At 44.0% G+C, this 144179-nt stretch overlaps 3 protein-coding genes across 8 annotated transcripts in view; 1 reads left to right on the top strand and 2 right to left on the bottom strand.

Annotated features, from left to right (window-relative positions):
• The first annotated feature begins 22659 nt into the window (after positions 1 to 22659).
• Slc9a3 (solute carrier family 9 member A3) lies at positions 22660 to 70086 on the top strand. Of its 3 annotated transcripts, XM_048459160.3 has the most exons (17): positions 22660 to 22983; positions 52667 to 52969; positions 55116 to 55276; positions 56865 to 56943; positions 57441 to 57618; positions 58583 to 58803; positions 59171 to 59373; positions 59878 to 59967; positions 60065 to 60135; positions 61142 to 61271; positions 63340 to 63455; positions 63957 to 64086; positions 64298 to 64474; positions 64660 to 64732; positions 65412 to 65519; positions 65924 to 66173; positions 67422 to 67561. In XM_048459160.3, exons 1-17 carry the CDS (start codon positions 22782 to 22784, stop codon positions 67423 to 67425), a joined length of 2496 nt encoding a protein of 831 aa, XP_048315117.3. In that variant the 5' UTR covers positions 22660 to 22781; the 3' UTR covers positions 67426 to 67561. The 3 variants fall into 3 exon arrangements, with proteins under 3 accessions (XP_048315117.3, XP_085532689.2, XP_048315125.3); XM_085676563.2 differs by lacking the exon at positions 65924 to 66173 and having other exon boundaries at positions 67422 to 70086; XM_048459168.3 differs by lacking the exon at positions 67422 to 67561 and having other exon boundaries at positions 65924 to 66177.
• Positions 70087 to 73110: 3024 nt separating this feature from the next.
• On the bottom strand, positions 73111 to 95811 carry Exoc3 (exocyst complex component 3). Of its 2 annotated transcripts, none has more exons than XM_048459189.3 (13): positions 95675 to 95811; positions 93868 to 94058; positions 90272 to 90491; positions 85925 to 86606; positions 83933 to 84050; positions 83247 to 83372; positions 80268 to 80368; positions 79633 to 79743; positions 79401 to 79551; positions 77856 to 77978; positions 75432 to 75593; positions 74725 to 74852; positions 73111 to 73572 (listed from the first exon to the last, which is right to left on the bottom strand). In XM_048459189.3, exons 2-13 carry the CDS (start codon positions 94009 to 94011, stop codon positions 73401 to 73403), a joined length of 2238 nt encoding a protein of 745 aa, XP_048315146.1. In that variant the 5' UTR covers positions 94012 to 94058; positions 95675 to 95811; the 3' UTR covers positions 73111 to 73400. The 2 variants fall into 2 exon arrangements, with proteins under 2 accessions (XP_048315146.1, XP_048315137.1); XM_048459180.3 differs by having other exon boundaries at positions 95594 to 95708.
• Positions 95812 to 100504: 4693 nt separating this feature from the next.
• The window catches only part of Ahrr (aryl hydrocarbon receptor repressor), an 85650-nt gene continuing 41975 nt past the window's right edge, over positions 100505 to 144179 (bottom strand). For all 3 annotated transcript variants that reach the window (XM_048459198.3, XM_085676560.2, XM_085676562.2), the window contains 7 exons: positions 121742 to 121831; positions 118067 to 118196; positions 116308 to 116441; positions 109026 to 109222; positions 102761 to 102822; positions 102398 to 102539; positions 100505 to 101694 (listed from right to left, as the gene is read on the bottom strand). In XM_048459198.3, the coding sequence (XP_048315155.3) occupies positions 100695 to 101694; positions 102398 to 102539; positions 102761 to 102822; positions 109026 to 109222; positions 116308 to 116441; positions 118067 to 118196; positions 121742 to 121831 (1755 nt within the window). In that variant the 3' untranslated portion in view covers positions 100505 to 100694. The remainder of the gene's footprint in view (positions 101695 to 102397; positions 102540 to 102760; positions 102823 to 109025; positions 109223 to 116307; positions 116442 to 118066; positions 118197 to 121741; positions 121832 to 144179) is intronic.

Consider the following 144179-nt stretch of genomic DNA (forward strand, 5'->3'; position numbering starts at 1 on the left):
AAATTTCTCTAGGAAGTAGGTAGGGGTGTACACCCTAAATAAAAAGGTGCCTTGTGATTTGGTGAAAGGTAATATTCGTTTATTTCCCCTGTTGTAAAAATGCTCTACAATCTGAGTGAAGCAAGAGTTGGCAATCTGGGAGATGCCCCAGGAGGTAGAAACAGTACTTGCTGATTTGCATACAAAACTCAAAATGGGAAGGAAGTTTTTAGGAAACGTAGAACAAGGCTGGATACCCCTGTTGCCTGATTTCCAGTTCTTTCACTGAGTCTGACCAGACTTCAGCTTAGCCATGTGATGAATGAATAGGAGTTCCCGGGAAAAAGTTCTCAGAAAGCAGCATCTACCTCCCAGATGAGATTTACTAACAACCATTGCAGCTTTGCTGAGGTTATGGTTTTTTTTTTTCTACCAGAGTCCACTCTTCTCTTTCGTAATGGATTCTTTTTCTCCTGCACACATAGCTCAGGAGGAAAGATGTAAAGACACAGACCTTGCACGAGGACAGGAATGAGAGGACATTTATTCTGGCAAGGGCCACTGGGAGTTGCATAGCATTGGATTGTGGAGGTCATATTTTTAGTGTAAGAACTAGTATAAAGTTCCTCACTCACCTAGTCTTATTTAACAGCTTTACTGAGGGGCAATTGACATACAATCAAACTTATAAAGCATCAATTCGATGTTCTGACATGTGTCTCCACTGGAGAAAACACCACCATAAACAAGATAAGAGATGTTTTCAACACTCATAGGTCCTTGTGTCCCCTTGGAGTTCCCTCCCTGTTCATGACCCATCTCAGCACAGCAAAACTGGTTCACTCCACCAGTGATAACCAGTTTTTACCTTCTAGAACTCTTATAGATATGTAATTATACACTGTTACTTTTAATTTTTTGTCCTTCTGCCTCCACTAAGAAGGCCTGTTCTGAGATCCAGCTCTGACCTGAAGCACAGCCTTAGTCCTGTTCACAGGTCAATAGTATTCCACCGTATAGGTGTACCACAACCCTTCAGCCTTGCTGTGCTCTCTTGAATTCTTCCCAACTCTGACATTACTTTAGCCACTCTCTCTTTCTTTGACTAGGACCAACACAATGTGGTTTCCTCCTAGAGTTTAATTTTAGTTTAACTTGTGTTTTTTGTTTTCTCTTTTTAATAAGATGCAGATAATTGGGTCTTAGATGTCCCCACCTCCAATCTGACACTCCTTTTTTGTAGTGTTTAAACCGCTTATATTTAATGTGATTATGAAAGTAGAGTTTAAAGAAATATTTTTTGTTTACTATTTGTTCCATTCACTCTGTTATCTTATATTTTGTTTTCATTTTTTCTGTGATTGCATTTTATTTACTTTGGGAATTAGTTTTATTTTTGTTATATTAGAATCTATGATGCATATCTTTTATTAATCACGGTTTACCTTCATGTGACTACAATGAGGATCTTACAACTGTTTTCTGTTTCTTCCCTTCTGGCCTTTGTGCTGTTTCTGTTACACACTTTTCCTACACATGCTATGATGCTATTTATCATACAGTGATAATCTACTTCCCATGTCTACACAATGCCTGATGTTCAGTGTCTTGAAAGCTATTGTTTCATGTTTTATTTCTGAGTCTTTATTTGGTTCAGACCATTGGTAATGTAATCCTGGTTCAATCTACTCTTTACTTAGAAGGGACCTCCGCTAAAATAGTTGTTAAAAATAACCTTCTAAAATAACCTACTTTAAAAGATAATTTTTCTTCTTTGCTCTCATGTTATCTGTATTCAATGTAAAAAGAAAAAGGAAACTTTAGATAAAAAGCAAAAGTTAAAAATATAAATACTAACAAAAAGATGCAAAACAAACAAAAATATATAAATACAATGTATCCTAAATCTCAGTTTCCAGTGTGGAGTAAGGCCAGACTATATGTCTACCCATATGCTTTTTTTTTTTTTGCAGACATCTGCATCTGATATTACTTTTCTATTTAATGACAATCAGAATGAATATGGGTCTGAGTTTTTTCTTCTGACATCACATAGTTTCCCACATCCTTAAAATTCAGTTATGACATTGCTTATTTATAACCTTTTAATTGCTGGATTCTCTTAGGGGCCCAGATTGACTAGAACTTCAGGTACATGGTGAGTACTGGGCTGATGTGAAAGTAGATCAGGAAAGAGCTAAAACTCCAGAAATTGGTGACCATTTATGTGGGGACTAGCATGTCACAGAAGTGGCACCATATATCTGTGGAAATTGGATTACTCTCCCTAAGGTGGTATGGTTTGTCAACTGGCCATTCAGAAAATATTAGGCAGGGACTACACTCCACTCCTTCTGTTGAGATGCACCATATGGCGACAGAAGTGAGTATAGCCAGTGGATTGCCAGGGTGGCCTTTCTGTCCCCTTTACTTTAACAACTCATACCCTCTAGAGGACACACCCTAATCTGAGCACCCACCTTTTGGAACCTGTGGGGAGTCCTACTGCCTGAGCAGGCGAGGCAACAAGTTAACATGTTCTGAACTATGGGGACATGGACCTGGAGTTTTTCCAGAGTGGGCACTCCATCTTTTCACCATAGTCTCCACCATCACCTACTGCTGAACCTCAGCCTTAACACCAAAACCTTTGGACTGTGACTGTCAGGCTGACACCCAACAGTATTGTGTACTAAGCCTGGGACATGAATGGGCTCTAAGGTGTCAGGAAAGTGGGACCTGCCTTAGTTCCTGGGCATGCAAACATGAAAAAGAGCCTCATGTCAGTGATTCTAATGTTTAGTCTGTAAAATACCCCAAACTCTAATCCATAGCGGCTCTCCCCTTTCCTAGTTTCTGTGTCTCTTTAAAGACCCCACAGCAATGTCTCTTCTACCTTCTGAGCTGGTCTTGTTTCTCCCTGTGAACCGAGGGCTTCTAGCTGAACTCTTGAGAGTCTCTTGCCCCTCCACACAAACTGAGGTCTTAATCTGTTTGTAGATAGAGGCAGATACAGGCAGGACCTGTACTCTGAACATCAAGAGGACCTGGACCCGAGGAGCTGGGTTACATTGAGAAGGGAGCTTTCCTGCCTTACTCAGGAGCAGAAAGTTTATATGGCTGTCTGAGCGGCAGGAATAATCAGATGTCAAAGTCCAAGCCTTGTAATTCTATGAACTTTATTAGTAGGAGTGGCTGTCTCCCGACATGCTCACCCCATCCTAAACTCATTGAGGCACGAGCATACAGTGTCCCAACCCAAAGCAAGGCTGGTGAGTGCATGAGGCTCTGAGTCTTTGACTCCATTGGGGAAAAGGGCAGAGGACGGGGTAGAGTGAATAGGAAGACCTTGAGGTCTGGCTCCCTGGAACTAGGGCCATTGGGACCCATTGGGACACTGTTATTATGGGACCCAAGGACCCAATGACACACTCATACCTCAGACTAAAACCCCCAGCAAAATCCTAGGGTTTCTTTAATGTTAGTGTTGGGGTCATATCAGGACAGGTGTGGCCTTGAGTGGACTTTCCTCCTGATAAGCCCCTGGCAGTTGCTCTAGCCTTGGCAGGGGCCAACAAAGTGACTTTCTTCTACCTCCTCCTTCCTGATAGCTTTCCAAAGTTGTCCAAGCTTTCCAGGAACTACAGAAGCTGGACAAGAGCATAGACCTATGGTTCTAGGCCTTCTAGATGACAAGGAGCTTACGAACCAATTTAAGATACACAGACTCTCTAAGTTCATGGATGGGACTGGGGAGGGCAAGGTACCTGAAGCATGAAGTGGTGGGCACAGTTGTAGTCCCTGAAATTGTCTCAAAAGGGAAGGATACTCTTTAAATTACTTTATAGAAAGCTAGTCTTCTACCTCAGTCCTGGCACCAAGTAATCTGTAGCTATCTTGGTTTTGCTAGTAGGTAGTCCAGGGCACACACTAGCCTGAAGTCATCCTCAGAGTGCAGGCCCTCTGACCACTTAGGCAGCTAGCCAGTGATGACCACTGGTTATAAAACCACTGAGATGCTTTAAAACTATAAACTATAAATCTACTTTCAGTGATGATGACAGGGCGTGGATGATCAAGGGAAGGGATAGAAAAGTCTAGGACTGGATAGTAGAAGATTTGCTAGTCAGAAGAGATTATTGGTGCAGATTTTTGAGGCGTGAGAATACATGTTCCAACACAGAGCCCTTGCTACCCCTCCACCAGGAAGCAGAACCTTTTATCATGAGACACCTGAACAGCTTGCCAGGCATTTTGCACTGTCAGAGCTCCATGCTGATCGGGTCCCTCACTAGCCAGGACTGGTCAATGAGCTGATCTGGCTCCTAACCACCAGGAACTAACTCCAACAGGGATACCCAAATGACCACGGTTTTAGAGAGATAGAGCTGGGGTTGGGATTGGGGAAGTAGCTCAGCTGATAAAGTGCTTGCTATACAAGCGGGGGGCGGGGGGGCTGAGTTTTATTCCCAATACCTAGATAAAAGTCGGGTGTGGTGGTGTGGGCTTCTAATCCTAGTGCTAAGGAGGCAGCTAGTCAGTGATAACCAGGGAGATCCCTAAAACTCTCTAACCAAACAGCCTCGTCTACTTTGTGAGACTCAGAGTCCAGTGGAAGTCCTTTATTAAATAAAAATATGGACAACTTGTGAAAATTATGTCTGGCTTCAACATACATATGCACATACATGTAGGTATACTTACATATATACAAACACACATGAAATATAGCAGAAGAGAAAGAAATAGACACATAGGTAGGAAGGAAAGAGTATAGAAAGCTAGGTGTATCTGGAATCCCAGCACGCGGGAGGCTGAAGTTAGAAGATTGTGAGTTTGAGGCCAGCCTAGGATACATAACAAGATCATATCTCAGAAAGACAAACAAAATATAGAAACGAGGGACAATGACTGTTTATTCATTTATGGTTTGTTTGAGGACTTGAGATTTTTGAGGAAATATTGCAATAATCTCTTTGCTCCAGAGGCTAGTGGCAGAGGAAGACACAATGACAGGGTCAGCCTGTTCTAAGCACAGGCTCCTCTACTTTGGCCTCAGGGTAAACTTCTGTGTCTTTTGGGCCCTATCTACTTTGTGTGACAGCTGGGACCTCCCTCATGGCCCAGCTAAACAGATCCCAGGGAGAGATCAATCACTAGAGTCTTGATCACATAAGAAGCAGATGCCTTTGGATGGCTGTTCACTGTTTTGTGGTTAACCGAGGGCTCCCCAGAGCACCACCGAGTCTGTGGCAATGAGGCTGATACCCAGGAGGACATCTAAACATGTGTTCCTGTTTGCCTGTTTGATCTTCTCCCTGAGGTCCAAGGGCCCAAAGCCCAGCTTGTGATTTCAGTCCAGGTGCAGGGCACACCACCCTCTGGCTCCACCTGCACAGTTTAAAGGCATATAAACCTAAACAAGGTGAGGAAGTGGAAGTGAGAGGCCCCCACCTTCTCTCAGCCTCCAGGTACCTCTGGCCTGGTTTGGTAGACCTGTTGGCTTCCTGGCCCTTCACCTTCTCCCAATGCGGAGAGTAGCTAAAGGTGAGGTGGTGAAATAATTTCCAGTTTCCTGACGTTCCTGCTAGTAGTCCTGCTGACTGGGAAAGCCGGTGAGACTGGACGTGACTTTTGAGAATGACCCAGTTCCTGGAACGGAAACATTTCTTCTTAACTGATTAGGACTCAGAAGACCTTGAGAGGTCTACAGAGGTTAGACAAGCTTCTGCCTCACACCCCTGCTCTATCCTGGGTTTCTATCCACCTGAGAAGGCTTAGGAATGAGAGCATGCAGATAAAATACTGGCCAGTAAATGGGTTCTCCCTGCTCTGAGTCCCTCAGAAGGGACAGGTCAGGGTGAACTTTCCATTTCTCGAAGGACTTGGCCCACCTTTAAAAACAACAGCTCAGCCTCCTGCAGGGCTAGAAAGAGAGGAACAGGACTAGCCATAAGGGTCCTAAAGCAGTTGCCCAGAGTTCCCTCAAGAACAGGGCACACTGGCTTCTCAGATAGCTCTCAGCTCCAAGAATGCCTATTGTGATGATAGCCAGTCAGAGCCACTATCCCTGAAGTTTTGTGATTAGGGACCCGAGAAGTACAGCTCTCGTGTCTCCAAATCATGGAAGCCATGGAGGGCCATGTTCCTTGATTCCTTCCTTTGGTGGCCTGGCTCACCTCGCCTCTCTCAGAGAGCCTCTGCTTCCCCTGCCAGGTTTATCTTGTCACCGATGGTTGGTGTCCCTCACAGAGGTTGTGTTGTGTCTCCTGCACTTTTCTCTTTGTGGTCACAGGATCACCCACACTGTGGATGGCTCCCACTCTGCTCCCTATACTCTTATCCTGTTTCTCACAAAAGACAACTCATTGCATGCCATGGGCCCCCACTGTACCTGGAAGGACTCTTAGACTATGGTGGTGCCTTCTCTAGGCACCTTCTCTCTCTAACAGCTACCACAGAACCACATATCTGTGTTCAGGACTTCTATAAGTGACCTCGGGAAAATGAATATTCCTGACTTCTGCATCCTCACCAGGCTGCTGCATACCTGACCATGGCCTACCTACCTCTATTTCAGGGACTTGAGCTTGTTCCTCCATAATCTAATGGCTATGTTGTCATGTGTAAGTACATTTTGTGTCTTTCCTCCTGAACACCACACACACACACACACACACACACACACCAGACACCAGACATTCCCACAGCTCTGAGCCTGTCTTTTTGATGGAAGGCTCACCTGGTACCCCGAGTTCAATCCTTCTGGTTTCTCCTACTTCTGTTGTACCCAGATCCTTGGAGAATACTTGCTACAGTAACAATGCTAGACTGCCCTTTGTATAACTGCTCTGATCTGGAGTCCAAGGAGGGCAACTGAGGGATCTGCCACCAACCTTAGGGATGAGGACTTCAGACTTGTGATTCGAAAACAGATCTTCTCCAAATCACTATGTGAGAGTCTGTCATCTCCAATCTCAGTGGGACTGGGTAGAACCAAGGTGGCCCTGGGGTATTCACGTTGTTCTCATTGCCTTACCTACAGCCAACAGCTACAGTCAGCTCAGCCTTGACCCTGCTTGAGCCCTGAACATCTAGGCCCCACCCACAGGCCTGCTGTAGCCCAGAGGGGATGTTGATGAAGGGTCATGGGTACAGAAGGGTAGGAAGAACCCAGAGCTACAAGGCAGTGAGATCTCTGCTATCCAGCTTCAATAACAGCCTCTCCTTAGATACCTGCTTCCCACAGAGTGTAACTACCCAGGAGATGACGTCTACCACTGGTCCTTAACTTGGTCCCAGACCCTCATCAGGGACAAGCAACAGACAATAGTCATGTGGGGGAGGCAAGGGCAGTGTTGCCTATAGATTTAGATCCTCTGGATTCGCTATGAAGTGATAAGAAGCCTGGAATAAAGTCTCACCCTCTGAGCTCTGTCTGCATCCAACAAAGAATTGTGCTGCTCTGCATTATGAAGACAGGGGTTTTGTTAAGAAAAGGCTATCTAGCTGTAACTTTGCCCTGGTGAGCGTATATGAGGTCTACAGACAGAGGCCCAGGCTCTGATACCCTCAGTCCTGCATGCCTTCTGGGTTGGAAGGATATCAGGAAGCTAAGATAGAAAAACCAGGCCCTAGCCATGTCATACCCATAGATGACTGACTCTACGGGCAAATTTAACAACCTCAAAGGTCAGCACAGGTAGGTTTTACCCCATCTTGTAGATACTGGACTGAGTCTAGTCAGTGGGAGAGCTGTCCAGCAAAGTGGGCACACACCCAGATTTGCTGTGGTATGGCCTAGCAACAGCCAGGAGGACGTGTGCCATTCACATGCACCCTCTTTCTTTGGGAAGGCTGGGGAGACACCCATAGAATCTTCCTAGGGATACTGGAAGAGGTGTCACTGGAAGAGAGAAGAAGCCCTAATGAAGAAGAACCAGGACATCTGATAACAGCTCAGTGAGAGATAGATGGGGACACCCAGCTGCCTTTCAGGGTAATCTCAACCTGTGCCATAGTCTGCCTCTTCAATGTCACCTTGAGTCTTCTGTCCCTGGCTGGCCTGGCTGGAATCTAGGAATTCCCTATGCCGAGAAAAAATTTCTTGTAAATTGGGTTCACAGGTAGTTTCACCATCTGCGTCACATGCTCTTGGAAACCGAAAGCTGTGTTTTTCTGAACTGGAGGCCTGATCACAGAGGCATAATCCTTGAAGGGAGTGTATCTCCTGGAGAATCCCTTCTTGGTGGATCCCAACACTAGACCATTAGGACAGCAGTTGGTGGTCCCCAGCACTAGGCTTCCTCCTTTAGAGTCACTTCTATTCTAGCGTTCCCAAACTTCCTCAAAGCCAGACAGTGTATGTCCCTACACTGGTGACGTTCCTGTAGACTTTGATGACTAGCCTACCTACCCTGAGGATTCCTGGCACTCATAGTAATACCAGGCAACTGGCTTCTCCTCAGTCAAGGTCACCCTGAGGCTTCCCGGTATGAACCTTCCCCACTCAAGCTGTCCAGGCCCTTGCACAGCCACAGGAATCCACAGAGCTCTGTAGGGCTACTAGACAGCTTGTGTCACTGAGTTCTCTCTGGGCATTCTGTGTTGATCTCCCAAGTTCACACTGGCGAGTAGCTCACTGTTGTCCTGATCTACTTGCCACAGACATGACTGCTGTCTTCATTATTGTGGATGAAATTTATCATGTTTGGGTGAATCCAGAGCAGTCTGTAAGCTGGGAACCCAGGAGAGAAACTGGATTATTTGTAGAAGAGGCTGGGAGGGTCCAAAGGTTTAGTGGATACTGCAAAAAGCTGAGAGCTTTCATCATGAAAAGACACTGAAACCTGAGAGATACTGTCTGGAGACCATGAAGACAGAAACTTTCTTGGTTTCCACTTCCATTGGAGGTAGAAAGCAGGGCAGGAGGTAGAGGGCAATGGATTCTTGCTCCAGCAGTGGGATATGGCAGTATGGAAACCACATGTAACCCTGGACAAACTGCTTTGGGAGAACTTGTCAAAGAGAATTGAAAGGTGGAGACTGGACACTTGCATAGAGAGAAGAGAGGACCATTTGTAACTGGTGTCATAGCAAATGATATAAGCAAGGAACCTGGGCTGAGCTGAGGCTTTTCTTTCAACTTCAACCAGATCCTTCGCAGGTTTAGTGTAGATGTAGTGACTGGTTCGAGGTAGGGGCTTCTCCAGTGCTCAGCATTGCTCAGAAGGGAAGGGATCCAAGGACAACTTCATGGGAACTGAGGGAGGGCTCTGGTGGGAAACCTCAGTCAACTTGGGAGGCCAAGGGCTACAGAGGCAGCTTTCCAGGCTGACCAGTCCTATGGTCCAGGAGGGTAGAGCAGTCCTGGTCACCACTGAATAAAGTTGTTATTGTGGCTAGTGGCACACAGCACCTTGTGTCATAAACATTAATTAAAACAAGTTAATATATAATTCCACACCCTTCAGTATCTCATCAATGCCAGGGCTATTGTTGGATAAGTATTTAATGAGGAGAAGGAAAGCTGATAAGAGCCTTCTCTCATTGTGAGTTGCCAAGGTCATGGGGGAAGGGAGCCAATGACCCCTGACAACATACCAAGGAAGGGTGTGGAATTACCTAGGCCTTGTCCCTCTGTCGGCACCCACCACACTGGAGGGCCCACTTTGGAATTCTTTGCACCTGTCCCTATTGGAAACTCTTCTCATGTTATCTCTTACCATTGTCCACCCAGTCACAGGTCATGGCGAAGCCAGCACAGAAGCCCAGGCTGAGTCAGAATCTTTCTGCCTGCAGAAGATCTTTTTCTCATCACAGTTATTCAGTTTCTGAGTTGGTAGCTCCCTTCCTGCAGGCAGGTTATGGCAGGAATATAGTCTACCATAAACTGGGCCCTTCCCAGCCTGTACCGAGAGTATGGCAGATAATAGGGTGCTATGGTGTATGGACTACAGAGAGACCTGGATTCCAGTAGAGGAGCAGAGGCTCTGGGCACAGATGAATTAATCTCAGGAAAAGGAGCTGATGGGAACTCTTTTCAACTCTGCCATTCTGTCAGTGAAGTCACTTTGTGCCAAGTGAGTAGCGCTTGATCCAAGGGGTAGGCAGTTGTAACCTCCTTCCTCAGAAAGGGAGGCAGAGCCCCTGGTAGCATCCTCTGATCTTTCTATGTGAGCTGATATAGGAGGGGAAAGTGGGAATTTATGTTCAGGCAACAACAAAGAAAAGGGGAACAGGCTCATGAGTCTGGTACCATAGAGTCAGCTCCTACCTGAGGTCCTTAAGTTGAAGAGGTTGAAGCAAATTTTCTATTTCCTAGATCATGCATACACCAGTACCACATGCTTTAACATGTCCTGTTTCAGACAACTAGTCCTGAGGTCAGTCTCCTTGCAGAGAAGGATGCAATTGAAGATTAGTTCCACGCCTGCCCTACCCAGTTATATCTCATGTGCTCAAGCTAGTAGTCAAAACTGATGGAGGAGCTGCTGCATGGCAGGGATGATCCCTCACTGGTATTGGATGCTCTGATATCTGACCCAGTTAACTGAAGCCGTATTACGGGCCTCATAAGCCTAGATTTAGGAATACCTGAAAATAAACCTAGAAGAAAATATTCTGGTGTCCTGTAATCACTGACTGATCCAAACCATAGCTGTCACAACCTTGAAACATGGATTGTAGTTTGGGGGAACTTATGACATTAACAGAGAAGCAACATTACTCTTCAGGAAATATTTAGTCACTTGGGTGGTCAGAGCCAGAATGAAGTTAGAAGAGGCTGTGACTTGTGCATAGCTGAATGCCCATGCACACCTGGCAAGTCAATCCTGCATCCAAACAGCAACATCACAAAGGTGTGTGTATAGTAGACCAGCGATCCTCTGTTCTTCATGTGTGGCCATATACTGCTCAGAGATGATCAGGACTCTTGGAACCTACCCCAACACCCACCAGACACTCCATGTAGTGTCTCTAGCATGCTGACTACTGGTTTGAGTAGCATGAACCACTGATGGCAGGGCACTGGGTAGCTCTGCGTTAAGAATCTGTGCCGAAGCTGGGGACAATGACCATGTTCTGTGTCTTTGTGATTATTTTATTTTTGTTAAGAGATACAATGACCAAGCAACTATTAGAAAAGAAAGCAATCAGGGGCTTGCCTACAGTTTCAGAGATTTAGCCAATGGTGGGGAGCATGGCAGCATGCAGGCAGATGCTGGAGCAGTAGCTGAGAGCTACATCCTGACTCATAGGCAGAGAGACACTCTGGGGTTGGCATGAGCTTTTGAAACCTCAAAGACCACCATTAGTGACATACTTCCTCCAACAAATCCACACTTTCTAATCCTTCTAATTCTTTCACATATTGCCACTCCCTGGCGACTAAGCATATGCAAGCCTATGGGAGTCATTCCTATTCAAAACACTACATTCCACTCCTGGTATCCATAGTACTGTAGCCATATCATAATGAAAAAAATGCATTCAGCACAGCTTCAAAAGTCCCCATAATCTATCAGTCCCAACATAGTTTAAAAGTCCAAAGTTCAAAATCTCTTTTGAGATTCATGGCACTCTCTTAACTGTAACCCCCTTGTACAACCAAAATAAAAAAATATCACATACTTCCAACATACAATGGCACAGACTATGCATTCCAAAATGGGGAAATGGGAGCATAGTAAGGAAGTATTGGACCAAAGCAAAACCAAAATCCGGCAGAACAAACTACAAATTCTGCATCTCTGTGTCTCATGTCAGAGTGCTCTTCAGATCTCCAACTCCCTTCAGCTTTGTTGACTGCAGCATGCTTCTCTCCTTTGGGCTGATTTTACACCCAGTCTACAGCTCTTCTTGGCAGGTATCCCATGACTGTAGCACCACCAACATTTTGTGATCTCCAGCACAATCCAGGCTTCACTTTTACAGCTTTGTGCGATGGTCTTTCTGGACCTCCATGCAGAGATACTCGTTACACCCTGACATCAACAGTTTTCCTTAGCCATGGAGGAAGAATCTACAACCCCTTTCTTACATTTTTGACAAAGCCAGAACCAAGTGGCATAAGCTGCCAAATTGGAGATGGAATTTTGCTTCTTAGCTCAATTAGATTTGTATCAGCCTTCTGTTGTTGATGATTTCCTTCACTGCTTAAACTTTTCTTTAATTCCTTCTCACAAGTCGGAAGCTTAGCTTAGTGGGGTCTAAGACCATCATTTTCTTTATCCCAATAGCATCAGGTTTCAATTTAAACTTTTTATTTCCTTGAGCACAAGACTTGGCTCCAAGGTCACCTTTTCTGGTGCTTCTTTTCTCCTCAAACTGTAGATTTTGTATTTCTCTTTCCCCAGCTTGCTTCTTTTCATTATAGATCTGCACTAGAGTGATTACTAATAACCACAGGACAGTATCAATACCAGTCTTTCTTGAAATTTTCTCTGTCAATGCCATTAATCCAAAACTCTTCAATCTATTCTTAGAAAGATTTTCAAGAAGGGAAAAAGCAGCCACATTCTTTACTAAAATATCACAAGAATGATTTCTAGGACACTTACTAATTCTTTCCTTCTGAAATCTCGGGATCTGGGTCATTATAAAACTCCACCTAAAGCATTCAACCATTTTTTAAATATTTTTAAATTTTCTAATTATTTTTATTTTTATTTTTTTAAAAAAATCTTTTTTTATTTTACATACCAATTCCAGTTTCCACTCCCTCCTGTCCTCCTGTTCCCTCCACCTTTCCCCTCATCCCATCCATTCCTCAGAGAGGGTAAGGCATCCCATGGGGAATCAACAAAGTCTAGCACATCACTTTGAGGCACACCCAAGGCCCTCTCCACTATATCTAGACTGAACAAGGTGTCCCTCCGAAGAGAATGATCAACTACTTTTCTAGTACAAAGTTCCAAAGTAGTCCATATTCATCCAAACAAAAGCATGGGCAGACCTATCACAACAATACCCTACCCCTTGGTACCAACTTCTGTGTTAGTCACTGTTCTAATTATATGAAGAGACAGCATCAAGGCAACTATTAGAAGAGAAAGCATTTAACTGGGGGCTTGCTTTAAGTTTCAGAGGTTTGTCTATTACCATCATGGCAGGTAACACGGTAGCATGCATAGTGCTGAAACAGTAGCTGAGAGCTACGTACTGATCCACAGACAAAGAGAGAGAATCTGGGCTTGGTATGGGCTTTTGAAACCTCAAAGTCAACCCCACACCATGACACACGTCCTCCAACAAAGTTACACTGCCTAATCCTTCTAATCCTTTCAAATATTGTCACCCTGGTAACTAAGCATCCAAATATATGAGCCTATGATATCCATTCTTATTTAAATCACCACAGTTTGTGACCAACCAACGACTGAAAGAACACCGCCATCAGAGCTGTTGGAATAAATAAACCAATTCATTGTCTTTGTCACCAACTTCTCCAGTAGCTTGCCACCCCTTGTCTACCAGCTACCTGCAGCTCAGTAGGTGAATATGTTATTCCGACCAAGCTCCGTATTAGCCTTGCACCTGGAAGTTGTTTTGTCTAGGTTCATTACAGCCTTCTGTGCCTGTGGAGCACCCTCACAGGACTGATACTCAGGGCACTATTTACTTATATTTGCCTTCACTGAGCCTAGAGTCTTGACTTTTTCCTAGAGTAGGCAACTAAAAACTTGTTCTCACATATGGCAGATATGGTATAGATTCCACAGGCCCTTGGCATGGGCAGAATCTCTGCCTCTTAGTGAGAATGCCCAAGGCATAAGTAGCAGAGGGTGGGTATCAGGGCTGGATGGGTGTAGAACACTGGCTCTGTGACCCAGTGGCCCTAGGCCAGCTACCAAAGCCTTCAGCTTCCTGGCTTTAAAATGGGATTAGGAATACAATGTGAATGCCAGGCCAGCCTACCTTCACAGTTCCCATGGGTATCAAATGAAACCCAGCTGAGGGTACATAAGGGGGTGCCAGCTAGAGGCTGTTGTTGTTTTTCTGTGTATATGATACCAGCCTCTAAACAGGGAAATTCATAGACAGAACAATGAGTGCATTCATGTGCAGACAAGCACAAAGGGCCATCCACGTGGCCTACTACAGGGGCCCACAGCAGCCAGTGCTGTGGGAGACAGCGGGCACTAGTGGGTGTTCAGTTCAAGGAGGGCACATTCCTTCCCTGTCGTCCCGTATCTCTTGCACAGTCAGAGTATCCTGACTGTGCCCAAAGGACAGATGCTAAGAAGAGACCCTGAGAGATATTCTTACCAGGGAGGTGCTGCTGCACTATAGTGGAAACCAGAATCCATGCAATATGTGTTTGGACACTTTGACACTAGGGTAGTATGGCTATGATAGGAGCGATGTGTCAGCTTGCATCTAAAGCTGCCAAGAGGCCACTTCACTCAGGGAGGGGAACGTACCCCACACCCACGTCCAAGGAAAACACCCTTGTTTTCACAAGCTGAAATAGTGGAAGCATGAGATTGATCTTTGAAAATATTATTCCTGAAATATAAACTCACAGCTGGTGTTCCTGGCAGCAAGACTTCAAATCTGGTCACTGGTACCCCTCTTTCCTCAGTTTAAGCTGCTGGGGGAGGCATTTCTGAATGTTGTCTTGCACGGTAGATCTTGAAAGAGGTCGCTTCCTCCTCCCACTCCAAGCTCTCCTTGCCCAGGTGGGCTGCCCAGGTCAGGAGAGGCTTCCACACCCTCTCCAGGGCCACTAAATGGTGACTCAGAAGGTGCTGGCAGCCTAATCCTCCCTCGGGATTACACTCCATAAACCCACAACTCCTGGTTCTGGGAAGAAGTCAGGGTTTATGTCCAGCACGACCATGTCTCCTTTATAACCCAATTGACCTAAGCACAGCCAGGGCTGGTCCAGAACAGCCTGTACCCACTTGGGGTGAAAGTATGGCTGAGTTCCTCCTGCAAGGTCTCAGGTGGGTCTGGGTGGGGCTGCAGAGTTGCCCTCATGATGGAATAGGTCCCCTTCTGCTGGAGAAAGAACAGGGGGCAAAGCAGGGTCTCAGAAAAGGCTAGTTCTAGCCTGGGCTGTGTACATCCCACAGGGTTCCCAGGCCCAGTGGCACAGAAAAGGCTGGCTGGAAGCCCACTTGCTGTGCCCTGGAATGATTGGTTCAGTTGGCATTCCGAAGCTCCTTTCTCTGCTTGAGTTGGGCTAGGATGTGGAGTCCCACGTCTATAGTCCTTGAATGTGATGACAGATTTAAAGGAAGAGTCTGTGGGCTTGGAAGCAGCCAAGGGGCTCTTGTGTTCTGGGACATGGAGTCCTTCCCTAGAAACTATTCTGTGCCACCAGGGTCTGGCATGAGTGACATTCCCATCTGAAAGGCTAATATGTGCAAATGAATTGTGTTCTGGCCCCTGCCCAGGAATTTCCCATCCCTCCACAACTGCACACATTCCTCTCTGGAAAATTTCCACCCTCTGTTGAGCAACTTGATGCTGCCTTGCCTTCAGGGTCCAGAACTACCTTTAGTTTAGGTGATGCCTTTTCTCTTCCATGTGCACAGAACCCTTGACAGTAGTGGCCAGGGGCGTAAGGCCTGGGGTTTTTCCTGAGGCCCTTTGTCTGCTGTCTTCTCCCAGGCCTTTGGAGTGCAGATCTGGATCAGAAACTCTGTTAGTAAAAGTCCATAATCCCTTTCCCAGTATTCAAAGAGACCCTCCAAGCCAGGAGTGTGGCTAGATTCCTTCCTAGTCTGCTCTGGGCTTGGTGGGCAACCAACGAGCTCATTGACCTGCTGTGTTTCCCACCAATCCAGATCAACATATGTTGAAAGCAGAACAGAGGAGGTAAAAGTGACATGGCAGGGGCTGCATCCCTACTGTGCCTGGGGTGGCCACTTCTCACCTTCCAGAGGATACTTTTATTATCCCAAGTCGTCCTGGTATCAAGGGCAGTGGTCTAACTGGGGGCTCACTTAAACTCCTGGTTCCCTGTGGTTTGCAACACACTGTGATGTGGAAGCCTGCTGACAGACTTTAGCCTCTGTTTTCCTTAGGAATGCCACTGGTGACAAATGCATGACCATTTTTTACATCATACTACTGGGATCTCTGGACTTGTTCCTATGAACAAAAGTACCATTCATCAGGGAAATCCCCCTGCATTCTTAAGAAAGGCTATCAGGAGTGATCCTGCAAACAAAGCTGCATAAATATTTGTTATGAATAGCACTCATCCCAACATCTAGGGGCCCTTGCTGGGCCCAGAGGATGGGATCTCTGCGTGCGCACAGTGTTCCCAAGACAGTGCCACCTGAAATCCTTTAATACACACCGTATCAGACATAGACAAAGTCCAGGAGCCTTTCTCTGTTGGGCCTATTGTCATCCAGCTTTTCAAGGCTTAAGACCATTGATCTCTAGACAAGGCAGGGGCCCTTGACAGATGAAACAGCTGTACTTTGCAGGCCCAAGGGGACTTGGCCATTTTCCAGCACTCTGGGTTGTTCCCATCTCTGGAGCCTTCTCCCTGGCTGATAGGGGAACTGCGTGTCGTTCCCGCCCCGGGAGGTCTGAAGCGCAGGAGCTGGGCTGGCACTGCCTGCTGTGCTCATGACTGTGTTGTCAGACGTCTTCAAGGGGTAGAATATACATGCAGAGAAGGCCTCAAGCTACTTGTTGCTATTCACACATGTGAAGCACAGGCACACGGAACAACTAAAGCTGGTGGATAGAATCAGATCTTGTCCAAGACAGGTGAGATCTGGGCCCAGGTAGGTCCAGAGCACCAGGCTTCTGTGCAGAAGTACCTGGGAACTGCCACACCTTTCTGACTCAAAATGAAAGTCCAAAGAGGAACTAGCGTCTCAGATATTCTTCAGAAGGGTTCGAGCTGCACAAAAGAACTAAGATTGGTCGTACGGGTGCTCCATTAATGGAAAGCATCCAGAGAGGAGAGACTTGGCTTGTAATAGTGACCAAGTGCTGGGCCTCCACAGCTGGTGGGCTGTCTGAGAATAACTGAGACAGTAGGCTAAGTATGCAACACCACACACAGACTGGTATCCAACAGTAAACCCCAGGAAGACTTTGCAGTCAAGGACTCTTCATTATACAGAGTGGCCTAGGAATGCAGAGAGGTGAAGCATTTTTGCGCTACCCCTCCCTGAGACACCAGGGCTGATTGTTTCCAGTCTACTCCCACCACCTACACTTGATTATGGGTGCTTCTAGGGCCCCTGAAGACCATAAGATAGCTCTGGAGTCTCAGTCAAGCTCACAGTTCAAAGAGTTGCCTTGTCTTCGGTGTGGTTAGGGACATGCATCTTCTCTCCCAGGGAAACATAAGAAAAGAATCAAGATCATGATTTCCGTAATGAAGCAGATGCACAAGACCACCCTGAAAGATTAGCCTGAATCTGGTTGGACATACTCCAAAGATCCTGAGGGTCCTTGGGACCCAGAAGGGAGTCAGAGGAGCATGCCTGCATGATCACCCAAGTGTGTGATTTGGGGGCCATCAATTCCCACAAAGGTTTGTGTGAACAAGACCCAGAACACAGCAGTACAGAGAGGAGAACCAATCCCCTGAAAGTGGGCATTTAGCCTTTGACAAACATCACAGTGGGCCAATACCAGCTAAGCCTAAGGTGAGGTCAATAGGCCATATAACCTACAACCCCACTGTAATGTATTGGGTCCCCATTAGTGAAAGTTGTGCTTGCACAATGGTGATTTATTTGCCTGTGAGTTCTTTGGAATTTGGTATATTCCCTTTCTTCTTCTCAAAGCACAGTTTTCAGAACAGGAGATTCAGCTGAGACGCCAGGACGCATAGAGGGCTGGAGGTACCTACTATATCCCACATTCTCAAACTTCCTCTGATGCTTGGAGTCACCCGTTCATCTTTCAGTTGTCAGGTTAGAGAATTTTTTTTTTTCAGTTTGCAAGTTGTCCTGCCTGCCTGCCTAGCTTGGCCACAGCTTGTTGAATTTTTCATCTGCTGAATACAATTTGGTGACTTTGTGTCCCAGTTCAGTCTGCAGAATATTTTAAGCCTTGTTCTTTGCCACAATGGTTAGCCTGGGGACAATTGGGCACCCTGTCACTTGAGGTCAGGTTGGGAATGGGTCCCAGGCCCAGGTGATCCTTTTCTTTAAGGCTCTCAGAGTCTTGTTTGCACTACAGGGCTTGTGCAAGATCTGTGAGGCTCTCTCCTAATAGCAGACAAGACAGGTGGGGACCTACCCCAGAGGCAGTAAAAAAGAGGGATACAGGATGATGGCCCTTGTGCTGGGGCACTAAATGTGGCCCAGACTATGGGAATCAGATCTAGCAAGGAAGAGAGCTGAAAACACCCTAGAGATGATCAAGAACTAGGCAACTTCTTAGGAAACATTCGGCCTCATGGAGTGGGAGTCAGTGGATGACAACAGGAGACAGGTAGAGCGGTGTAGGGCTAGGAGCTGTGGAAGCAGTGATGCTGAGACCCTGGCAGCCCACGGTCTCTAAACCTTACTTAGGAATGCAATGCAGTAGAGCTAAAGCAGCCTCTACCCTCAGTTCCCTGCATCAAGAACCCTATGGGACTGGCAAACAACAATCACCCTATTGCTCTGTGGTGGCTCTGCTGCTGGGTTAGCCTCCGATGTGGCTAGCATGATCGGCTCCAAAGTTTCCAAGGATCCAGAGCCACAGCATAGGCCCCCGTGACAGCAGCCTGACCATTCCAGGCCAACTGTTCAGAGTGACTCTCCTGCAAGTTCCAGACTGAACAAAAGACCCAGTCTTGAGCAGGAAGTGTCAAACACACTAATAGGCAGACCCAAAAGCATGTTGCTCATTTGTTTATAAGAAATGCAAGTTGCAATTGTATACTAGCAACCAAAATCAATCAATCAATCAATCAATCAATAAAAGATAACAATAACTTTGGGTTATTTGGTGATTTGGGTTTTGGTTCCTGGAAGAGCTGCCAGGTGGACCTCTTCTAACTCTAAGTCCTTGGCACCCAGAGCACCTTCAATACAGGCCAGGTCAGCTCTATAATGAACCTTCTTCCTCTAAGCTTCTTCTACTCCTGTAGGCAGTGTATAAAAGGTTCTCAAACCTCTTAAATTTAGACTGAAAAGTAATGTTTTGTCTTTCATGTATTGTCAACAAACAAGAAGATTTGCAATTATGCACAAGTTTTCACAAACCATGTAAATGAACTTCATAATCAGAAGTTAAGTCAAACGAGATGATGGCCACTTTTATTTCCTTAATTTTGAGGTACTTGTGGGTTTGTTAGCCCTTCCTGGACTGCTTTTCAATATCTTTGAGCCCCAGTTTAATCATGGGTCCTGTAGGGCTGTAGAGGAAAAGGCCTAAGAGTTCCAGAAGGTCTAGGCCTCAGGAAGGCTACACATGCCCATCTGAGGGAGGAAGTGATCAGCAGCTATTAAATGGCCCCAGGTGTCACTGTTTATATAGTTTTCCAAATGTGGGTACTTGTGGGATGGCTTAGGCTTTCTAAAACCACAACCTTGCAGAAGAAAAGCAGGCCGCGAGAGCTGCCTAAACCCTGACCTCAGTCTACCGATGATGATCATATGTCTATCATGACAGTTTTTGCCATGGCTGCTGTCCATGACCACTGCCTCACTCTTCTCAGTCACCAGAGTGTGGGAACACTCATTGCTGGAGCCTTCTAACAAGCCTGAGGCAGATGTACATTCATTCCTAAGTGCCCCCAAGCCCTGCCATATAGCCAAGCTCACCTGAGTAGTGGGTTATGAGGGTACCTTGCTTTTATCTGTGACATTGCAGGGTCTCCTTGTTTTCTCTCCCTCCAGTGGATGCCCTTTCCTCTTTCAAGTGGTACATCACACCATTGTCAGGGATGGAACCAGTGTTCATCTTGAGTTCTCTTATGTGCATTGTAATGCCATTCAGTTTTCTGTTTGAATTGTGTGGACTTTTGGCTGCAGGCTAACAGGGTAGGCAGGTATAGAAAAAAATCCTTGGAGGGTAATTGGACGTCATGGACACACTATTGTCATGGGATCTGGGTTTCTCATGTAACAAGGACAGCATCCAGAAAGCATGCTCCACCTTAGGCTTTATCCAGGAACATCTGAACTTCTAGCTTTCCTCTGGCACAGGAGACTGGGAATGTGACTGGGAACAGCAGGTTCAGTTTGCCCATATGAACTGGGTGCAGTTCCAGAAACTCACCATACAAGATTCCCAAATAAGCACCAAGATTACAAACCTGGTGGCCAATTACAAAGTTGTGATGTCCCGTTCTCTTCCGGGCCCTGTGATTGGTCCAGTCCAACTAACCAGCCTCTGCCCCAACACTCATCACCTACCACTCAACCTTTCCATCATGTCATGCAAGCCAACACCCATCAGCATTACACATGGAGACAGAAAGCTAAAGTCACTCAGCCCAGTACTTCCCTTCTGGAAGCCCTGACCTGTGTGCTTAGATGCTAAAAGGTAGACCTGCCTCTCCTGGGTCCAAACACCAATCCCTTGTCTACTCATTCTCCCACTCACTCACTCAGTATTCCATACATGCTCCTGTAGACCAGATGCTATTCCAAGTCCTGGGAATCAGCCATACCACTGCTGCAGCCCTTCACTTATGAAGTAGACATTTCTCAGGGAGGACAGACAGCCCATAGATATAAGGTCCAGCAACTGATGACTGAGCTAAGCTGAGGAGCAGAGCTGGCAGGGAGTCAGGAGTCCAGTATCAAAACACTAAACACTAGAGCAAGACCACAGGGAGCCCAGGTAGTGAGCACGCGGAGGGACGTCTAGAGCCTGAGAGAAGGGTATTGCCTACCTGGGCAGTAGGGGAGGGGCCATCAGCAAAGTACGATGGTCTGAGGATAGATTGAATCCAGGGAGAGCTGGACCTATCCTCTGGATTAGGTATTCCAACAGCAGGTCCTAAAGAACCTCTGGAGACTCTGAAGGATGTCTAGCCAAGGGCTTCCAAGGCTTGAGTGTGATTGGAAAAGGAACTGCCAGGGACTGTGCTGGAAGGGTAGGCTTTGGAGGGCAGAACGGATTTGGAAAGTCAGCTCTCATGGGGAGCTAGGATACATAAGTGAATACCTAGATTGCAACCTTTATCGAGGAGGGATTCTGATACCCGTGAGCAGAAAGGACCTAGGGGAAGACGGGAGTGTGCCCTGTGGTCACAGGCCACAGTAAGGACTGCTGTCATGGAGGGGGCAGACTCCCAGGCCACAACACACAGGATTTAAATGTTGATAAGTTCTGGATGGTGTTACAGAGTGTAAATAGGTTGGCGACAAGGGTTGGAGGCGCAGTATCTGTAGCCTGAGAACTCAACTCAGGTGAAGTTGGACTTCTTGACTGTGACACAGAAAGAATTTTAGAGAAAGTTAGTGTGAAGCAAAATAAGAGTTTATAAAAGATTGTAACAGATTTGGCATAGGGGTTCACAGAAAGAGGATTTTAGAGACAAGGACAGTCTATGTATAAATGGCAGTGTATTGCATACAGGCATGGACTTCTCAGGAGCACTTTGAGAGTGCTTTACAGTAGCCATGTATAAAATTTTGGTGGTGAGCTCTGAAGTTATATCTTGAAGGGTTGCTAAGAATTTTTTTTCCTAAATTAGATTGTAGGGAGGGTTCTAATGTGCTCTAAGTAGGGTTACAGTTGAAAAAGTTAAAACCATGGATCTCAAGGATTGTGCAAAGGGGGTTAAAACACAGCTATTTGTTGTGTTTATTTGAGTCAAGTTCTCATGTATCCCAAACTGGCCTTAAATTTGCTATACAGTCAAGGCATGCTTTGAATTACTTCTTCCGTCTCCCGAATGCTGATGTTACAGCCATGCAGTACCACACTGATTATGACAACTTCTTCTTCTATTTTTTTCTATCTGTAAACAAAGTCTATAATTGTATTGTGAGATTCCCAGAAAACTGCAAGTTTATATCAGGGAACGGGATTAAAGTCATATATGTTTAGTTAGGCATTACACACGATTCACTGCCATTTTAACATTATTTTCTTAAATATCTCCATATAAAAGGAATATTGTCTCTGGGTATACAAAGTTCACAGCAATTTTAAATTGTGATGGAATTCTTAACTTTCACTTGGTCAGAAGCTTGAGGATACTCTGGAATGAGAAATCCCTTTTCTGCCCCGTGTCTCCTTCATTTTCTCTGTCTTTCTATACTGCCTCAAGTTTACTTAGATGGCATGATGTGCTACCTAAGGACTCCAGGTTCTCAATGAAGAAAGAGTGGCATCGCTGTGTGTATATAACAGGGTGTAGCGAACCGCGAAACCAGAGAAATCATCCAGCTGCTGAGGGGGTCAAGGTAGGAGAAGCAGGTCCCATTTATCAGGTAGAGTCCGCAGTGACCTGTCTGGCCTCACGCTGCGCTCCTCCGGGGAGGGAAGCAGTTGTCAGTGGGCTGGGTGCTGTTCGACCTTGGGGGCAAGCGACCTCGAGGATCTCGAAATCCACAGGTCCGGCTGCTAGCTCAGGAGTACGCAGCACCCTGAGAGCCCAGATTTCCAGGCAGGGGCCCAAGCGACTAGGTGGGTGTGAGCAGGGCCGGCGTGAGTGCCTCTAAGGCTGAACTGTTTGCGTTCACGTGTGCGCAGCGGGGGCGGGAAAGCCCCGCCCTGGCGCGGGAGGAGGGTAGCGGGATTAAAGGCCACCCCGGCTGTCGGGGGACCTGACTGTTGCCAGCTCCCGGATCGCACTGAGCGCTGGGACAGAGAACGCAGGGACTCACCACGGTATGCGTGTTGGCTCCCAAAGCTGAGCAGCCGCAATGTGGCATCCGGCTCTGGGACCAGGCTGGAAGCCGCTGCTGGCACTGGCGCTGACACTGACCAGCCTGCGAGGGGCGACGGCCTCTGAGGGGGAACCCAGCGCAGATGAGAGCTTCCAGGTGGTCACCTTCAAATGGCACCACGTCCAGGATCCATACATTATCGCGCTTTGGATCCTCGTGGCCAGTTTGGCCAAAATCGGTAAGCGGCCCCGGGTTTTATGGATCACGGTATCCCATGACTGAGTCTTAGTCATGCCCTTAGAGTATGTACTACCTGTCTTTGTCCTAGAATTTATTCCTTTCTGAGGAAGGGGCACATCCAGGGAGAGTTGGTGCCGGTGTTGGTTGGAGAAGCACACCCGAAGGCATCATACTCTGGTCCTACAGGGCAGGTGTTGCCCACAGTAGCGGGCTGATAGCGACTGTTCTGCCCAAATCCTTCTCTAGTTAGCTGCCCTGCTGGGTACCTTGGGGTTGCACTGAGGGTAAGTGGCACCGGCATGAAGCCTTATTTCAGACAGTAAATAAATAAATAAATAAATAAATAAGCAAGCTTTGTTGTTGAGACAGGGTTTCAATAAATAATTTGATTAAATCCAGGGAAACTCATGACCCCTTATCTGGAGAGGAGGATGGTGCTCCTCTCCCAGCTGACTCAGTGAATCTGGGAAGCCGGGTTGAAGACGTTCCTGGCAAGGAGAGAGGAAGGTCAGACCTCTTAAAAATTTTAGGGGGATCAAAGCTTTAGTATCTTTCTGGAGGTGGTGAGGATGTGGTCTCGGTAGGATTTACTAGACGCATGTGTGAGGAGAGCAAGAACAGATGCAGAGATCCTAGCCTGCCAGTTTCCTTTAGGGCTCTGGAATAGAAGAGGCAGAAAAGGCCCTCCGTCCATCTGGGAGGAAACATGCCTCTTTAGCAGGACAAAGCAGGGGTGAGCTGTAGAGAGAACATTTAGAGGGCTCAGGCTCAGAGCACCTTGCTGGTGAAGGTGGCTCTCTTCCTCTTCTTCCTCTTCTCCATCTTCACCTTCTTCTTTCAGTACTTCTTGCTGCCTCCTCTTCCTGTCTATTTAGCCTGTGGATCTAGCACTTGGTTGTCCTTACAGACACTTTCAGTAAGGTCTGTGCTGTCTGTTGCTGTGACTAGACAGTACTGACTTTCATACAGACTGTCCAGGAAAGGCCAGGGAGGTTCCCAGGAGGCCCTTTCAACAAGCTCACCTGCTTCTCCGTGGGCTGCAACATCTCAGTATGTGTGTACTTTCTGTGTTATCTCCGTGCCCCTGGAGTATAGATTTGGAGCTTAGTATTTCAGCTCAGCAGCAGCCAGGTTTCTCTGCAATGCTTTGTACAAGGCTAGCACAATGACTAAGGGGCAGCCTGGTCCCTAAGGGCTATAGTTCTGCAGGTCTCTAGGGGTCCTGAACTTGTCCCCAAAGGACAGGCCACCATTAAGAGGATCATTAGTGGACAGGCAACTCTGCAGAAGGACATCTCTGTCTTAAGTAGTCTAGTGGGCCCAGGTGTTCTCTGTCATTCAATTTTACCTCACTCCTGACTTCTAGAACTTTCAGAGTTGGCCCTTCCCAGGTCTCCAAGGCCTCCTGGTGGCTGAGTGGCTCTCCCTGGTCTTTCCAAGTACCCCCACCAATCCTTCTTTGTCCAACATCCTTCCCTGCTTACACCTGCAGGTGTTGGCCCTTGCTGGCACACTCCCTGCCCTCTACTGCAAGTCACCAGTATATTCAGTCAAGAATATGGCACCAGGGTTTTACCACAGAGGTTCCTCAGATATAGCTGCACTCCAGGTAGCAGACATCTCCAGACCTTTAAGACTCTCTCCTCTAAGAGCTAAAGCCTCTGTCTGCCCCAAGTTCCATCCCTTTCTATCCCAACAATAGACAGTTGCAGCAAATATTCACCAGTACTAGCTCTTGGAGTGGATTTACTCTAATCAGACTCTACCAGGCACCCATTGTCCACCCTTAAATTCTATTATAGAGGCATGAGGGAGAGAAGCTGAGGGAAAAACTCTGCAGATTCAACTCTACTCTGCCTGGCTTTGAGAACCAACCTCTTGGTGGCAGTGACTCCCATGCCTAACTCTTGCCTTACAACCCTTCCCTCGGTTTGTGAACTCTGGATTTATTCAGATCCCTGCTGACTTTGACCTGTTCTTCAGAAACCTCCCAGACATCTTCCCTGTCCAACCAGCCTCAGAAGCCCCATCACATCCACCTCACACATAGCTCTGTCCCCAACACAGGCACATAGCTGGCACATGTGTGATGCTGGGTAGTATAGCTGACTCCTCCGCAGTTCCCAGGCAAGGACAAGGCTCTCACTGGTTAAGTCGCATGTATTTTAAAAAATGTTTAGGTCTGTCCACACTGCTTCAACCTCAAATTGTACAGAAAAACTGCTTTCCAGAAGAGGATGGGAAGGTCTTATGCTGATAGGATTCATGTTTTCTTCTGATTGTTTCTAACTCCCAGACCAACTTTGTAAGGTTAGGAGGTCATAATTCTCCCAGTTGGTTTTGACCTAGCTCGGGAGTAAGACATGGACCCTAGAACACAGGTAGCGTAATTAGCGTGGTTGGTGACTGAGGGAGGCCAAGGTGCTTGTGTGCAGCACAGGAGTGGCAGAGTGAGAAGGGGCCAGGCAGCGGGTATTTCATTTTTTAGGATAGTTTTATATTTATCTTATTTTTGTTTGTGTTTGCTTGTGTCCGGGGTGGAAGGAGAGAAGTATTGTCTGTGGTAGGAGACCAGAGTCCACCCTAAGTGATTGAGGTGCTCCCTTCTCTGTCCACACACTTCCATTTGGGAATTCCCAACCCATGGCCACAATGTTTTGACTCAAGCCTGGGTAGGTGCTATGGTACAAGGGCCCATGTCAGGGCACTGGCAGCAGTAGCTGTCAGACTCCACCTAGGGTGAACTCAGGCAGCTTCAGGAGCACACAGTAGGAAGTTGTCCTTCAGGAAGAGAGAAAAGAGAGAAGTAGGGCGGCTGTGGAATAAAAGAGAGTAGAAGGCAGGGTCAGAAGTCTGAAGGGATGCCAAGGGAGTAGGTGGAGAGGTTGAAGAGAGACTAGAAGCAGGGGCTAGTGGGAGCTTGTGGAAAGGATGAAGAGAAACAGAAAAAAATCTGGGAAGAGACCAATGCAATGCTAGGGGAAGACAGAACCTCCTTACCTGCAGGCCTTAGAGGACTTTGGTCCTTGCTGAAGTTGTGTAGGGGGTGGGCCTCAGTCATGACTGGCCTCTCAGACCACTGTTTTGGTTACAAGATAGAATATAAGCCCAAAGAGGCTGTGGGGAGAGCTTCAGGGAGGTGAGGAGGTTGCCCAGACTTACTGGGAGGAAAAGGCTACAGCGGGGTTATCAGTATACAGCTTTTGGGTTCTTGTTACTGTGCTGGGAGCAGAGCTGCCTCTGCCTAAAGCCAGAGAGGGAACTAGGGGTTGATGAAGAAGACAGGAAAGAATGGGAGGAGGTGATTGTAGGGAACAGAAATTCTATCTCCCAGGCCTTCCAGGCAGTAATAGTGATGAATCCCAGCTGAGTTCCATCAGTAAGGAAACAAGAGCCTTTCAGACCAGAACAGAATAGTATGAGGGCCATGTCAGCAAGGCAGAGACAGTGGGAGACAGTCTAGGTGTAGACTATAGCGCAGAACTCATGTGGCTGAGGGGTTTCTCTAGAATCTGCTGGGAGTCACTGAAGGTATAAAGTCTTATTTTGGGGAACTGCCCCTGGACAGTTGCTTGAGCCATAATACCACGCAGCATTTGAAACGAAGCATCCGAGGAAAGAGCAAAGGTTAGGAAGTGTGGTAGCATTGCAAGAGTGGACCCTGCAATGGCTAATCCTGTCTATGTGTACAGGTGACTTTGCCACACTGCTCTTCCTGCTGTTTTCTAGAGAGAACCAATAGGCCTTCTAGGACCCTTGTTCTGGGAAGCCTCACTGTGGGGCACAAGCATCCTGCCAGCCCTCAACAAACTGCTCACTGTAACAAGCCAGACTGCTACAACACCTCTGCACCCTGGCAACCTAGTTAATTAGTTGGTTTCATGTCATGTCATGGCTCTAGCCCTATAGTCTGTCATATGTTGAGACTTCCTATTAAGTTTCTTTGGAAACAAGAGTCTGAGTTTGGGGTGCTTTAAAATTAGGGTTTCTATGAATGTGTATGTCTTAAGTCTCCCATGGAGTCCTTGGTGTGTTTGCAATGAGCCTGCCAATGTTAGGATCCACTCAGCTGTCCTTTCTCCACCCAGCTTTTGGAGCTTCCCTTAGAGAAAAGCTTTTAACCTTCTGTGTTGTAGGGCATAGAGGTCCTTGGGATCACTGTGCCATGGCTGCTAAGGCTCAGGGCACCATGTTTAAGGGTGCCACATCTCAGTGCTGAGGCTGAATAACACTCCTCATCCCTTCCAATGTTGAGGTGGGTGTGGCTTCTCTGATCAGTGTGGGCAGCTGGGAGTTCCTGTCTGCTTTCCTGGGTACCTCTCTGCCATGAGGAGCTTGAGCTGCACCCTCCCCTTCTGTCCCTCATGTCCCCTAAATTCTCTCTCTCTCTCCTCTCATCTCCTTTCTCTTTCTGGTCTTCTCTTCTCAGACCTCTAGCCAGGGATATGGACTGGCAAGTATTGGTGAATTTAGAATGTTCCCCAGCTCTCCCTAATCTGGCCCTGTCTTAAGGAGTCAGTGGCTAGTACAGTCAAATGCCATGACTGGCATTGGACTAAGGGTAGGCCTGCCAGTGAGTGTTTCAAGGCTCTGAACTGAGTGCGAGCTGAGTTCCAGCTAAGTCTTTCTTCAACTCCAGCTGGAGCCTCCTTCACCGCTAGCCTTATCCTCCACACTCAGCTACCCACTACCCCACCTCTTCCCAGCTTAGAAATCCCTAGGCTCCCTCAGCTCTTGAGGATACCTTCCCTAACTCCAAGCTCTTTTGACTCATGTAAGTGTTCAGTTTGTTCTTATTGAGTCTCTGGTAGCTAACCTGTCTGCACTTCGCAAGAAATCTGCAGGTTTGGGAGTGAATAATGCAAGGTTGGGCATGAACAACTGGTTGGATACATGGATATGTTCATACAGAGATGAGTAAATGACATGCTGATGAACCTGGCTTCCTACCTTAAACTCCCAGCACCCATTTGGTCCTGAGTCCAAGGAAGAGATTCCTAACTCCTTAGTCACATTCTTCCCCAAACTTCCACCCAGTTTCTTGCGCATGGCATCCCTGGTAACAACACGTTCAGGCGTGGCAGGCAAAGGTTGCTCCCATAGGCTTAGAGTAGTGTAGGTGTCACATCTGAGTGTCAATCTAGCGTCTGGACAGGTGAGGTCTGTCAGGCTTGTGTACATTAGCTTTTGCTTCTAGATGGTCGTTTCTCTTGTCCACGTCTATCACTGAGTGTCATTTCTCTAAGAAAGATCTCCTATCTGAAGGAGAGCCCTCAGACTGCTGGCTACAGGGGACAGAGTTCAGACTGAGGGGTTGGAGAGCTGCTATAAATGTAGAGGGAATTGTCATCTTGGACACAGTAAGAAAAACTTTAGAGTAAAGGAACTGGACAAGTTAAAGCCCTAGAGACCCAAGAAGTGAGGAGAGATGAGGGAGGCAAACTCTGAGACTATCAGGACCAGGATCACTGGGACTGCCTTGTTGATTGGAGGAGGTGTGGTCAGGGACAGATGGAGGAGCTCATGGTTGGGTAAAGGGTGTGGACTTTGCCTGGGGCCCCCTGAAGAACACCCAGCTCCTGGGAAGGAGACATTAGCTACATTCACTTCCCTAGATATATATCCTGAAGGCTTTGTGTAGGACCAGCAAGCCAGCCCTGGGAGCTATCTCTAGATGAGAATAAAACCAGCATCATTTCCAGGTCAGATTTCAAGCTGTCCCTGAGTAGGGAAGTATCCAGTGAGGTGAAGTGGCCTGGTCCTCTCTCCCTTCCTGGGCAAGTTGGGAAACCTGCAGGATTTACCACCTGCTGAGCTGATGTGCCAAAGTCCAGTTAGTTTTGTGTTCTCTGCTGGGAAAGAGTTTCTTGCAAGGCAAAATGGGAACATTAAAAGGCCTGTTTTTAGGGACTTTTTGAAGAAAATGGGAAGTGGAAAATCACTAGTTGCTGAAGGCTTTGTGTTAGATTTGGCGCAGGCTTGTTCAGGGGACCCATAGCAGCTCTCCTGCTGTTCTGGGGCTGCTTTGTGCCCCTCAATCTGAGCCAATAGAAGTTAGCATCAGCTAGGCCTTTCCCCTAGCCCGCTCTGGGCCTCCCGAGCCTTCAACTTTGGGGGCAGCTACCCAGGATACAGTGATACAGGGAAGTGAACACAATTTCTCCTTTGAAAATGAGGACCCTGGAACGTGGGGAGCTCCGAATGCAGAGTGAAGCAGTGTGGCTTATCTCAGTCTAGCAAGGAAGACTGGAAGAAGTGGAGAGGGAGGGTATAAGCTAGCTAGTGAGATGTGGATCCAGCAGTCCGTAAGCCTCTTAGGAAGTGTGCCTGAGTGTGCAAACAGCACAGACTCATTACTGATTATGCTGAGCATGTGGGTGCACACACAACTACTTCTGTGTATGTAAGTGTGGGTGGTTTTGCACATGCATATTCATACTGCTCATGTTCTTCCCCCACACCTAGACTCTGTCGAAGGAATGTGTAAGTGTACTTTGCCCAGGTAGTGCCATCTCTGGGGCCCATTTCTTCATCTCATCTAGGAGACCAGTGTTCCCCATCCAGGTCAGTCCATGGAGGGGACTCCAGCCTCTAAAATTAGAAATCCTGAGAGGACTTTGGGCTGGGAGTAGAGTTCTAGGACTTCCCGGAGACACAAATGAAGATGGATGGCGTGCTGTCCAAGGAGACACTGTGCATTCAGGGCTCCTGGAAACACAGATGTCGATGATGTGCCTCCCACCCCTGGACTTGGACACTCCTGGTTCCTACCTGTATAAGTCACAGCATCTGATAAGCACTCACGGCAGCCTGGTTCCTCTGTCTGTACAGGGAGAAGCTACTCTCTCCCCAATGCCTTAGGTGTTTCACAGGACACGAGCCAGCATCTGCATCTCTCTGTGGAGGAGTGATAAGAAGTGAGCTCAACAGATGAGGTATTTACAAGGTACCTGGTGTCTGAGAGGGTTACAGAACATAATGGTAGCCAATAAACAAAAATGTCAAGATAGTCACACAGTAGCTAGAAACATCATTTCCAAGCTGGACACTGTATGTATGTATGTATGTATGTATGTATGTATGCTAAGGAACGTTTGTGGAGGTCAGAGAACATCGTTAGGAGTCAGTTCTTTCCTTCCACTATGTGGGTCCTGAGGATTGAACTTAGGCCATTAGGCTGGGCAGCAAACACCTTTACCTGCTCACTACCTGAAATTATCTTCAGACCTCTATATGTCCTTGTTTTCTCTCTCTCTCTCTCTCTCTCTCTCTCTCTCTTTCTCTCTCTCTCCCTCCCTCTCTTTCTTCCTCCTTCCCTCTCTCTTTTTCTCTCCCTCTCTCTGCCCCCTCTCTCACACACTCGCTCACATATGAAATGAACAAATAAATGCAGCAAAAAGTATTTCATTCTTTATAAAATGTGTGTGGGGTGTGGAAGTCAGAGAACAACTTTTAGGAGTTGGTTCTCTCCTTCCATTATTTGAGTCTCCAGAAGAGAACTCAGATTCTCAGGCTTGATAGCAGGCTTATTTGCTGAGCCATCTTGCCAGCCCAACTTTCAGTTTTTATTTCTGTTTCTTGAGATTTGAAGGTGAATGCAGGAATTCACAAAGAACAGATGAGCTTTGAGGGCAGCCTATTCCTGAGGACACAGTACCTCCCACACAACGTACTGTTGCTGGGTGCTGGGGTCATTCACCATCTTGAGAGCTCACTGTGAAGACAGACTAGCCCCAGGTGTGGTACCCGAGGAAGGGTCTGCGAACAAATGGGCCTTTTGTCAGCAGGGCAGCCTGTGAGAGCCACAAAGCTGTCTTTGGCTGTTTATAATCCAAACCCACAGTGTGGGATTCTGATCCTAACTATAGGAAAGTTAATATTTTTAGTTTAAATTGTGTGTGTGTGTGTGTGTGTGTGTGTGTGTGTGTGTGTTCATGTTTTTGTGTGTTCAGCATCTGGGGGTATGTGCACATGACACAGTACATATGAGGAGATGGGAGCACAACTTTCAGGAGTCAGTTCCTTCCTTTGTGTGTTCCAGGGATCAAACTCAAGTCATCAGGCTTACGAACCAAGCGCTTTTACCTATGGAAACATTTTGTAGACTCCACTTGTGAGATGTTTAAGAATTTACAGTCTTACTTTGGAGCATTCAGCTCCAAATGTCTTTATCATATCCTTACCCTCAGGGTTCAAGGATTTATGCAGATGAGGAAGCAGAGATGGTGAGTGACTCCGAGGAAACAGCATTTTCCAAACACAACAGGGTTGATGCACATATAAGCTTACTGAGACTGTGACAGGATGCACAGACCTGCACAAGTTCAAGTCATACTAAATCTCAGCATGGAGAATTGAAAGTGAGCACAAAGTCCCAAACTAACCAAGAAGCTTTTGCAATTGATAACTGACAGGAGAGGGAAAATTAGTTTTCTTCAGTGGAGTGATCCTGGTTATATCAACTCCACTCTAGAGCAGGCATCATGGTCAGGAATAATTGGCTAATGCAAATGGACACCATGTTTTTGTTATTGTTGTTTGGTTGATAGTTTTTGAAAGAAAAAAAAAAACATGAAATTGGGTGGTAGGGAGAATCTTAGCGGAGTTGGGGGGAGGGTAAAGAATATGATCAAAATATATTGTATAAAAAGTTTTAAAAAATGAACTCACAGCTTCCTAGGAACAAGGACGAGTACAAGTTGGTACCATCACCACCATCGCAGGGAAAGTAAAGGGATCAACTACTCAGGAAGCCTGGCCTGTGGTCATTGTCTCACCCACTAGAGTTGCTAGGGTGGCCCTTGTGACCAGCTCTTAGAATGAACACACATGAACACTGTGGAGATGCATTTGTGGCTGCTGTGGGAGTGGCATCTGGTAGAATGTAACATACATGCATGGGAAGGTACGAGTCATGGAAAGAAATGGCTTGCAATGGAGGAACACACTCCGTTCTGGAGAGCACACTGCAGTTACAGTGACAATCATGGCATCAGTGTGCTGGGGATGGGTGAAAGACTCTGGTCAGGTCTTGCTGGGCTGACTGTGGGATCAGACAGCATGCTTGCCCCGTGCATATGGCAGCTGATCCTGGGCCTCACTGCTCACCTATCTCTCTGTTCCTGCCATGCTCTGTATCCTCAGAGAGGCTGCTATGGTTCCAGTGGAGCCTGGGCCCTGTTACAGAGTGGAGGCAGTGAAGAACATCTAATTGACCCATTTGATTTCCACATCCATGCATGCAGCTGTGCTAAGTCATCTTCAACCCCAGAAAGGTTTCCCTTTTCTGAAAATATAAAGACAACAAAGTGAGAGGAACTGGGAGATGATGGTACAAATAGAGAAGGTAACCCTGGGTTTGTGTTTATCAGAGACACTAGCAGCTGGTTTCTTGGGACAATGCTTCCCTCTGCCCATATCATGCAACTCATTCCCTATAGATACATGACATACACACCAGGGCACTCAATATACCCATGCCTTCTTTTGACCTAGAAGTCTGAGGAGGACCCTATTGCATGACTCCTGACTTGCCTGCTGTCTTGGAATCTAGTCTTCCAGCCTTTGCATTCCAGCACCTCTTCTCTTCTCCCACTCCTGATCTTAAACCTTTTTTCTCCCTGTGCCTGAGGAATCTCTTTTCATTGCTTTATTTGACATTTGTGCATCTCTGATAAAGTTTCTGAATTGATGTTTGACTCACTTTTAAGTGAGTTCTCTGTTTTCTTATTGATTTTAAAGATTTCTTTTTGTATTTTAGAGAGAAGCCTTTATCAAATGTGTGTTTTACAGATATTTTCCCCAGTCTCTTACCTTTTAATTCCCTTAATAGTGTTTTTTGCAGGGCAAAAGTGCTTAATTTTAGCTGGAAACAGTGGTACATGACAGCAATCCTAGCATTTGGAATCCTGAGGCAAGAAGATGATGATTTTGAGGCCAGTCTGTGTTATGGGTAGTAAGAACCTGTCTCGTTAAAATAAATGCTTTTAATTTTCACATTTTTAGATAACTGTTTTATTTATCTCCCCTTTAAAGTAAACATAAATTTATAGTACAAAATAATAAGTTTTCTTATGACAGTTTCACACATATATTTTATGTACTTGCCTTACCCACCCCCAGTTGCCCTCTCTTGTAACCCCCTTTCCTTCCCCACTGATGGTGGGAAGTCTTCTGCTTATTTTCTTGTTACTGACTTTACTTACAGGTCATAAAAAATTCAAGAATCTGTATGTATTTATTAGTTAGTTTTCACATCGCTGTGACAAAATGCCTCAAAATAAGAATATCTTGAAGAAAGGCATATGGGTTCACAGTTTGAAGGTATGTTCTATCACGGTGTGGAAGGCACAGCAATGACAGTGTAAGGCAGCTGGTCACACTGCATCCACAGCCAGGAAGCAGAGAGAGAGAGAGATGAATGCTGGTGCTCAAACCACTTTCTCCAGCCCTTGGAATGGTGTTGCCCACATTTGGGGCCGGTTTTTCCTCTCTAGAAAGACCCTCACAGACACACCCAGAGGTATGCCTCCTAGGAGAGTCTAAATACCACTAAGTTGACAATCAAGATTAACGATCACACCACATTAGAGAAAACATGCCCTATTTGTCTTTTTGTGTCTTGTTTATTTTGTTTAATATGATGATCTCCATTTCTATCTATTTTCCTCCATATTGTTTAAATTTGTTTTTTATGGTTTTATGAAACTTCATTTGTTTATGTACCACATTTTTATGACGGCCAAATTTACATTCTCACTAGTAGTGTATTAAGGTTACTTTCCCATGACATCCATGAGACACTGCATGACTTCATTCATGGTTTATTTCTGACTTTGGAAGCCTTCCTCAGCATTCTCTGTACAGGGATTCCTTTCCATGGAGTAGTATCCACTCTGTTTATAACAGTATCTTGGGGGCAGGTCCACTCACCTTATGGAGCCATATATTTTCTGCTGTTTAGTCTAGAAGCATGGCTCTTCAACATATGTATTCTCTTCTATTTTTCTGGAAGGATTTCTTAATTTCATCTTTCAGGTCTTCGGCTGATTTTTTAAATTACTGATCTGTCTTGTTAACTTGTAAGAGGCCTCTTTCCCTCCCTCTCCCATTTCTCTTTCTTCTCTTTTGCATTCTTTGTTGATCCCTCTGCCTCCCCACAAAACGCTGCAGGACCTCCTCTCAGAGTCACACCCCTTTCCCCAGTGTGCTAGCACCCAGTGTTTCCCCACTCAAGCCCACTTCTGCTTGACCATGCATCTACTGCAATTCCCTGAGGTTTTCAGAGTCTTGGGCTGGACCATAGACTGGGGGCATGAAACCTCATTGGAATACGGAACAGGAGTATGTCAATGTGGTATTTGTAGAGAGTCCCCTACTTCTCTTAGGCCTATGCAAAAACTTTGGAAATAAATACAACAAATAAGCCCTCTGCCCCTTTTGTTTTCTTTGGGTTCAAAAATAAAGTAAAGCATCTGCTCTCTGGAGATCCAGTTCTCATCTTCACAACATCCAGAAAAGATGAGATTGTCATCTTACACCAGGAAACGAAGTCCAAAGATAAAACTGCCTATTAGATAGTGGACAGGCAAGTCCTGGGAACAGAGAGCCCTCAGGTGTGCAGGGACCGTGCCCTTCTGGCTCCACAGATAGGGGCTGTTTGTACCTTGCAGGGTCACCTTGCCCCGGGAGGTGTTGGTGGGGGCCCTCGGGAGGTCCCTCTGGGCTCTGAACCATCTGTCTCAGGGGGGCAACTAGCTGAAGGGTGGGCTGTTGGCATGAATCCTCCATTAACACATTAACATTTTCACATACCATTGCCCAGTGTGTCCAAACCCTGCCCTCACAGAGGGCCTGTGCCTCTGGGCTACTTTATGGCTTTTTTTTTTTTAAATTTTGGAGTTCCAACTCGTCATCTGCCTATGCTATATGAACAGCAAATCCCAGTAGTCCTGGTGAGTTCTTGTTTTGAGTCCAGGAAATGAATGGTGACAAAGTCCTAGCTTTGGAGACAAGTTGTGAGCTCTCAGGTGGTAGTGACTATGACCATGTGAATGGGCACAGGCCCAGTGAACAACAGCCTTAGGACATTGCCACACAAAAGACATCCGCAGAGAAAATGCTTTGCTGGAATTTTTCACATTTAGGTATGAAGGTCAGCAAGAGTCCTAGCTTCTCCCCCACAGGGATTATGCTTGTAAACTCTTTTTAATTCTTAGAACATCCACCTGTGTCTCCTGTCTGTCAAGAATCTTTTGCTTTAGTGAATCTTACATCAATTTAACCTTGGGGGTCACTCTTCTGTCAAGCTCATACTCCTCTCACAGTGGCTTCCTATGGTGTGATAGACTCTGTCCTTCAAGCTCAAAGCTATGAAAAGGAGGTAGGCATGGAGTGCCTGGCCTCTGGCACTTTTCATGATTTAGGGAACTCCTGGGTGGTGCCAGGTCACCTGTTTTGGCTTAACTGTGAACTCTGCTCCTCCAAACCTCATGTATGTTAGTTGTAGCCATCATAGCTGGGCTCAGTTGCCACGTCTCTATGTTACTGTGCACAGTTACCATTTTGTACTAAGTGAGTCGTGATGTGCCTTGCCTACTGCTTACCCCTAATATCCAGCCTGGAAGTGGGTTCCCTTCCAAACTCGAAGGCTCTAGACTCAGCCTCATGCTATTACCTGTGTAAAAGGACCTAAGACTATATTCTCTATCCAAGATTCCTACCAAGTGCCCTGTGAGTCAGTTCTACCCTTAGGGAGATGATGGTCAGGTAACTCAGAGTTTGTGAGGTCTTGGTAGGCACAGATGAGACAGGTTTGGAGGTCTATTTGAAAAAGAAGACTGGGGCCTCTCTGAGAGCTCTGCTCTGAGCTTAAGAGACATGGGGGGGGGAAGTCATTCTGGCTATATGTCATTGGTTACTAGGAGCTGGCTTTGCTTTTCCACTTGCCTTTCACTCTCTACATTTAAAACGTGCAACCTGGTCAGCACTAAAGACTGGAGTTCAGGTGCCTGAGGCCCCCAAGGGATCTGCTTCAGAAAGCCAGGGCTTGTCCACAGTTCCTGCCCGAGAGCCCAGGCTTCCCTTAGTGCCATCTCAGTCCACCATGATAAATAACAGGGATCTCCAGGAGGACTATGTGCTCAGGGAGTGCCAGATATGATGGGGATGAGGGAAGAGCCACAGAGCAGGTACCTCCTTGAAGGGTGCATGGTGTATTGAAACACCACTAAGAAGTCAAAGCCCCACTTCTCTATCATAGGTACCTCAGTGGGCCAAAGCCCAGTTCATTTTAGATTCCTGTGTCCAGCTCCTTAGGCCATTCCTGTCAGTATCCCAACCATCCCCAAGATCTCCTGAAATGCCCATTGTTTTCAGGAAGTACAAAAATATGTCTGCAGCATCATTGAGATGTGGGTGCACCTTGTGTGGAGGGAGCCTGTGCCAGAGTTCCAGCCACCGCAGGATGTGCTGGCGAGACCTTTTCCTACAAGTAGCGTGAGGGACTTTGTCCGTTCATCTGCAGCTTCCACACAGCGCTGTGTGGTTGTTGATAAACCAAAGGGAAAACAGAATCGCTACATGTTTGGGATCGGTTAGAACACCATTCATGGCTCAGCTTTGAAAGCGTGGTATTTTAAATGTGTAGTGCAGGGGAAAGTGAAGTGTGGAGGGGTCCTGAGGGCATCTAACACATTGCACAGTCAGGCTCCGCCCCGGTCAAAACTACCAGCCCCTGGAGACAGATGATCTCTGAGACAAGAGAGGCCACAGACGTACAACAGACCCATGTTCCTTTCCTATCCTTTGATGGGATGAAAACAAAATGAAACAGTTACATGTATTTATAATGTTCTCAGTTTTGGTTTTTAACTAATTGAATTTAATGGTCCTATAGAGTGTAATTTTTTTTAAAAAAATTACTCTGTTTGAAGTTGACAGAATTTCTCAACTCCGTAAGAATGTCTCCCACCAAGATGGGACCATTGTCTGCTACTATTTTTTTTTTCAAAATTCTCTCATTGCTTCCTTTCCCCCTCATTCTGAAGCCCCAACTACACACACACACACACACACACACACACACACACACATTAGTCCTTTTGAAACTGCACTGTAGATCATGGCATCTTCATAATTAACAAGAAAATATGTGTGTGTTTTCTCTTTTTACCTCCAATTGCTCTGCCTCCAAATTGCTCACTCTTGCACCGTTTCTATGCTGTGAAGTCAGCCTACATTTTTATTTTGGATATTGCATTCTTCAACTCCAGAATTTCCATGAATGTTTTTGATAACATACCGTAGGGGTCAAGAAACCATGTTCAATGAACCAGCCACCTATTTTCTTAGATAAAGTTTTATTAGAACAACTCCTCATAGTCTTGCCCTTTTATTTACATACAATACAGCAGTGTTCTGCAGAGCTAATCTATTGAATGTCCCATAAATCTTATGGCATTACTACTTCTCTTTCAAAGAAAAATTGCTAACCTATGCCCTACTTTAATTCCCAGATTGGCCATTTTTTAGAAAAATAATTATGTTTTCTCTGATTTTTTAAACCATTTTTAAAGCTGTTTATTTTTAAATCTGTTTTTTAAACTATTTTAAAAGCTGTGTTAAAGTCCTTATTTGATAGTTCCAGTGTCTGCATCCCTGTGAGAGCCTCATCAGCTGTTTTACGGCTGGTCCTATTTTCCTACTTCTTTATATGTCTAGTAATTTATAACTGTGACCAATTATACCCTGCATTGCGACTTATACCCTGCAGAGACTGTGTGCTACTATGTCCCTCTGATTTTTGAGGTGTTGGTCTTACCAACTGACCTTTGTGTGGACTGAAATTCCAAGTACTGTCTGTTCTTATTGCGACTGATATTCACAGGAAATTACGGGAATTGACTGGTGGTTAGGATTTCTCAGAAATTATGGAGTTTCTGTCTCGGGCTCGTTCCTTCCTGAGATTTGCTGCTCTCTTTTCATAAGCTGCTTGAATCTTTGTCTTCTGGCTTTGTAGCCAGTGGCCAAAGGTTTCTGGTAGGCTTGTCTGGTTGCTTAGTGGTGGCTAGGATGTGTGCTTAGGAGGATTCAGGATGGTGTGGAAGCCTCCAGGCTGGTTCTTTCTTAGGTTTGAATGTCTCTCCAATTTTGACCTGTTGTTGGTATATTTATTTCAAAGTTTGAAACTGTTACTTGTGGGTGAATTGGGGCAATAGAAGCTGCTCCAACACCCAGTCATTAGATATGATTATTAAAATCCTGCTCTCTGGTTTTAAGTTACAGTCAATTGTGAGATCATAAGTAAACCTGGAAAATCACTGTCTTTTATAAGTGTAGATTGCAGGAGTGACATGACCTCAGAATAGGCTGAGGTGTGGTGGCTCTGGGAAGACCCTGTGGAGAGGAGGGCAAGGCTGATACCTGGCTGCCTTCTGACTACGCCACAGGCCCATGCTGTTCCCACTCTGTACACTTAATAAGCAGTTACCTGTTGCTGTTAAGGCACACATCTGTGGTCAATACCATTAGAAACAACTGCCACATGGTAGATGTCTGCCATGTTGGTAGGCAGCACCCTCGGAAAATGGGGTGAGCACGGGATGAGGCAATAGCCGTGCTCTGGGACTCTTACCAGTGCTTGCACCTGACTCTGAACTCCAGGCTCTGATGAAATGCTTTACCTTACATTCTGTTCAAGTCAACACTCTACTTCAGTCTTGTATAGTGACCCCCAGAAACCACTGAAGGCAAGCAGTCCCTGAGTTTTCAGCTTGGAACAGGATTTCGAGTTAGTTCAGGTCAAAGGGAAGGAGGTCTTTACGGAGCTGCACGCCAGTCTATCGGAGAAACTTCCCACAAAAATATTAGTTTTAGTAGATTAGTAGATGTAAAATAGAACTGTATGATGATGAGGACATAAAATAAGCCCAAATATTAGCTTACATAGTTGTAGCCAACGAGGAGAACCCATGAACACACGACAGGGCCCTGGAACTGTCTCTCAGCACAGGAGTGTGGGGCTGCAGGAGAACCCTCTGTTGCTCTACCTGGCTGAACATAGGAACCACTGATTTCCTGGAAAGCCATCGACAATTTATCAATTTAGAAAGTGTTTTCCTAGGCTTTATAAATTAACAGTGTTGAAAGTGCCTTGCCATGTGTAAGCAACAGGGCTAGACTTGAGAATGTTGTTCTCCGACTTGCTCAGTCCTGAAGAAAGCCTGGCTCACAGAGGGGCTCCCTGCCTACAGCAGGAAAAACCAGGTCCACCCTGACAAGTGTGAACTTCTAGGTACTTGCTAGTGGGATGCAAGCAGGAGGAGGAATTGGCTAGACTCTGGGTGGACTATAAATATCTTTTCCTTCGGCCCTGGAGCTATACCTGACATACTTACTGAAATTCTTGTGGTGCCCAGTGGGCACAACTGAAAACAGAAGTAATATTGAGGTCAGAAAAACAGGATTTTCTGTGTGTAAGCGAGGCTGCTGGTCTGGACTTCCTAGCTTTACAGACTCTGGGCTTTTTCTGGTGGTTCACTTAAGGATCTTGTATCTAGTGTGTGAGTGTGCCTATGCCATTTATGTGTTTGTCTGTGTGTGTCCATGTGAGCCCAAGAAACTACACATTCATGTGTGAGCTCATGTCTGACCCTGACCTGCTCTGTGGCACAGGAGGGGGCTCCTTGTGTCAGGCGCTTCTCCTTTTTTCCTCTGGGCAGGTTTTCACTGCTCGGTCCATTTGCTCTGTTAGGCAGAGTTTAATTCTCTAAGGCTTGTATCTGTTAAAGTAAAACCAAGGGATTTACTGTGCTGCTGCATTTGCAAGGACTCAGCTAAATCTGCCTGTCACCTTGAAAGATCCTTGGCAGTGGGGCTGACTCTGGGCCTGACCAAGGCCTTTCCCCAGCTGCATTGCCAAGCAGTGAGGGGGTCAGGGTCCGCTGGTGTCTCCATGAGAAGTGTCTGCTCTTTCTGGTGTCTGGTCCCAAAGTGTCTGTTTATGAATGCTTAGACCTTTCACTTCAGTCACAGAGTTTGTAATTATAACTAAAGCATTTGTTGTCACCATCAGATGGCTGTGCCATTTTGTGCTTAATTAACTGTGACTCTGAGCCTCAGCAATAAGTTACTTATGGGCTTTGGTGTCTGTCTATTACACCTCCTGGTAGAATATCCTCAGCTGACACAGAGGATCAGGGCCCACCTCTGTCCTCTCCGGCTCCCTTGTTCCTAGAATATTTTAATAGTTCTCTAAAGAGACCCTCTCCCTGTTACCTGTTTTATTGGCTCTTGTTTCCACGAAGCTTGTTTTAGTTTTGACTTTGGCAATTAGAAAACTGACCCCAATCCCAGAAGAACACATTCTGATAGATCCTGGGACAGTAAATGCAGCAGGGTTTTTGTTCTCTCCATGTTAAGGTCTCAGACATCTCTGCTGCTGTTCTGTAAGCTTCCCATCACTATAAAAAATGCCTGAGATGATCCACCTACCAGAATAAATGACTTCTTTAGGTTCATGGCACTGTAGGTTCCAGGCCATGACTGGCCTATTGCTCTTGAACCATGGCATCATGGTTTATGTTATGTGATCAAGCAAGCCTATAACCTATAACCTCATGGCTAGAGGCATAAAGAAACAAGAGAGGGGCTGGAGAAATGGCTTAGGGGTTAACAGTACTTATTGCTCTTGTAGTAAACTCAAATTCCATTCCTAGTACCCATATCAGGTGGCTTGCTAACTCCTGTAACTTCAGTTTTAGGGTATTTAGTGCCCTCTGACCTCTACGTGGCTCACTTTAAAACACATGCAGTTACACACATACTCATAAATAAAAATAAAACAAATCTTTAAAATGAAAGAAAAAAACAAAGGAGAGAAGGCTGTCATAAGCTCCCTCAAGACTAGATTCCCAATGATCTCAGCATCTCCCCAACTCTACCTTCTACAAACTCTACAACAGCGCCATGCCGGGGACCAAGCTTTTATCTCGTAGTCTTTGGGTATGTTTAGGCTGTAAAGCCCAGCACAACTCTTGTAGCTTATAGGGAACACTTTCCCTAACAGCTTCGTGTACTTGAGAACTTCAGTGTGGAAAAACATACTACGAGCCTAGTCCCCAGCCACTTGACTCCTGTCCTGTGCAGATGGATGGGCTGGTGGGAGGCCTAGCATTGAGGAAGAAATTCTCCTTCCATGCTGCATAGTATTTCCATGTCCCCAAGAGTGGGCTTTCAGGCAACTTAGGACAAATCATACACAGATGAAGACCATTGTGAAGAGCCACCAAAACCTCCTCCTTAGGCTCCACCAGGTCCTTCTCCTGCCTGGGCAGCAGCACCTACTTCTTAGATGGAAGGGATGTATTAGAGATAGACACATCTGTGATATAGGCAGAGGGTACAGGAAGAAAGAAAGGCCTGTGTATAGTGGACATTTCACCACAGCAACCTGCAACCTATATTGCCATCCCTAAAACAACAGAAATGCGCCCAGCGCCTTGGAAGAAGCGGTTCCAGACCAACTAAACTCAAGTGTGGGCCATTCCTGTACGTGGATGTCTCCTGCTACACATCAGACCTGTGTGACCAACTAAAGGAGAACTTCACCCTTACAGCAACAGGAAGCAGGGACCACTTCCTGTAGGATTGTTCTGCAGCGGCTGGCTTACTAATTTCTACAATGTCCATTATGTCTGTAATTGCCGAGCTACCAGCAAATTGCTACTTAAAGCCAATTGAACCTCTGGCTTAAGTAGCTAATTACAATGCAGATTACTGTTCAGGAGGTAATCATAGGGACACACAGAGCAGCAGACTAGGCTGGTCTAAGCTGTGCCAAGTGGGCCCTATGGGCCCCAACCACCAGGTATTCCACTGAGTGAGGATGATCCCAGCCTAGAGCAAATGATTAATTGACAATTCAGGGCCACTGAGGCCCAGAGACAGATCTCTGAGATTTTCCCTGTGGTCATGGCAAAACTGGCTACAGGAGAATGAGGAGCAGAGGAGTCATCCAGCTCAGAAGAACACACAGGGCCCTAGAAAAAGTGGCTGAGGTCAGTAGGAAAGTTGTTCAAGTCAGGCAGAGATTGCTCGGGGACAGCTAGTTTCACCATGAACCAGGGAAGTGTCCAGACCTAGGGAAGGGGGACAAAGCTCCCAGAGTCATGAGAGATACAGGGTCAGTGTGTAGATTCCAGAACCTAGAGTCCATTGCTAGACACAAGAACCTGGACATGATTTTCAGAGCTTTGAGAACGGGTGTGAGCTCACCAACATCAGGCCTGAGAAATAAATAAGAATAGCAGGAAGCAGCGAGAGATGTCTCAGCTCACACAACTGCAAGATGAAAGACTGGAGACATTCAGTGAAATTAAGATGATCGGAGGGATGATGCACAGAGGAGGAAACCTGGGATAGTCCAGGTGTGGATGCTCGCTGCTCCATTTCAAACCATTGCAGGAACTCTGCCAGTACCTCCACCTCACCAGGTCCTGGGGGACTATGGAAGTGCATGGAACCAGCCATCTGCTCTGGAGTTCAGGAAGCTCCCTGGAAATAGGAGAAACAAAAACCACACGTGGAAAGTGGTGTGTTCATGTTAACATCTGTCCTCAGGTCTGTCTTTCTTTCTCTCTTTCTTTCTCTCTCTCTTTCTTTCTTTCTTTCTTTCTTTCTTTCTTTCTTTCTTTCTTTTTCTTATGTACACAGTATTCTGCCTGCATGTACGCCTGTATGACAGAAAAGGGCATCAGATCCCATTATAGATAGTTGTGAGCCTCCATGTACTTGTGGGGAATTGAACTCAGGACCTCTGTAAGAGCATCCAGTGCTCTTAACATCTAAGCCATGTCTTCAGCCCCTCAGAATATTCTTAAGGATGAAATGTGTCTTTTACAGCAAACTTGTGGTATTAAAAATAAAATAAGCAGAGAAGACTGGCCTGAGCCCTTCCTGACACTCCAGGATCATTGTCAACTTAAGGTTCCAGGGACAGATTACCCAGAACACATTAAGGCAAGTCCTGATAGAACCAGGACACAGCAGGCCTACATTGGCATGCTTGAAAGGAGGACTGTGGGCAGTCGAGGAGGGGATCAGGATTTTACAGTATGGTTTATGTAAAGGACTAGCACCCCAATGAATAAACTATCAAATATCACAAATAGCAGCTCACAGACAGGATCAGAAGTACCTTAAACATGAAAAGATAGCCAGCACCCACAAATAGTAAAGAAAGCAGGTTTTAGTCCTCAATGAGATATTGAACTGTGAGGTAGGCAGCGGGCAGCAACGGTCTTCCAGGAGACACTTTGGACCTAAGAACATATTGTCCTTCACTCTTCTGGCTTCTTTCATGATGACAAAGAACAAAAGTCATCTTCATCCCATCTACACCACACACAGATGGAGATTCAGAGAAGTGAAGAGGTTGTTATTTTCCTGGGATTTTCAGGGCTTACTTCTGAAGCCAGCCTGTCTTCCATGCACCTATACTCCAGTTGTTGAGATCTTACAGTCACCAGCAACCACACAGAAGGGATTAGCTGCTGGTGTCTAAAGGGCAGACTTGCCTTGTTGTTCTAGAGATAAGAATGGCTCTGGTACCATCCCTAGTCTCAGCTGTCAAAGGAAACTTCACAGAGGTGAGATAATTGTGGTCTATACTATGGAGAGAGGGTGCAGGAAAAGACCAAAGTCCTGAGCAGAAGGCAGCTTCCCAGTTTGGGTGTGGTCAGATCTCAGAGGTTTTTCTGTTCCTTTTTCATGACCCTTCATCAAAAAGACTCAGACTTTAGTGACTCAAAGGGCACAGGGCACCGACTTTCAAACTGAGACTCTTAGTAGGGCATGGGAGAAACGTGACCCCCTACCTGGGGCCAGCCCAGGGTGTGAAGAAAGGTAGGACATGCACATGGACTCTGTGGCTTCTACACAGCTTCCTGTAAGCCTGGTACATGGGTCCTGTGGGATTGGAGGGCAGAGCCAGGGTAAAGCATGGCTTCTGCCTTGAGAAGAAGCTGAACCACAACCACAACACATGGGAAACTATGGTCATGGAGCAGCTGCTGCCAGTCTTCAAGGAAACAGAGGCTCCAGACATTTCTGAACAGAGCCAATGAACCCAGAGCTCAACTCTTGTAGTTCTTATAGTTTATAGAAATAATAGGAAGTGGGAAACTTATCTTGACTCAGAGAGGTGGAAAGCCAAGGCATAGGTTTGTAGAATTCCTCTGGCATCACAGTTTCATCCCAAGGTTCACAAGACCTCCTCAGCACAACTCCTTGGGGGTCTAAGAATGCAGAGCCCTAGGTTGGTTCAGGATCCATTGAGTCTGGGGGTTACAAGTTGAGTATCAAAATTTTCTGGGATTCTTGGGCTGCTCTTGCCTAAGGCCATAGGGTCCAGAGTGAGGATGTAAGCTTTCTGTGTGCAACTGGTGATGTCACACAAATTTGTCCCCAACTCCTGTGGGCAGCACATATCTAGGATCCTCTCATCCACATCATGGCCTCTTCCTGGATTAGAGACAGCTCCCTATGAGAGAATGTAAGCCTGTAAACCCCAGCAATATCAGATCCTCCAGATATATTCCTGCTAGTGTTCTTGGTACCTCAAACAACTGGATAACCCTGGACAGGGCCCAAGGAATCAAGAAATTTCCCTGGCAACACCCTTCAGCAGCTTCCCTCCTTCTAAGCTGGTACCTTCTCTTATATACTTGTCCCAGGAAAATATATAATCATATAATCAAGTTTGTGGCCTTGCCAAGCCCTTAGTATTACGAGATAGGCCCCACAGCTAACACCACCTGATATTAGTGGAAACTCTCAGAGGAGAGAAGAGAAACTTGATTCAAATTGGTAAGATGTGCACCCGGGATGAGGAAAGATGTGTGGTACAGACAAGCAGTTCTTCCAACCCCTAAACACAAACCATCTGTCTATGTCAGCTAAAACCTGACCCTCCGTGGAATTCAGAGTCTGGACTGCTGACTACAGGTGGTAACCAATGATGTGACAGAGTCTCTGTTATGTCGGTGATTACTGGTGATAGGCTAGAAGGTTGATATTGAAGAGCCAACTTGATCTGACATTTGCTTTTCTCCAGGCTTGTATGTAGTTCAGGACTGTCATGGTTAAGGATAGTAGCAACCTCCACCCACAGGGTGGAGGAGCCCACCTGATCCCTGCAATCCCTGCAATTACCTGTGGAGAAACCAGCCAGGGAGCCCTGTCGAGGCTATCCAGTTCAGAAGGGTGGGTCCATCCTGCAGGCCCTACCATCATTGGCCTCACCAGGAAGTACTTTTTCTGAGTTCAGACCCTGGTTGATTACCATACCACCCTGGCCCAACAGGAATTTTGGATGTTTGAGACTGGGGAGTGTTGGGCTATGGGGCATACACATTTTTATTAGATCTTTAATAAATACCAATCCAAGTTCCTACTCCCTCTCCTCCTCCCATCTCCTCCCATTCCCTCCACACACCCTCCCACTCCACCCCTCCCTAATCCTAAGAGAGGGTAAGTGACTTTGCTTTGTGGAAGGTCCAAGGCCCTGCCTACTATATCTAGGCTGAGTAGAGTATACATTCAAAGAGAACAGGTTCCCAAAAAGCCAGTAAATGCAGTAGGGATAAATCTTGGTGCCACTGCCAGTGGCCCCTCAATTTTCCCCAGTCATGAAGCTGTCAACTACATTCAGAGGGACTAGTTTGGTCCTATGTTTGTTCCTTCCCAGTTCAGCTGGAGTTTGTGAGCTCCCATTAGCTCAGGTAGACTGTTTCAGTGGGTGAACACATCATGGTTTTGACCTCTTTGCTCAAATTCTCATTCCTCCCACTCTTCAACTGGACTTTGGGAGCTCAGTCCAGTGCTCCGATATGGGTCTCTGCCTCTGTTTCCATCAGTTGCTGGAAGAAGGTTCTGTGGTGATATTTAAGACACTCATCAGTCTGACTACAGGGCAAATGAAGATTAGGCCTCCTCTCCTCTATTGCTTAGGGTCTTATCTGGGGTCACCCTTGTGAGTTCCTGGGAATTTCTCTAGAGCCAGGTTTCTGCTAACCCTCTAATGGATCCCTCAATCAATCTCTTTCCTTGCTCTCATATCTGTTCTTCCTCCATCTTGATTATCCTTATTTCCTCAAGATCTCCTCAACCCTCCCCTTCTCCCCTTCTCGTTCCCTTCCATGCTCCCTTCTCCCCCCACCCTTATGCTCCCAATTTTGTCAGGTGATCTTGTCTATTTCCAATTTCCAGGTGGATCTATATATGTTTTTCTTGGGATTCACCTTATTACTCAGCTTCTCCAGGATCATGAAATATAGGCTCAATGTCCTTAGTTTATAGCTAGTATTCACTTATGAGTGAGTACATACCATATTCATCTTTTTGGGTCTGGTTACCTCACTCAGGATAGTGTTTTCTAATTCCATCCATTTGCATGCAAGATTCAAGATGTCATTGTTTTTTGTTTTGTTTTTTTTTCCCACTCAGTAGTACTCTTATGTGTAAATGTGCCACATTTTCTTTATCCATTCTTCACTTGAGGGGCATTTAGGTTGTTTCCACATTCTGGATATTACAAATAATGCTGTTATGAACATAGTTGAACAAATGGCTTTGCAGTATGATTGAGCATCTTTTGGGTATATGCCCAAGAGTGGTATTGCTGGATTCTGAGGTAGGTTGATTCCCAATTTTCTGAGAAACCGCCATACTGATTTCCAAAGTGGTTGTACAAGTTTGCATTCCCATCAGCAATGGATGAGTGTTCCCCTTATTCCACATCCTCCCCAGCATAGGCTATCATTGGTGTTTTTGAACTTAGTCATTCTGACAGGTATAAGATGGCATCTCAAAGTTGTTTTGATTTGCATTTCCCTGATGACTAAGGATGTTGAACATTTCCTTAAATGTCTTTTGGCCATTTGAAGTTCTTCTGTTGAGAATTCTCTGTTTAGTTATGTACCCCATTTTTAAATTGGGCTATTTAGAATTTTAATGTCTAATTTCTTGAGTTCTTTATATATTTTGGAGATCAGTTCTTTGTCTGATGTGGGGTTGGTGAAGATCTTTTTCCATTAAGTAGGCTGCCCTTTTGTCTTATTGACTGTGTCCTTTGTTTTACAGAGCTTCTCAGTTTTAGGAGATCCCATTTATTTATTGTTGCTCTCAGTGTCTGTGTTAGTGGGGTTATATTTAGGAAGTAGTCTCCTGTGCCCATGCATTGCAGAGTACTTCCCACTTTCTCTTCTGTCAGGTTCAGTGTGGTCGGATTTATATTGAGGTCTTTAATCCATTTGGACTTGAGTTTTGTGCATGGTGATAGCTAGATATGGATCTATTTTCATTCTTCTACATGTTAACATCCAGTTATGCCAGCACCATTTGTTGAAGATGCTTTCTTTTTCCATTGTATAATTTTAGTTTCTTTGTCAAAAATTAGGTGTTTATAAGTGCGTGGATTAATAACCTGGTATACTATTAGTTTCCATTGGTCAACCTCTCTGTTTTTATGCCAATACTAAGCTGTTTTCAGTACTATAGCTCTGTAATAGAGCTTGATATCAGGGAATGTGATGCCTCCAGAAGTTCCTTTATTGTACAGGATCATTTTGGCTATCCTGGGTTTTTGTTTTCCATATGGTGTTGATTATTACTCTTTCAAGGTCTGTGAAGAATTGTGTTGGAATTTTGATGGGGGTTGCATTGAATCTATAGATTGCTTTTGGTAGGATTGCCATTTATACTATGTTGAGCCTACCTATCCAAGAGTGTGGGAGATATTTCCATTTTCTGGTATCTTCTTCAGTTTCTTTCTTCAAAGACTTAAAGTTCTTATCAAATAGGTCTTTCACTTTTTTGGTTAGTGTTAACCTATGATATTTTATGTTATTTGTGGCTATTGTAAAAGGTGATGTTTCTCTGATTTTTCTCTCAGCTTCTTTATCATTTGTGCATAGGAGGGTTACTGTTTTTTTGTTTGTTTGTTTGCTTTTGTTGATCTTGTATCCTGCCACATTACTGAAGGTATTTATCAACTGTAGGAGTTCTTTGGTAGATTTTTTGGGGTCACTTATGTACACTATTATATCATCTACAAATAACGAAAGTTTGACTTCTTTCTTTCCAATTTAAATCCCCTTGATCTCCTTTTGCTGTCTTATTGCTATTGCTAGAACTTGAAGCACTATGTTGAAGAGATATGAAGAGAGTAGACAACCTTATCTTGTTCCTGATTTTAGTGGAATCGCTTTGAAATGGTGGATGATTTTTTTTGATGTGTTCTTGGATTTGGTTTGCCAGTATTTTATTGAGTATTTTTGCATCCATGTTCATGAGTGAGATTGGTCTGTAATTTTCTCTCTTAGTTTAGTCTTTGTGTGGTTTTGTATCAGGATAACTGTAGCCTCATAAAAAGAGTTTGGCAATGTTCCTCAAAGTGGAACACTTTGAGAAGTATAGGTATTAGCTCTTCTTGAAAGTTCTGGTAGAACTCTGCACTAAAACCATCTGGCCCTGGGCTTTTTTTGTTTGGAAGGTTTTTGATGATAGCTTCTATTTCCTTGCAGTTTATAGGTCTATTTAAATTGCTCACCTTGTCTTGATTTAATTTTGATATACAGTATCTACCTAAAAATTGTTCATTTTATTTTACATTTTCTAATTTTGTGGAGTACAAGATTTTGTAGTATGACCCAATGATTCTCTGAATTTCCTCAGTGTCTGTTGTTATGTCCCCCTTTTCATTTCTAATTTTGTTAATTTGGATGTTCTCTCTCTCTGTCTTTTGATTAGTTTAGATAGGGGTTTGTCAATCTTGTTGACTTTCTCAAAGAACCAGCTCTTTGTTTCATTGATTCTTTGTATTTTTTCTTTATTTCTATTTTGTTGATTTCAGCCTCAGTTTGATTGTTTCCAGTCTTCTACTCCTCCTGGGTGAGTCTGCTTCTTTTTGTTCTAGAGCTTTCAGGTGTGCTGTTAAGTCACTAATGTGAGCTTTCTCATTTTCTTTATGTGGGCACTTAGTGCTATGAACTTTTCTCTTAGCACTGCTTTCATAGTGTCCCATAGGTTTGTATATGTTGTGCCTTCATTTTCATTGAATTCTAGGAAGTCTTTAATTTTTTTCTTTATTTATTCCTTGATCCAGGGGTGGTTCAGTAGTTCACTGTTCAATTTCCATTAGTTTGTAGGCTTTCTGAGAGTAGTCTTGTTGTTAAATTCTAACTTTAATCCCTGGTGATCCGATAAGACACAGGGGGTTACTCCAAATTTTGTATCTGTGAAGGTTTGCTTTGCTACCGAGTATGTGATCAATTTTAGGGAAGGTTCCATGAGGTGCTGATAAGAAGGTATATTGTTTTGTGTTTGGGTGGAATGTTCTATAGATGTCTGTTAAGTCCATTTGATTCATGACTTCTGTTAGTTCTCTTATTTCTCTGTTAAGTTTCTGTCTGGTCGACCTGTCCATTGGTGTGAGTGGAGTGTTGAAGTCTCATACTTTTAGTGTGTGGGTTGAATGTGCAATTTAAGTTTTAATAATGTTTCTTTTATAGATGTGGGTGCTCTTGTAGTAGGGACATAGATGTTCAGGATTGAGACTACATCTTGATGGATTGTCCCTGTTATGAGTATAAAATGTCCTTCTACATCTTTTCTGATTGATTTTAGTTTGAAATCTATTTTGTTAGATATTAGGATAGTTACACCTACTTGTTTCTTAGGTCCATTTGATTGGAAAACCTTTTCCCAACTCTTTACTCTGAGGTAGTGTCTATCTGAGGTTGAGGTGTGTTTCTTGTATACAGCAGAAGGTTGGATCCTGTTTTTATATCCATTCTCTTAGCCTGTGTCTTTCTATAGGTGAATTGAGTTCATTGATATTAAGCAATATTAATGACCAGTGGTTGTTAATTCTGATTATTTTTCATTAGTAGTGTTTGTGTGTTTCCCTTCTTTGGGCTATGCTGATGGGGAGGGTATCAGTTGCCTGTGTTTTGTGGGTGCAGTTAGCTTCCTTGGGTTGGGGTTTTCCTTCTAGTATTTTTTGTAAGGCTGGGTTTGTGGATACATATTGTTTAAATCTGTTTTTGTCATGGAATATCTTGTTTTCTCCATCGATGGTGATTGAAAGCTTTGATGGGTATAGTAGTCTTGGCTTGCATCCATGGTCTCTTAGTGTCTGAAACACATCTATCCAGGACCTTCTGGCTTTCATGTTTCCATTGAGAAGTTGGGTGTAATTCTGATAGGTTTACCTTTATATGTTACTTGACCTTTTTCCTGTGCAGCTCTTAATATTCTTTCTTTATTCTGTATGTTTTGTGTTTTTATTATTATATGGTGAGGGAACTTTTTTTGATACACTCTATTTGGTGTTCTGTAAGCTTCTTATACCTTCATAGGGGTATCCTTCTTTAGGTTGGGAAAGTTTTTTTCTATGATTTTGTTGAATATATTTTCTGTGCTTTTGAGCTGGAGTTCTCATTCTTCTATACCTATTATTCTTAGGTTTGGTCTTTTTATGGTGTCCCAGATTTCCTGGATGTTTTGTGTTAAGAATTTGTTTGATTTAATGTTTTCTTTGACCAATGAGTCTATTTCCTCTATAGTATCTTCAACACCTGAGATTCATTCTTCTATCTCTTGTATTCTGTTAGTTATACTTGTCTCTGAAGTTCCTGTTCATTTACCCAGATTTTTTATATTCAGAATATCCTCAGTTTGTGTTTTCTTTATTACTTTGAATTGTTTGCTTCACCTGTTTGATTGCTTTTTCTTGGGTTTCTTTGAGAGATTTATTAATTTCTTCCAATTTTTTGTTTGTCTTTTCCTCCATTTCTTTAAGGGAGTTTTTCATTTCCTCTTTAAAGGTCTTCATCATTTTCATAAAGTTACATTTAAAGTTGTTTTCTTCTGCTCCTTCTGGGTTAGGATGATCAAGTCTTCCTGTTGTGTGACTACTGGGTTCTGGTGTTACCATGTTGTTTTTTAGGTTGTTGGAGGAATTCTTGCATTGGTGCCTACACATCTCATCCTTCAAATGAGGCCGGCAGTGTTTTTGTGTTTTGGTCCAATCCTTGCGGTGGCTGTCTGAGTGTTTAGGAGTTTTTCTTGGTCTGCTTTGTACTGTCAATGTCTGTCTCAGAATGCCTCCGAGGTCTCCATAAGCCTGCTCTCTTGGTCTTCTCTCTTGGTCCCCTCAGTACTGTAGCAAGCTCTCAGCTCTTAGGCAGGGTGTGGCTAGTAGCTTGGAGGGTGCAGTGGATGGGGTTGGGTTCTGGGGGAGTCTACCTGCAGGAAATTCCCTGATGGCTGGCTAGAAAAGCAGAGGAGCTGGGGGAGGGGTCTAGGGTTTTGTCCCACTGGGGAGGTCCTAGAGAGTGGGGTGTCCCACCGCATGACTGTTCACTCACCTCTTAAGGAACCTCAGTATTCCTCTTTTTTTTAAATTTCAGAGATATCATCAACGTGTAACAGCCTCAGTGAATGAATTCAATTGTATAAAACATTGTTTAAGCCAAAGGAGGAAGCCCTGTCTGTCATCATTCCAATTGTGTTCAATTCAGGTTTAGCATAGAAATTATGATTACCCTTCTTTTGAGTGCAAATCAGACACAAGATCCATGACCAAATGTCTGTGCTTCTTTACAGGGCAGAGCTGAGCATCTGTCAAGCTCTAGCTGGGTTGATGATGGCTGAGGAGTCTGAGAGGCCTGAGGGGTTGGAGAGGGGTGGTCTTTCTTCCTGGGTTTCTGGAGACCCTTGCTATAGGAGCTACTACTCTTAAATGGCTGTGACCCCAAATGAGTCATGGGGCACATGAGGAGCTTGGGTTTCCTAAAGGTGACTGCAGTGAAACAGGTTTAACCTCAGGAACATCCAAATCAAATTGGGGTGGAGGGCACCTACCTGGGAAGCAAGGGATGTCCATCTGCCCAACTTAGGCCACTCCCTCTCAATTGCTATGTAGCTTCTACCTGTGGAGTCTGTCATGGGGTGGGAGTTTCTGTCATCTGGTGAACATACTTTGTCACCCTCGTGTGAACATGGGGATTCCATAAGGTAGAGACACTGGCTGGTGTGGCCTCTATCCAGCTCTTGGCTCTGTCCATGTGTTCCAGCCATGGGTGGGAACAATTCGTCTTCAGAAGGACTTGCTTATCACCATCAATCGTGGGTGGCTGGGGGGACGGAAGAGCTCTACATTATTGTAGGCACCTAGGAAGAGATCCATCTAGTGCAGTGGTTCTCAACCTTCCTAATACTGTGACCCTTTAATACAGTTTCTCATGTTGTGGTGACCACGACCATAAAATTATTGTTGTTGCTACTTCATAACTATAATTTTGCTACTGTTGTGAACTGCAATGTAAATATCCGTGATTTCCAATGGTTTGGACGGTTGTGGCCCACAGACTGAGAACCATTGATAGCGGGTCCTACAGCAAGGGTCTTCAAAACCCCAAGTGGAAACTAGTTGACTTCCCAATTTTCAAACTTGCAAGAAACCAGTGACTACCTTGATCTCATACATGCCTTGCTAGTAAGGGGTCTGCCCCCCCAATTCCTCCCATTCCTCTGGGGGACCTTGTCTCCAGTTCTACTCCTTGTCATTGTGGTCCCTTATAGACTCTGATATCCCTGACTCTCTTTCCTTCCTACAGTCTTTCACCTGTCCCATAAGGTCACCAGTATCGTCCCTGAGAGTGCTCTGCTCATCGTTTTGGGCCTGGTGCTGGGCGGCATCGTCTGGGCAGCTGACCACATTGCGTCCTTCACACTCACACCCACGCTCTTCTTCTTCTACCTGCTGCCCCCCATCGTATTGGACGCTGGATATTTCATGCCCAATCGACTCTTCTTTGGCAACCTGGGCACCATTCTGCTATATGCTGTTATTGGCACTATATGGAATGCAGCCACCACAGGATTGTCCCTCTATGGTGTTTACCTCAGTGGCATCATGGGTAAGTCTATATATTGCCCTCTGGGTGAGTCCAAGTCACTTTGTTGAGCTAAGGGTCCAGATCATAGTTGTAGAAGGGTTAGGGCTAAGGATGATGGGCAGTATCTCTGGGGACTACTTAAGTAAATAGCCTGGTATTTGAAAGAAGTCTATAATATGCTTCTTTGGGAAGTTTGCAAACTGAGGCTGTTTTGTTATGTTCAGCACAGATTTGTGACCACACGGAGCAGCAGGATGGGTAGGTGTGTATAGGCCGCTGTTCTTACTCCTGCCATAGTTGGCAGTGTGGTGTGAACCAGCTGTCTCCAGTCATAGTTGGCAGTGTGGTGTGAACCAGCTGTTCAACCCCCATGGAAGAAGGAGATGAAAAAATGGATAGCTCCTAGCCCCATAAGTGAATTACAGAGTTGAGCACCCCAAAGTCTTGAGTGGTTTGTGCTGTTTCTGCTCAAATCTGCTAGTGATTACTTCACTTAGCCTTGGCTACCTCCCAGGAACATTCCACCCTCTGAGCTGAATCTTTGTCCAGTTGAGAGGCAGCAGGTGATGCCTGCGCAGATGTGAGCAGGTGTTCACAGGAGGACTCAGAGTCAGGACTTTCCCTTTGGCACATTCAGTGAGTGAATGAGGCCCTTGAAATCCTAGAGACCAAGGAGAAGCAGGGACCAGTAAACCCAGGAACTATCAATTGCTTGGGATCTTATCATTTTGGGGAGTTCCCTTGAGTTCCTGCATCACTAGAGACCCCAATGGTAAGGACCTGCCTGGCTTATAAAACTATAGGCATCCTGCTCTGGAGGGGGTGCTACTGGTCACACTGGTGATACCATAGGTGATGGGACACATCTAAGATGGCTGACTGCCTCTGCCCTGGAGCGATGTCTTTCGTGTGTATAGGCAACTGTTCTTACTCCTGTTATAGTTGGCATATGGAGCAGGGACTTCTGGAATCTAATACCCATAGCCCTTCAAGGGTCATGCGGGCTCTCACCCGACAGTCTTGTCACTCATAAGATCCCAGCATGTGATGCTCCTGGAGCTGTTGTTAGGGTGCATAGAGAAGCCTCTAACAGACTGACTTATGGTGTAAGCACAGGCCTTTAAATAGTTGAGTCTTTGCAAATATGCTTACACCAGAAATTGCATGGTCACCAAAATCTAGAGCATTTTACTCTCCCGGGACATCCAGGCCCATCTTTCTAGCAGGCCACAGCCATGAAAAATTGTTATACCACAGTGTCTTTTAATAACTAGCATTGTTGTACATCACTGCCTACAGATAGACAAATGATGTTGGCCTGTGTTCCACCTTTGGGAACTAGCTGGTCAAGGCTGACCAAGAAAGATCATACTGATCCCATGAACTCCCTTTCCTCTGTGACTTTGGCTGATGGTATACCCAGATTTGCCTAGGCAGTGGTCAGTCTCTGTAGTCTGTAGCTCAAGGTTAGGGTTCACTCATCTTTACTGGGAGAGTCAACTTAAGATAGCTGTCTTGTAGCTTATCAGTTCCAGGCACAAGGCAAATATGGGTGCACTGTCCAGGCGGGAGGGCCAGTCCTGATTTAGTGAACTGTACATCTGCTGGGATCCAGCTTGTTTTTGGAATGTACTCTGTTTCTGTCAAGATTCTAGAACAAGAGTCTGGCCCTGCTAGGGTGGCTTGAAACTAGTTTGCTCTGGAAGCTGGGCAGGGCATATATGGTGTGGCAGTCAAGTGTGTGGTCCATTTCTAGATGGAAACTCCAGAAGGCTCTGTTCCTTGTTAGAAGCAGCAGAATTTAGTGGTCACAGACATATGGGATTCAAGCCACTGCAGAGGGCACTCTGTCCTGGTGCCCTCTACTATTTTCTTGGGCACACTCAATACCTGAGGCACTTACTTCCCAAGGTTCATCCCTTGGTCCTGGGATGGCAAGTTCTGCCCCAGCTTTAAAAAGAGAGTGAAGCACTAACATAGGAACTATGCAGCCTTACACATTCTTGGGATGTCTGGCTGCAAGCTCCAGTCTGAGGTTCTCTTTGTTGCTGGGTAGCCTTGGGAAGAGTTGTGTCTACCCTTTATTGCTGATGGCTCTCATCTCCTAGGAACCTGGTAGAGTGATCCAGGTGGCTAGCCCCTGTACCATGGTCCACGTCTGTTGCAGGTGACCTGAAGATTGGACTCCTGGATTTCCTGCTTTTTGGTAGCCTCATTGCTGCTGTGGACCCCGTGGCTGTGCTGGCTGTGTTTGAGGAAGTCCATGTCAATGAAGTTCTTTTCATCATTGTTTTCGGAGAGTCACTGCTAAATGATGCAGTGACTGTGGTGAGTGATGGTGGGGTCCCTGAGGAAGCTACAGGACAGTTCACTTGCTTGGAAGTTCTAGGATACCTTGACAAGTGGGCAGTACCAATATGCCTCAGATAGATAAGCTAGAAAGAGGGATACTATTTACACACGGTCTTTGTTTACAGCCATGTTTGCAACCTAGGATGTCCAACACCCTGCAGGGTGTGTCCTTCATCTGTCCCTGCTCACTGGTGCAGCAGCCTTGGGGTATGAATTGGAGGGACAGACTCTGACCTTCTTCTGATTCCCTAACTCAGCTTCATCCAATTTATTGCTTTCACAATCTTAGGCCCACCCATTCCATGCCTTTGGAGGTAATTCTGCCCTGTTGAAATCCCTATATTTACATCCCCCAGAGAATTAAAACTTTGGACCCACACTTGCTACTACACACTAGTTACTGAGAAATAGACAAACAAACAACAAAGTCTTACAGGAATTGCATTCATTTGCTGGGCTCACCAATAACAAAATACCACAGAAGCTGGGGCTTAAACAGTGAGGATTTATTGTTTTAATGCTCAAGATTGGAGGCTGAGAACCAAGCATGGCAGTTGGCTCTGGAGGTCTCTTTCTCTGGCCTGCAGATGCCATCTTCTCCCGTCCTTACATGGTCATCTTCTGTGTGTGTCTGTATCCTGCACTCTTCTTATACAACAGGATCTACTCTATTGTTCTCATTTAACCTTAGCTGCTTCTTTGAAGACTTCCTATCAAGCAGCTGCATTCTGAGGTTTTGTGGTCAGGACACAACATTAAGTGGAAGAAACACATTCAGCTCCTTCAGTGAGTCAAGAACCCCCTGATAGAATCTGAGGTTTCTTAGACCCATGCAGTGGAGAAAGCATAAGGTCTCCACAAGGATGAAGTTGTGTTCACCCTGGCAACAAGAAGCAGGTTCATGAAACATAAACATTGCTGCTGCTTCAGTGCAGCTCTATGGAAATTTCAAAACCTGTCCCCAGATGGACTACAGGTCTGTGGGAGGGGGTGAGAGGTTAACTGGTAAGGATGGGCCCGAACACTTAGCTGATACCTGAGGAAGTGTGTCTGGTTTCTTCTGCCTTCTGAAATTGCCTGTGGTACCTAAGAAATTTCCCATGTCTTATTCTCTCTTGAAGGGTGCACTGTAACAGGTTTCTGTATGTGCGGGAGGCTCTAATGGCCCATTTGAGACCGAGTCTGAAACTCAGAAAATAGCTTTCAGTCTTCCTGAGCCACAGTGGCCCTGAAGCCTCCTGTGGACTAAGGGTTACCTCCTGCCCTCATGATTCATGCTTTTTCAGTGTTCCTTGAATATGTCTGCAAGCGCACAGAATAAGAGTCAGAGATTGGGCCTATTTCCTTGGATCTGGGACACCCCCTCACCTGCACATCCTACTTGCTGGTTCCTCTGATCTTTTCCTGTTGACCATTGTCACCTTGAGCTGGCTTTAAAAGTGTTTTTAGTTGTTTCAGGTGTCAACTCTGGGGCCCAAATCCAAAAAAGAGGGGGCGCTAAACAGGGAGGGATCAGTGTAGATGCAGGGCTGATCAGATATGTTCCTGTCTTCTGTACCCTTAGGTCTTGTACAATGTTTTTGAGTCTTTTGTGACGCTGGGTGGTGACAAGGTGACTGGCGTGGAATGTGTGAAGGGCATAGGTATGTATCAGGAGGGTTCCTGTCTGGCCTGTTTTAGATATAGTGGTCAAAGAATACAGAGGCTTGTCTCCTCTTTAGAACAGAATCCATGGGGCTTCTGCTATCCTGGTGTCTCCTTACCAGCCTGGGTTCCTTTCCCAGAACACCACATAAACACTATTAGATGAAGGTCCTGGGGTGTGTTCTTCAGAGAAAGGATAAGGACAGTCAACCCCAGGTCTCCCTAAGCAAGGACAGATAGACAGGGTTCAGATCTTGCTACTGACCCAAGGCTGTAGAGATGTCATGGGGTCCTGTCTTCTGTGTGCATGGTCTCTGTCCTCTGCCTCCTGCACTAAAATTGAAGACAAGACACTCTCTCCATAGATAGCAAAGTTGCCTCATTTACTAAACTTTCAGCATTGCTATGAGCAGTTATCAGGAGCCCTCCATGAGGAATGACTAGCCAACCTGGTCAGTTTCAACCACAAAGGACAATTCATTCCTTTTTCTCACAGTGTCCTTCTTCGTGGTGAGCCTAGGGGGGACTCTGGTGGGTGTTATCTTCGCCTTCCTGCTGTCCTTGGTGACTCGCTTCACCAAGCATGTGCGTATCATCGAGCCCGGCTTCGTCTTTGTCATTTCCTACCTGTCCTATCTGACCTCCGAGATGCTGTCCTTGTCAGCCATCCTGGCGTAAGTCTCCCTCAAGGAATAACCTTCTGCGGTTGGCTGGGTTGGGTAGGTGGCTTTCTAGCTGGTATATGCCAGAGATCCCCTGCACTCAAGCATCCTGGCAGAAGGTTCCACTGTGAACCAAGGGTATATTGGGTTCTTTGCCATCATCCTGGTGATGGGGCTGTGGCAGTGAGTCTGCTCCCTGCCTACTGTCTCTTCTTTGGAGCATGAATTCCAAGCCCACTGTGTAGCTTCCACCTCTATGGCTCTTATAGTTGGGTAGAAATTTATTGTCAGGGACAAAGAAGTCAATCTAATTTTTGTTTTTTTGAGACAGAGTTTCTTTGTGTAGCCTTGGCTGTTGTGGAACTAGCTTTATAGACCAGTCTGGCCTTAAACTCACAGAGATCTGCCTGCCTCTGCCTCCCAAGTGGTAGGATTAAAGGCATGTGACACAACTGCTTGGCTCTATTTTTTTTTAAATAAGAAGTTGATAAAGACTCAGAATTGTCCTTGGCTAGACACATGCCTACTTAGAGGACAGGGTAGATTTGTGCTGTGGCTTGTGATTCAAGAATGGTCTGACCAGAAACCCTACTAGAGTCTCTGTTGTCATGCAGCCTCACACTTAGGCAGGAGCTTCGTGACACCAAAGTTGGCCCCAAGCTTCTCCAAAGGATAGTATGACTTGGTTACCAATCAGCTACCAACAGGCCCACAGGCTTGAAGGCTGTTTCTTCGTTGAAACTCCACATCTAGTCTTAGAGCATGGAAGCAGCTGGGCAGACCCAGTTCAGGGCATTGGTTCTCAGGAAGAGTAGTGTGCACACAACACAGCACTGTCCACTTTAGATTACATCTGCAAAGGCCTGTTACGCCAACAAAGGAAGTAGGGATGGCAAGAGCTGGGCCTGGAGACATCTGGTCTGAGGCATCAGCCTGACTGAAGAGGCAGGGAAACCTCACACTGTCCCTTCTCCAGCATCACCTTTTGTGGAATCTGCTGTCAGAAGTACGTGAAGGCCAATATCTCAGAGCAGTCGGCCACCACTGTGCGCTACACCATGAAGATGCTGGCCAGTGGAGCAGAGACCATTATCTTCATGTTCCTGGGCATTTCAGCTGTGGACCCGCTCATTTGGACATGGAACACGGCTTTTGTGCTGCTGACACTGGTCTTCATTTCTGTATACCGAGCCATTGGTGAGTGTTAGGGGCACTCATGGTAGTGTCTAGGCTCCCTTAGTTTAGAGTACAGATTTCAGGGTCCCACAGCAGTTCAGTAATAAATCCAACCATTGATCTCTATAAAAGCCAGTATTTCTCAAGGTGCAGCATGGGGACCAATGAGGCACCAAGGGACAGGATCAATGAACTGGAAATAGAAGCTGGGGTGAGAGCAGCACTGTTGCCTCTTCCTACAGAGGCCCTAGCCAGTAGTGCCCTTGGGGAGAGACCCACTGCCCAGCTTTCACAGTCAGCCAAGGGAAGGGTCAAAACGGCTTTAGGGAGCCCTGAGGTGAGGCCTTGGGGGAAATAGGCCACGGAGCTGAGTGACCTCTCGCTACAGGTGTTGTTCTGCAGACCTGGATCCTGAATCGTTACCGCATGGTGCAGCTAGAGACCATTGACCAGGTGGTCATGTCCTACGGTGGTCTGCGTGGGGCCGTGGCCTATGCCTTGGTGGTACTTCTGGATGAGACAAAAGTCAAGGAGAAAAAGCTGTTTGTTAGCACCACTCTCATTGTGGTCTTCTTCACAGTCATCTTTCAGGTGTGACTCCTATTGCCCAGGGCACTGCCTCAGGGTGCCCAAACCTACCTAAGAGCAACCCTGCAGGTTGATTGTTCCCAGATTTTACACTTTAATTGGTTTTTGTAATTTTAGTAATTAGGAGCATTTTGTAGGTTTTCATGTGGCCCCACAGGGGACATAGCATAATTTGTCCTAAAAGTGTTACTTCCTGGCCAGGACTTAGGAGAACAGACCTAGTTACTTCCTGACTGCTGACTGGTCAGACCATAATTGGCACCTACTACACCTTTGCATCTGGCTGGTCAAAGCGACAGCTGGAGGTTGTGATGTCTACATGGACATCCACAGCACAGGGGCTTCGGGGCATCTTTTTATAGGGCAGTGCCAATGGGTTCATGGATCCCTGGATTGCCTACAGTGGGAGAAGAGATTGAATGTCTGTCTGGCTTGTGTTTAGCGGGCCCTGGGGGCGGGGGTGGTGTGGGGATCCTGCCTGGCTCCATTAGTGAGGTTGTCTTTCAGGGCCTGACCATTAAGCCCCTGGTGCAGTGGCTGAAAGTGAAGAGGAGTGAGCAGCATGAGCCGAAGCTCAACGAGAAGCTACACGGCCGGGTAAGGAGAGGGTGGGAGTGTACGGCCAGGGGAGGCGCAGCTAAGGGTAGGCTGAGGGTGAGGATGGGTGGCCAATGACGTTTCTTTCCTCTGAAAGGCTTTTGACCACATCCTCTCAGCCATTGAGGATATCTCAGGACAAATTGGACACAATTATCTCAGAGATAAGTAAGTAGCTTAAGCTGTAAGATTCCTTCTTCTACCAGTGACCACTCGAACCTGTGGGTCCTGCGTGTGCCGACAGGGCCACTAAAACACTGGAGACCACATCAGTTGTGCTACCATAATTTAAGACCCACAAGACACAATCTCTGGAGGACCTCTCCATTCAAAAGAGCCAGAGACAAACTGAGTTGTAAAGAATAAACAGAGGTCAAACCATGGACACCTTGTCAGGTGTCTTCCACTCCCAGGTTAAGGGCTTAAATGTGAACTAGACTCCTGGGTGCGAGCAGATGAAAAACAAAGTTAATATTAACTGAGAGAACAGAGCAACCACCAATCCAGGGACCTGAATCTTATTCCTGATGATTGTCCCAGTCATAAAGACACCCTTTAACTGACCAATTAATGATAAACTTAAATAATGTAGGAATCAAAAACCAGAAAAACAAATCACTTCCCTATTTCATTAATAGAGGAAAGGTGTGTTCATATATATATCTAAAATTATCTTGTTCATGAAACAGAAATCATGTATATTTTACCACATAAAGTGGTTCTTAGAAGTATATGACCAAAGCATTGAATTCACACTTGTTAATACCTGTTTTGAGATAATTACCTAGAGTCCATGTGAGGTTGCAGAGCTAACTTGAATATTGCACCCTAGACAGTGATGTATCAGGAATTGGAACTATGGCTGCTGGTGTCTTAATCTTAGTCCTGTCCCCACACACCTGGAAGGTCAGGAGGTGACTTGAGAATGGCATATGGTTCCACTGCCAGCCACTGTCAAATGGGAGAAAGCAAAGAGTGAGACCAGAGGTGGCCTGACACCCTTTCACTTTAAAACTCACTTTCAGGTTGTTACAATAAATAAAAACCAGGAGAAAAAAGACTGATCCTATATTGGGCCTAGCTCTGGCAGACATTTACCTGTTCTGACCTTGTTCTTGTTCCCGTGAAGCAGGCAGCCCCAGACTCCCAGTGCTGATGTGATTTTGTCCCCTAGGTGGTCCAATTTTGATAGGAAGTTCCTCAGCAAAGTCCTCATGAGAAGATCGGCTCAAAAATCTCGAGATCGGATTCTGAATGTTTTCCATGAACTGAATTTGAAGGATGCCATTAGCTACGTGGCTGAGGTGCGTGATTATCCTATGTGTCCCTTTGCTAAAGTTGAGGGCTCAAATAAGACAATACATGTGGTCTAGGGCACGAGCAGAGGGCAGTGGTGAGTGACCCTTGCGCTCTATGCCTGGATGGCTCACTGCAAAAGCTCATGTGAGGCCTGGAGTTGTACTCTGGGAATAGGGCATATCAGAGCTCCCTGTCACTCAGGAATCAGAGGCACTGGTACAGTGACTGTCTAGATATTGTGGTTTTGGTAGAATTGAACATGGTAGCCATGATAGAGGAGTCTGAATGCCTGTATTTTTCCTGAAGAAAAGGGAAAAGGTTGGGAAATAGAGACTATGGGCCCAGGTCTTCTACCTATTCACACATATATGTTGTACTCAGCAACAAGTTGGTAGCTACTTCCTGGCTGACAACCTTAAAGAGCAAGCAGTCTTACATGAGCATACACAAATGCGTACACATGGCTTATACATGCACACCCAAATATACAGGAATGCTGAACATATACATATCCAGGTACATGTGTCCTCATACATACACACACATACATACATACATACATACATACATGTTTACTTATGAACACATGTGTATACATATATACACACACATATATAACACAAACACACATGTACACATTCATATTAGCTGCTCCAATGACACATATGTGACTATCTTGTGGCTAGTGCATTCTTGACCCACCCATCCCTATCTGGGCCCCTTAGCATCCTTTATATATAGACATAGGTCCAACCAGGCACCCTATGACCTCATGGCTGTTGCCACTCAAATAATATTGTGGTGTTCAATCTGAGATGCCTCCTCTCTTAGGCAGAACTTACAAAGAATTCCAACCTTTTATGACACTGGGTGCCTCTAACACCATGCCATGGATGGAGGATAAGAATGAAAGTGTGGGGTGAGGTCTCTGGTAGCATTCACTTGTCACTTTATCTCTGAGAGGCTCTTTATCTCTGTCTTCACACTGGCAGGACCCTAAGCCTCACTCCTATTCCTGACTGCACCAGCCAGAATGTCTGAGCTTTGTGACAGCTTTCTCATCACTGTTGGGAGAGATGGCTCCAAGTCTTACATGGTTACTTTGTCTATATCATCCCTTCCCCATCCCTTGATTTTTGTCTCCCATCATTGACCAGGAACCACCACCATTTCAGCTCTGTCTCTGACCTAAGGGTCGCCTGACTTCTTTCCTGATATCCCCTTGAGAGGAGGAGTGCCTGGTATCAATGATGATATGGGAGAGACCACTGCCCACACCTGAGGAGGATGAATTACAAAAAAAAGAATACAAACAACAATGGGTTTGGAATAAAATGACCAAAAAGCCCCAGCTCATATCAGTGATATGCCAAATACCTTGGAGTAGGCAGTCCAAGCCAAGTCCCAAGAACAGCCACACAATCCTGCCCTCTTTGAAGGGCTCCCAAGAGAGAACCTCGCAAACTGTAAAATACAATGATGTGTTGACATAATTAAGGCCATCACCCTTCTAACCCTGGCACAAGCTGTACCCCAGGGACTCTACCTGAGGCCATAGTTTACTGTTGTCTGTGATCCTCAGAAGCCTCTCACTTTGCTGGTTCAGTCCCTAACTAGGAAACAGCTTCTCTATCCTCCAGTGATTCTGCTTGCTGTCTAGCTCTGTTCTGTGTGGTTTTGTTCTGCATCCAAACTAAGGCCTGTGGGTTGGTGGCTGTGGTGGGGACAAAACTATTTCTTGCCAATCTTCAAGTGGGGGTAAGGATATCCTAGACTTGCCAGTGTCCTTTAAGAGATTCTGTTCCTACCTACTATTCTGTCTGCTCAACTCTTAGCTCTGCTCCACTCAAGTGATGCTTTGGTGGCCTCTACAAGGATCTAATCCCAGCTCCTACTCTGTATCTTTGCCCTTGCTGAGCTGTGAGGATGGACAGGGTCCACCTCTGGGCTCCATCTCTACCTCCCAGAGCTGACGGGCTCTTGAGCTTGTTCTCAGGATCTTTTGACTTCTATGTGGCAGGTGATGCTTAAGGGTCATCCCTGAGTACTAAGGAGTCTACGTCCTCCTTATAGGGAGAGCGCCGTGGGTCCCTGGCCTTCATCCGTTCCCCGAGTATGGACAATATGGTCAACGTGGACTTCAGCACACCCCGCCCATCTACTGTGGAGGCATCTGTCTCCTATCTCTTGTATGTGATCAATTCAAAAACTTCTCTGGGAAAGGGTACTCTTTAAAAGCACCTCTCTCCTGACTCTTAAGCCTACTAACTCTTTCTGCAGGTCCTAAGGCAACTGAGTCAGGAAGGTGTGAGTGGGCCAGGGTAGGAAAAGGGTACAGAAATATGCCTGCATCCCCATCTGTGGGAGCACACCTTTACTCAGCAGTCAGTGGGACTGTGTGGTGTACTTAGGAGAAGGGCATTTCATACCCTCTGACCTTGGGCAGCTGATGGCCAGTTGTTATGATGGTGGCTGTTCTAGATTTCCAGTGCTTAGGAGAGACTGTGAGCCTTAGCATAGTTGGGCTGTGGAAGGGGACTGGTGGCAGTGGAGTTCATTCATCCTTATACAGAAATGTAGATGGCATCCTGGGAGACCATCTGAGAGTATGGGGAGGGACTTCCAGGTATCTAGGCAGGGCAGGAGACCTCTGTGTAGCTATCCTCCTGGCTCAATGTTGGTCCATGCAGGAGGGAGAATGTTAGCGCTGTTTGCCTGGATATGCAGTCCTTGGAGCAGAGGCGTAGGAGCATCCGTGATACTGAGGACATGGTCACTCACCATACACTGCAGCAGTACCTGTACAAGCCTCGACAGGAGGTGGGTACCAGGAGATGAGACACCCAGAACCCTCCTATCCCCCAGAGTAAGCCTTTGTCATCTTTCATGTGCTGTGTCTGGTGGAACCTAACCACACACCTACAGGAATGTCTGCCTCCTTCTCAGACAAGGGGTCTTCAGGGCTGAGCTGGAGGCTTTGTGACTCCACCTGGGCCATACAGGCCCAACTGACTGTCCCTTGCTCCCACAGTACAAGCATCTCTATAGCCGGCATAAGCTAACACCCAATGAGGATGAAAAACAGGACAAGGAAATCTTTCACAGAACCATGAAGAAGCGCATGGAGTCCTTTAAGTCAGCTAAGCTAGGCATCAACCAGAACAAGAAGGCAGCTAAGCTGTACAAGAGGGAGCGTGCACAGAAGCGGGTGAGGAAAGGTGGGGTCAGTGGGGTCAGTGTTGGGTGGGCTTCTAAATACTGGAAAGGGTCAGAGAACCCTCTGTGGTTCTGTGACCAGACAGAGGCCGTTAGGGTCTAGGACAGAAGATGAAATATCAGCAAGTTGGGGAACTGGGTGTTTGTACATTTGTAAGAGCTCATACTTTTCCACAGAGGAATAGCAGCATTCCTAATGGAAAGCTGCCTATGGAGAGCCTGGCACACAACTTCATCATCAAGGAGAAAGGTACGACCGCTTCTCTGCATGTGCTTAATTCAGAAGGGACTTCTGCCCCTACTGGTAGCTGTACCTAGGGATTCTGACCCTGGGCCTCCACGTGTTCCTTGTTTTGGGGGTGGTGGTGCCACTAGGCCATTAGTGCTCTTCTCTGACCCTCCTGTTGCTGTACCATAGAGAAGCACTCCTCCTATGGGATGGAGAGACAGCTTAGTGGTTAAGAATGGCTGCTGTTCTTGCACAGGACCCAAGTTCAGTTCCTAGCACCCACATAAGGCAGCTTAAGCAACCTGTGACTCCAACTCCAGGGAATCTAATGCCTTCTTCTGGCCACCGTGGACACTGAACACGCACACGCGTGCACACACACACACACACACACACACACACACACACAATCTTCTTTAAAAGATAGTGGACTTTCACCATTTTTTTCATTGTAAGCCTTGAGGTTCCAGCCCCTCCTGTCCAATAGACCTTCCCAAAGACCAAGTTTGGTTGGGGTCACAAAAGGGAGCACCATAGGAGTGGCTCAGGTCTTTACACAGCTGACCCCAGCCACTTGGACACTGGGCTGGTTAGGTTCTGTGGAAAACTGCGTGTGTGTGTGTGGGGGGGGGGGGAATATCATCAGCCATAAAGAACTCGAGTCATCCTTACCCAAAATATTTTTCCCTCTGCTATCCAGATTTAGAACTTTCAGAGCCTGAGGAGACCACCAACTATGAAGAGACCACGGGGGGCATTGAGTTTCTGGCCAATGTCACCAAGGATGTAACCTCTGAATCTGGGGCAGGTGAGATAGGAGAAGCTGGTGGAAGAGATGTCCCTGCTGTCCCAAGTGAGCCATTGAAGGAGGAACCAAAGGCCTGGGGGGGGGGACGACTTACTATAGGTCTTGGAAGTGTTACCTCCTCCACTTAGATTTCGCCCCAGAGCAGACAGCAAGTATATTTGGAAAAATAGGCCAGGTCTGAAAGAGGAGAGATGTTTCCCATCTTGTCTGGGTTGTATGGGGTCTCAAAGGTGGAGGAAAGGTGTGGGATGAGGGTTAGGTGTCTAGGTCTGGCCATCCAGGCTACCCTGAAGGTGGTAGCCACAAGAAGTGTCGGCACAGTCACAGTATAGAGCCTCTCCCCTCAGCCTCCTTCTACCCCGGAGGGAACTTCTTAGAGGTTGACCAGCTGCCCTTTCTCTTAGGAATTGATAATCCCGTGTTCTCCCCTGACGAGGACCTGGACCCAAGCATCCTATCCAGGGTGCCACCCTGGCTGTCCCCTGGGGAGACCGTGGTGCCCTCTCAGAGGGCCCGTTTCCAGATTCCCAACTCTCCCAGCAACTTCCGCCGTCTGACACCATTCCGCCTCAGCAACAAATCAGTGGACTCCTTCCTGCTGGCTGATGGCCCCGAGGAACAGCTCCATCCCGCTTTCCCTGAGTCCACACACATGTAACTGGCTTCTTCCTCTAACACCTGCTTTCTTCCCAGCTATTGCTTTCCGGACTCTTTCCTGGACCCGCACCTTTTCAGACTTTCCAGCAGCTTTCTTCACGCTGTGGACCTTGTCTTGGTCATCTGTCCAGCTGTATATTTCTTAGGAGACTGATGGACAACTTCCATTTGTGTCTGCTTCTCTAGCTAATATGTAGTAGAGAGAAACATTTGAGGCCTGGCATGGTGGTATATGTCTATAACCCCAACATTTACAAGAGACAGGTAGGAGGACTAAGGGTTTGAGGTCAGCCTGAGCAACACTGAAGTATCCTGTGGTCAGGTCTCACGTTCATTTCAGATGAAAGTGAAAGTGTGAAAGTGCTTTTTTTTTTTTTTTTGGTTATGTTTTTGGTCTGGTGACATTTGTCAGCCTAGTTGGAAAGAAATGAAACACTCAATTGTAAAAATTGGAAATTCTGGTCAGCATTCCTGGCAAGGTCTGGCATCACCACACACACACACACACACACACACACACACACACACACACACACACGGCTCTTTCCTAAGAGAATCCAGTTTTGAAATGATTTAGCAGGGTCAGGAAATCTGCATGGCCCCAGTGCTCTTCCACCTGCTCCTTGCTTCTGTCTCTGGCCTTATTCCCCCTTCTCCAATCCTTTTTAAAACAGGGTTTCCCTGTGTAGCCCTGGCTGTCCTAGAACTAGCTTTGTAGACCAGGCAGTCCTGAAACTCAGAAATATGCCTGCCTCTGCCTCCCAAGTTCTGGGATTAAAGGCCTGACTTTCCCCCTCATTCTCAAACCCTCCTGATTCGAAGCAGAGCCTTGTGCTTGTGATAGGTTTCTGGGGTAGAGGAGTACTACTAACCTGGGGGTGGGTATGACACTGATGTTCCTGTAGAGGGGGCAGCTATTAAAGGCAGAGTTTGCAAGTGCCAGAAGAGATCTGAAGTGATCCAGATCTGCTGGCTGCGTGGTGCACAGGTGCACAGCTGCCTAGAAGGTTCATTGACACTGGCTAGAACTCCCTGCAACTCTGCAGTAGTGTACAGCAGAAAATGCCCTGACATTTGGTGTGGAAGGTTAGGGAGTCCCTCCTTGCACTGTAGCAGGTACCTAGTTGGGGGCAAGGCACAGAGGAACAGCAAAATCAGGGGGAAGGGACTCTTGGGCTGAGTACAGGTTTCTGTAGGTCACTGTTTCTCTGGACTGAGAGCCACTCACACCCTGTTTTCCCGCAGGTAACACTGGCTCTGACACACCGCTTACGGGAAGCTTGTATCCGCATTGGCCATCCGCAGCTGCCCAGCAGCCCTTGCTCCCTTCACGGCTCGCTAGCCCACGTGCCCCGAGCCCCGTCCCACCTGAGCGCGTCTCGTCTGGTACTTTCACCTCCGGTGAACCCGGGACGGAGCCAGAGCACCGGGCCCTGCCCAGTGCGCACGCTCGGTCTGCGGCTGCGCGCCGTGTACACAGCCGGCGCTCCTTCCAGAGGCCTCGCCCACGCCGCCGCCCAGCTCTCCTTAAGCTCGCGTCTCTTCCGGGCTCTACTGAACTGCCTCCACATGCTCTGGAGCAAGAAGAGACGCCTTTGTGATTGCTGCCTGGCCAGCTGCCTGGCCAGCTGCCAGCTCCGAGAATCTCCTTCAGTGGCCCCTCCCCAACCCGCTAGGGTTCCTTAGGGTCCACTGCTCTCTGGGAGTCTTATGCCTAGTCTGGCCCTAGGAAGAATCTTTTCATCCTCCGGCATTCCCAGGATACCACACTGCCTCCGCCGTTTTCTTGCCCTGGTTCAGTCCCTATTGCTCCGAGGTGCTGCACCCCCAATCCCCCCAACACACGCACGCACACACACACACACACACACACACACACACACACACACACACACGAGAGCACTTGTTAGTATTTAAGTATTTACCACTCTTACTCAAAGAGGAGGAAGACCCCTGAGAGGCCTGTGATGGACCTCTTCTCACTCTCTAGTACAATGGTCTTACAAATTAATATTTGTGGAAGTTGCACTACCAAGCTCAGACTCATCCGAAATGGGCAGCAGGTTCCTGTGCATTTCCAGGGATACACGCCTCTGAGGCCCTTTAGACCCCCTTCCAAGATCTCCAGACTGTTCAACCACCTTGAAGAATCAACTGCAGAAATATTTGTTTCAATTTTGGCTCCTCTAGCTCAAGGGACTTCCCCTGTTCGGTCCCTCCCAACCTGGGCCTTGCCCCCCCACACAAGGTGTCTTGCCTGAGCTGTCTCTAAGGTGGGAATACTGCAGATGGCCAGGCTGGTTGGGCTGGGGACATAGAGGGGCTCTACATCACTTAGAAGGAGGGCATACAGGAACCCACTGTCTAGGCATTTCTCCTTTGCCTCCAGGACCTCAGGGCCTCAGGCTTAGAGCACTGTCCCTCAGGAGTGCTAAGAGGGAGGGCCCTCATCCCTCATCACCTTTCCTCAGAAGTCAAGTGGGCTTGACTGGACTGAGTTTTGCTTCCAGTCCACTGGAAATTGGGCCTGCACCGTAGGATCTCACTTGAAGGAGGCTGAGATGAGGCTAAAGGTGGATTTAGGGACCTCCTGGAGACTTCTGACACAAACCACTCAGCTCTCTGCTCAGGAAACTAAATACTGTGTCTCAGGAACAAGGTTGACAGTTACATTCACAGGAGTCCCAAGACGGTCCATCAGTTTGTATTAACGCTGCAGTTGAAGCATGGATAGGAAGCGTGGACAATTTCCTATTCACAAATTGAGGGAAAATCAATGAATACAAAGTAAATTCGCGCAACATGCTGTATTCTGCTTCAGAGTATCATTCCCCAAATGAGCCCATCTGTCGGTACACTGTTGACTGGCTAACTCAGACTCAGCCATCAGATGCTCACAACCTGGTTTTCACAGCCTTCTCCCTTGAAGCATTTTGACCACTTCTGAAATGAAGTCCAGCCACTGGACAGTGAATGCTGTGGCCAATAATTTCACGAGACGCTCTGGAGCTGCCACTCCACTACGTACAGTAGTCGGCTGTGCCGGGCTACTGGAACAGAGGTGTCCCGAGAGGCACCTGTCAGTCCCTGCTTTGCAGACAAGTTTCTCATGCCTGTGCCAGGACATTGCCTTAACCCACCACCTGATGTGTTGGACATGGGGTCTAATTCCCACTGCAGAATTAGAAGCCAAGTCTGACTAGACAGTGCCTCAGGGGCTGTCACCTTGCAACAGACATCCACAGATACCAAAGCTAGCAACCAGGTGATAAATCTTTTTACATTCTGTCCCTGTGTTTTAGCTGACAGGCTACGTTCTTTGAGTTTGTGAACTACACCTGGGCATAGCCACATGGAACCAGAGTTTTGACAGGAAAGCCTCATTCGCAAAAACCCATCTCCTGTGCTTAGATGACTAAGCACAGTAGCTACGTTTCATAGTTGAGGACCCCCCCCTTTGTAAGTGTTGTACAATAGAATGTAAAATCCTATGAATGTATTTCCTTAGGAAAACTGTTGTAAAAGTTTTTTTATTAGGAGAGAATATTTATTTAATACTGAACTTTGACCTACTTTGTGGTACTACAGAGTATACAAATTTAGGAAATTTGTATTTCCACATCTGTATTTTCTTTAAAATAATTTTATTACAGTGTTCAATATACTATGTATTACTGATTTTTTTGTGAAAGAAAATTTAAAGATTTCATCAAAACTAGAAATATATTTTGAGAGGATAAAACTGTGTATTAATGTTGTGAACATAATCATAGTTGAACTTTGTTTAATTCTGATCACAGAATAATGTGCCTTAAAATGCCCCTCCAATGCATTGGGCAGCATCTGTACAGGGAACAACATTGAAACTGTAGTGACTGCTTATCTAAGTCTATTAAAATATTTCAAGGCATTCTGGGTGCAAACTTCATTTATAAATGAAATATCATATCCAAGATAATTTAGGAACAGTCTGTTATGCATTAAAATTAAGATCAACAGATGGTGTTTCGGAGGTCATCCTATTAGGGGTGGGAAGCTGTTGGATACATTTATGGAAAGCCTCCAATTTAGCATCTCTTAGATATAAAATAGACCAGAGACTTCCTGTGGCCAAACGGGCAGTGGATGATTGAAACATCACCCACCATGGCTAAGAAGTTGGTTGAGGTGCTAGAGACACCAAAGTGGGTGAGTGGGAAGGAATGGTGAGAAAGGGCACCAAATCTGGTGGGTTGAGACCAGACAGTACAAGGCAGAGATGTGTGGTGGAGTCTGTTAAACATCAAGTCTACAGGTTCTACAACACATCTTTATTTTAATTTAAAAATATTATTTAAAAAATTGCATTCAGAATCCCCAGATTTTGGCTATATACAAGAGGAGCCTCAACTGTTAAGTAATATATGACATACTGGGTAAACTAGCAAAGAGCACAGATTGGGTAACTCATAAAGTCTGTTTCACGCTGTAGAGACAGAAATCTGAAGGCCAGGTCAGGAAGGTCTTGGCTTTAAGGGCTCCTGGCATTGCCACTCAAGTACTCACGCTATTCCCATGCGACTTCATTAAAACCTTGATATACATCACACTTGCAAGGATTCTACTTTCAACCCAAGTCTGATTTAAGGTTCTAAGGTTAAGACCTTAATTTTTCTTTTTAGGGGTCACAATTCATTCCACTGAAGTATGAAAGGAAGAGAGCCAAGGTAGCTCTGCTTGTTCAGCTTTTCCTGCACTCTAGTTTAAAAGCCTGCTGAGGGGGCCTGGTTCTGGACACTTGCACCCAGGTGCCAAGGACGCCTGCCTACCCTTTCCTTCTTTAGAGGATCCTCACCTAGCAAATGAACTGTGCATCAACAGATGTGAGGGAAGCAGGATAGCTGGTAGCTGCTTCTCACTGGTGACCCATCATGACCTGGGACATCTACTCATTCTAGATAAATAAAAATAAATAAATGTGGTGGTTTGAGTAAGAATGGCCTACATAGGCTCACATATTTGAATTGTTAGTCACCAGGGGGTACAACTATTTGAAAGGATTAGGAGGTGTGGCGGTGTTGTTGGAGGAAGTGTCTCATGGGGTGGGGGTGGACTTTGTCAAGCCCAGAGTCTCTTCCTCTTTGACTACAGATCAGGATAAAGCTTCAGTCAGCTACTGAGAGCACCTGACTGCATACTGCTATGCTTCCTGTCATGATAATGGGCCAAACCTCTGAAACTGTAAGCAAGCTCCCATTTAAATGCTTTGTAAGAGTTTCCTTGATCATGGTGTCTCTTCACAGCAAAAGAATCAGTGACTAAGACAGCCAACAATCAAGGGACTTTGCTAATTTGGAAGATATCCTTTCATAGGGCAACAGTTCATTGAGGATGAAACTAATACCTGGTGAGTGTTCTCTGTCAAAACACTTCCCTGTCTGGTAGACCGCAGCCCTACATCTTGCTCAGGAAGCAGACATTATAAAGTTCGTATATGTAGCCACTATCTACTCACTGGAACAGCCTACCCAATCTTGTACATAGCCGTCCTCTAAAAAGGTCCCACCTTCCCCTGGTATCATGACTGTCACCGTCTACCCACTGGGATATAGCATGTTACCACCCCTTGACTTCTAGCTCCCTAGCCTGTCTCCATGATCCTAATACCCACTGCTCAAGAACATGATTTCCTCTGTTATCTGTTGACCTCCAGGGTCAGAGAGACAAATGGGCTTAACCACATAGGCATTCCGTGGTCATCTTAATGCCTACCCAGGCACCCAGTAGCAGTAGCCTGCAGTGAGAAATCTGTCACTACAGTGTCATTGCTATTGATCAATACTTCTCAGTGCACATTTAATGAGCACTCCCCAGTTGTCATTCACATTGAACAGATGTTTGAGCAGGTCCTGGATCAACACATACCAGCCAGACGCTCTAGGAAATCCATGTCTCTCCTGAATTCTTTTTACTTAGTTCCACATATAAAAAAAGTTACTTGTGAATTTTGTTGATACCTTGTAAGAATGAAATAAAAGCAGAATATTAACACTACCATCAAAAGTAGAAAGAAAATATAGTATTAGGTGGTCGTGTGGTATGAAGCTCAGCAGATAGACAGGCCCTACCAGGCTTTCCATCATTGTTTAAGAAAAAGGAGGAGAGCAAACCATCTATGTAAATGGAGAGTTGTGGGCAAGGTGACCCAGGCATCATCTCTCCCTCAGGTAACAAGTAAGCAGACCACCTTCTGAGGACCATGTCCACAAGACATAGGGTCCATTATTTATTCTGAATATAATCTTATTAATTAGCTTAAAGTTAATGTGCAGAATAATGCCACCACTGCAGCCAACACTGGCTGGCTAAATTAGGGAGAGAAGTGTAGGGACTCTGGATCACAAATAAGCACACAATATACATCTTTGTTTGCTTATTTTTTGTTTTTTGAGACTGGGTTTCTCTGTAGCTTTGGAGCCTGACATAGAACTAGCTCTTGTAGACCAGACTGGCCTCGGACCCACAGAGATCCTCCTGCCTCTGCCTCCCAAGTGCTGGGATTAAAGGCATGCACCACCACTGCCTGGCTATCCTAACACATATTTTAAATACTCATTTTCATATTTACTTTGACCCCAAATTTTTATTTATAACAATTTTCATCCTCTTGGTATAACTGACCCAGATGGCACTCAGCCCATATGAGGTTGTGCTCACTTGGGTGGGGCTCACTGGTTCAGCAGGTGAGGTTTTTGTTTTGTTTTTTCCCCTGCCAAGAGGACTGAGCAGCTGGTCTAGGGACAGCCAGAAAATCAGAAAGGCCAGGGTAGAACTTGGTCCCAGAGTCTGCTCAAGACTATTCACAGGTCAGCTGAGATCTGATGACCTGTAGCTTCTGGACATGGCAGTATCACAACCAGTCAGAACAACCTACAACTAAGAATGAGACGCTCTCTTGCTTTCCTGTCCTTTAATTAAGTGGCAGAGGGTCAAAGTGTGTTAACTAAGCAGAGCAAGACCTCAGTGGGGAAGGACAAGTGATGTTCACTACACATATTTTCACAATGACATAAGTGACCAAGAGGGTTTTATAGTAGAGAATAGTATGACAACACAGAAGACAGGCATGCGAAACTGACATTATATGGCGCACCCAGAGAAGGACTTTTGTTTTAATAAATTTGCTTCTTAGGGTGGCAACATGAAGCCCCACAGTGAAGACAAATGAGGCAGTGGAGGACAGGGCTACTTAAGGAGTTTTGCCACATTCAGACTCGGCACAACGATCTCCTTGAAGATAGGTACGTAGTTGGGGTTTGCTTGCATGGGGCCCTGCTCCAGCGTTTCCATGATAGTCTGCTTCATGTCTCGGCTGGCATCTCCTCGCACTGCCAACAGTGCACCAATGTGGTCGTCTCTGTGGGGAGAAATCAGCATGAGCTTCTACCTTCTCTCAGTTCCCTCAGTCTGCACAGGTGCCACCCACAGGGTAAGGTACCGACAGTCACAAAGGGCATCTCTTCTTTTATAGAATGAGATACCCAAAATGTCATCTTACTTTTCTCTGCAAAATGCAAAGCACTTTTAAAATTCTGCTCTTCTAACTACTGGTGTCAAGACTGCCTAAACTGGGAAGGGTGACTCTGGAGGGTTTAGGACTCTAGTTCTTCTAAGAGTGGCAATGAGGCACTTTAGCCATGCTCACCCTTGGAGAAAATGGCAGGTTCCTGGAATGGAGGTCACAAAGGCAGGGCCTGGGGCCTGAAGCCAATACAGCACATAGAGGGACACGGAGCAGATACCCATTCCCTCAGCCTGATACTGAGTACACATATATTCAAGGAAGTCCTGGCCACATACGATAGGTCAGCTTCCTTCTTTAGATCACCTTTCAGACCACTCCAGTCATGACAACCTTCCCCTCTCCACTCATCAAAGATGCAATACTCAGTCCTTCCTGTGGTGGTTGCAGAGAAAATGGCCTCATAGGGAGTGGCACTATTAGGGGGTATGGCCTTGTTGGAGGAAATGTGTCACTTTGGGGGTGGTTTTTGAGGTCTCCTATGCTCAAGCTACACTGTCCAGTGAGAGTTGCTTCTGTCTGTGGATCAAGATGTAGAATTCTCAGCTCGTTCTCCATGTCTGTCTGCATGCCACCAATCCCTACCATGATAATGGACTAAACCTCTGAAACTGTAAGCTAGCCCCAATTAAATGTTTTCCTTTTAATAAGAATTGCTGTGGTCATGGCATCTCTTCTCAGCAACACTTTCCTATCTTGTACAGTTAGGCTTGCCTTCTAACCACCACCCACTCAGGCACAAAAGCTCGGATATAAGGTAGGTGTACAAACCCCAGCCAGATTCTGATAACATCAGATAAGGCTGATCGAAGGCTGCACAGATGACGCCTTGGTGCAGCCACACCACCACAGTCCTGACAACCTTTCTCTTCACATCCAGTTGGGATGCATGTACTGTCTAACTCCTGATGCTCACAGCTCATCTTCCTAAGGGTAGTAGACATAGCTTGTTGTACTACTTGCTGCTGGAAGATACTCAGCCTTTACCTGATGTCTGGATATTTGCTGACCAGAGTTGAGACTTCTAGGTAAAGCAGAGAAGGGTCTGTGAGCTTAATAACCTCTGCCACTGCAACAATTGTATCACAGTGTCCATCCGCATCTTCATCAAATCCCTGAAAAATAGCAGCAGCGTGAGGGACAGCCCTAAACTCAGTCTTCTGCAGCAGTCTCAACTGGATCTTGACATCTCCAACCTCCCTTTCAGGCTAGGCACCTTGCTCTTTCATGTAAACACCCCAAGATTCTTTCTAAGCAGGGATCAGGGGTCAATCTCACAAGGTGATTTGGTTAGTCACTACCTGGTCTCTAGATGGGAAAAGGGCCTGGTAGAGTAGTATCTGAGTTAGGTTATGAGGTTATTAAGTTAGGAGTTAGGCAACAAGAATCTTAGGTGAGGGCAAAAGAACAGGAGGAGATGAATTACTCTATGAAGTACACATGGGCTGCCACCAGAAGTTTTGAGAGCTGCCTTAAAGCGTCAATTCCTCTGGAAATTTGTCATTTGTGAACTGGGCAGGTTGTGGACAACACCCTCCTCTTGACAGACACAACTAACGGGCCACTGGTTTCTGACGTTGTTGGACCCCATAAATAGTCCAGGCACAGAAACCAAAAACAAGCTACTGGCCAACAAAACTCTGAAACCTGACATCCACCATCCTGGAGCTTAGCCCATGGTGTCAATTACTCACAGATGCCAGCTTCCGGAACAGGAAGCGGAGCTGTTCAGCCTCCCTGACCATCTTCTCAGCACCCTCCTTGCGCTCGTCAGCACTTCGAAAGGAGATACGCTTCTGCATGACAGCCCGCAGGTATTCTACCACCACACGCCTGTGTGCCTCGGCCGTCATCCTCTGTAGAGAAACATGTAGTTGCAGATTCCATAGCACTAACACACACAGCTGTTCTCACCAAACCTAAGATGACCTGCAAACAGGTTGGTGCACATTCTTCCTATCCAACAACTTAGCTGGATTGTTTTTTTTTTCCCCCGTTGAGACATGATTTAGCTATACAGTTCAGGCTAGCCTCAAAACTCACAATAATCCTCTTGTCTCAGCCTCCAGAGTACCACATCTGGCCATATATTTGATGGGATTTTAAAGTAAGTATATTAAGCCAATTAAGCATATCTGAATTTCACCAAAAAGTTTTGGACTCTCCTGGCTGCACAGAGTGACATGGTGACAGGAGTGGTTAGGTGGTTAGGCCAGCTATCGTGCATAGGTGTTGTGAGGTATTTGTTCACTGTGTGAAGATATATTGCTGTGATTGATTTAACAAAGGGCTCAACAGCCAATATATGAAATATGAAAGCTAGGCAGGCTTTCTGGGGACAGAGAAGGAAGGCAGAGAAGCCAGCCAGATGCAGACTGAGTTAGGCACACAGAATGGTATAGAGCCACATGGTAGAATGTAGATTAATAAAAGTATGGGTTAACTTAAGTTGTAAGAGCTAGTTAGGAACAAGCTTAAGCTATAGGCCAAACTTTTATAATTAATAAGAAGTTTCCATGCCATTATTTGGGAGCTGGATGGTGGGAAAGAGAAAGACACACAGGAACAAGAAAGGACTCATACATGGCCTGTACAATCTTGATGTTTATATTCCATCTAAAAATCAAAAAGATTTAAGTCTCTGGGAGAACTTGTTTCCAGCATCATTATTCTAGGGGCACCATATCACATACAAATGGGCTGCAGTGACCCTCACTAACAGACACCAGGCCAGCACTTACCTGATGTGTGCCCTAACTCTGCCTGTCCCTGGGGCTCTCAACTCAACACAATGGAATTGGGGAACTAACTGCCTGAGTCAAACACACTTTGGCCTCATGGACTGACAGGCTGGCTTAGCAGGAGGAGTTTTGCTCAGATGAAGCCCAAACAGTAGTACCTCATCCACAGGCAGCCTCAAATTAGTGGAAAAGCAAAACAATAACCTATACCCTCTGCTAAAACAAAACAACCATAGGCCAAATATCCTATGAATCTTCAGGAAAGACTCAAATGAGAAAAGAAACCTCTGGAGTATTACAAAGCAAAGGAAAAGTCTAGAACCAACATGGGTAGAAGTACAGGAAAGTTGGCTTGTTGAAGAACAGACTCCCTACATGGAAGTAATGGAGCATTCCTGAAGGAGACACTTAAGTCAGTCAGCTCCCTTAATGGCACAAGCACGGATATGATGGTTGATAGCTGTAGTTTCTGCCCTGGAATCTGCTCCCTTTAAGTGGGGTGTGCTATTGTCCCTTATCCAAAATGGAGAATCACATATAACCACTAGGCCCACAGGCCTGCTATCATACTGGGGAAGAGCCCCACAAGTCTCCAAGGAAGACAAAGGAACATATATCACTAACTAAATCAAGCTGCAAGGAGGCTGAGACTGGAGTTAAGACATGCCTGTGAAGTGCATATAATTTCCCCAGATAATAGCCTCCTTCCTTAAGACCCACCATCTACACATAAAATAAAAATCTGAGATCACAAACATACCAGGAGGTAAAGATAGCTGGCAAATACAACAAGCTCTACCATGGATAAAAACCAACATGCCCAAATGGTGTAGGAGGTCCTTCTGTTTATGTGTTGCTTTCATTGGTTAATGAATAAAGAAACTGCCTTGGCCTTTTGATAGGCGGGGAAAACAGAACTGAATGCTGGGTAAAGAAAGCAGAGTCACAGAGAGAGGCCATGGGTCCTCTGCCTGAGACGGATGCTGGTTAGAATATTTCCCAGTAAGCCACTGCCATGTGGCAATATACAGATTAATAGAAATGGATTAAATCAAGATGTGAGTGTTAGCCAATAAGAGGCTAGAGCAAATGGGCCAAGCAGTGTTTTAATTAATACAATTTCTGTGTGGTTATTTAGAGCATAAGCTAGCCTGGTGGGCCAATCCCTACAACACCCAAAGACTTCGGACCACTGTCAGGTACTCCTATATTCCTCAAAAAACAAAACAAAACAAAACAAAACAAAAAAACATTCCAATCTCCACTCAAGACCATCATCTCACCTTCCTGAGATCACACGAACGTTGGCATATTGTTATAAGCAGACAGCTATTTTGACACTGAATATAAATCAGACACCACAACCCATTTGTTTACCTTTTTATATGGCTTTTTAATTTTGGCAAAGTCATTGAAATAGTCTTCTACGGTGACACAGATGATGTCCACAGCGTTTGACCCTAATAGCCACTTCTTTGTCATCAGTTCATTCAGATGTTGCTGAAAGGCACAAAGTGATCATGTAAATCTTCATCTGGCACAATGCCCAGGATCACCCCTACCTGAAAGTAGGCACTCCCTGGTGTCACATAGATTTTCTGAAGTGGCAGTGATATACTCAGGTTAAAAAAAAAATCTACTTTTACATAATCTGCAATTTTTTACTTTAAATTTATGAGATTTGTATTGATATACAAGCATTGTAAAAAGCATCTCAAACAACAGGTTAGATATGTAAATACTGGTTTTTACTTTTAATAGCAATATATTTATATGGATATGTCATAATTTACCCAAAGTCTCTGGTATATATTTATATATTTTTCACACTTCATGATTGCAAATAATATTGTAGTGAATTTGTATTTTGCAGGTGAAATTCCTTTAGGTGGAATTCTGAGTCAAAAAGTATGGAAATTAAAACTCTGTAAGTATATAATATAAGTATATCCAAACTGCCCTTGAAAAACTGCAGAGTCAGCTCTACTGAGCAGTGTATGTTTCAATCCCCAGCTCCAAGGTAAGCAACAGCTCATACTAAGTCTCAATCTGTGTTTCTTTGGTAACAGCAGATAGATGTCTGGCTAATACTTTTTCTGTGCAGAGGTCATTTGTACCCTTTGTCTATTTTTGTATTATGTCTTTTTTAAAAAAAAATAATCCTAAAGACAAACATCTCTTCTTTTCTCAACTGGTGTATGCGTGCCCTACAAAGAGGTCAGAGGAGGATATTGGATGTCCTATTCTATCACTCTCCATTTTATTTCCTTGAGACATGGTGTCTCACTGAACCTAGAGCTCACCATTTTGGCTACACTGGCTGGCCAGTTGTTCTCCTTTCTCTGCTCCTCATAGCTCTGTGGTTAGAGGCATTCACAGTCATACTCATGAGCGCTGGGAATCTGAATTCGATGAGGCATAAATAAAAAAATTCCTTTGCAGCAAGACCCACAAATGGCCATCGTTTTATGCTTTAATATATGCTGATTCCTGCCAAGGCATTTAAATATGCTGGCATCTGTGTTCCAAAGTGGCCCTATTTGTTTACGGTGCATTATGCTTTTGATATAAAAATTGTTTTGTTGATGATATTTGGGTGTGCTGAATGTTCAAATTTCATTCTAAACTGAAGCTGATTTATGTGACTCTCAGTTGGGTTTTGTTATAGGTTTCCACATACTTATCAGGTAACTTGCTATCAGTTTGATGCCTAATATTTCCTGAGAGTCTTTATCCAAATTTGCCTACAAAGAGTCCTACATCATACAAGGCAGCCAATGGCCCTCTGACTGCAGCTTAGTACAGATGCAAGGGAACGTCTCAGCTCACATACAGCTTCTACATGAGGCAGGTGACAGTGTAGCCCGAAGAGCATGAGACCACTCCATGCTCTAGCCCCAGGGATGGAGGAACCCAGCGCACCTCTAGATCCAGGAAGACTTCCTCTAGCAGACTACTGCAGCCTTCCTTAGCAATGGCATCTAGAATCCCATCCATGCTTGGCTGACTCAGACATGGGCCCTCCTCTGCTTCAGTTTTCAGGTACTTCCTTTTCAGACTGACAATGGATTCTCTGCAAGGAAACATCAAGGGCTCAGAGAAGCAGCTGCACACTTGCATGCTCTCTGCCCCACCCTGTCCCATCACTGCTCACTTGAAAGTCTGGCAGTTGTTGATGATGGCAATCATGTACTGCACATAACAGTGTGGGTGCTGCCGGTTTCTCAGGTGCTCTTCTTTGTAAAGCTGGGCTTCATCTTTGTATCTGAAATCACATTGGGGAACTCAAGCTGCCTCCAGGGACAGGCAGACATCATGCTTGTCAATAACATTCTGTTAGATAGCTCATAGTAATGACAGAGAGTCAATCATGTTAAATTAAGCTTTTAAAAAGTTTTGTAGAAGGCTTTGAAATATGGTTTTATATTCTGACATGAAGATACTCTGAAACACGTAACTGTAACCAGGAGAGTATCACTTTATTTTATCTCATGAACAGTACTCTCCACAATTTACATAACAGGACTAGAGGATGACTCCATAGGTAAAGGTACTTGTCACAAAGTTTATCTATCTGAAGTGAAGGCCCACTGGGACACACTCTATCACATGTCCCATTGGTTTAGGATGTCTTCATTGTCGCATTCTTTTCTTTTACTTCTTTATAATATTTCTGCATTTCTGAACAACAAAGGAAGTCTACTCTTTTAATAACAGCATATTAAAATCAAAAAATTTTGCCCTTAAAACACACAATTTGTAAGTTAGATCAATGGCAAAAATACATACCTGCTTAGGAAAGAATTCATTTGCTGAAGACACAAAACCAGCACCTTTGTTTTCAAATCTTCACTTATTTGAGCAGCAACCTGGAGATTCTGTTCAAACATCTAAAAATTGAAAAACTTAAAAATCTGAAATAGTCTTGCAAGAGTATAAAAAAATATTCCTCATTAATAAAAATTCTACCTGGGACATCCTTCTCCAAGGTCTACCCTGGTTAATCTGCCTGACTCTTCCTGCTCAACACACCCTCCCAACCTGCTAGATCTAGCCTGGATCCCTCATCTAGTGCCCTGGCCTAGTCTAGCCACCCCTACCAACCTCTGGCTTCTCCTATGATCCACCTTGCCTGTTCCTGACCCATAAGCCCCTACCATAGCATATCCAACCTCTCCATCCCGTCAAATCTACTCGCACACGCCAGGTTTGGACCAAGATACATATCCTGCACACCAGTCCAGTCTTCCTTGTCCACCTGCTTTCATTCCTCCCAAGCGATTTCCAACCTCTAGGTCCAACTGCCTGAAATCTCCCCTTCTATCCCTCCCAACCTGCTCTGTCACGTCAGACACAGAGTTAAAAAAGAAGTCCATATGCCCAGAATACCTCACAAAAATACAAACAATATGAACAATCAAGCCTTTATCTCTCCTCCAAAATGTACTAAATCTTATAAAAATGTCTGCCAATGAGAATTACCTAGATGAACCTCAAGAAACAGAATTCAAAAGAACAGTTAAATTCATCAAAGAATTCAAGGAATTTAAAGAAGACACAAAGAAGAATCTGAGTGAAATTAAGGAAAAAGAATTTACAGCTGAATAATGCCTGGGAAAATACAAATAAAAGGCTGATAGAAATACTAAAGACAACCCAGGACTTAAAAAACAGATTTCAATAAAAATAAAAAAAAACAAAAGAAATAAAGAGAAGATCCAAATTAACAGAATCATAAATGAACAGGGAAACATTATAACAGATGCCAAAGAAATTCAGAATATTGTAAGGAAATAATTTAAAAATCTATACTCCATTAAGTTGGAAAACCTAAAAGAAATGGATGACTTTATAGATTTAGGAAACCATCAAAATTAAACCAAGAAGTCAACAACCCAAACAGACCCATAACAAGTAAGGACATGGGAATAATAATAAAAAGTCTTCTAGCGTAAACGGGAGGGGGGGGCAATAAGAACCAGATGGAGTCACAGAAGAATTATACCAGACTTTCAATGAAGCTCCAATCATCCTTAAATGGTTTTGGGGAGGGGGGAGATCCTTTTATCAAGCCAGTATTAAGATCAAAACCAGGAAATGACAACAACAACAACAACAAAAACCCTAAAAGGCCAATATATGTGATGAACACAGATTCAAAATGCTCAATAAAATACTTAAGAAACCACATAAACAGACTTAAAGACAAATATCATATGATCGTCTCAAAAGATACTTTAAAAAAAAGTCTGACAAAAATCAAACATGCCTTCATGATAAAAGTCCTAAAAAATGGGAACTAGAGGGAACATAACATAATAAAAGCTATATATGAGAAACTCACAGACATCATCCTCAATACAAAAAAAAATTGAAGCAATTTCACTGAAGTTGGGAATGAGATAGGGCTGCCCATTATTCCCACACTGTTTTAATCCTGTGCTTAAAGCAGTAGCTGGAATAATAAGCCGAGAGAAGAAATTAAAGATATACAAATAAGAAAAGCAGTCAAACTATCCCTATTTGCAGATGACATGGTATTATACATTAGCAATCCAAAAACTCTACTAGAAAATGTCTAGAAACAATGAATTCAGCTTGTAGCAAGATAAAGGATCAACTTGAAAAATCAAGATCTTTTCTATACACCAACAACAAATACCCAAAGAAAGAGATCATGGACACGTTCCCACTCATGATAGCCTCTGAGAAAATAAAATAGCTAGGAAGAAGCCTAAGGATGGAAATGAAAGGCCTCTGCAGTGTGGCAAGAGGACTGACAAGAGCTGGGGCCTATGAGGACGCTTGTGTCTAGTTATGCTTGAAGCATGGCAAACACGGCTCCAGAGGCCTGGCCCTTCTCCCCCATTCCCTCTGCCTTGCTGAAAACTGTTAGATTATATTCCTAAAGCTAGCTGCCAAGGTCTATTCCCTTATATGACCACTTCTTCCTGTTGAGGTCCAGCTATCCAAGTATTGAAATCCAACAATCAAAAGCCCCCTAGTGTCTGCCCAAATTAACCCATCTAATCAAAATTAAACACCTTATCCTAATCTGGGAGCTTTCCCCCCCCCTTTACTTTATAAATGGGTCATGTTGTCTTCTCTCTATGCAGAGGCAGTCCTTTGTCCCCCTGGGAAAACCCCCCTCTCTCCCTTGTTTCTGTCCCCTTTCCCTTCTCTGTTATCTCTTGTCTTTGTCTTTTATTCCTGCCCCTTGCCTCTCTGGGGCAAATACATCTTTTTGGGCCAATGACTTGGTCTTAGGGTGTCTTGGGCCAATACAGGTCCCTTCAATGTGTACATGGGCCTAATATCCAGTACTGTCCAGTGATAAGAAAGTATCTTTAAAATTTCCCTGGATTTCACCAGACTAAACTCAATTGTGGCATTTTGAAGACAAATCTTGACAATTTACCAACACAGAATGTAAATAATTACAGAATGGGAGAACCATGCATAACCAACATATAATTAGCTTCCAGTTCAGACCCAAAAAGAGCTGGAAAATCTCAAGTGATCCTGGGTGAAATTACTGGGCACAAGCGATGAAACCATAGCACTTGGTAATAAATACGACTTGGTGAGTATAATCTTGAGACTCCACTTTTTTTTTTTTAAGCTCCAGAAAGCAGAGACAGGAGACACCAGGGAGAGGGTGTTCTTGATAACTTTACTAAATTGTGAGGATGGAGGTATTCTGTCTAGAAAACCAACAGACCCTATTACCCACATGGGAAATGGGACCTGTGAATCCAGAGCTTGTACCTGGAACACAATGGCAGGAAGTGTAGTCTGATAGTAGCCATCCTGGTCTGCTTCTGGCTCCGTCTCTTTGCTCCAGTCTTTCTTGTCTGTTTCCAGTGCCTTTCGAAGCCAGGCGATGATGTTGGACTAGGAATTTGGTATTATGGAAAAGGAAAGAACAACTAAGTTATATTTTCCTGCAGCACTTATAGCTGTGAAGACCAGATGCAGCTTTTCACAGCAATCCTTGCTCCTAAACATAGAGACCGCTAGAGCAGGCATCTCACATGCAATTCACATATGTGCAGTGAATACTGGTCTCTGCATGTGTAGATCACCAAAACCCTAACTGTAGATAAAGAGGGGAAGCATCACGAAGGCTATGGATGAACATGATGCTGGAGGACAAAATCAGATGTCCAGGCCATTAGAGAACAAACTTAGCAGCCTAGTCACCTCAGGTCACAGCAAAACGCAGGTCTCCAGAGCCCAGGGGCCCCTAGTAGTGGCTTAGATGCCATCTTGTTGCACCTTCCATCTTACTGAGACACCAGAACCAGAGTCAGGTATCCCTTCTTTAACAGAAAATGGGCATGACAAGATGCAGAGAAACAGCTAGTCTATTGAGGGAGGGTTAGTTCAGATGTCTCACCACATTCCAGATAAACACTAAGTACTTTCTGGAACTGCAAGCCAGTTCTACTCACCGTGAGTGTTGACATGTATGTGTCAAGCAATTCAGAGACAACACTTGAAGAGAGTAGAGGTTCCAGGGCACTAACTTCCACTTCTGGGGCCAGCTCCACATTCCCCATCATCTCTGTACTGCAGTGAAAACCAGGTGTGAATGACAAACCACACCAGAACACTCTCAAGTAAGTCTACGTGTTTGACTTGACATGTAAATGCACTATCCTAGAGATCTCAATGCTAACACATTTACAACTCCACAAATCAGGAAGAACAGAGGTCTCGTGGACAGCACAGAGTGAAGGGCCAAGGATTTGGAGGCCCCTCCATGATGCTACCATGCAGGCTATACAGCCACTTATGTAACCTCAATATGGCCTGAGGAGGCAGAGGGAGCCCACACTCAAATGCAGGGAAGATCCACAAAGGTTTGTCTGTTTTAACTCACTGTGTCTTCAGAGCTGAGACCAGAACCAGGCAAACAGGAACTGCCGAATTGGCACACTCATTAAGAAGATACAAGTACTGTTATTTGGAACACTAAGCACTGCCATAAGTCAAGTCTCACTAATGCCTATGGTGGGGGTGAGACTAAGGCAAGGAATAAATGTTAGTGAAGGAAACATGTCTGCAAAGAAAGAAAGAAAGATAACATTCATTTTACTGTGCAGAAGGAAGGGGAACAAATGCTAAGTTTCAGAGGAAATGTATTTGTTCATGCAACTAGGTTCAAAAAAGTCTAGGACACACGAAACACTATACTCTAGGCTTGGTGAAAGACTACAGAATGGAATAGTGGAAACTATTTGGATCTCCCAACAGTGGTTAAAAACTAAGGTTCAGGCCTGTACAAGTAAAAGCTATAAAATAATGGGGCCAGAGCGATGTCTCAGTGGTTAAGAACCTGCTGTTCTTCCAGAGGACCTGAGTTCACTTCTCAGTGCCCTTGCCAGGCAGCTCACAATCATCTGTAAACGCAGTTCCAGTGAATCCAACACCTCGGGCATCTAAAGGCACCTGCACTAACATGTATGTAACTATATGCATATACATACATAACTCCATATAATTAAAAGAAATAAAAATAAATCATTTTAAAAAGGTATCAAATAATGGTCATCATCCATGTCTGACAATTTCATTCTGTTCATATCTTTCTATATAAATAGTTAAAGCCACACACAAAATAAACCTCACTGTTAAAAGCATGCTTTCTTTCTCCACAATAAGAAGGTGGGCAAAACCAAAGAAATTTTAGTATACTACTTAATATTATTTTCTACCCATTAATTACCTAATCTTAAAGTAGTCATAATAGCTTCCCAGTAACATTTTTTCAAAGTCCCCCTTCACCTACTTCATGCATAAAGTGGCTCATGTTCCTTCACATAAAGTAATAATGTAATGCAAAATGAATACTTGATTTTTCTATATAGTCTACATATTTTTTCTATATAATCTTGTCGCTATTTCTTTATTTTTGAGATAGGTCTTGCTAGTCTGTCCAGGCTATACTTAAACCAACTTTCCACTAAACTCTCTTGAGTTCAGAAACTGCAGGTACGGACCACTAAGTTAGTGTACAACTGTTTATATTTGGATGATTAACTGTTGCAGTGTACCGATAAGGAACACAAAACCTGGTAATCTCTTCACCAGCCTGGTGACTCTGAACAGTCACTGAATTTCTTACAGCCACAGGATCCCAACCTACAAAATGTTACAATACTATACCTGTCTCAGGAAATCACTGTGAAGAAGCAAGAATGCACATAGTTAACGCAGAAAATAATGTGCTCAGGGCAGACAGTAGAGACCATGTAGAAACAATTGTACCCACATGAGATGTGGTTCATCCTCAAGGGTAAGTCCCCAACAGGCAGGACAGAAAGACTTTCATAAACCAAAAAAAGGCATGGGTTCAAAATGCACAAGACTGTAAACTGTTGGTCAGTGTGCTTTTACAAGTTTCTAAGTAAAGAAGACATAAGGCATGAAATCAGTTCTACCTGGTATAGGTATTTAGGACCCATGTCAAGAGGCTCACAATCTCATTGGCCTCAAGGTCCTCTGACGCAAGGTCCTGCATCCGAGTGCTCAAGGCCTGGTGGTACATGCTCAGGAGGTTCTTAAAAATCTCATAGTGGGGAGGGAAGCACTGGACCATCAGGTTCTTGGCAATGATGAGATCATCCAGGACATACTTCCTGATGATCTCCAGGTGGCGCACAAGCCACATCTTGTCAGACTCTCTGGTGTCCGCCTGTGTGCCTTCAATCCTAGTTGTCACAGTTCTCTCCAAGATGGCAAACATTTTTTCCTTCCAGTTTTTCGGCCTCCCAGGAGGAACAAACCCAGTTTGCTTTTTTCGATCAAGTATCCGCCTGTCAATTTTTTCTTCCCTTTCAATGATCCTGACCACGGAGACCAGCAAGGTGGGATCGCGGCGGACAGTGACCAGTGATCTTTGCAGCACCATCCACAGCTGCTTAGCCAGCTCATCAGAGAGCAACTGTGTGTCACCAAAGTAGCCATGAATGAGGGTCATGTCCCGTTTATTCCCACTGTCCATGCGGTACTGCTCACACATTAGCCCATCCCGAGAGCACTCCAAGTCCATTAGCTTCCGGTGGGCCTGCAGGAGCGCCCCTTGTTCGATGAGATCTTGGGTCTCCCTCACAATCTCAGGCACTAGAGAAAGGTATAAGTTGACTCAGTAAAAACACACAAAGGCTGTGTGTACACAAAGAGATGACAGCAGGTAAAGAAGGAGGCACCTGACATCAGTCTCTCTACTTGGACAACTGCCCTGAGAGACCCTAATGGTTTTAAACTATAGAGTCTATGAAAGGGTAGTAACTCCCAGAAGGCCTAGATGGAAATTAAGTAATTACAGTCAAGTTCAGTTACAGGTGCTTTTTCTAAGCCAGTGAATGTCATCTCTCTTGAGCTAAGGTGGGTTTCAGAAAGATTCCCATGCTTCAAGTATGGTGATCCATGTTCTGATTATTGATGATTGCTTCTAACTATTTTATAGCTACTATTACTGATGTGAATTCCAAGAAATAAAGAGGATGACTACCTTCCTTTCTCCAATTTTCTTTCTATCCCTTTAGAAGTCTAACAGAAGGGCATTCAAAAGCACGTGTGTGTGTGTGTGTGTGTGTGTGTTTGTGTGTATGCTCATGTGTGTACATGCATATACATATAGGACATGTCAGAAAAATCACTATGGATGCTCAGGCAGAGGAAAAAGCTCTTAAGACATGAAAGGATCCTATATAAAACAATCTAAAACCAGAATTCTGGCAGATTCCAACATTCAGGTTTATCATGTAAGAATCAAGTTTAAAAGGTTAAAAAACAAAATAAAACAAAAACAAACAACAGCAACTAAAAGCCAATTCAGTACATAATGCTTCAGGAGGACCTGCTGGCAGGTCTACGGACATAAAGATTAAAACAACTGTTTAACTAAAGTAGGTGCGAGGCCATTTGAGCAGGTAGGAGATGGAACCAAAAAAAAAAATATGTTAAGAGAGAATAATGGTAATTATCAGGAACAGAAAGAAAAAGGCTTAAAGAAAGTAGACAGAGCCCAGATGAATTCATAGACCCTTAAGGCAGACCATCATAGATATACTGTAGCAACCTCAAAAGAAGAAGGGAGAGACCGTTTAGAGAAATAACGGCTAGACGCTTCTAAAATTTGATAGAAGACACTAATGTAAAATCTTAGAACCTCAATGACCTGTAAGAAAGGCAAACCAATTAACCAAACAATGAGGGAACCCAAGAGAAGAAACTTATCACATAAAATGACTCCTAAAAAATATCACTAGCAGATTTCTCATCAGAAATTTTGGACACCAGATGTATTTGGGAATTATATACTGAAAGCACTAAAAGAAAATACTAGCAATTGTTTTCCTTTTTTCTCTTTCTTTTCTTTCCTCTTTCCTTCCTCCCTTCTTCCCTCCTTTCTTTCCTTCCTTCCTTCTTTCTTTCTTTTTTGAGATGGTGTCTCAATCTATAGCCCACACTGACCTCAAACTTGCAACAATTTCCCTGCCTCAGCCTTCAAGTGCTAGGAGTACAGTGGTGAGCCACTAAACCCAGCTTTTATCAAGAATCTTTTATCTTTTATAGCAAAAACTATTATTTAAAAGTGAGAGAGAAATTAGGATTCCCAAAGAAGAAAAAGCTTAAAAATCTTTACAATTAGACCTGTCTGTAGGACGTGCTAGCAGGAATCTTATGGGAGAAATGAAAAGACATTAGACAGCAACTTGTAAGAAGACAGTAACTGGGAGTCATGAAGAAATCTCAACTAGTAATGGTGACACACACCTGTAATTTCAGTACTTGGTGGTAGAGGCAGGAGAATCAAGAATTCAAGTCACGTTTAGCTATATAGCAAGTTCAAGACCAACCTGAGTTACATGAGACCATCTAAAATTCCCAGCACAAATAAATAATATAAGTAAAATCCCCCTCCCCCCCAAAAAAAAAAACAAAAAACAAAGTAGGGAAAATCTCAACAAAAGTAAAAACAAGAGTAAAGTATTTAACACAATATTTTGTTCTCTATGTGTTCTGAAAAACAAATACAGTATCAGGTTGTCTTGGGACAAATACAAAGTATAAAGAAAAAACTGAAGAGAGGTGGGGTGAAGTTATATAGAAGTAAAGTTTTTACACGTTAGTGAATTTAAGATCTGAAGACGGAACAGTATGCATATTCTTCTTAACTGCGCAGGGACAGCCTCCAGATAGGTTGCATTGAGGTAACAAATTGAGTCTCAGTAGATTTTTAAAAATATAGCTGTACCAAGACATTTTATTCTTCAAATAAAACAGAAAAACCTAGAAATCAGTGACAGAAGGAAAACTTAAAGATCAACAAATTTTGATGAATTACAATGCTATTAATCAACCCAGTAAAGAAGAAACCCTAAGGGAAAATGAAAGATATGTAGAAAAGAATGCAAATGAAAATATAGTATAACAAAACTTAGAGGCTGCAACAGGAGGGGTAACTGGAACACTTTCTAGAGCAGCTTCCATTGAGAAGAAAGATCTCAAACCAACAACCTAACTTTACAACTTTAGGAAAGAAGATGGGTTAGAGAGATGGTTCAGTGGTTAAGAGCACTTGCTGTTCTTGCAGAGAACCCAATTCAGCTCCCAGAACCTACACAGATGCTCACAACCACCCACAACTCCAGTTATACAGACTCTAATGTCCTTTTCTGACTTCTGTAGGCCCTACACATGCATGTGATACACAAACATATATGCAGATAAACACTCACATAAAAAAGTAAATCTTAAAAACGGATAACTAAACCCAAATCTAAAAGGAAGGAAATAATAGAGATCAAAACAGATAAACAAAACAGAGAATACAAAAACAGAAAATAAGAATCAATAGCGATAACTTGATCCTTTGAAAAGATGAAGGTAATTGGTAAAACCTTAGCTCAAATGGTCTAAGAAAAAAGATTCTAATTAAGAAAATAGGAATATTTTTACTAATTTTTCAGAAATTTATAAAAACAACTCTAAGATAACAGTCAAAAACTGAGTGCCAAAAAACTGGATAATCCAGATCAAACAAATTCCTGGATATAAAAACCTACCAGACTAAGAAGCAAAACAGTAGAAAATCTGAATAGATCTCTCGACAAAGAAAAGCCTTAACTTAGTCATATCACTAGTGAATTGGCCAGTGTTTCTTGAGGTTTTCTGGACACTGAAAAGAGTTCATGATAGAGATATGCACATGGATGAGCGGTGGAGCGTTCTGCATTCCCTAACACGGACAGCACAGGGATAACGCAGGCAGTCAGCCAGGCAGCCCTCTGCCTCTTTTCCAGGATCCCCCAGTTGTGGCTATCACACTGAAACTCCTCCCTGTTCTCTCCTATCCACATGGCTCCCAGAACTGCTGTTCTCAAAGATCCTCTCTCTCAGGGCCTGCCTCTCATCTCACCAGTCAGTTACCCTATAAACATACACCGCTACCTCTGTTCTTGTATAGTGGACTCCTAGTCACTCATCCACAGTCAGAAGCACCGGCTCTGCCATGTATGTCTGTGCATCACTCTGACACAGAATAGTGCGCTCTCCACTAGTCTTAATTTACATTTGCACAACTGACCCTTTCCATTCATGTTCAGAGAAGTTACTGCACACTCGAGGATAGGCCTAAAAAGCAAAGAAATGCTGGCCATGTTTCACAGGGCTCCCAGTGTGTGAAGGAAAAGCAGGTATGTGTGTGGGAAGGTACCATCATGAGTATTCTAGCAACCACCCAAGTCCTCCCCTACTCCCCTCTACTACCTGCCACTCACCAGAGAATATATTCTTGAGGTTTTCCACAGCTGCGGCCAACTGGCTGTGCTGCACCACTGCATCTTTTACATCCTTGAGACTCTCAATGGTGTTGATGCTCTGTCTCCAGTCCTTGCTGACATCAGCCAGAGACTGCTGGATATCCTTGACATCATTCAGTGCATTGTGGAGCTGGCTTAGGCCTGTGCGTACCCCATCCAGCTGTGACTGGATTGCCGCCTAAAGGAGACAACATGTAGGTAAGAGGAGCCAATGACAGCCATATATGATTTCCTAAGGAATAAAACTTTCCAGGGAGAATCAAGTCCAGAAAGAATCATTTAATGGAACAAAAATCACCCAATTTCAGAAAAAAAAATTAATAGACTCACACAGTAACTTTTTGTTTCTTTCGATACTGCCTGGGAACAGAACAATGTTATATTTTAAAGCATCAATGATATTTAAAATAATCATAAGCGGGGGGGGGGAGCTTCATTCAGGAGAATTCAGGAAAGAATCAATTTAAAAAGGAATAGATTAACAAAAGAGAACAAAGATTCTATCATATCTAACTTAGTAAAACCCTGTCTGGATAGGGAAAAAGCAAAGACCAAACATTAGTCCAACTGACTAAAAAAATAACCAACAAAATTACAGTAGTCAGCAAACTGCTCTCAATAACTAAATATAAAATGGCCTTAATCCTCCAATTAAAAGATGTAAACTAGTTGACTGCATTGGAAAAAGAAAAAATAACAATAACAACAAAAGAAAGTCCAAACAGGATCCAAGTATCTATTATCTCCAGGGTCACACCTTACCTGCAAGGACACTCAGATTGAGAATGAAAGGACAGAAGTTGATTGATTAAACCAATGAGCTGAAAAGAAGGTAGCCTACTTTTTCTGAAATAGGAGAAAGTAGACTTCAAACAAAAATTAGATCACTATTCTGAGATCTGATAAAGTAGTCTTAGAAGCAAAATTAGTCAGAAGATATAAAGACCGATGTATATTAACAAAGGGAACAATGCATCAAGAAGATATAAAAGCCAGTCAGAGAAGAGAGAAGAGGCCCACTTGCCCTCAGGAACCCTCCCACACCCTTGGTTCCAGATCCCAAAGACCAACCCCACTGACACCCCTTCCCACTCCACCACCCCACACAGACAGATATTAGCTGCTCAGGTGCAATTCTGGACACACCAATCAGAAGAACAGCTCCATACTAAACCAGTCAGAAGAACAGGCTAATTTAGGCAGAGATTCACTACTGGGCCAGAGACCACAGGGGCTGCCATAACCCCAGATAGGCAGCCCACCTGCGGACCTCCTCCACTCTCTCAGTGCTCCCCCATTACCCCCCAATCCCCATTCCCCTCCTCATTACCACGGCCTACCCCCAACTCAGGAGGAGACTTCCTGTTGGACCAAAGACCAAGCTAGCCTCCAGAATTCCAGCCCCAACTGGGAGACTGTGTAATGGAGTAGATGTCGTGCCAGCTGCTGGAAATCCAGTCAACAAAGACTAGAAAGGCACAAGGAACAAAACACCTATCCAACAAAGACAAACTCAGAAATTGGCACCTAGATCTACAGTCCTCCCAAATCCAGACGCCTAGACACCAATATAAGAACACTATAAGAACAATATAAGCCAGTCAATATGCCACCACCAGAGCCCAGCTATCCTACTACAGCAAGGGCGAAATATTCTAACTCAGTTGAAGTGACATTAAAATCAACTTTATGCAGATGATAGAGGAAATGAATATCTTTAATCCCAGCACTCCAGAGGCAGAAGCAGGAGGATATCTATATGAGTTCAAGGTCAGTCTGGTTTACAAAGCAAGTTCCAGGATACCCAGGGCTGTTACACAGAAACCCTGTCTTGAAAATATAAAAAACAAACAAGACAAACAACAACAAAAAAGAGGAAATAAATATTTATAATATTTTATAATAAAAATAAATATTTATAATAAACCCCTTAAAGAAATCCAAGAAGAGGCTGGAGGGATGGCTCAGAGGTTAAAAGCATTGGCTGCTCTTCTAGAGGGCTGGAATTCAATTTCCATCAATGACATGGTGGCTCACAACCATCTATAACTTCTGCCTTGCAGGCATACATGTAGGCAGAACACTGTATACATAATAAATAAATCATTTTAAAGAAAGAAAAGAAATCCAGGAAAATACAAACAATTGGAAGAAATCTCTTTTAAAAATCCAAGAAAAATAAAAAACAGGTGAAGGAAGTGAATAAAATTGTTCAAGACCTGCAAATAGAAATCCAGCAATACCACTCTTGGGAATATACCCAAGAGATGCCCAATCATACTACAAAAGCATTTGTTCAACTATGTTTATAGTAGCATTATTTGTAATAGTCAGAACCTGGAAACAACCTAGATGCTCCTCAATGGGAGAATGGATAAAGAAAGTGTGGAATATATACGCATTAGAGTACTACTCAGCAGTAAAAAACAATGACATCTTGAATTTTGCATGCAAATGGATGGAAATAGAAAACACTATCCTGAGTGAGATAACCCAGACCCAAAAAGATGAATATGGAATGTACTCACTCATTAGTGAACTCTAGCCATAAATCAAGGACATTAAGCCTATAGTTCACAAGCCTAGAGAAGCCAAATAACAAGGTGAATGCAAAGAAAAACATATATAGATCCTCCTGGTAATTGGAAGCAAACAAGATTGCCGGGCAAAAGTTGGGAGCATGGGAGTGGGGGGTAGAAGTGGGGGTGGGGGGTGGAGGAAAGGGAGAGGGGGGAGAAGGGAAAGACTGGCAAGAGCTTGGGGGAGTGGGAGGGTGGAGATGGAGGAAGGGCGGATATAGGAGCAGGGAAGAAGATATCTACATTAAGGGAGTCATTTTAGGGTTGGAAAGAGACTTGGCTCTACTCAACTGCAAAGAAGGATGAAAAACTACGTCACCTGCAGGGAAATAAATGATAGAAGCTAGAGATCATAAATACTGCATGTATTCTTTCAGAAATGAGAAAGTAGATTTAAGTACACACACAAAGACAAACACACCATGAAATTTAAAGGGTTTATGAGGTGTGAAGAAAGAGTCTGAAGCAGTGGTTTTCAACATTTTCTAATGCTGCAACACTTTAATACAGTTCCTCAGTTGTGGTGACTCCCAATCATAAAATTATTTTTGTTTTTACTTCATATCTGTAATGTTGCTATTGTTATGAATCATAATGTAAATATCTGTGTTTTCTGCTGGTCTTAGAGGATCCCTGTAAAAGAATCATTCGACCCCCAAAGGGGTTGTGACCCCCAGGTTGAGAACTGTTGGTCTAAATGAGAGGAACTAAAGAAAACAGTAAGGGAGAAGAAAGACAAAATACCACATTTTCTTTCACATACACAACATATATTTAAATAACTATAAACGTAAAATATAATATATTGTGTTGACTAACTTTTATGTTAACTTGACACAAGATGGAGTTATCTGAGAGGATGGAATCACAATTGAGAAAGATGTCTCCATAAAATAGGGCTGTAGGCAAGCAGGGTAGGGCAGAGGAGAAACTCAAGACAAATATCTCTGTCCCATGATTCCTATGGTCCCCTACCTTTAGCCTGGCCTCCACAGAAGCCTTCTTCCGAGCCTCCCTTCTGCGATATTGCTCCACTTTGTCCAGCTGGTCTGGGCGCTGAAGCATCCCAGCAACCCTTTGGACTGCTGTTGCAACAGCCTCCAGGTCTGTCTCCTTCATGGTCAAAAAGCAGGTAGAATCTTTGCACGTATCATACCACAGGCACACTATATACACAAAGAAGAGAGTATATTAAAAAGGATGAAGTGATGGCACCAAACTTAATATGCAAAGGTCATGTGATCACACTGCAACTAAAGGAAAGTTTTTATGATATTTAAATCAGTACACCAAAAGTAAAAGCTAAACTTGGGTCATAAACTCCTTAACAAAACTACAAATCTTTGGAATTCAAGTTTTACCTTAACAAAGAGAAGCAGGGATATCTCAAAGATGTAAGAGAGGCACACACAGAAGATTTATACAGGGACTTTAGACTACTAAGTCAAAAGTATCTCTATCACAATTATTAGTCCAACTTTTCATTTCTGGAGCTGTCACCCCATTGCTAGCCATGCCCATTGGTAGTCACTGGGAGACAATGACTATTACATACACCTCAGCAGCCCAGTGGGCAAACATGAGAACAATGACTCACTCTTAGCACTGCGCTGGGTACCCAAGATTCCATTTCTTACATTTAACACCTTTAAAATAAAGTTAAGACAGAAAGAAGATACACATTCTTCTTTCTCAAGCAGTTTATTTCCCTAAGCACAGATATTCAGATACTAGGTCAATCAGCCTTCAGTCTAAGATTCAATACTATCCTGGTCATGGACCACAGGCTATTTGCTGAGTATCTAGCAAATGAGGAAAATCAATAACATTGTTTCCTTTAATTTCAGCTATTCAACATTCACAGATGTGATGATGATGATGATGATGATGATGATGATGATGATGATGATGATAAACCACCTCTTGGAGCTTTTCATTCACCATTCCCATGTAGTCTCAGAATACCACTAAAATTCATTGTAGATTTTCAGTCATGTAACTTCTCACTGTGTTATCTCTCTTTGCATCTCTCATTCAAAGTGAAACAGCAACATTGCAAATACTATCTTCACCTTCTGATTATAAAACTACATATATCCAAACAAAAAAAATCTGAGCAGACAACAGAAATAGGATTCTAGAGGCAATTACTTCTAACAGCACTGTTTTATTTTTCTTTTCCTTCTCTATTTCTTTACAAGTTGAGATCCCATTGCACACATAATTGCAAGCTTTTGTTTTCTTGCTTTGGTTTGACATGTTATCCTCAGCATTCTCAACGACATTAAAACCGGCATAATCCTATTTACAAGGCTAGGTATTAAACTCAGCATCCAACCACGCCCGCTGGCACAGTATCACCCACTCCAGCTGGCAGGTGAAAGGCAGCCCAGTTGCAGTGGTACAAGCCAGATGCTAAAGAAAAGCCGACAAAACCTTTGCAAGATAAAGATCCTTGAACACAGAGAATCAGAAGGTAAGAAATGACACGAATCTCCATTAAGCCTGGTTCCAATGGCAGCCTGAGGACTGTCAGATTGCCAGCCACAGGCGCAAAAAGGAACTAACTCTGAGGGTGGAAACAGCCCCGCCCAAGGGGGGGGGGGACGCTTGTCAAGGACAAACCCCAACCCGCCCAGGGCGCCCGCACCAAAGGCCCCTAAAAACGTCGGCCAGTGTGGTCCCTCGCCAAGGTACAAACCCGCTAAGGGGTACGCAGTGCCAGGTCGCAGCGCCCCGCCCACAGCCCGACGACCCAGTCGTCAGAACTGAGGCTCCTCACCGTGCGCGAAGCTCCTTCCACTTCCCGGAGCCAGACCGGAAGTGTGCAGCGTGGTCACTTCCGTTTCCGGAGTTGGGGCGGAAGGACGGGAGTAGGGCAACCTGGTCCTGAAGGCTACCGCTGTGCGGAAAATTCTTCGGTAGTCTCCTTGGCAGTTTGTCCTGCCCCTTGTGACACAGAATTACCAGGGATTGCGGATCCTGGCGTGGCTCAGCTCTCTGGCGTTTGGCCGTTTCCCGCCCCTCTCTTCTGATGCAGCACCTGCTGTACCTGCTCCTTTTCTCAGGATTCACTTCATGTCTTGCTCACTTCCTCTCCTTAGCCGCCTCGGCCTCTCCACACCTCTCCATCTCTTTACTGTCTTGTGTGTTCAAAGTTGCATTACTTGTACTTCGTATAATTGTTTTTCCTGCTGTCCTTGTTCTCACCTGTCCCCCAGAGGTTTCTGACAGCTGGTAGACAATAGAGGAACAGAGAGTGGGGTCCTGCTGATAGCTGTTAACATGGCCCATAGAAGCTACAAAGAAAACAAAAACACAAGCGAAAAACAGCTGGTGGAATTTGAGCTGAAGGAAGCAAGGAAACATCAAATTGCTTTGACAACTAGGAACAGCCTGAAAGTTTCTACAAGTTTCCCCACCTCTACAGACACAGAGACTTTTTCCACACTGGTGTGAACTTTTAGTAAATTTTGTCAGGTTTAAGTTCTACTAATCCATCAGGTTTGACAACTCTGCCCTAACGGTTCTCAGTTTTTCACCTTTTCTTCATACACTCTTGTTGAGTAGCACACCTACCCATAACATCACTACAAAATCTGGATCTCCCAAACAAGAGCATGATAGGGCAGATTTTCAGTAAAGGAAGGAACAATGTGGGTAATCTTTCATAACTACAATGCAAATGATATAATGAAGTCAGTTTTTGAAGATGCAGACCCTCCCTTAGTGCACGAGCTGCAATTGGGAAAGTGCTCTGGTCCCCTAGTTTATGATATAGCAGGAAGAACTTTAGCTTCGCGAATGTTTAACTGCAAAGTCAGTGGGCACAGATACCAAGACAAAGCTGTAGTTTTTCTTGGCTACCTTATATCTAATGCCTAATCTACTACTGCCTACTATGTGTTGGAGAGTTTAGTCATGATGCTCCCTAACAGATTCAGTTAACTGGCCTAGTTAGAAGTGAAGTGCTTCAGTAAAGAACTCAACTTCTGTTTTCTTACAACTAAAACAAAATTTAAGAATCTTTCTTGATTTCTATTTTTGGCTAGCCACATGGTGACAAAGCTCAAGTAACACTTGGGATCACTGGATGAATATACTAAGCATTCTTTTGAATGTATAGGTGTATTTCTAGGCAGGCATAGGAGTAACCAGGGCCAAACTAGGGAAATAAACAAGCAGTGACTGAACGTTATGCTTCTCTGAAGCAGGAAAATGAGTAGCCCAGAACCCACTTTACACTCACCCAGAGCAAGGGAGGAGGTACAGGCTCTAAGTAGGTGGAGAGCAAATGGAGATTCCTTCTGGAAACCCAGATAATTGGCTCAGAGCTTCCTTGGTGAAAGAATGTTTCCAGAAACAGTTTATCCTAGGGATGGCTAGAAGGTTGCATAGCTGTTCTGGGCCCTAGAGTAGGGTAGGCTGCGAAAGACATTCACTTGGGACAAATACCTCCTTATCAGCCTGAAGAGTAGTACTGAGACTCAGTTGTTGGCAAAGAAAATCCAGAGAGGGTCTTTGGGTCCCCTCAATCTCAACAGAAACAAATTATGATGTTGCCCAAGATCTCTTCTTGTTCTCAGAGGATAGAACTCTTGCTTAGCTACAGATTAGATGTTATCAAATATGTGTCAAGGATATATAGAATTGTAACATCCAATCAAGTAGGAAGGAGAGAAGGAAGGGGGAGAACAGAGTATTCCAGCAAGCAGAGAACATGGGAAAAGAAAGACTTGATCAAACATAATTGAAAACAGAATGGGAAATATAAATGTGCTCAAATGAGCACAAGTAAATGGATTAAATGTGGCAAGACTGTAATTAAAGAAAATTTAAAACACAAGAAAACAAAAGGGCTAGTAGTGGAGGAAGTTTTGTGTGTGGTGAGATTAGCATCAAATTGTCCAGGTTTTGTCAAAAGTCACAGACAGAGATGGTTGTGAAGATACAAAATGCATAAGATATAAACAAAAAGGATTAAAATGTGGTAACTGTTGCAGGATAAAAATATCCTTGGATGCCAACAGGCCTCTGTCATGCCGTCCTCACTCTTCACAGGCAGTGTGAGGATGGGGTGTCCTGAGAGCACACGAAGGTCCCAACCCTCAATGAGAGAGCCCAACCCCAGTTTTCATTTCCAGCCTTTCTAATCTTACATTTATTATTCTCTTCTGCTGTCCTAGAATGTAAATCCAAAACACTCTCTGAAGGAAAAGACACACAATCTTACACTAAATACATAGAAACATGAGGTTTATTTTGCAGAAGTTTTGCAAATTTAGTACAGACTACAGTATAAGAAATGCATTTGCATTCTCTGTTAAAACAGAGCACTGAGAAAACAGCACAGAAAGCTGCATTGTAGTGTATCTGTTTAAAGTTTGTTGGGCCAGTCTAGATCTTGAGGATTTTTTCTAGTAGAAACAGCAAATATAAATATGTATTTATATTACTTCTTAGCCCATCTCTCACTATATTTGATTTTGATATTTTTAGCCACATAGGCAAAAGTTATATATCACAAAAAGTGTGAGCCTGTGCTTAGTGTAGATGTTGAAATCATAAAGCAGGAGTAACCTCTGTGCACCTCCTGTACAAGTTGACCAGGCACTTGTAATGAAGGAGCAACAAAAGTGCAGATGTGGGAGCTTTGAGCTTCCTTGGACAGTGTTGGCACCAGGTATCCAAGCTTGCCATGTGATGTGGTGTCTCACATACACAAAATCTGCAGAACTGATATCCAAGTCAAGAACTCAGTGTACACAAAGCCTGACCTGCAGGTCCAAATTGAGCTGCCCACACTTCATGCTTGGTAAACTCATCCCAGCAGTGATGCAGATGAGGTTTCTGAAAGGTTCAGAGTATCTGAACAGAGAGCATACAGGATCTGGGGGATCTTCTTTGATTACATAGCTAGGGGATGGGGATCCAGCTAAGACTGATAAATATATAATAATGCATTTTATTTTATTTTGAGAAGAGTCTCATATAGGCTTCAATCTCTTGAGTGCTGTAATACACACCACCATTCCTAAATATGTTTCTGAATTCCCTCTTCTCGGCCTCTTTTCCAAGGTTTCTTCCACTGGCTCCAGTATGCCTTGGATATGTTGTATACATTGGAGCACAGCAGTTTACTCTGTTCTCTGTTTCTTGTATAGTAAGCATATAGGATGCTGAGTCTGGCTGAGGATAGGAACATAACTAATCAGTTTCAGAGAGAAATACTAGAATGTCAGACACTTGAGGGGTTTAAGCATATTCTGTCCTTGGGTGTTGGGCATGTGGTTAGAACAGGAAGTGTTGAGGAAGACTCAAATTCTACCTGTTGTTATTCATTAGGACCCACAGGTAAGCTATGCTTGTCAGAAATGTGTAAAGTGGGACTAAGACAGTTTGGAGAAAGGAGGGAGATAGGTGGTTGGGCACAAGGTGCAGAGCTGGGACACCATCCTCACTTCAGGCTTTAGGTAATGGAGAAGCTGATGGGATGTTATGAGCAAGCCTCACATCTGTGACAGCACAGCTCCTGCCTTGCCCTTTGAAAAGCCTCTGTGGATTGGGGGACAGAGAGAAAACAAGTTCCCAGGCTCTCATAGTGGGTATTCTCAGTTCTAGATCTTCAGGTGTATCCCTGTCCCACGGTGAGTCCTCTTGAGAGCCAGACATCTCAAAAGCTGAGCAGAAAACCTGGCTCTGCCCAGCCAACCAGATTCTGAAAAAGGTGATAGGCATTCTTCAGACAGCTTCACCAAGCCAGTAGCTGAGCAGTGATTTCCTGGGGCCATAGGTAAAGGAAAGAAATATTCCTGTATTGAATATTTCTGTATTGAAGAGAGTACCTAGTAGAATTAGCCATGAGCTCCAGCAAGCTCCTTAGCAAGCATTCCTAAGACATCAGGGGAAGTGACATCAGAGGTGGATGCTCATCCCCGATAAAGACTATCTGTATCATAGAGGTAGGCAGAGCACAGCAGACATTTTCCTTTTCAGTGGCCTCTGTGCTAATGGAGCAGGATTTTTGGTCTGAGCCCTTCCCTAGAACACTCTCAACTGCTCTACAGCCATAAGTCACTTTGCCAATGGTTCGTGGTAACCCTTTCTTTCTGTTTCATATTTAATATCCACATATCCTACAATAAGAATACATTGCCTTTGCAATTCAGAACAAATACTGGCTGCCTTCCTGTCGCCAAGTCTCTCTGAGCTAGGAACTGTTGCCCTTACCAGAAAGCTCTATAGAAAATAGCCAGGGACAATTCATCCTCATCAGTGTGGCTTCACCCATTTTTTTGTATGTTGTGCTTCCCTGATTTCTGGCCTGGACACTATAACCTCCACCATGTGATGTGCACAGGGATACGGGTACATAAATCATATTTAGAAATTCACAGAAAATACCAAATGGGATGGGATGTTTCCCTGACCACCACTATGCAAAGTGTGGCTTCGGATCTCCTCAGAAGCCTCAGAACTTCTCTTGCAAGCAGGAGATGTAGCAAGACTGGGTACCAGGGACACATCACTTTGACACATCATTTGAGGGTTGCCCACCATAAAATACTATTGACTACTTTCATAAGCACATTAATTTCAAAGAGCAATACTGTCCACTTGAACAGACTTAGGTTTATTTATGAGAATCCTCTGATGTTCTATATGATTCAGGATACTCGACTACTCAGCTTCACACAGGGAGTCTCAACCTCACTCATTGAGTTCTGTCAAGAGTGTCACTAAAAGAATCTCTGATCACATCCCGTCATCCAAGGACTGAAAATTCCAGCAGAACCGCAGCTTTAGGGTAGGAAAATCCCATCAGAGCCTTTGGGTGGGATCACAGTTATAGAGGCACCCTTAGGGAACATCCTGGGCACAGTCACTTGGCCAGGACCAGCCCATGATGGTGAGTCCAGGGGCTCACGCTTAACAATAGGAGCTCTGCAGTCTTGGCCCAAAGAGGGGTGCTGGCTCTCACTGTGACCCTGCGTGAAGAGGTGGTGAAGAGACTCTGGATCCAGGCAGGTGCAATGTGCAGGATGGAGAGGAGCCTGCTCCCTGCAGGACCCCACAGTATCTCTGCTTTGGGGGTTCATTCCCAGCATACCATGACCAAGGTGTGGGGTGCAGACCTGCTGCCTATAGTCAGGCTCTGTTTTCAGGTGCATCCTGGCAGGGAAACTGACCAGATGTCTCCTGGCCATGTCGCTAGCTCCCAACCATACCCGACTAGTTGTGCTGACATCAACTATGTTCTGGGACCCAGATTCATTTTCCATCTTGATTGGTACTTCCAGTGATAATACTGGATTACATGGGGTGTCCATGGTGACTGGCAGGCTGTGCAATTTTGCTTCCTCAGTAGAAAAACCCCTGGCTGAGAAGCGCATTCCATGCAGAGGGATCCTGGATCCTAGGCTGCCCTGAGGGATATGACAGGTGGAAGGATGTACCTGGTGGATATCTTGCAAGGGTCTGTTCATTTGACTGCAGTAGGCACCAGTGGGATAGTCTGGTGAATCTTTGAAAGAAGACATATTGCCGGTACTGAACATGCCCTGGCTTCCAGGGTAGGGCATACAGGAACCATGGGGCATTGAACAGGTGGATGGCTCATTCTTACTGGGCTGCCGTGTCAGCTTGGTAGTGACCTCCTGACTTCTCTGTTCTGTGCTCCAGTTCAGGTGCCTCAAATGTATCGGTGTTTCCAAGCCATAATTGTACTTGTGCATCTCCCTCTGCCCCCGGGCACCAGTGGATCTCCTTAGTATGTGTTTCTGGTCCTCTTCTTCCCTGTCCCTTCAGAGAAAAGATAACCATTGAACATAGCAACAGAAGTGATACTCTTACCTCCTTAGGGGCCTCAGCCTTTCTATGAGAGGATGACAACTTAGTACGATACCAGTTACCTCCCAAGGGAAGCTTCAAGTCTTCCAAGATCACATTGGCCTTTTCAACCACCTGTTGTCAGTCCTAGGGAACAATGAAGACCCTTTCTTGCTCTATCTTGCCTTCCTTGGTCCCTAGGTCCCAGGCAGCATGCTGCTCTCCTTAGTCCAGGGAGGCATCACTGGGCATGGGTGAGTATCCTCCATCAGTTGTATGATCGTGACTAATATAACACTATAGGGACTATCAAATTGAAAGAACAATCCTGTGGTTGACCACAGGACACTTTGTGGCTTCAGGACTAGCACCTGTGTGAAGAGAGATAAGGAAGGTACTACCTAGTAGTCAGTTTAATACAGAGTCCTGGTCAGGATTGGGCAAGAGTGTGGGCATGTGGCAGGTGGCAGGTGAGACAAGGGCTGTGACCTGAAAGGACTTCTGAGCCCAACATACTCCCCCTGATTGCTTGCTGCCCAGGCTGAGAGGATGTCCACAAACACAGACGTCAGGGCTATAGCAATTATTTCTTCTCCGTGCCTATACCATCCCTTTCACTCTGATAGCCACAGTGGCTTAATTAGGGGCTAGGACTGTGCAGCCCGGTACCACTTACCCTGAAGCCCCCTTGGGGTCAAGGAGGAGGTCAGGACCACCCCTGAGGCACAGACATGAAGGCCTGGCTAGGGCCCGGGCCCAGTGGCTCCTATCTGTTTGTCCCCTGAACAGTGAAAAGCCATTTTCTCCATTGCTCCTTCCTGTTAGAATTTAGAGAGGGAAAGATTTCACAATGAGGGCTAATGAGACAGTTTTTTTCTCAACAGTTACCAGAACCAGAGTGACAGCCCCAGACAATTATCTCTGTGATACTCCCTGCTAGCCCTGGCATCTCCAGAGTTCTGTAGGCATGGGGAACTCTCTCAGGGACAAAAGCATCTTGCCATAGAGAAAAGATAAGAAAATGAAGTTTTAGAAGTACCTGCTAAGTAACTGGGTTTGGGATGTGATTCTGATTCACACAGACTTGTAACAGCTTTTGCCCTGTAAAGATCAGATGACAACATTAATGTATATTAACATTATGACAATATGTTGTGTCATAATAATATGACAATGAAAGAAATTAGCAAGACAGGTATTATTCCTTGCTCAAGAGAAGATAGAAATAATATACACCTTTTAATCTTTATATTGCAGAGATTTTTCTTGGTTACAGCTACCTGAGGATTCTGAAGCATGTTGCATTTGGGGGCCAATACAAATACAAACATTAATTACTTTAGGAGGCAAATGGCACATAGGTGGCTTTTAGAGATTGTAACTTCCTCCCCTCCAGAAGTCCAGAATGAAAATACAGTTTATTCCTGTGACTCAAGGAAGTTATATTCTATACAACCATCAGAACAATGAATTGGTGATCACAAAGCCACTACTTTGTGTGAGGGTGGAGTAAGAGTTATAACATGAACTTGGAAGCTGTTTTTTTTTTTTAAAAAAAAAACCAAACTCTTCACTTGGGTTCACAAATTATCTAAAATCAGGATAAAAGTCTGGCATCTCTACCTTTATTTTGCATCTGTGTCCTTTACTTTAGGTCACCTGCTTATCTATGTACACAGGTACACTAATCGTTCATGGACACCTATCTAGAAACTAGGGCTACCTATCCTAGCTGTCTTAGTTCTGGTTATTACTGCTGTGATGAAGTGTCAGGATTGAAAGTACCTTGGGGAGGAAAGGGTTTTTTTCACTCACAGTTCCATATAACAGTTCATCTTTGAAAGCAGTGAGGGCAGGGACTCAAGCAGGGCAGGAACCTGGAGGCAGGAGCTGATGCAGAGGCCATGGAGGAGTGCTGCTTTCTGGCTTGCTCATATGACTTGCTCACCTTATTTTCCTATAGAACCCAATGATCAACCACCAGTCCAGGGACAGCTAATGGGCTGGGCCCTCCTCTATCAATCACTAGTTAAGAAAATGCCCTACAGTTGGATTTCATGGAGGAATTTTCTCAGCTGAGGTTTGCTCCTTTTCAGATGACTCTAGCTTTTGCTTGACATAAAACTATTCAGCACACTAACTCATTTGTCTTCAAGGATTAAGTCACAAAAATAAGAATAACGAAGGCGTCTTATTGTCAGCTTTTTACAGCATTATGTTTCATATTCATATTTAGGTGTCTAAAAGTGTTTAGTCATTTCTCCAAACCTGCAGACACATTAGATTCCAGCTACAGGGGTTCTCTTAAGACAGGCTATCTGTGATGGTGGGGCTACAGCTGGAAGAAATAATAACCATCTCCTGAGACCCAGTTTATCTCCTCAAGCAATAAAGACTTCTTTGGATCACTTTGCAGAACCAGAATTGAAACAATGTTTAACCAGATTACCATTTCTTGACTGTAACTTCTTAATTAAGCATTCCTTACCCTTACCCCAGTTATGCCCCTATTTTAGCCAAAAGCTTATGTAAATGTTCCAAAGATGGGGCCCTTCATATGTTCCTGTTTCCAAAGTACAATAATCGATGTCTCCCTTCTCTATTTTCATCACTACTGGTCTATCTAATGGACAGATCTGGATGAATGGCCAAGTCTGTCTTGCTACTGGAATCATGGATTTCACCCTTAAATTCTATTTAGAATAATTTTGAGATGTCCTGATAGAGCCACTTTGCTTTTTGAAGGAGAAATTTAGGCTTTTTTTTTCTGATGATGTCCCTCTGCTGGGTACCATGCAGGATCTCAAACTCTATCTACTGAACTCACTCTATAGTGCTCTATGCTCTTTGTACCTGGGGTCTGTAAGGAGCAGAGACAGAGAGAAAGGGAAGCCTGACCTACAGGGGAAACGCTGTGAATGTGTACTCTCCAGGAATCATCTTTTTCCCACTTTGTATCCATGGACACACTGATAAAACTGTGGCAAGGGTTGATTTGGGGATCTGAAATAAATTTTAGCAGGTAGGTAAAAGAACACAGCAGGCTGAAGAAATAAAGAGGAATGGTCAACACAAACACTTATGAAGAAAGCTGTGAGAGATGGCAGCTGCTCCTGCAATAGACAGCTGCTCCCAGAGCCAGCTCTCCGGGCCTGGCACGACCATCTCTGCCTCTGCAGAGAATGAACTGTGGTGTGCTTGCTGACAGCAGTGCTGAATTCAGGTCAAAGCAGAGGGGTGCAGAGTCATGAACGCCAGGTTCTCCATAAGAGTCTCAACAGTTTGCATAGGATGGCACCTACTTATAGGGTTGTGTGTTCAGAAATCCTACAACTCCATCTAGGTGTCTGCTGGAAAGGGGGTGACCTGTGTCCCCACTCTTGTGTCCACCACGGACAGAAGATAGAGTGAAATGGTACCAGAAATTGCATTTTCTTGCTTGGGTTCCAGGTCTCTCTCCAGGCCCAGCTCTGAGCACAGTATTAGTGTTCCCAGAGCTTTGTTTGGGGGCTATAAAAGCATTCAGAAAAGAGAAGATTTGTGGGGATCTCTGATGAAAACAAACCAAATTACTCTTTGAAAACAGGTAACTCAGACATTGAACAAAAGCAGCGTTGATATACACTGACCTTTCCCCCTGCCTCTGTACAGGTGGGGCCTGCCCCTGCAAACTACAAGGTTCTGCAGGTCATTGGGCTCTGGCTAGATCATGAAATTTAAGTATTTTCCTCATTGGACTTGCTTTTCTTCCCTTATATTTTATATGCTGTTTCTTTAATAAAAAAATGAAAAAGTACACAAACTTATTTTTAGAATGTTCTAGAAGTCTACTGTTCTCGGTTTGCTGGCTCATGTTGGGAACTTCCTAGGCTATTTTCATCCCTGGAGGCTAATTCCATATGCCCTGCACCCAGAATACCATGAGGTAACAACTCTGGCTTCAGTGCCAGGTAGGCACTGGACAGAAGTAAGAACAACAAATCTAGGAAATCAAAGCACAGAAAGGAAAATTTTGTGTGACCATTGTTGTGCCCCCTTATATTACAGAAGGTGGAGGTGAGTCACAGATGCTGTAGCAGGGTGAAATCAAACCCAATAGGAGAGATGCAGACTCAGGTGCTGGCCTTATGTGGTTGCTGACATTGACTGGTAGACAAGGCAGGCTCTCCACACTGGCTCTTATGAAAGTATAGTCACTTGGTAGGTGGACGTCAGGGGATGTCTAGGCAAGAGCCCCCCACCATCTGATATGTGGTAGACAACTAGGGACTGAGCAGCGAGAGCCTAGTGACTGTGAAATTGCCGCAATGATGAGGCACAAGGAGAGGTCAAAGGAGCTGACAGAGAAGGTGCAAATGGTGGTATATAATGTGGTGGAGTCCTTGAGCTCCCCCCTCCAGGGGCTGGGAACTCAGATCCAGTCCAGGTTCAAATCTGAAGAACAAGCTTTAATGCTGATGAAAGAAGAAATGCAGGTATGAAACAAAGACAAACTAGAGAGCAGAGTGCTGCATAGAGCTATGAAAGCAAGCAGCAGAGATCGCCACTGAAAATAACAGGAGGAGCTGGTCACTGGTGACGGTATTCCTAAAGGAAGATGTCTCAGCTAAAATATATGACTGTCTGAATTCTACCTGTATTTCTGAATCTATTGTGAATATCCTTTGCCACTGTATATATCCATAGGAAAGTTGTCTTGGTTGGAAAACATAAAAAGCAGGATGCAGGAGTGTGGTAGTTTGGAGTAACTGGCACCCATAATCTTACAGTGGGGGGCACTATTAGAAGAAGTGACTTTGTTAAAGTGGCTATGGCCTTATTGGAGGAAGTCTGTCACTGTGGGGTGAACTTTGAGTTTTCCTATGCTCAAGATACCACCCAGTGTGTCAGTTGATTTCCTGCAAGACACAGGACTCTCAGGTCCAGCACCACATCTGTCTGCAAACTGCTATGTTCCCTGCCATGATGATAAGGGACTGAAACTCTGAAACTGTAAGCGAGTCACACCAATTAAGTGTTTTCTTTATAAGAGTTGCCATGGTCATGGTGTCTCTTCATAGTGATAGACACCTAACTAAGACAAAGAGCAAGATGAACATACCAAGGTGCTCAGCTGAGGAAGAAAGGGAGAAACAACAGGAGCAAGATTTTCACAATTGCCAGAAACATTTGCTAGCTGCATTTTCTAAATGTGCGTAATGTATGTGGGAGTGAGCTCTGTGTCTCTGTGGGTTTGTGCAGCCTTGTTTGAGGGCCAGGTAACAGACCTGCATTCAGGTGATGAATTAGGTGATGCCTGGTGCTTACCATCCTTCAAAATGGAAATGCGACAGATACTTAGGCCAAACAAGGGGACTTCTCCAAGGACAATTACAGGGGACGAAGGCCATGGGCTAGGACTAAGCCACAGAGTGGTCACTCAGTCTTGGCTGCTGCAGAGAGGCCTCAAAGGATAAAAGAAGGGGTCTGATGCAGCAGAGCAAACAGGATCCCTTTCTTTCAGCCAATGACCTAAGGGAGATCACAGAGTAACCCATGGATTGTGAGGGGTCAATAATGGCACTGTTCCAGGATGCTTGGGGTCTGACATCCTCAGGTCAGGATGGGGAGGCCAGTAAAATGGGCACTGCCTCCTGAAATGGCCTGATAAGGCATCTAGCTGCCCTCACGAGGCTATACTGTGCGGGGGGGGGGACAAGACTGATGAGAAATTGGTGGTCCTAGAGGACCCCTCCCCAACATTATTCCAGCAACCAAGGCCAGAGAAGAGCTCACAACTGCCTCTATGAGAAAAGCATAGGCTCAGGTTAGAATTAGGGTCAGGATCACAGCTGAAACTCCTGTTTCAGTTTTAAATAGATGGAGAGCCCATCTCAACTTTCACTGTTTATTCTAAGCCTGCTGTCTTGGCTAATGCGGCCATGGTCCAGGACCTTAGTATGTTCTGGAGGTGGGAGGGGGCAGCTTGGTTCTGCTTTAGCCACCAAAGAACTTACAATTGCCTGGGAATTAGGGCTTTTGACTACTGCTATTATAGTGGAACAAGAGAAAGTGTTGCTCTCAATGTATGGGGGAGATTGTTGTGTAGTAGCTTCCTCCTATATTAAAACCTTCCCTCTCAGAGAGAAACTCCTGAAGACATATGATGTAAAAGAAGTATTTAATGTCAGAAAGTTTACAGGGAAGTGAACCAAAACAATAAGATGTCCTAAGGAAGGTAAAACACTCCATCCTGCAGGGAAGATCATTAAGACACGAAGTAAATAACCCAAAATAGCTCCAGGAAGTCCCTGAAACTGAACAGAATCACTCCCAGGAGTGTATAAGCAGCAAAAACTCCTGGGACTCTCACAAGTCAAACTGCCTAGAAGACCCTCAAAGGAGCTGAGCTGCCTAGAAAAGGCTCAGATCAAGAGTCCCTAGGAAAGACCATTCTCCAACCTACTGAACTGCTTGAAGGCTGTACAGTATGCTCCAGATTTCCATATTTTATGATTTGTCACTCACACTGGATGGGACTTTAATGATGTCTTTGAGTCATTTCTGCTCTTATAAGTAACCTCTCACCCACATTCCTATATGTAACCCTAACAAAACTCATTACTTCACCAAGTTGGACTTCGTGCTATCCATACTTTGGTCTGTCTTCAGTTCACTATCTCGGGTGAGTAGACATTTGTTCATGTCTCTCCAAGAATAATGTGGTACAACAGAAATCAGATTCAGAACGGAGGCATCCCTGTCAGTTCCCTCTGACCACATGCTCCCATATCACTATACCAGGTAGAAAATAACTTCATAAGCATTGCATTTTAAATCTCTCCTGGAAACGGATCCATGAATCAACCATAGATATGGCCCAGGAAACTAGGAGTGTTTTGTTCTCTTGAAATTTGGGAAAATGCCACAGAACTGTCCAGATGAGGGCCTAGGAAGCTGGTACAGTTCCGACACTAATCTTAGATGAGCCCACTGAATATCTATCTATGTTATGCCCAACACTAACAAACTGAGGAGGCAGGGCCCAAGAAGGTGACAGGACCACTTTGACCTCTCTCTGGGGGCTTACTCTGAGCCTAGAAATTAAGGGCGGATTTAGAATAGTTGCAGTGAAACTGCGTGGAGCTATAGTTTGCACCAATTTTGAAAAAGATACTTGTCCCTAATAGTAGTCAGATACATTGTGTAAGGGTTTTAAAATATCGGACTGCATATTTATTACTTGTTACAGAAAACTAAATAGAAATAACAAACAACATTTTGCTATCATAATTTAATGTCATGGTGTGACAATTCGTGCTCACCTTGAGTCCACTGTAACTACAATGTCTGCCCTGTGCTTCGCCCTCAAGAATGCACTTTTCATTTTCATCTCAGTCACAGAAGGCAGGACTGGCACCACAATGCAAAACAGTGAGAGCCGAGGGGGCAGGGCTGTTCCTGATGGTGCCTTCTTCTTCTGTCCAAACAGGAATTTTAGTTTTCCTTGGAACTGCATAGTCTGGTGTTTTAAAGACAGAAATACAGCTGTTCACAGAGTCGTGGAGGTAACTTTGTAGCAATACCATCATTCTAGGACGTTAGGAAACACCTGCCTCCTGGGCACTAGCTCTGCCCAAGGGCTATAAGTAGTTCCTTGGTTGGCAGTCTCAAGACCATTTATGGATAGCATTATCTCACCCTCGCACATGTTGACACCCCCTGGTGTGTGTATATGCATGCACACATGAGTACACATCTACCTGAGTTGTCCCAGCCATCAGTCACCTTTTTCAGGAGCTCCCTGGAAAGTTCCCTGAGAGCTGATCCAGCTTTAACTTTCCATTTCCAAATTAATATTCCTTGCTTTTAATGAGAAGATGAGCATAGCTTGCTTTTATTAATCTAGAATATACAGTATGAGTTTAGATGCCGGCAAAGAGCTTAGACATTTGTGATAAAAGAAAATAAATATTTTTTATATAGGGAAGGCTGTTATATCACTGAATTAATTCCCAAGTTCCTTCAAGATTATCTTGCCTTCAGATGACCTAGCAGTATGTACCCATGCCCTATCCACTCATCCATGCCTAAATACATCCATGGGTTGTGGAATAAATAAATAATCGCAAGGATCCACTTAGTGTTAATCACATGCATGGTGTGAGAAATTTTAGGCAGTGGTGTACTGGAAAACATTCAATGCCCAGCTCTAAGGAAAAAAAATTCTAGATTTGCAGTGTTTGTCAGTTTCTTTGATATAAATATTCCCACTATGGCTGATTTAGAATTATTTATATAAGGTCAATCAGATACCAATATTCTAACAATTGATCTTGGGCAGACTCTCCCCACCCCTGCCTAGACTTTGGGATGGAGTGAAAAGGGCCTGTGAAGTGCCTAAATTAACCCAGTATAGTGGTTCTTTGTGAATTGGTATGGGATGATAAATTTGAATTGAGGAATAAACCACATTATTTCTTTTTTAGCTATCTTTTTAATTTATTATTTGAAAATTTAATACATATATAAAACATATGTTGATGATATCCACCCTAAATCTCCCTGTTAACTCCCCCATTCCCCAATATGTCTCCTTCCCTTCATATCCTTTTTATTCTTTAAAGAACCGCTAAGTCCAATTAGTTCTTCCCATGTGCACATGATATACACATGAGTGTAGGGTCATCCACTGGAACATGAGCCACTTAGCAGTGATTACACTCACAAAGAAAAATGACGTTCTTTATCCTAGCAGTCATCAACTTGCCAATAGTTCCTCACCACAGAGTGGCAGCCTCATGAGCCCCTCTTCCATTCACGTTGCAATTTTGACTGGCTCAATTCTCTGTAGATCTTATGCCAGTAACTTAAGCTGCTGAAGACATCTATTTTTGTAGCTATTATTGCAACTGTGAAATTAAGCTAATTCCTCTATTTGGTGCTTGTTTCAGTTTTATTCCGTCTGTCTCTGTTCTATTATACAGTAAAATCCTCTCTTATGAATAGAATTTATAAGTCCCTTGACACACTTAGATTTTAGAACGAAACATTATTAAACAAGAGTTTTTATTACCTATTGCTTGTCCATAGAGAGTGATTCCATTTACAGTGATAACAGATATAGACAGAATCACGGCAGCAATCTTTTGTATGGAGCCCTAGGGCCAGGTCAGCATGTTGTGGTGAGTCATGGAAAGCTAGGTCTACACCTGAAGTCCAGGAAGGCTGGTTTACTGTTGTCTCTCCAGTATTTTCTTTCCTGTTCTCTTGGGTCTCATGATCCAAAACTATACTTATTAAGGATCAATTTATCATTGTTGTAGCCAATGATAAAGGCAGAAATTATCAATAGACTATAGTCTGGGATCAGGAGTCAGCTACCGTATCACTGATAAGTGGCCAAAGAGTTAAGTATTGCCATAAACTATGAATTGTCACCATGTTCTGCTACCATCACTGGGCAAAATCAATCTAAGGTGAATGTTAGGTCCCAACCCCCAAAATGACAGTCTGAGTTCAGCTCAAGCTAGACTCTGACCAGGTAAACAGAAGCATTGCTAGCAATAAACAGAAGCTTACGCTCAACATTTCTGTCTATCAGGGAGAATCATTATGTCCTTATCTGCCCCCACAGCAATGGATCGTCTAGTTCCCTACTAGTCCATACTTATATCACATATCAAAATCCCCACTTCAAGCTGGGTGGTGGTGGCGTATGCCTTTAATCCCAGCACTCAGGAGGCAGAGACAGGCGGATCTCTGTGAGTTCGAGGCCAGCCTGGTCTACAAGAGCTAGTTCCAGGACAGGTTCCAAAGCTACAGAGAATCCCTGTCTTGAAAAAACAACAGCAAAAAAATCCCCACTCCAATTTCCAGGGTTTTTCAGTCCTGTCCTTCATAGTTGTATGCTAACTTGACACAGGCTGGGGTCATCAGAAAGGAGGGAGCCTCAATTGAGAAAATGACTCCATAAGGTTGTATGTAAACCTGGGGGCCATTTTCTTAACTGATAGTTGATGTAGAGGGGCTTAGCCCATTGTGGATGGAACCACCTGTGGGCTGGTGACCCTAGGTTCTACAGTAAAAATCTCTGGCCTCTGCATCAGCTCCTGTCTCCAAGTATTGGCCTTGTTTGAGTTTCTGTCCTGACTTCCTTCAGTGACAGACTACACCGTGAAAGTGTAAGCCAAATAAACCCTTTCCTTCCCATCTTGGTCTTGGTCATGGTGTTTCATTATAGCAAAGGTAACCCTAAGACAGGTCACTATTAACATAGACAGGTCACTATTGATATATACCTACAACTCATATCAAAGCGTCCAGGCTCCTCTGTCCTACAAACCTCCTCCCTACTGCTCTAAATTTTCAGGCTCCTTCCCACTGTAAAACCAGAAATGCTTTTTCCACCTTTGGCTGTTTTCTCTGACCCCTGAGGCTTGAGAGTCTGAGTCAGAGACTTCTTTGACTCTCTGACTTGATACTTTGAATTTTTCTTTCCGCCCAAGCAGTGGTCTTGATGGTAGTTTCACTGTGTCCTCACTTAGAGTAAGGAGAGTGGGAAGTCAGTTTGGAAAGGTTAGGCCAAAGGGACCGGGTAAGGACAGTCTCAGGTATGGATTATGGGCCTAGAAGTTGTCATGGCCCTTAATGGCAATTATGTTGGAAGCTTATGTGAAGGGACATTCTGATTTTCTCTCTCTACTCTTCTGAAGGTACAGAGTTGGCATTATACATAATTAATTTCTTTATTTTTAAAAACAATTGTTTATGAAAAATACAAAACCGACCAATGAACAAAGAAAGGCTAATGAAAATAAAAGCCCCTGTCCTATCAGTGCGAATGGACCCCCTTTCCTGTGAATTTTCTGGAAGGAACTGAGTACCTGGTGGGTGAAGGGAAGGCAATTCCTACATTAGTATCATTAGCTGAGATCTTCTGTCCCATGTCTGGAATGTCAGCATGAGGGTGCTGTGGGAGCACATTCTGCTCCCTCAACCAATAGCCTTTAAGATACCAGCCCACTTGAGCCTGGTCTCTTATTACTATAAAAGCAGTGGTAACTGTGAGCCCACTCTCTTGCTTCCAGCTCCTGGTTCTGGCTGCTAGACTCTGTTCCTGTTCGTGCAGAGGACTGTTATATAGGACAGTGATCTGTAAGTTTTCCCTTAAATGACTCTTTTATTATTTATAATTCTGAACTGGTGTGGGATTGTTTTGTGACTTATATCATCACCTGGCACCAGAACATAACTGTAATTCTTGTTTGATAACTGTTTTGTTATATGTAATTTTGCTATGTTAAAGCCTTCCTTTTTGTTTAAACAGAAGAGGGAAAATGGTGTAGGAGGTCCTTCTGTCCATGTGTTGCTTTCATTGGTAAATGAATAAAGAAACTGCCTTGGCCTGTTGATAGGGCCAAATTTAGGTAGACGGGGAAGACAGAACTAATCGCTGGGAGAAGGAAAGAGTCAGAGAGACGTCATGGATCTGCCAGAGATAGATGCTGGGAATTTTACCCAGTAAGCCACTGCCACGTGACGATAACACAGATTAATAGAAATGGGTTAAATTAAGATGTAAGAATTAACCAATAAGAAACTAGAGCTAATGGGCCAAGCAGTGATTTAATTAATACAGTTTCTGTGTGGTTATTTCAGAGCTAAGCTACCCAGGCAGCAGGGATGAACAAGCAGTTTCTTGAAACATGGGGGTAGCTCACAGAGCCATGGATACAGAGCTGGGTGAAGCTGGTCACAGATTGTGATAGAACAAAAGGGTATACTGAAACTCTAGGCAGACCTCATACAGATTTCCTTAGGGGTCTTTCCCAGGTGTGTAGTAAGCCTGTTAGGAATTATCAGTCCAGACTTTGGTGGGTGCTCTATCTGCAGCCCTCAGCTACTGACTTCTGACTTCTGGGGCTCCATAGTCCAGGTGAGGGAGATAGCTCCTTCTCTCGGAAACCCAGACCAGTTGAAGAAGATGGGACCTCCCCATGACCCTTAATCTAGGCTGTGTAGATAAGAATCTCTCAGGAACCTTTGTTCAGGATAGATATATGGGGCATATATGCCCAGCTTGTTCTGGGAGGACCAGAAAAACAATATGCAGTGATCACTGAATCTTATGGTCCTAGATCCACAAATCAATCTAGGAAGCTGAGTACACCAGGAAGCTTACCACTAGGAGCTGAGGTCAGTCCAAGGACTCAGAGTTGAATACCTGCCAAGACAATGTAGGGTGTCCAGGGGCTGTCAGACAGTTGTGACCCATTGGAGAGGGAGGATACAGGAATGAACCAGGGGACACAGTTCTGAAAGGGCAAATGCAGTGTGGCCTGGCAAGGTGGGCAGGATCCAAAGTCCTTGCTCTGCTAAGTTCAAGGAGGATAACCTCCTCTTCTTTTCATATGGAGGTGGAAGAAGAAATGGTCAAATGTGGAAACCCAGAGCTGGAGAGATGGCTCAGTGTTAAGAGCACATATTGCTGTTGCAGAGGACCTGGGTTCAATTCCCAGCACCGATATGGGTTCAAAACCATCTGTATCTCCAATTCCAAAGGATTTGGTACCCTCTTATGATTACCATGGACATGAAGCATGCACAAGGTACATACATATATGCAGGCAAAACACTCTCACGTAAAATAATAAAATATAGAAATATACTAATAAAAATAAAAAAATATTACATTTAAAATGACAGAAGCCTAAATGTTGTGTGTGTGTGTCAGGGGAAAGGGCTGCAACCAAAACTGTGGACTCAGCTATGCCATGGTGCATATGTGCAGATCAGAAGACAATTTCCAAGAGTTGGCTCCTCCCTTCCACTATATGGGTCCTAGTGATCAAACTTAGGTGGTCAGGTAAGTCAAACACATTTACCCACTGAGTAATCTTATCAACCCTACTTTTAATCTTTCTTTCTTTCCTTTCTTCCTTCCTTTCTTTCTTTCTTTCCTTTCTTTTTTTCTTTCTTAACAGGGTCTCATGTACTCCAGGCTGGCCTTGTACTTGCTATATAGCTGGGGATAATTGAACTTCTGATCCCCCTACTCCCATCTTCCTACTGCTGGATTTTTTATTTTATATTTTGCATATTGATTTTATTGAGCTATACATTTTTCTCTGCTCCCTTACCTTACTCTCCCCTCCCTCTCTATCCTCTCCCAAGGTCCCCATGCTCCCAATTTACTCAGGAGATCTTGTCTTTTTCTACTTCCCATGTAGATTAGATCCATGTACATCTCTCTTTGGGTCCTCATTGTTGTCTAGGTTCTCTGGGATTGTGAATTTTAGACTGGTTTTCTTTGCTTTATGTCTAAAAACTACTTATGAGCGAGTACATATGATGTTTGTCTTTCTGGGTCTGAGTTACCTCTCTCAAAATGATGTTTTCTAGATCATCTACTTGCCTGCAAATCTCAAGATGTCATTATTTTTTCTGCTGTGTAGTACTCCATTGTGTAAATGTATCACAGTCGAGAGGCATTTAGGTTGTTTCTAGGTTCTGGCTATGACAAACAATGCTGCTATGAACATAGTTGAGTACATGTCTTTGTGGACTGAGCATTCTTTGGGTATATACTCGAAGGTGGTATTGCTAGATCTTGAGGTAGGTTATTTTCTAATTTTCTGGGAAATTGCCATACTGATATCCAAAAGGACTGTACCATTTGTACTCCCACTAGCAATGGAGGAGTGTTCCCTTTACCCCACATCCTTTCCAGCATGAGCTGTCATCGGTGTTTTTGATCTTGGCCATCATGTTTAAGATGGAATCTCAGCACCATGGTTCCAGTCACCCCCATTGGTCACTCCGTGTTCCTGGAGGTTACCCATCATTCCTATGGGTAGCTCTGAAATACCCAGGGTCATCTGGGCCTGCTCCCACAGAGATTGCTTGCTTGGGTCTGTTTCTGCTGTGATTGCTGCCTTGGGCCTGCTTCAGTGAAGTTTGCTGGCTCAGGCCTGCTACCTCAGAGGTCACTGATTCATGCCCAGTCCAGCAGAGGTCTCTGGTTTGGGCCTGCTCAGTCAGCAGTGGCTCCCTTGTACCTGGTCCTGTGGTGTTCACTCCCTTAGGCTGCTTGGTGAAGGTCACTGGTTCAGGCCTGTTTTCATAGATGTTCCTGGCCTGGGCCCACAGAGGTCTCTGGCTTGGGTCTACTCCCTCGGAGGTCCCATAATCACGCCTGGACCCACAGTGGTCTCTCCCAACTGCTGGAATTTTAAGTGTGAGCCACCGTATAGAGTTTATGTGGTATTGGGAATCAAATCCTGGATGTTGTGTGTGTGCAAGAAGTACCTTACTTATTTACTGTATCTCCAGCCCTAGAAAAGACTTTTAAAATTAGCTTTAAATAAATGTACACCTAAACTTGAATTGAAAATTATCGATGATTTTTAAGTATTTCCTCTGCTTTTCTTATAATTCCTTAGGACTTTATCTTATTTCCTCCCCATCTACCTATCAGTGTGTGCTGTCAAGGCCCAGCTCTGTTGGCTTCTTGCTTGAAGCCTCTACATAGTACTCACTCTGTCCCCCACCTTTCTTCACCAGAGTAGAACATACCCCACATGTCTGAGGCATTCACACACTCACCAGAAAGCCAGAGGTGCTGTCCAATAAACAGCGAACACGGCAGATGAAGCAGCGTGTCAAGAAGGCTGAGTACTCTGAGGGCAAGCCCTTGCCCTGTTCCTGGGCCCTGAGCAACTTCCCAAGGATGGTATTGTCTGATAAGATAATTCAAATAATGCGAAATCAAATATGATGATTAGGACAGGAAACAGAAGACTGGAGCTTTGAAGATAGTGAATAAGCACATGGGAGAACATGTAACTGACTGCGATGAAGCTTGTAAGAAACATGTTACTCTGTTTAAAATGAACATGTCTCCATGGTTCCCCAAGCTTTTGCCATCCTGTATGTCTCCAAGAGATAGTGCTTTGACTGATTTTGCTTTCATTGGCCCTACCCTTAATGATGTTGGTTTTTACCACTGATTCATGTGTGACTAAGGTCAGCTACTTAGTGTTGTTTGAACTGTATAAATTGTATGACGCAAAAGCACCTTAGGTCTAAGGTGAATTATTCTGTTGGATTTTGAGGTTGGGTGGAATTTTTTCTTTGAATTATTTAAAGTTTCTGTAGGAAACCATCATCTGAATGAACTCCTGGATGAAGTCCAGGACCTACATGCATCTATCTCCTCCAAACCCATTGTTACCCACTACTTATGAAAATATTCTATTTACAGCTCATATTTATCAATTGGGTTCAATGTATTTGTTGGGGAGTGATTTATAGGGTTCTAGTGCACAAAGGATAACTATTACTGTGGAAGCTTATGGTTTTTAGTTAAATGTGAATAGGTCCAAAGCAGATAAGGGGCTTGAGAGAGCTTGTGAAACAAGTGAGCCCCTTAGGCTCTTAGGGGGAAATACCAAATATGGTAGAGCCTGGAGTTTGGATCTTGGATATTTTCCAAAGGTCCATGTATTCCAGCCTATGGTGATAGAACTTATAAGAGTCAGTAAGAGGTGTCAGGGCTTTAGGGACATGTCCTTGAGAGGTATTATGGAACCCTGTTACAATTTAAAGTGATATGTTTTGGTGTTAACATAACAAGGGATAGAGCTGTGATTATTAATCTTGATTCTCAACTTGATATGCTCTCGAACAGCTCAGGAAACAAACCTCTGGGAACGTCTATGAGGGAGTTTCTAGATTGGATTAATTATGGTGGTAAGACCCACCTGAAATGTGGTGACATCATCCCATGACCTGGGGAATACTAGCATCCAGCTCTGTTTCCTAACTGTGGGTGCAGTGTGACCAGCCACCTCATGCTCCTGCTGCCAACGCTTTTCTGATATGGTGGGCTATATCTTCCAACAGTGCACAGAAATAAACCCTTCCTTAAGCTGCTTTTGTCAAGTATTTTGTTACAACAACAGCTAAAGTAATTAATATGGATCCAATTCCCTTCTTTTTCCTCTCTGAGTTGGATGCCAGATAAGGATTTTGCCAGACACTCATAGTATAATGTGCTACTCCTTCCCAAATGCCTAAAAACAAAGGATCCGCAGTTAATGGACTGAACCCTTCCAAACTATGAAACAGAATACATAACCTTTTTCTCTCTATGAGCTGAGTATCTCAAGTATCTGTCATAGTGAAGAGCAGAGGAGACTGGACCAAGCGCAATGATGCAAAGGCCCTCAGTAGCCACATAGAGCCTAGGATAGACCAACTGATTGCTGAAGGAGTCTGGAGAGGAAAGCTCAAGAGAAAGAATTCTGAAGGAAATTCCATGTAGATATAGAGGAAAGCGTGATTGTCATTGAAAGTGGCCTACCTGTGTCAGCATGTGGGGACTGTCCAAACATCACCTGTGGAGGGTCCATGGCCCAATGTAGCTGTCTACAGAAGTCTTGTCGGTCATCCACATGGATGTAATCATAAATGTTTTGGTGCATCACGTCTGTCTGAAATACAGAAGCAATTGCTTTAGCCTCATCCTAAATTTACAGGTTCTGGTGATTCACATGATCCCCACACCAATAATTCAAAGACAAGTCACATATGTAAATAAAAAACTTTGAGAAAAAGACAGACCTTTTTGAGGTTCTAACAGCCCTCCCTGGAAGAATATGTCTCCATGCTCATGTAATCCCAGGGCATCTTCACTCTGTGACCCGCCCCAGGATCTGGCCTGCATGGTGGTATCATCATGTCCTCAAAACCACAGGCACTTAGTCAGCATAGTCCTCTTTCCTAAATCAACTCTTATACTTCATGCCAATTGTGTCATATACTTCAACCTACTCAGGTCCATGATGTGCCTAGGACCCACCACATCTTAGCCCTCTCTCTGGTACTCTTTCCTCTAACCTCCTTAAAGAAAAAGCCAAATTTTTCAGGTACTGGAGTCCTCTGGTAGCTGTCTGTTGGACAGAGCAGAAACTTTGGCCTCATTTTGATTATGTCATGTACAGATAACCCATGATCTTGGAGAGGTCTCCTATGACCCTCACCATTCTCATAATGAAGAATCTGGCTTATTCTTTCTACTGGGAACCCAGCCTACCAATGCCATCAGGTCCTGCAGCATCTCTATTGGACTGGATTCTCATATTAGACCTATTTTTAGGTTTCATCCTTTCCAAATAGATGATTATGATAACTAGAATACTCTTCTCAGATGGGCAAAAGTTCCCTAGTAATCAAGACCTTGGGAACTTGTTACATTTCTAAAATGTAACTAGCAATCTCACCTAGAGTTCATGAAATTCTTCATGTTTTCCACACATCCTTATCATTGCTTGTAACTTTGTGGATAAGCTCTGTGATACCCCAGATAAATAAGATACCTCTGGGAGGTGGCAGAAGTGTGTAGTCATAAATATGCATGGACTCAGTGGCAGGCACCATCAATCTAGAGGGAACATTTTTACAAAGGAATGTTCGTATGCAGCCCAGAGATAAGGCAGAGTAGTCAGATACAACCGCTGTCTGATTAGTGATGTCTGGGGTCAGGGCTCTGGAGGCAATTGTGGGACTGAGGCACAGAAATCTCTTTGAGGCAGAAAGGAACACACCAACGTCCTTTTAGCTTATTTGCTTCCTTTTTTTAAAAGAGAGGCTCTCGAAAACAGGTTAGCTATCCCAGGCTGTCCTCTAACTCATGATCTTGCCTCCAGCCCTGACAGGGCAGGGACTACAGGTTTGGCCATCACAATCTCAGTCACCCTAATGAACTGACTGAAGCATAGCAGAAGTTGACCTGAGTAGAGAAAATCCCCATTTCAGGAAGCATGATGTTGGGACACCCCTAAATTATATTTATACTACGCACACAAGTTGAATCCCATATGAAAAGAATACCGGATTCTTTGGAATCTATGTTTCTGCCCAGTATAACAACTGTAAGACTGGTCTTTGTGTGGCAGAATCATCTTCATGTGTTGGCATTTTATAACATAGCCACTCTTCCCTCATATCTTTGCCATGCTATTTCTAGAAATGTCTGTCATTCCCCCCTGGTATAAGTTAGGAGATAATATGGTTTTCTCTGACTTGGATGACTGTAGGAATGGTTGTTTTCATAGGTCCAGGCCAATTGTGTCTGAGCAGTGCCATTTGTGGGTCTGCCTGACTTGCAATATCCCATCTGGCAACTCCTTCCTCTCCTAAGAATGTTATTATAATGACACATGCCTGTCAATGAAGAGTCTAGAATTAGAGAGCCAGTGTTTGCCCAAAAGGTCTCCACTTCCACTGTAATCCACTAATTATAAGTCTGATGTGGAGAAGGCTGACATCTTCATGATGGTAATGAGTCTTTTGTGTATGGTTTATCTCACCATGTATTCAGACCAGTCATAATTTAAGTTCTTTAAGTCATTGACTGCATTCATCCTTAGTAGTAGTAGTAGTAGTAGTAGTAGTTGTTGTTGTTGTTGTTGTTATTGTTGTTGTGGACGCTCCACCCCAAACCCCCTCCCCTGGAGTTGCCACAGTACGTACTCTGCCCCTGAGAAAGCCCACTCTCAACATTAAAATCCCTTGTGGGATTCCCCTCGTGGTCTCCTCAACTTCCCCTGGGGCCACCCAGGAATGTTTTGCTCAGAATAAACCTGGATTTATTAATTCAGTTTGATTGGCTTATGACATCAGCAGCAGCAGATTCCCATTAACCAGGAATTTAAAACGTAACTTTTTTTTTTTTACCATGTTTCAGGCAGTTCTATTTCCCTATGTGGTTTTAACTAGAGAAACTGCTGACCTGGGCACAGTGGGCTCCCATGATTCTCAAACTGAGAGTGCAAGTAGGTGCTGTAGCACACACATTCTTTTTACCCAGTTTTTGGATGACCCTGAGCTTTGTAGATCTACTGGAGAGTGTGGTTTCCAGTGTCCCCGGGCCTCCCAAGACTCTTATCTATCATTTCTACATGTCTTAGTTAGTGAATGAGTATATCTAGGTTAACATGAGCTGTGGGTCTGCAGTTAACCAAAGCAAAGGGCAGACAAGACAGTGGAAGAGACAGCAAATCCAGCTCAGGTGACAGTAAGTTAAACTATGAGGTGGGTATAAGAAATAGCCATATCATTTTAATTCTTGGAGACTATTAAAATTAATTTTAAATCAACATCATACATCACATAGTAAATCTTTTTATCTTCTATCTATCCTTCTATCTCTCTATATCTATCTATCTAAGTATATATATTTATATATATTATGTATATAATACATAACATTATATACATATAATATTATATACATAATATATACAATATATAATATTATATACATAATATACATAATATAAATATATATGAACGTTTTATATATAATATTATATATAATATATAATATAAATATGTATAAATATATATACTTAGATAGATATATAGAGAGACAGAAGGATAGATAGAAGAGAAAAAGTTTTACTATGTGATGTATGATGTTGATTTAAAATTAATTTTAATAGTCTCCAAGAATTAAAATGATATGGTTATTTCTTATACCATATATAATACTTATATATTATATATATCTAAATCTCTCTCTCTCTCTCTCGTGTGTGTGTGTGTGTGTGTAGGCTACAGAGTGGATACAAAAATATTAGAGAGGCCACAGAAAAATTCAAGGAGTTTAAAAAGGCATTATTGAAGGCAGAAGCAGAGGCAAACATCTGATACAGAGAGAAAGAAAATTTCTTCAGTGCATAAAAATATTAGTAACACAATTTGAGAGCTGTTGAAGGTGTATAGGGTCAGAGGGTTATCAGACAAGATGGTGCTCTGAATATGAGGGCTGAGAGTAGGGGCTCAGCCCAAGTCCCTGGGTCTCCAAGCACCACAATACTCCACAGAAGCTGACATTCTGTCCAAGACAAAGCTGAGTCATGTGATATCAAAAGCTTGATCTTAAACAACCTTAAGCTTTGAGGACAATACACATTTACAAAGGTAATGGAATCCAACATTTAATATATCAAAAGGTTATTTTTGCTTCACTTACCTGATGGAAGCCCAGATAGTCCACAATTGTTGCTGAAGCATAAAAGATCATCCCTTCTGCACTCACCACTAGAGCAAAGCCATTGAGAGACTAAGAAAGAAAAACAATAAATAAAACCAAGTTGGCTCACCCAAAATGAAAAGAACAAGAGATGGTTAGTTCTGAATAATTACCCAACATTTCTCTTGTTTCATATGACCTCTAGAAGCACTGACATCAACTTTCTATCACTTTTTTTGTAACAGTTCCCCATTAACAGGAGACCAAGGAAGTTGGCCATGTTTGTGAGTTTAAAGACTTAGATCTCTCTCCTGGGGATACAGTATACATGTTTAATGAAATAAAACATCATCAGACTGACATAATGAGGCATCATCCCGAGAGGAAGCAAAAGGGAGACCTTTCTCTTCATTGTTTGGCTTTCTGTATACTATTCTGAAAAATTTTCAGCTTTTCTAAGAATTTGTGTACACAGTTTCTCATAATTTTGGTGTCTAGCAAAAAAAAAATTCAATCCAGATCCTTCCCCATCATCTTGACCTATTTATTTATGACAAGAGCAATGTATTCCTTAAAAGTCTGGTTTACTGTAGGTACCCAGGTCTTTTTCCCTTTTCTTTGTGGCGATTTGTAGGGCTGTTTGACCTCTGGCTCCCTGGCCTCTCTGCTCTGCACTGGCCTGAGGGTATAGCTTAGAAAGAACTTGGCTCTCTTTTGTTATGGTAATTCCACCTGTGAACAAGGTTCCAGCCGCAGGCCCTATACGCCTGCCACACCTGCCTCCCCCCAGCAGCTTCTGGCCTGAGGCGCCAGGCACCTGTCATCTTCTTCCACTCCTCCTGATGGGAGGGGGCCATGCCCTTTTGCCCCTGTTGCCCACTTCTATATATACCCGACTTAAGTTTAATAAAGTTGCCATTTGCTCTTTGGTGAATGAGCAGGTCTCTTTGTGTCTGTGTGTTTAAACCCTTAGGGCAGTCGTCCATTCTCGTGGACTTGAGTCAGAAAAGCGTGCGCCTGTTTTGAGGTTTGGGTATTCACAGAAAAGTGCAGAGGCTAACAGTTTACCTTAAAAATTATTCAACTTGGGCACATTTGGGGGTTAAATCAGCCACAAACCACAATCCTAGAGAACTTAGACAACAATGAGGACACTGAGAGAGACTTGCATAGATATAATCTACATGGGAAGTAGAAGAAGACAAGATCTCCTGAGTAAATTGGGAGCATGGGGACTTTGGGAGAGGGTTGAAGAGGGGAGGGGAGAGGCAGGTAGGGGAGAACAGAAAAATGTAGAGCTCAATAAAAATCAATAAAAAAATTAAAAAAAATAAAAGAAAAAGGGGAAAAGAATTTGACTAGAAATAGAATGTAAAGAAAATTTTTTAATTATTTTAAATAAGTATGACTTCCACAACATAACTTTGATATGAAAGTACCATAAAAAATAAAGTTACAAATCAATATTATTTTTGAGGACTGATATAAATGCACTAAATAACATAGTGAATTTCACATTAAGAAACAATGACCAGTTTGATCAATGATCAAACCGTGAACCCAAGTATATTTGCTTCAGTCATGTTTGACTCATTATTGGTAAATCCATTAATATACTATATTATATATCTAAGGACAAATACCTGAGTATCCTTTATAGAAATAACGAAGCCTTCGATAAACTACTCATTCCTAATTTTTTTAAAAAAATAATTTCATAACATGGTGGAGGCAGTTATGGTGGTAGTAATTAGTGTATTACTCTTTAGGCAGCAACTTACTTAAAGGGAAAAAAATTCCAGGTGTCTTTAGTAAGATCAAGAAACAAAGCGAGGGTGACTGCTATAACCTGTATCAGGGCAGAGAGACTATGGCTCAAGTATGATCTGCTTCTTGGTTTCATACAAAAGTTTCAATGACACCATGAAACTTACTCTGTCTACAGACTTCTTCGCACTGTGACAGTGGAGCTTGGTAGTCAACCCACAAGTTTCACTAGTTGTATGGATGGGTAGAAGGAGGGAGGGAGGGAGGGAGGAAGACAGGGAGAGAGAGAGAGAGAGAGAGAGAGAGAGAGAGAGAGAGAGAGAGAGAGAGAGAGAGAGAGAGAACCAGCTAGGAATGGCCTAGGCTTTTGAAACCTCAAGGTCGGCTCCCAGTGGCATACCTCATCTAACATATCCTAATCTTTCCCCAAGCAGTACAACCAGCTAGGAAACTAGCATTCAAATATATGAACCTATGTGGGCCATCCTCACTCAAACCACCACAGTATCTGAAGTGGGAAAGTATCCATCCATGACTCATAAAAAAGTTCAGGCTCCTAAGGATTCCCCTCCTCCAGGTGAACTCTCAAACATGTCACAGTACTAGCAACTTCCATGTAATAAGCACCCTAACACCATAAAAACATAACCAAAACAAGAGATTGCATCACTCAGTATGAAACATACCACACAGTCTCTTTCAGACTGGTTCTGGGATTTGAACAGATCAATGAACCAGACAGGAAATCCTGACACATACCCAAGCTCACAACAGACAACAAACGCCTAAAGAAGAAGCCATCCCAAGCCATAGGTCAAAGCTAGGTTTAACAAACAGTGCTTTGAGATAATTAAATTTATAAAATATATAAATATATTTATTTATATTAAATAAATAAAAATGAAAAATTAGAGGATTTGTTATTGCTACTTTTTGTTAATTTATCAGAGTTGGACAATTTCCTAGTGTTTCCTCCTTATGTGTACTCTAGATGGTTTGTCATTTTCTTCTGTTACTATACATTACTTGTTCATCAAATAGGTGGCTTGATCTACATTAGTTTTTTTGGTATGTTTCGCTACTTGTCACAGGGGAGGGTGCATTAAAAATGTTCATTTAAGTTGTATCTATCAGCATTGGCTTCCAGGACTGTCTATGCCTTATGGACCTAGTTGGCTGTCTTCCCATACTTTTCCCTGTCTAGGATGGCTGAGTTGTGTTTTAAAAGTTTCTCAATTTTTTTTAACGAAAAAAATTAGGCAAAATACCTGTATTCCCCAGTTAGATGGACTTACTTCCCTTTCTTCCTTATCAATGCCATAATCACTTTATTCAGGAAACATCAAATGTCATAATTCTTTTAAAATTTCACTTGTAAGCCGGGCGGTGGACGCAAATGCCTTTAATCCCAGCACTCGGGAGGTAGAAGCAGGCAGATCTCTGTGAGTTTAAAGTCAGCCTGGTCTATAAAAACTAGTTCCAGGACAGGCTCCAAAGCTACAGAAAAACCCTGTCTTGAAACAAACAAACAAACAAAAATAATCATTTCACTTCTATACTCCCACACAGAAATAACTATTTGGCCACTCAGGTAGAGGTGTAGGCAGAGCCTTGGAAACCTTGCATCTTGGTACAGGAGCCAACCTGTATTACATTCTACCTGCAAGAAATACAAAACGAGGATACTCATGAAGCAACTGAGTCCAAGGATGAGCCATGGAGTCAACAAGGGAAGGATTGTCTAAGACCCTGACCCTAGCAAGTGCCCCTTGTGTCTCCCTAAGCTACCAACCCTACATGGTAACCAGTTTTTTTCTCTAAGAGTCAGGAAGAGCTGGTGCACACTGCAGAGGCTTTCTTCCATGTGGACTTTATCCTTGTCATTTCTTCTCTTTATTTTTCAGTTAACTTTGCAGTAGATTTTCTGCCTCCTTCAGTTGGATGGCAGAAGAAACATTCAGAGATCTGTGTTTCTATTGCAACCATGGTTGTGGGAGCTAGAATATAACAGAATCCAGTTCAACCTACAGTTTTTGTGTTCTACCTAGATAGGGTATGACCTTGCACCGAAATCTGTAGAGAAAACCACACATGCTGACACAGACTTTGAGCTTAAATTTAGAGTGTTGTTCTCCTGCAAAGGTGTACTTTGAAAAGCTACAATTCAAATTGGTGAGAGGGCTTAGCTGGTGAAAGTGCTTGGCACATCTGATAACCGAAGTTCATTTTCTAAATCCATATAAAGATGGAAATAACAGATTCCACAAAGTTGTCTTCTAACACATCACCATAACGTGTACAACCACAAATTATATACATGCAATAACAATAAATACACTTTTTAACATTAGAACTTTCATGAACATATAAAGAAACACCAATTATAAATAAATTTATTTTAACATGATTATTTGGTATACATGTAATTTTACTATTTAATTAGGACTAAAGGGAATTTTTATACTGAGATGCATGTACTTATTTATTTTCTATAAAGAATTAATTTAGATTGATATGCTATGTTTTGTTGATATTCATGGAAGACCTGCCCTTTTCTAGACAAAAACAGAGGAGTGGATTGGAGAGTGGAAACAGAGCAGTAGACTGGGGCAGGGAGGAACTGGAAGGAGAAACTGCTGCCAGGATGTAAAATTAATTAATTAATTTAAAAAAGAATTGATTTGGGTGAAGATTTGGAACTGCAGAACATAAGAGTATCTTCAATGTTTTCCAGAGTTGATTAACATTGCGATGTTATAACTACAGATATTGAGAACACTGCTTCACATAAACATGTATTATAAAATTGCAGAATTGTGTTTAGAGTCATTTTAGAAATTCTGTCCTGATCTAATCCCAAATCAAAATGCATCTAACATTTAACATTTTTTCTGTTTTACACACAATGTGTGTGTGTGTGTGTGTGTGTGTGTGTGTGTGTGTGTGTGTGTGTGTGGAGAGAGAGAGAGAGAGAGAGAGAGAGAGAGAGAGAACACTCGCATGCAGAGGTCAGTCTTTCTTGGTAACTCTGTTTCATTTTTTTTTTGAGACAGGGTCTCTCTCTGAGACTTGAAGCTTAAGCTCACTGTACTGGCGGGTTTTGTGTGTCAACTTGACACAAGTTGGAGTTATCAGAGAGAAAGGCACCTTAGCTGAGAAAATGCCTTCATGAGATTCAGTCGTAAGGCATTTTCTCAAGTAGTGATCAGTGTAGGGAAGGTCAAGGCCATGGTGTGTGGTGCCATCTCTGGGCTTGTGATCCTGGATTCTATAAGAGATCAGGCTGAGCAAGCCAGGGGAAGCAGGTCACTAAGCAACAGCCTTTCCCGCTCCGTAGCCTCTTCATCAGCTTCTGCCTCCAGGTTCCTGCCCTGTCTGAGTTCCTGTCCTGACTTCCTTCAATAATGAACAGCAATATGGAAGTGTAAGACAAATGAACCTTTTTCTCCACAACTTGCTTTTTGATCATGGTGTTTCATTGAAGCAATAGAAATTTTAACTAAGATACTCACCATCTTGACTATGCTAATTGGCCAACAACCTCCCAGGATCTGACTATCTCCACTTTCTCAATATTCGAATTAGAGGCGCACATGGCCATGCATAATGGCTTTTACATGGGTGATAGATATTTGAACTCGGGCTCTTTTTGTTTCCATAGTAAGCATTCTTACCCACTGAAGCATCTCTTAAAAATCCTCATTTGATGATTTTTTTTGTGAAAGTTAAGTCAGCAATTCAAACAGCAATATTAAAAATCAAACATTCTAACACAATACAATCTACAATACTAATTTGATATTTATATGCTGAGAAATGACAGCAGGAAAATATTAAAAGTTTTGTTTTCTGTAAATAAAACTCACACTCTGTAAGAGCAGAAAACTCTCTTATGTATAATAAAAACACTGCAATTCATAACATACAACAGTCTCAATAGGAGCCGAGGTGTTTGAGGCAGTGTTGTTGGTGCTGTGCAGCGTGACGCATATACAGTGAAACATGTAAATATGTGCATTCAGAACCAAGGCTGCCTTGGAGGTGTGAGATGCAGGAGAAGACAGTGCCACCAGAAATAGCACAAATTCATTACATGTCTGGTTTTGTTAATTGTGTTCACTGAGCAAACCTTGTATTCGGAATTTTTTTACTGTAAATGTTTAAGGACTTTTACATTCAGTTACATGACTCGAATGAGTAGTTACAACCCATAGTAAGATTCTAGATGTTCCTTTTGCATGTATTTATTTTATTTGTATACCCTGGTGCTTATGTTGGAGTCAGAGGACAGATTTCAAGAGTCAATTCTCTCCTTCTACCCTGTGGTCCTGGGTATTGAACTCAGGCCATTAGGCTTGGTGACAAGTGCTTTTACCTACTGTGCTATTTCTCTGGTCTCAGAAACTAGATTTTTAAAAAGAGAACAGATTTTTTTTGAGTGTGTGTGTGTGTGTGATGCTGGTAAAGAGCCTATTATGTACAAAATAAGCTGTCTACTACTAAGCTGTATTGTTGGGCTTCTATTTTTAAATTTCAAATAAATCTTTTAATATTATGAAAAAATATACAAAACTCACCATTTTAATAATTTTTATTTTGATCTGTTTTGTTTTGTTTCTTGAGACAGGGTTTTTCTGTGTAACTCTGGCTATCCTGGAACTCACTCCATAGGCCAGGCTGGCCTCGAACTCAGAAATCTGCGTGCCCTTGGCTCCTGAGTGCTGAGATTAAAGGTATAAACCACCACCACCACCACCACCACCACCACCACCACCAAGCCATTTTAACCATTTTTAAGAGCACAGCACAGCACAGCATAGCACGGTACAGCACAATGGCATTCAGCACAATTCACAGTGTTGTGGGGTCACCATCATCTCAAGTACTTTCTGTTCCCAGTCTTAGCACCCCCATCTAATCTGTCTGTACTGATTTCATCCTTCTAAGGACACATAAGTGAACACACATAGTATTTGTCCTTCTGTGACTGGGTTATGTCACCGGGCATAACAATCTCAAAGTCATCTACCTTGTAGCACATGTCATACACTCCTTTCTTGCCCTCTGGTAGCCATCATTCTACTCTCCCATTCTTCAGATTCCACAGAAAAATGAGGTCATGCAATGATTTTCTCTTTTATCTCTTTTATCTGGATTATTTTACTGAGCATGTTTCTCTCACATTACTGCAAATGGCAAGACTGCCTTCTTTCTACACCTGAGTTAATGTCCTATTGTATAGATTGCCACATTTTAAAGTCTGCTCATCTGCTGATGGATATGTGGGCTCTTTCCATTACTGGGCTATTATAAATAGTGCTGCAGCAAACATAGGAGTACAGCATTTCTTTAACATAATGATTTAATTTCCTTTGGATCCACACCCTTTAGGAGGATTGCTAGGTCTTACGGTAACTTCATTGTTAGTTTTTGGATGAAGTGACATTCATAAGTGAGTTTGATCTGTGCCTAGTGATGGTAACTAAGCACTCTTATATCTACTCATTTTTGTATATCTTCTTCTGAGGAATGTCCTAGATTCTTTACATATTTTATTTATTTATTTATTTATTTATTTATTTATTTTTGTTTTTTCAAGACAGGATTTCTCTGTGTAGCCCTGGCTGTGTAGACCACGGTGACCTCCAGCTCTGAGATTTGCCTGTCTCTGCCTCATGAATGCTAGGATTAAAAGTGCATATTTTAATCATTTTTTGATAGTTGAATCTCATATAGTTTAAACATTAACCCCTTATTGGATGTAAGTTTTGCAGGTGCTTTCTTTCATTCTGAAGTCTGTCTCTTCACTCTATTGACTGTTTCCTTCACTGTGCAGAGGATTTTACATCGACACAATCCTCTTATTCTGTTTGTCCACTCATTTGTTCATGGACACATGGGTGGCTCCTCTTTCTGACTTGGTGAAGAGGGCTTCTGTGAATGTGGGTGTGAGTTGTGCAGGCCTGTTGGAGAAGGAAGGTATGGAGGGGTAAGGGAGGGTCCATTTGACACTTTGCTCATCCTGCAGTCCAGTGGGGTAAAAGAACGTTTAGAAACTTGCAGTGAGGCTTGAATGTTCCTCTGCTGCCTTCACGGCTGGCAGGCGTTTCACAAAGGGGCATCTCGTGCTTTTGAGCCACATGTCTTGTGTGCTACCTTCAAGTGTTTGCTTGGGAAATTCCAGAGTTTTTGTTCTGCCTTCATTTGATCTCAGAGGGGAGTATGTCCAAGTTTGGAAGCCGCTCTATCCTTCTAGCTACAGCCCAGTGCGATCTGGACACAGCTCGGGTGGGTGAGACCATGTAACATGAGGGCCGGCTTGTTGGGGTATCTGTCCTGCCCAGTACCCCACAGCAGGCAGGCCCCAAAGAAAATCACACACAGGACTCCATAAGGTTATAAACTGATTGGCCCATTTGGTCAGGCTCCTTATTAGTCCTTGTAACTTATGTTACCCCATTATCCTTATCTACGTTAGCACATGGCTCCGTACCTTTCTCAGCTGGGCAAATTACATGCTGCCTCTTTGGTGGTCTGCGCAGGAGTGACTGAGGAACCTCTCTGCTTCCCAGAATTCTCCTGTTCTCTGCATCACTTCTACTTCCTGTCTGGTTTTCCTGCCTATACTGCCTGCCTGGCCAATCAGCGTTTTATTAAAATACATGATTGACAGAATACAGACAATTCTCCCACACCATCTCCCTCTTTTTTTTTAACAAAGGAAAATACCCATAGTTCATTTGTTGGGAATGTGGGCGTAGTATTTCAGGCTACTTCCTGCTGGTTGGGGGCGCTGATAATCTTATGGGGACCTAAAGAAAATTTAGAGTTATAATCAAGTCCTGACTGGAGTATCCTGTGAGTCTTGATCATCTCAGGCAGTAGTCTTGAATCTGTTCTGGATGTAAAACTCAGACATGTGGGCCATCTATTCCTGTCGGAGATTTTTCAGGTGGCCTCCTTTGGTCAAAGGTGATTTTTCTTAACTCTGAATAAATCCAAAGCCTCTCGTTTTCTGTGGAAACAAAAGCAAAATCTCTTCTCCAAAGTAACATACCTTTTGACTTCAATTTTGAAGCCAAGGTATTTTCAAAATACCTATCTTGGGTTAGTTCAGCATCATTTATAAACAAAAGTCTTTTAGCAGCTGTTGCTCCTTCCTCAGCATTCAAACAATTCAAAGAGAGAATAATAGCATACAGTATTAAGATTCTCTGTTTATATTCCATCTTTATGCAGCTTTATTTCAACCTCTATTTCTTTTATTTTTACTTTTAACTTTTGGCTTTTTGAGACGGGTTCTCTGTATATATCTTTGTCCTGGAATAACTCTGCAGACCAGGCTATCCTTGAACTCACAGAAATCTTCTTGTCTCTACCACCCCAGTGCTGGGATTAAAGGCATGTGCTACCACACCTTGAACTCTCAGAGATCTGTCTCTGCCTCCCAGGCATTGGGATTAAAGGCGTGTACTACCACACCTTGAGGTCACGGAGGTCAATCTGCCTCTACCCCTTGAAGTCACAGAGGTCAATATGCCTCTGCCTCCCAGGCATTGGGATTAAAGGTGTGTACCACCACACCCTATTTCTCCCTTTTTTTTATTTTTAATGACTTTAAACTTTAGCCTCCATATATTTTTAATACACTGTAAACTCTTTAGAGGTTTTCTTTATCTTTGAACCTCTCTTTACTGTATCTCTCTCTCTATTTTGACTACAAGAGTCTTTAATTTACTAAGCAATATGGAGAGCCATGGCTTTGACAGTTTGATCCAGCTCATTTTTTAACTTTTCAGCCTCATGGCTGAGATATCAGCCAGAGCTGTGTTCACTGCCACAACTCTATGGCGTTTCAAGGTCCTTGTTAGCAAGCAAGCTGCAGCATTCTGCTCACAGACCACACTCAGTCGGACTGCCTGCCTGAAAGAGTCAGAGTTTACCCTGGCAGGACAGCCCAGAAAGACGGCACTTCAAAACAGCGCAGCTTTTTTCCTGCTACGGCTGAAAACCGAAAAGCATGCATTCAACCCTTCATCAACACCGTTTAAGTGCTTCGCAGCAGGACCTCCCAAAAGAGCTGCAAGGTTTTGCAGCTAAAGCTGAGTCAGGAAGCCTCTCTTAGATGAGAGCACTTGCTTGCCTCTAGCAAGCAGAGCAGACCCGAGAAATTGCTGCTACCAAGAAAACATGCATAATGCTGTTATTTTCTTCTAGAATTACTTCCCAAGCTGTCTCAGGCTTTATGTGGATACAGTTGTCCACACGTTGGCGCCATTTGTAACATGAGGGCCGGCTTGTTGGGGTATCTGTCCTGCCCAGTACCCCACAGCAGGCAGGCCCCAAAGAAAATCACACACAGGACTCCATAAGGTTATAAACTGATTGGCCCATTTGGTCAGGCTCCTTACTAGTCCTTGTAACTTATGTTACCCCATTATCCTTATCTACGTTAGCACATGGCTCCGTACCTTTCTCAGCTGGGCAAATTACATGCTGCCTCTTCGGTGGTCTGCGCAGGAGTGACTGAGGAACCTCTCTGCTTCCCAGAATTCTCCTGTTCTCTGTATCACTTCTACTTCCTGTCTGGTTTTCCCGCCTATACTGCCTGCCTGGCCAATCAGCGTTTTATTAAAATACATGATTGACAGAATACAGACAATTCTCCCACACCAAGACCAGAGCTGAATCTGTGGAAGGGTGGAAAGCTGGTGACAGAATATTTAGGGTGACTTGGTAAGCTCAGTCTAGCCTAATTCTCAAGTCATAGAGCTGTCATCTCCACTCAGTCCATGCCTTAGGGACAGTCAATTCTGTCCAGAATGGGGAGACCCAAATCACTACAACTTGCACTGTTGGCTGTTGTCCACCATCCAACCTACAGGCCACTGCAGCCCCTTCCTGACAAAGATGAGAGTCATACGGGGGTGTACATAGGGGGTGGTTAGTGAATAAGGTATCACCATTGCGTGAGAGCTGAGGCTAATCATGAGAACAAAACAGGGCGATAAGTGGAAGGAATTGCCCTCAACTCTGATATAACAGCCATTCCAGGCAGCAGTCATGGTGTTTGGGGCATCTTTTCTCTCTCAGGTGAGCGGCAGATGTGCAGCAGGCTAAGTCAGAGCATATGTCCTTAGTATTGAGCCCACTGGGCAGACAGAGTTCAGTTGTGCTTCCCAGATCCTGCAACAGTTTTTCCCAGCCCAGTGCTTGCCACGTACTCATGATGTCCTACTAATAATAGTTCAAAGACCAAAGAATTTTCAAGACTTGAGTATATAAAATGTCTTCTTAAAAAAGATTTTATGAGATTAGTCACAAGCAAAAACAATCTTAATTTTAACTCACAAGGAAGAATTTTTTTAAAGACCATAAAAAGCTTTTTGTGGGATCATATGGATTCAATATCAGATTGACTTTCTGGTCCAGAATTGTCATGCCAAATTCTTTTACACATGTGGAACCGTCTTTCAAATATGCATCATGAATGCTTTTTTTCTTTCTCTTTTTATTCCTACAAGCTTCCCCCCCCCAACAAAACAAAACAAAACAAAACACCCATGGTACATGGAAAATGAGATCACTTTTCCAAGAGGAGAAAAAAAGGATTTAGCCCTAAGGTTAAAGACTACATTTTTAAAGGAAAAAAATCACATCTATGTTTCATATGTGATTAAAAGTCACAACATGAAGCAACTGCCACTAAGGATGGTGATCAGTACAGGCAAGGGTCAGTGGTCTGATGGCCCCTCAGCTCCGCCCTGGCATTCCTCCCACCCTCTACACACAGGGAGGCCAGCACTTTGAGAAGTTGTACTTCCTTTGGCGAACTCTGACTATCTTGATTTCTTCCAGTCCCATGGCAGGAAGATAGCCAGCATGTACTTCAAAGACTATTTTTGTCAAGGTCACCACAGAGGGAAAAAGAAAAAAAAAAAGAGGGAAAAAGGAACAATTCTCAACAGCTCCTCTCATCTCTCCCCCTTGGCATTAGGGGAAGTTGGAGCAAGTCACCCCCCCTGGGAGTTTGCTGCCATGGATACTGCACAGCAACAGGCTCCTAGTCACGCGAGCAGCACCAGGCAGGCATTGGGGCAGCTGGCCGGGCTTCCTGGAGCCAGATCACTCGCAGGGACTGCGGCATGGAGCTTGCGTGCGTGCAAGTACTGTTCTAGCCGGGGGAGTGGAATAAACGGCTGTTTATAGATGCCACAAATAGTAAACTCAGCCTTGAATTTCTTCCATGAAGCAGCTAGAGCACTTGAAGCAGTTCCTGAGAGACCAGCTAACTGTGGCTGCAGAGGCAACAGGTGCGGATAGCCCTGGGACGATCACACTCAGGCCACTAACTCTCAGCAATCCCTTCCTGTGTTCTTTCCTGCAGCTAACCTACAGCAAGTCAGACGCTGCGTGGGCAGTGTGCCCATCTCAGACTGTGTATGGTTAGAGGAGTGTGCTGGACAGGGAGGGTGAATGGTATAGAATCCTGAGCATCAAAAAAGCAACAGAGAGGTGAAGCCTGGCTCTAGATATCTGAACCGCCCTCTGGGCCAGGGACCAAAGACCATGCCTCACTGGAATGTAGAAGACATCTCAATTGGGAAGATAAGTTTTTAAAGTTTTTCTTTGGAAGAACAACTCCCAAATATTTTGTCTCCAACTTAGTACATGTAGAGTGCTAGAGGTACTTAAATCCTATGAACTTCCTTCCAGGAGTCTGGAAGGATAGCTTTTCCAAAAGTTACAAAACACAGGATAAGACATGGCCCCAGCTGAAGAGAACTGCTTTGAAGTGGGCATCCCTGGGACCACTGTTTCCATGGCGTGGTCTTCCCATCCATATCCGTAAACAGACTAGCCACAGGGGCATTTTGCTCCTCCTTAATAAAAACACTTCCTTAATATTCATAACACTATGTATATCTTGGATTCCTGAAAGAAAAAATACTTCAAAGGCATTGAGGAACAGTAGACCCAATAGTTACAACTTTTGGTAATGAAATGTGGACTTCTCTGTCAGAAAGGTTTTAAAAGGAGGCAAAAAGCTCTGGATTATGAGATGAAGTTAGCATATTCTGCAACCTATTTGTTGAGGGTCCCGAGAATCAATGAGGGGCATCAGGGGATCCAGGAGCCCCAATAATTCAGACCCTAGTCACATTCAGACATCTGCTCTGGATTTCTGACCTATGCATTTCATTCCCCACCATTTTAAAAGACAGGGACGGAAGAGGATAGATCTCCATCCAGTGGCTCCCAAAGGTAGGAAACACAACCCATCATCTTCATCTGTGAGGCTTTTAGAGGACAGGCTCTAATCCCTCAAACTCAAGCATGGCTCCTCCAGTCCTGTCAGATCTTCCTTGCTCTCCTGGTCCATTTCCCACCGTGTTCTCTTTTTTCTGTAGCCTGGAGTTTCTGAGTGTTGGTTGTGAGTCTCTGGTATTTGATTTCCTTTTCTTTCTAGCCATGCCCTCCTAACTGAGTGGGAGAAGAAGTGGGTAATGGAAAGGGGAGTCTTATCCTTCTGGCTCTAGCTCATATCCCTAACCCTCAGTCTTCTTCCCAGTGACCAGCACATGGTCACACACATAGAATGTAAGTTAGATGTCAGTCCAGCACGTGACCCCAGGAAGATATCCCAACCAGGAAGGTAAGTTTTTGAAGTCTTTCTTTGGAAGAACAACTCTCAAATATTTTGTCTCCCACTTATTACACTTGGAGTGTTGGAAGTACTTGCATTTTATAAACCTCCTTCCAGGAGTCTGAGGGGTCTGGGGAAGCTTTTCCAAAATTTACAAACCACAGCAGTGCAACTCAGAGAAATTCTGCCTGGCATACGGCTGTGACTTCCTGACATATAAGGTTATCCTACAGCTGTTTCTGTAAAGCATTGCAAAGCAGACTGGACAGAGGACAACTAAAAACTGGCAGGCAGCCCTGTGTTCTGCAGGATAGGGAACTTCATCTGAGCATGTGATTCAGTCAATCTTTAGTTTGCAGGCCACTTATAACCAGGGGACTTTTACTACCTCAGTTCGAGGATCCATCACAGCCTTAGATTCGGCATACAAAGTCACCCACCCAGTCACCTAGACTTCTGTTTTTTACCTTCATTCATAACAACCTCCTTTGTTCCATTAAGCACAAAAATATAACATACACCTTCAGTTCAGTCACACCAGGGGATCCCCATAAAGGCCAAGAAAGTCCAGGAACCTAAGGTTGTCTGGAGTTGGGGTATGGAAGGCAATCCCTAAGTTGGGAATTTAACAGTGAACAGCCTAGGAATGGTTATGTTCCTGCCCCTTGCCAGGTGATTTAGTATCATCTCTGACTGGTGAGACCTGCCCACTGAGGCAAGATTCAGAGATGGGGAAGCTGGAACCACAGAGCTATGCCCTGGGCACATACTATACAAAAAGCCCACAGAGGGGACCCTGCAGTGAAGGGCTCCTTTATAGGCTCTTCTCTATAGGTAATACTCTCATTCAGGAAGCTGGCAGCCCTGACCACACTTTCTTCCATCTCTCCAGTGGACCAGGGGTGGCCAATGTCCCCAGGCCTAAGTCCCTTGTCTGGTATTCCAGAAGCCCAAGCAAAGAAACCTATGAGACATACACACATCAAACCAAGGAGCTGATGTAAGTGTGACATCCAAAGAGATAAGGAGGATATTAGCAAAGGAAAACAAATGATATAATTATTTAGAATGAAAATATTAGGTATGAAATTGATAATGCACACACAGTGAACATGAACACGGTGAGAAAATAAGTAACAAGCTCTTGTGCCGATGGGCACAGGGAAAGGCAGCTGTACAAAAAATAGAAATGGTAGGTGACTAGGAGAGGGACAGTCTTTGAGTAATGCCAGCTCCTAAACGTAAAACAAGGAACAAGGAATGAAGACATAAAACTTCCAAAGTCGAAGGCGATAGAGGGCACAGCAAGGGGAATAAGACAAAAGGTGCATCCCAGTGAAATCTGAGGATGCCAAAAGCAAAGGAAAATGTTACAAAACTTTCAAAGAGCAGGAGCACTAGGGTGGGTAACTCAGGCCGTCAAGCACTACAAAAAGAAGACTATACCATGAAAATTGAGGGGAAAGATTTACACCTTAAACCCTGTATCTACCCAAATGGCTACCCCAATGTAACACATAACAGTCTCTGGTTTGCTTTGAGATCCTGGAAGATTTCATATCAAGGCCCACAGTAGCAATATCCTGAACAAGCCCTTTGGAGAGAGGCAGATCTGGGCAAGAGGGAAAGCAAGAAGATGATCAAAGGTTCTGGTTGGTTTCACAGTGATCCTGTCAGCACAGAAAAAGAAGACAGCAACAAAGACTGTGGTCTACTTGAAATCAACATGAGGCTTAGGACAGAGTCAGTAAGTCTAGGAGCTCTCAAAGGGTACCTGAGAGGACTCCTACAGAAAGCTCTGGTAGGAGACTGGTAAGAACAACAGCACATGGACACATGTGAAGACTCAATGGTTAACTGGAGGGTCAGAGGAGACACCAAAGAAAGTGTAGAGAGAAGCAAATATAAATATGACAATAGAAACCAGTCCAACAAATAAGAACCAAGAGTATAGTCACCCCAAAGAGTAAAGCTTATTTAGAGAAGATAGTCCCTTAGTACACTGTCTGAAAGAAGCTAACTTAGAAAAAGATATACAAGGAGGACAGAAAGATACCCTATGAAGTGAGGAGTCAAAATAAACCTGGGGCATAATTTTACCATCTGACAGACTGACCCAAATGTCAAGTGTACAAGACCTTAAAAGATATGTAGAGCTGGGTGGTGGTGGCACACACTTTTAATCCCAGCACTCAGGAGGCAGAGGCAGGTAGATCTCTGAGTTCAAGGCTAGTCTCATGTACAAAGCAAGTTTCAGGACAGCCAGGACTATTACACAGAGAAAATCTGACACACACACACACACACACACACACACACACACACACACACAAATATGTGAAGTCCAAAGATTCAAACAAAGATGAGTAATCACCATGGAGATGTACCTCACAGCTTCCTGCCCTTCAGAGAATGGCTTTGTGCTCTTCTCATGTCCTTATTCTAATTCACTATGTGCTTACATAGCAGGCAACTGCTGACTCCTTTAGTCCCAGTCACTCACTGCTTGAGATGCCGGGTTTCCCAGCACCTACCACAACATGCTTCCTTCTGAGCTTCCCAATGGCCTCAGTAGAACAGTACAGCCTTCTCAGAAGAGTCAGCTCAGAAGACTCAGAACCCCTCAGTGCCCTAGGCAACAGTCCCTGCATGGAGATCACAAATGTACCTGTCCACTTCATTTTCTGTTCACTTATCCTTTCACTAATTGTGCTAAGTTTGGGTGTGTCCACCAATATCAAGTGAAACCTAATCCCACTTTGTGCTGTTCAAGTGGGACCAGGTGAGGCTAAAAGGAGGTGATGATGAACCATGAATTCTTTTATCTCAGTGATGGATCAATCTCCCACCACATAATAATATCTTGAACTTCTTCCGATATCTGCACAGTTCCCACTAACAAGAAGACTTTTGCCAGATGTGATTTCTTGATCTTGGACATCCTAGCCTACAGAACTACGAGCTATATATTATTCATAAACCACTTGGTCTATGAGGTTCAGTCACAACAAGAGAGAACAGAAAGAGACATTTTCTTATCTTTTGAGTTGAATCAATCTTGTGGCAGATATCCTGTCTATTCCAACTTTTTCTTGGCACCTCTATTTCCTGGATGGGCAGCCTACCGGCAAACCTCAACGTCTTTGCCTCTGGTGAGACACTATGACTTAGGTCCCATACCTGCCTCTTCTGTACTCTAAACTTAGTAAAGAAATTCTCAGGTGAATTTCTGAACAGCAACATGGAGAAAGTAACCTAGAGCTCCAGAATATCTAGAAATGCCTTTATTCCCTGGGGAAGAGGGTAATATCACGGTTCCCCCCATATTCTCTTGATACCTTGTTGTGGGAGTAACTTCCGCTGCCTCAACCAATAGTCGCTGAAATACGAGCCCACAGTGCAGTGGGGAGCGACTTCCGCTCCGTCAGCCAATAGCTGCTGAAATACCAGCCCACTGGGGCATGGTATATTTCTCTTTTAAAAAGAGAAGCAGATCCAGATCAGGCTCTCTTGGTTCCGGCTCTTGGTTCCGGTGCTTGCTCCTGGCTCCTGCTCCCGGCTCCTGCGACTAGGCTCCCTTCCTGACGGTTTATGGTGTATGTAAGTTTTACCCCCCAAAATAAATAACCCCTTAAAACATAACTGGTGTGGGATTGATTCGCCGATAATTGGCGCCCAACGTGGGGTTTAAGAACCGCCCCACCCCCCCACCCCCAGCTCGGCCTCCCAGGATACACAGGTCTGGACAGTTTCTGCCGGCTTCCTTTGCCCTGTTCGGCACGGATTTTTAAATTTCTCCTTGCAACGTGAGTCAAAGAGCTCACAGCGCAAGCTCCCTTTGAAGTTCCAGCAAGCTGTTTGAAACCCCTGCCATCCGCCACATTCTGCTCACAGACCACACTCAGTCGGACTGCCTGCCTGAAAGAGTCAGAGATTGCCTTGGCAGGACAGCCCAGAAAGCCGACATTTTAAAACAGCACAGCTTTTTTCCTGCTATAGCTCAAAACCGAAAAGCATGCGTTCAGCTTTTCATCAACACCATTCAAGTGTTTCGTGGTAGGACCTCTTAATGAGCTGCAAGGTTTTGTAGCTAAAGCTGAGTCAGGAAGCCTTTCTTAGATGAGAGCCTTGCTTACCTCTAGCAAGCAAAGTAGACCCGAGAAATTGCTGCTACCAACAAAACATGCTTTACTCTATTCTTTCCCAAGCTTTCTCAGGCTTTCTGTGGATTCAGTTATCCATGTCTGGGCGCCATATGTAACATGAGGGCCAGCTTGTTGGGGTTTCTGTCCCGCCCAGTACCCCAACAAGCCAGCAAGTCCCATGGAAAATCACATGGAGTCTACATCAGGTTATAAACTGATTGGTTCATTAGGTCAGGCTACTTATTAGCTCTTATGACACATATTACCCCATTATCCTTATCTACTTTAGCACATGGCTCCGTACCTTTCTCAGTTGGGCAAGTTACATGCTGCCTCTTCAGTGGTCTGCGCAGGAGTGGCGAGAGAGCTTCCTGTGTCCCAGAAAACTCCCAGTCTCTTTGCTCCACCCCTACTTCCTGTCTGGCTTTCCCGCCTATACTGCCTGCCTGGCCAATCAGTGTTTTATTAAAATATGATTGACAGAATACAGACAATTCTCCCACACCATTACCTTGCCTTAATCATAAGACCCTTGCACTAAATCATATGACAATGGTGAAGGAAAAAAGTCTGAAAGAAACATCTTTCTAGTCATGATCAGGAAAACAAAAAGGTAGCAAGTAGAAGGACCTTGGATAGGAGGCTGCAGGAGACAGGAACCTTCACCTTCTGTGTATGAACTATAGCAACCCAGGTCACTCTCAAGCTATGTGGAGGCATATGGAAGAAGGAGAGGGATGACTGAGAGATGGATCTGGCAAGAACCAATTTAGGACCCACATGGTGCTGTGGGAGGTAGATCCATGTAGCACAAATCCAAACAGCTGATCAAGCCTGGATCCGGTGCTCACAGAGGACCTGGATGTGCTGATTGTTGCGAATGCAAACTAAATAAAAAATACTCAGCATTCCATTGAGAATCTCATGGACCCAGAGTCTCATAGCACAAGCAAAATAATCCAAGATACAGTCTGATTCTGTTCTGCACTTGGTAAAGGTAAACACTAGGGGGGGATTTAAAATTAACAGAGAAATTATCTTATAAAATGAATCATGTGAGAATTTTGGAACTGAGAAAACATAGAACATAAATAATTCAATGAATGGGCTTAATAACATGTAGGTTGCAGAGAAAAGAATTAATAAAGTTAAAGACAACTCGACATAAATCATCTAACCCAAGAGAGAAAATACCAGGAAAAACAAATGTTCAGATCCTCAGGGACCCATGAGACAGTATAAAAAGGCTAGGCTAGTACCTATACAGCTGTTTCAACTGAATCTCCAAATAGAAGACAGAGAAATAATCTCATGCAAAATTTTTAAAGAAAAAACAATGCTTAAAATACCCAAATTTTGTGAAACAAATAAATGTACTGGTTCAAGAAGATCGATTAAATAAAAAGAGACAATATCTAGGATTTGAATCCAGAAACATCATTACTAAAGATCAAAATGAATAAATTAGTCCTAAATGTAAAGCATTCAGGAGGTACTGGAAAATAAAAAGATGGAGGAGAAGCACAACAGCGACTGTTAAGGTTTCTTAAAAGCAGATATGGTGGTGCGGGAGAATTATCTGTATTCTGTCAATCATGTATTTTAATAAAATGCTGATTGGCCAGGCAGGAAGTATAGGCAGGAAAACCAGACAGGAAGTAGAGGTGATGCAATGAGAACAGGAGAATTCTGGGAAGCAGGGAGGTTCTTCTGGCATACCGAAGAGGCAACATGTAAGCTGTCACACTGAGAAAGGTACTGAGCCCATGTGGCTAACATAAATAAGGATAATGGGGTAACATAAGTTATAAGAGCTAATAAGTAGCCTGACCTAATGTGCCAATCAGTTTATAATCCTATGGAGTTCTGTGTGATTGATTTTCTCTTGGACTTGCCGGCTGTGGGGTACCGGGCGGGAACAGATACCCCAACAAGCCGGCCCGTCATGTTACAATATGGCAAGATCTTTGCTAAGCCAGAGGTGTGTGAGTGGCAGAGGGGGACTAAAAAGCCAATTGCTGTGCTGTGAATCTTTGGAAAGCTTGAATGACAGTTCACCAAATGGGTAAAAAGAAGGAATAAAAGACAGAGTACAGCAGATTTAAAAAAAAAAAGATTGAGATAGTCCTAGAAGTGGGAAGTTATCTTCCCAAAGTATGCTTTTATTCCTTGCAAGAATCTACAGCTTCACCTAACCAAAGGCCTTTGCATCAGCTGCTGGAGAGGCGGGCATGGCTAATGAGAAAACAGTGGTCAGCTGCAGCACTAACCCAGAGCTTGTCAGACCTGAGAAGCCTGATCCAACACAGCAGTTAGAGTGGGTCCTGCTTCTATTTGGACCTAGTTGGGCTTAGCAGTCAGAACCAGCTCAAATTAATACATCAGGTGCAGGGCATGAGATGTGTGTCTGTCCACAATAGTGCACCAAGATGAAGTAGGGGGTTTTATAAAGAATGATTAATTAAGAGAGTTAAATACCATAGTGCCTCCTGTCCATCCTTGTGTGTTCCACACTGCTCTGTTTTGTTGAGACAGTGTCTCATGTAATACAGTTATGAACTTTATTGTTAAAAAGTACATATAAAAAACAACATTGACCCATCCAAAGTCTATACACCTCAATGAACTTCTGTACAGTTAGAAGAGCCATTTCATGGAACAATTAATGTTAAGTGATAAAATCTTTTTATGTTGTAGTAAGATTTCCTATCTTCCCCCACACACAGTTCCTTTCTTTAGCTGTGGAATCCCAACACCACTTGGTGCTTGATTGTAATGGTTGACAGTGGACCCCCAAAGATCCTGCCCAACCTTGGGTCAATTAGTTCACCAAACCAAAACCTCCAGGCCCCTCACACTCAATATTTTAATCTCTCTACCCAGTCAGATTCTGAACATACTTCACCAGGGTCTACCTGAAGACTCTGATCCTCCCCTTCATTAATCTTCACAAAACCCCCAGATCATCTCAGGTTCCACATCCAATGTACCAGCCTTGTCTAGTCACACCTGCTTGTGCATCTCTAACTTCCAGTCACTGGTCAGGTCAAGCCTCACCTCTCCTCAACCTCTAGGCCCTTCAAGTGTCATAATCCAACATGTTTTCCCAACCAGAGTGATTCCAACTGATCCTCCCCTTCATAAACTTTCCTCAACCTTGAATCAACCCCCAGACTCTAGGCTTAGACCAAGATATATGCCCTGCACGCTAGCCCAGCACCCTGTGTTCACCTGATTTTATTCCACGTAATCCATATTCAACCTTTAGGTCCAACATATCCTAGAAATCCTTGTTCTCTAACAACGTGTTCTGTAAATATCAGACACAGAGCTAACAAAAGAAGTCCACATGCCCAGATCTCATCACAAAAAGACAAACAATATGAAAGATCAAGTCAGTATCTCGACCCCTAAATCCATCACTCCTATAAAAACAGTTGCCAGTGAGAACTACCTAAATAAACTCCAGAGCATAGAGTTTAAAAGAATAATAATAATCTTTACTAAAAAAATTAAGAAGTTTAAAGAAGACACAAAGAAACAGCTCAATGAACTTAAACAGGATAAAAGGCTGATTGATGCCCAAGAAAACACAAACACAGGTTGATGGAAATGACTTAAAAAATCCAGGATTTGAAAATGGAATTCAACAAAGAGAACTGGGTAGAACTCAAGCTGAGATGAAGAAAGAATCCAAAAACAGAAACCAAAAAGTATAACTAGAAAACCCAAAGGAAAGTCTTGTAAATAGAATTATTCAAAAGAAGATAGAATAGAGGATCTAGACAAAATAATAAAAGAATTTGAAAATTTTTACATACCGGAAATGAACATGCAGGAAATATGGGACAGTATGAAAAGATAAAACAATTGAATTACAGGAATAAGTGAGGCAGAACAGTTCCAGTTCAATGGCATAGAGCAAATCTTCAACAAAAACACAGAAAAGATTTCCACAAATTAAGACATACACACAGAAATACAAAAAGCACGTAGAACACCAAATAGAAGACCAGAAAAGAAGCTCCCTACTGAAATATCATAGTTAAAACACCAAGCATACAGAACATAGAAAAAGCACTGAAAAGTTGCAAGAGAAAAAGACAAGTCACATATAAAAGGAAAACCCACCAGAATAATGGCTGATTTATCAATGGAAGCATCAAAAGCCAGAAGAGTCTGAAGCAATGCAGATTTTCTGCAGTCTAAAATACTATGACTGCAAACCTATTCTGATGTACCTAGCAAAACTATCTGATATAGGTGAAGGAGAAAAAAAAACTTTCCATGATATAAAAAGACTTAAAATATTATATTCAACAGACCAAACCTAAAGAAAATACAGGACACACTACTTCAGGCTGAAGAGAGGAATGAGCAGCTAAGAGACCACAAAAACAAAACATACAAAGCTATAGTTACTAAAACATAAAGACTACTGAGAACACAAACAATACCAAAAGTCAATAACCCATTACTGCAATTAACACACCTTTCAATAACAAGTTTAAATATTAATGACCTCAATTCTTCAATGAAAAGACACAGGCTGGCTGAATCCATTTGTCTGTTGTCTACAAGAAACATATCTTATCTTGAAGCATAGGCACTGTTTTAGAGTGAAAGGAAAGACAAGAGTACTCCAATTAAATGGAACCAGAAAGCAAGTAGCCATCACTATTCTAATACCTGACAAAATAGACCTCAAACTAAAATCAATCAGAACAGATAAAGGACACTTTATTCTAACCATGGGAACAATTAATCAAGAAACCATTATTCTTATATCCAGAAATAAGTATAGCTCTCAGCCCTCATCAAGAAACCTCTCCTTGCAGACTGAACCGGCCATCTTCTGTAAGCAGGCAAAGCTTTCAGT

This window comes from Myodes glareolus, chromosome 15 (genome assembly GCF_982192425.1).
Source record: "Myodes glareolus chromosome 15, mMyoGla1.1, whole genome shotgun sequence".
NCBI lineage: Eukaryota > Metazoa > Chordata > Mammalia > Rodentia > Cricetidae > Myodes > Myodes glareolus.

Coding starts and splice junctions, on each gene's coding strand:
- Slc9a3 (XM_085676563.2), top strand. CDS start 22,782: ATGTGGCATCCGGCTCTGGGACCAGGCTGGAAGCCGCTGCTGGCACTG. Junction 52,970..55,115: donor TTACCTCAGTGGCATCATGG/GTAAGTCTATAT, acceptor CGTCTGTTGCAG/GTGACCTGAAGATTGGACTC. Junction 57,619..58,582: donor TCCTTGTCAGCCATCCTGGC/GTAAGTCTCCCT, acceptor TCCCTTCTCCAG/CATCACCTTTTGTGGAATCT.
- Exoc3 (XM_048459189.3), bottom strand. CDS start 94,011: ATGAAGGAGACAGACCTGGAGGCTGTTGCAACAGCAGTCCAAAGGGTT. Junction 84,051..85,924: donor GTCCTAAATACCTATACCAG/GTAGAACTGATT, acceptor TTTTCACTGCAG/TACAGAGATGATGGGGAATG. Junction 79,552..79,632: donor AACAACTGCCAGACTTTCAA/GTGAGCAGTGAT, acceptor GTTTCCTTGCAG/AGAATCCATTGTCAGTCTGA.